This window comes from Ylistrum balloti, unplaced genomic scaffold, assembly GCF_031769215.1.
Source record: "Ylistrum balloti isolate Yb309-2 unplaced genomic scaffold, AGI_CSIRO_Ybal_v1 Utg369990, whole genome shotgun sequence".
Classification (NCBI taxonomy): Eukaryota; Metazoa; Mollusca; class Bivalvia; order Pectinida; family Pectinidae; genus Ylistrum; species Ylistrum balloti.
In genome coordinates this window covers 32,216-150,055 of record NW_026782073.1, presented here as the reverse complement: position 1 = coordinate 150,055, position 117,840 = coordinate 32,216, and the positions used below count along the sequence as shown (strand labels likewise).

The 117,840-nt window shown below is 35.5% G+C and overlaps 4 protein-coding genes and 3 non-coding genes across 11 annotated transcripts; 2 read left to right on the top strand and 5 right to left on the bottom strand.

The window, feature by feature from the left end:
• Positions 1-15,040: 15,040 nt before the first annotated feature.
• On the bottom strand, positions 15,041-19,412 carry LOC132547952 (uncharacterized). The gene is given in 4 exon segments (XM_060211768.1): positions 15,041-15,174; positions 15,177-15,860; positions 16,152-16,301; positions 17,846-19,412. Coding segments are annotated over 4 exon segments (2,535 nt in total).
• Positions 19,413-21,892: 2,480 nt separating this feature from the next.
• Positions 21,893-59,935, top strand: LOC132547938 (rab-3A-interacting protein-like). Of its 5 annotated transcripts, none has more exons than XM_060211743.1 (11): positions 21,893-21,907; positions 22,730-23,201; positions 48,322-48,520; positions 48,675-48,770; positions 50,165-50,242; positions 50,727-50,978; positions 53,177-53,305; positions 53,732-53,811; positions 54,738-54,837; positions 55,467-55,533; positions 55,771-59,935. In XM_060211743.1, exons 2-11 carry the CDS (start codon positions 22,810-22,812, stop codon positions 55,839-55,841), a joined length of 1,464 nt encoding a protein of 487 aa, XP_060067726.1. In that variant the 5' UTR covers positions 21,893-21,907; positions 22,730-22,809; the 3' UTR covers positions 55,842-59,935. The 5 variants fall into 5 exon arrangements, with proteins under 5 accessions (XP_060067726.1, XP_060067727.1, XP_060067728.1 ...); XM_060211744.1 differs by lacking the exon at positions 21,893-21,907 and adding an exon at positions 21,973-21,989; XM_060211745.1 differs by lacking the exons at positions 21,893-21,907; positions 22,730-23,201 and adding an exon at positions 35,219-35,289.
• A 6,038-nt stretch (positions 59,936-65,973) lies between these two features.
• LOC132547960 (glucose dehydrogenase [FAD, quinone]-like) lies at positions 65,974-101,512 on the top strand. Its single transcript, XM_060211778.1, has 12 exons — positions 65,974-66,269; positions 80,301-80,428; positions 82,861-83,069; positions 95,541-95,730; positions 95,966-96,100; positions 96,369-96,490; positions 97,036-97,203; positions 97,450-97,600; positions 98,484-98,626; positions 98,880-99,060; positions 99,239-99,461; positions 99,805-101,512. Exons 1-12 carry the CDS (start codon positions 66,250-66,252, stop codon positions 99,959-99,961), a joined length of 1,827 nt encoding a protein of 608 aa, XP_060067761.1. The 5' UTR covers positions 65,974-66,249; the 3' UTR covers positions 99,962-101,512.
• Trnat-cgu (transfer RNA threonine (anticodon CGU)) lies at positions 89,743-89,815 on the bottom strand. Its single transcript has one exon. It is a non-coding gene; the product is annotated as a tRNA-Thr (tRNA).
• Trnat-cgu (transfer RNA threonine (anticodon CGU)) lies at positions 92,679-92,751 on the bottom strand. The gene has a single exon. It is a non-coding gene; the product is annotated as a tRNA-Thr (tRNA).
• On the bottom strand, positions 96,666-96,738 carry Trnat-cgu (transfer RNA threonine (anticodon CGU)). Its single transcript has one exon. It is a non-coding gene; the product is annotated as a tRNA-Thr (tRNA).
• Positions 101,513-115,650: 14,138 nt separating the features above from the next.
• LOC132547951 (potassium voltage-gated channel protein Shaw-like) lies at positions 115,651-117,137 on the bottom strand. The gene is made up of 2 exons (XM_060211767.1): positions 116,679-117,137; positions 115,651-115,851 (listed from the first exon to the last, which is right to left on the bottom strand). The coding sequence occupies exons 1-2, from the start codon at positions 117,135-117,137 to the stop codon at positions 115,651-115,653; spliced, it is 660 nt and encodes a 219-aa protein (XP_060067750.1).
• Between the last annotated feature and the right edge of the window lie 703 nt (positions 117,138-117,840).

Below are 117,840 nucleotides of genomic sequence, written 5' to 3'. Positions count from 1 at the left end.
AGGTAGTCAGGGAGAGCCGGTTTATTTGGAGCAATTCTTTAATAACCATAATGTTTCTTTTTCAAGCAATAATGACGACCGCCGTTGATACGAGAACGGCCTTTCTGCGCATGTTGACGAAACAAACATGGTCACGTGCCGCCGCGCGCTCACCGCACGCGCACATGTATCATTTTCGTGTAAATCTAGTTTCACTTGATGCAGAACGATACGTCTTTGCTTTTCGAGCAGACTGCGATGTATGTAATTTGACAAACATCAACGTTCCGAGTTGTTATGCTAGGACAGAAATTCTAGATTGTTGATCCGGTAAACAGATACCCCGAGAAGAGTCCACTAAAACGTTTATGACTCAAGTACTTTACGAGGTAATGTAACAGTGAATTTCCTAAAAAGAAAAACTACACAGAATATAGATTTGATTATATCCCAAGCTAGTTTCTTATTGGTTGTTCTCTTTACATCCGGTGCATGGTGCTTGGTTTCTTTCACGTGCACTTGTCCGCATCGTTACACACCAGCGCAGACACCAAACTTTTGTTTTTTGTTTGCCAACAATTAAACTGGTTGTTTTTCGGAGATGGATATCTTGTAATTTATCGGTGACGTTATTATGGCTTTGGCATTATTTATGATAGGTTTTACGGACCGTAGCCAAATTTTACTCTGATAAATGTGCAATTTTTAATTTTGATTTTCAATTTTAAGAAAATTAAAGAAAGGGAGAAAATCAGCTTGATATCGATTTGAAATGGTTCTGCCAAAGAAAGGTGCCTGTGACATCAGTTTGGGGAAGTAATGCTAATTAGAACTGCTGTTTTTGATTACGTCGTACAAGTACAAGTGAACGTTGCGCGATAACATCTACCCTCGGGGAATACCCAGTGCATGGGCGGTCGAGAATATACCAGCTGGAAGGGGCATATCTTCTCTTTACTCTTCAGTACATCGCGTACCAGTGCAGGAAAAGTGTTCAAAAGGTGATCTGGTCCGCTACAGGGATAGCCCGCCTTCAGAACACGTATTCCTGGTTTGCCCCTCATCAGTTCGCAACCGGTAAATCATATTTCGTCAACTTCCTGTCCATGTCGTCCGACAGATTACCTATCAGTCTACATCATAAATATCCGTCCATCTTTGACGAATCTTCTCCAAATCAGAAAACGTCCCATCACTTCTCGATCCGCCTCTTGTGCATTTTTATCTTCCAATTCGCTCCCACTTCTTTAACTTTTTGATCCACATCTGGTACATCAGCAGCTTCCAGTCCACTTCCGGTAACCACTTTTCGATTCATTTCTCTGTCCGTTTCCAGTACATCAATTCTTGGCCATTTTGGGTACAATATCTCCAGATATATGTGAATTTACTCTTATTTTTATCAGTTGTACTGCATATATATATATATGTATACAGTACTAGAATCCAATCCGTCTTTATTGTAATTATCTTAAGTACACGCTAAGTGAGTGCCGTGTGGCGATTGACACCAGACTAAAAGATTCCGTGCACGTTGAACTATTACTTAAACTTTTGGTTTTAGGAAATTAGAAATCAATTGCACGTGCAAGCTGATGTTTGAGACCCAGGGGACACTTATGGCACTTTCTGATTGGCCCGGGGCCACGGAATCCCTGATAGAATCTATTCAGTACGCTGGTTGTATCGTACCCAGAAACTGGTTTAGGCACACGTTATATTTAATAAATTTCTCGTTTTGTTTCAGTTTAACCTATCAATATGATACCGCATGGTGCCAACCCGGAAATGATTTCAGAAATGATGTACGCGTACACTCGACTTAAAGTTAAATCATCCATCTTTAATGCTAACAGGTAGTAGTCGCCCCTCTATGTAAAGATATAATTTTAATTATTTTCCCATTAAGATTGTAATGTTATGATCATCTAGGGCGGAAATGTGTCTAAGACTGAACCTGGAGCACAGCTGTAACAGTTTAATGTAGTCTTTTAAATGTTATTCCACCGTCACTGTATGACAAGATTGTCACGTATACCCCCGTAATTAATTCCACTATCACTGTCCGACAGGGATGTCCCTTAAACCCCCTTAATTAATTCCACTATCCCTGTCCGACAGGGTTGTCCCTTAAACCACCTTAATTAATTCCACTATCACTGTCCGACAGGGTTGTCCCTTAAACCCCCTTAATTAATGCCACTATCACTGTCCGACAGGGATGTCCCTTAAACACCCTTAATTAATTCCACTATCACTGTCCAACAGGGTTGTCCCTTAAACCCCCTTAATTAATTCCACTATCACTGTCCGACAGGGTTGTCCCTTAAACCAATTAATTCCACTATCACTGTCCGACAGGGTTGTCCCTTTACACAATTTTCTTTCTTATAAATTAAGCCGTCATTACTGGCAATCAATGTAGATTTGAATAAGATAATTGAAGATACATTACAAAGTGACAACATCAGAACTAGTACACTTGCACCAATAAAAAAAACAGTTAAAAAGTATAGACTAGACAGTACACTGGGAAATCAAAGCATACTTACATGTATTAACGTGCGAGGCACTTTTAATTTCACATTTTGCAACAGATAGAAACTTTTTATCAAAAAAAACTTTGTAAGCAATACAAGATATTGATGGTCACGTGGGTTCGTTACAAATCAATTATATCTAATTTAAGTTTATAATGACAGAACATTTATTTGTTGCATATCTTATCAGCTCTATAATGCCTTACGTCGTGCTGTTATCTGTTTTATGTTTAAGTGAACACGACATCATATTTCTAATATCTACGTGATTTCATAAAATCATCATCATGGTGAAATCTTTAAATTCCTACATTTTTTGTTATAGCTGAAATATATCTAGATAACGATTTTTTAATGAATCAATGTAACGCAGCCCGTCGAGAGACAAGTTGGAACAAATCTGTCTAACTTTCATAATACAGTAGTCAAAAGTCATTATAATGTACGTGAAACAGTACAACTAATTACTTTCTAATTAGTATTTGGACTATGTACCGTTTACCACTTGTTAACATTTAATTAATATTGGATAGTTGTTAACTTAATCTGGACACGATAGTTTCAATGACCTGCAGGCCAATCCAACGACATGCATTTATTTTTTTATTTTATTAAATATTGATCCAAATACTTAATACAACAGAATTTCATATAATTATCACTTATTACTTATTCCTAGTTATAAATTAGCATTATATAATTATTATGAATAATTACATAATACTATTGACTTTGTTGCATCAACTATGATGAAGTTTTAACAATTGGAAAATAGATAGTTTGTTTTCATTTGTGATTAATGATTTTCGAAGTATCAAACCAACGTTACAGAGAAAATTTGACATTAAGCTTTAGGAGAAGTGATACGATCTAGTTTAGTTGTGACACATTGAACAATGTGGCACTTCTCCACAATTTATTACAAAACTATATGAATTGCATTTAACAGCAGGATGAAACGACGATATCCTGATACCAATCATCGGCGCATGCGTCGGCTCAGCAGTGTATCACAAACCAAATACCGCGAAATGGAGAAAGTTTATATCGCCATGGAAACGCATCTATTGTCAAGACGGCGTACGAGCGGTTAAACAGCTGTTTCACATCGAAGTGTTCACAGACCTGCACGAATAAAAGCTCGCTCAACTGTCATAGCATTTCATTTTCACATTAAAAATTGCACCGGTACACATCAGTCAATTTGGTAACCCGGATATGACCGAATTGAATGATGGGAGACCCTCCGGGGGTGGGGAAATAAGACGGAGTAACCCAGGGGACTGCAATACAGGTGTATCCGCAGTCACTGATATTCCAGTGCAGGTTATCGCTGGTCCATACCCTGGGGACTTCAATCTTAATTTCATCAGAAATATTGACGATGATTCCAAGGTGGAGTTTTTGTTGGAGGTACGTATATATTATTTTCATTAACCATATTCAATTTGAACGGAAGATAACCGTAATTTATTTATACATATTCCACCAAAGTATCTTAAGTACGAAGAGTTTTATGCCGCAACAGCGTAAAATTAAAAAACAAAAACAAAAAACAAAATAACAAAACACACAAAAAAAAAAAATAAAAATAACATAAACTTCAGTAGGTTCTGTGATTTTCGTTACGAAAAATAAAATAGGCGACGATCCATATTATCTACACTTTTTTTCAATCGTTACGGAAATGTTTTAGTAATATACAATCAAATACCATTGTAGCGAATGACTTAAGATTATCGTTAACTCTTTAGCATCAATGAAATTTAAAGATAAAGTGACAGGGTATTATCTTAGACGAATAACGATTTTATTTTAAGCTACTGACCCGTATGTCTATTGGTAATTATGTTTCGGTAACATAGTCACTTCGCATCGGCATCTTTGACGCTGGGACTTTGTGTTAACAGCATCTGATTAAATCAACACGCTGAATAAAAAACAAGACAATTTTAGTAGACTTTATTTGTTCACAAATACACATAAATAACAAATACATCCAGCTTGTCAGATTTATGGCTTCTGTTTATAAACGGAGACGGATTAATATAAGTTGGAGAACTTGTTTCCGCATCCAATTCTAATGGTGATGTATAAGAATGAAATAAAGTATATATCAAATGTTTTTGTAAGGGGAGAAAGGATGGGGGAACAAATTACATAATAATAATAATAATAATAATAATAATAATAATAATAATAATGAATAGTAATATCGGCAAACACACGCATAATCAATTTTGATATAACTATATCTGTTCCTAACATATATTGCTTCTACAATTTATCAAAATGAAATTATTTCTGCATATTTCAATATTTAAATGCACAACAAGAATTAGGTAGCTAGCCCTCAATTAGGTTCAGAATATTTGAAAATGATAATTATAATATCAATAAATACCTTCAACAATTCCGTATTCAACTGTTCATAAATAAGATATCATGTATGTGTACATGCCAGTAAATTTAATATTCGATCGTAAATATTTATAAAATATTTTATAAAATTTTAAAAATTTTATTTATAAATAATTAAAAAATCTAATACATTTCACATTGGTAAAGATCATGGATATTTTTTAAATGCCTAAATATTCAAGAGGACATAGCCCAAGATAATTTATATGAAAAATAATAAACCATGCAACCAAGCAAACAAAAAAAGAATTATGAAATGTTATATACAAAATGACGTTAGTCAATCTTTATTGTTATTGATGTGAAGTTACGTCAGAACACATTTTTGCGGAATTATATGTATGAATTATTAATTTATCTCGTTTCAATTTCAAATTTTCACATTTTTTCGCAAGTTTTATAGAATTTTATATAAATTTTGTATGTTATCAGCATTTGTATTTATCGTTTAGTCGTAAACAAGTAAGATGATCTTGTCATTTAAAGTATATGATACTAGTATGTCGGTGAACGGCTGCAGCAAAAACGGATGGTGACAAAGCAGTGTGTTCTATTAAACGGTCCGCTGGGTTTAACAGTGGTGATAATTACCGGAGGTTTGAGTGACAACCATGTCGTTAATTAAAAGTACACGTAGTGTTAATCAAAGCGGAACTAAAAAGCAACCCCGCCATAGAGAAACAGAAATGTCAATAAGGAGAACCAAAAAGGCAACTACAGTAACAGTGGGGTTTATTACAGAGGCCTAAGTGACAACCCTGTCGTACAGTAACACTGGGGTTTATTACAGAGGTCTAAGTGACAACCCTGTCGTACAGTAACAGTGGGGTTTATTACAGAGTGCTAAGTGACAACCCTGTCGTACAGTAAGACTGGGGTTTATTACAGAGGTCTAAGTGACAACCCTGTCGTACAGTAACACTGGGGTTTATTACAGAGGTCTAAGTGACAACCCTGTCGTACAGTAACAGTGGGGTTTATTACAGAGTGCTAAGTGACAACCCTGTCGTACAGTAAGACTGGGGTTTATTACAGAGGTCTAAGTGACAACCCTGTCGTACAGTAACACTGGGGTTTATTACAGAGGTCTAAGTGACAACCCTGTCGTACAGTAACACTGGGGTTTATTACAGAGTGCTAAGTGACAACCCTGTCGTACAGTAACACTGGGGTTTATTACAGAGTGCTAAGTGACAACCCTGTTGTACAGTAACACTGGTGTTTATTACAGAGTGCTAAGTGACAACCCTGTTGTACAGTAACACTGGTGTTTATTACAGAGGTCTAAGTGACAGCCCTGTCGTACAGTAACACTGGGGTTTATTACAGAGGTCTAAGTGACAACCCTGTCGTACAGTAACAGTGGGGTTTATTACAGAGGTCTAAGTGACAACCCTGTTGTACAGTAACACTGGGGTTAAGTGACAACCCTGTCGTACAGTAACAGTGGGGTTTATTACAGAGGTCTAAGTGACAACCCTGTCGTACAGTAACAGTGGGGTTTATTACAGAGGTCTAAGTGACAACCCTGTCGTACAGTAACAGTGGGGTTTATTACAGAGGTCTAAGTGACAACCCTGTCGTACAGTAACACTGGGGTTTATTACAGAGGTCTAAGTGACAACCCTGTCGTACAGTAACAGTGGGGTTTATTACAGAGGTCTAAGTGACAACCCTGTCGTACAGTAACAGTGGGGTTTATTACAGAGGTCTAAGTGACAACCCTGTCGTACAGTAACACTGGGGTTTATTACAGAGGTCTAAGTGACAACCCTGTCGTACAGTAACACTGGGGTTTATTACAGAGGTCTAAGTGACAACCCTGTCGTACGGTAACATTGGGGTTTATTACAGAGGTCTAAGTGACAACCCTGTCGTACAGTAACACTGGGGTTTATTACAGAGGTCTAAGTGACAACCCTGTCGTACTGTAACAGTGGGGTTTATTACAGAGGTCTAAGTGACAACCCTGTCGTACTGTAACAGTGGGGTTTATTACAGAGGTCTAAGTGACAACCCTGTCGTACAGTAACACTGGGGTTAAGTGACAACCCTGTCGTACAGTAACACTGGGGTTTATTACAGAGGTCTAAGTGACAACCCTGTCGTACTGTAACAGTGGGGTTTATTACAGAGGTCTAAGTGACAACCCTGTCGTACAGTAACACTGGGGTTTATTACAAAGGTCTAAGTGACAACCCTGTCATACAGTAACACTGGGGTTAAGTGACAACCCTGTCGTGCAGTAACACTGGGGTTTATTACAGAGGTCTAAGTGACAACCCTGTCGTACAGTAACACTGGGGTTTATTACAGAGGTCTAAGTGACAACCCTGTCGTACAGTAACACTGGGGTTAAGTGACAACCCTGTCGTACAGTAACACTGGGGTTTATTACAGAGGTCTAAGTGACAACCCTGTCGTACAGTAACACTGGGGTTAAGTGACAACCCTGTCGTACAGTAACAGTGGGGTTAAGTGACAACCCTGTCGTACTGTAACACTGGTGTTTATTACAGAGTTCTAAGTGACAACCCTGTCGTACAGTAACACTGGGGTTAAGTGACAACCCTGTCGTACAGTAACACTGGGGTTTATTACAGAGGTCTAAGTGACAACCCTGTCGTACAGTAACACTGGGGTTAAGTGACAACCCTGTCGTACAGTAACACTGGGGTTAAGTGACAACCCTGTCGTACAGTAACACTGGGGTTTATTACAGAGGCCTAAGTGACAACCCTGTCGTACAGTAACAGTGGGGTTTATTACAGAGGTCTAAGTGACAACCCTGTCGTACAGTAACACTGGGGTTTATTACAGAGTGCTAAGTGACAACCCTGTCGTACAGTAACACTGGGGTTTATTACAGAGTGCTAAGTGACAACCCTGTCGTACAGTAACACTGGGGTTAAGTGACAACCCTGTCGTACAGTAACAGTGGTGTTTATTACAGAGGTCTAAGTGACAACCCTGTCGTACAGTAACAGTGGTGTTTATTACAGAGGTCTAAGTGACAGCCCTGTCGTACAGTAACAGTGGGGTTTATTACAGAGGTCTAAGTGACAACCCTGTCGTACAGTAACACCGGGGTTAAGTGACAACCCTGTCGTACAGTAACACTGGGGTTTATTACAGAGGTCTAAGTGACAACCCTGTCGTACAGTAACAGTGGGGTTTATTACAGAGGTCTAAGTGACAACCCTGTCGTACAGTAACACTGGGGTTTATTACAGAGTTTACTACATGAACAGCATCCATTTGTTGAAATTATAGACAAAGGGGTTGGCCCACAGGGTTTACCAACATACAATAGTCCTCTATAGCTTCAGGCACTTGTCAGGAACGTTCGCCTTTTCCTTGTCACAAGGTTGCGGTAGTGTCATCAATACGCACGCTATTTGGGGGAATAAAACCTTAAACTGGTAATTACCGGGATCTCCTCCTCTTGTACCCGACATTTACATGGTAGTTTACTTGTTATAAAAACACTGGAGCACAAATTACCCTTGCTTGATTGGAGAATGGCATTTCTGACAAAATCGAAAGCCGGAGCTGTCAATAGCATGACCTAAAAGTGGACAGTCAAGAGCCATCCAACGATGAAATGTACATTTCTGGTCGTGTGCTGGACGATGATTGGTCGGGATCAAGTGGTCTCCGCCTTCCGTTGGCGCGTGCCGGTACAGAACATTGCCTAGATACCACATGTCACGCGCCTGGAACAATATTTTGTTTTAATTCTACACATCTACACACCGGTCTCGTCCCACAATACCGCGGACGCTCACGGATTCATTTATTACGTGGTAAAGAGTGGTTGTCAGTTTGTAATCTGTCGTTGTTATTGAAAGTGAAGTTTATTGTACGGTTAACGTTAGATCACCGTACGGTCTCAAGTGTCTCAAGTGTCTCTAACTTTTGATAATAAATTATTTTGGTGGTTCCAGTTAAAGCGTGTCAGTAATTGTCAGGTTTCGATGTCCTGTGGTTTATGTTATAGATTTAATGATTTATTAAGTAAAACACTTCATGTAAAATGATGTGTAATTTTATTATTATTTTGTCTTATGAGTACGTTATAAAGTGAACGATTTGTACTGTAAAACTGATCTTTTGTATTTAAAATGACATGTTACTTGTATTTGAAATTTGACGATGACGTCAGATTGCTCAGGAAACTGATTAAAATAATAATAATAATACATGTAATAATAATGAATTTCCATTACAACAGTTTCAATGTTACTAACGTGATTTTGGATATTAAACAACAAAATTAAATCTTTCCTAATAAGGAACAAATAACAAATTTTACAAATAAAATACAATAAAAAATCAAGCACGATTTTTCTACTACAAAACAACCAAGACATCAAGATATAAAAATAAATTTTCGAACACAGCAAATGAATAACTCTCAAGAGTTAAAATTTTCATTATATTATATACTCAATTTCATTTCCCTAACTTAAATACAGCGTTTAAAACTTTGAAATTTATAAATAACGTAATGTACTGTAAATGATGTAATGTAAATAATATAATCTAGATATTTAATTATTTCCTCTCGTGATGGTTAGCTCACAGTACATATAATAAGCTACACGTGACACTGAAGGCAGACATTGACAAGGAAATCGTTTCATTACACAATTAGACGTTTCGTTACAGATTGTGTTAATTCAACTTTGTAACATCACTGACTTAGATATATCGAGGTAAACGATCACATCTAGTAGTGAATTTAAACAAACAATAGTGTACATTATCGTTCGGTATTCATTGAACAAATTAGTAGACACCAAAAGTAATAATTATCTAAATGATTTACATTGTCTCATCGATTAATTGTATCATACCTCAGTCTAAGGGACAAGTATACGGAGACAGTTAAAAAGAAAGATTGAATCATAATGAGGACGTTGGTGACACCGTGTGCATGTACTTGTAACTTTATGGCAGGTATCCTCTTCTTTGTACAAATGTCAACCCTCCATCGGTTACATTGTCGAGAGGTCGTTTGATACAGACGGTTTCTGGTTACCTATGATCCGTCCGGGATCAAGGGACACAGGGCCTCGTGCGTGTGGTGCTAAGCCCAAACCCAAATACTTCAGCCCACCGGCAGCGCAGAACTGGCTACTTTCTGTCTCGTGTTACGGCCACTGGTCCGCCCGGTAGGACTGGTCAAACAGTGCCGCTTTAGTAGAAGTCTCCGGTCAATAGTCGGACAATAGATTGATAAAAAAGACAATTCTGTAAATCTCCTGAATACAAATGATTTCAAGTGATGTCAAACACAAAGACTGTCGCCCAGTTACTGATAGTCCTTTGAGTGATTTGTTATATGATAGATCAACTTTCAGAAGGAAGAATCTTACAAATATTTACTCTAGGAAGCTATTTCAATTTAATTTGATTTAAAAGTGTTTGTATGATTAATTAGTATGTGTAACTTTTTCATCGCCACGCAGGTGAGGTACAAGAATGGCACGATCTGTCTCGAGATCGAATCCACCAATCAGCTACTCCAAAAGATCGAATCATCCAATCAGTGGCTCATTTACGTACAGCCGGCACGAGACCGACACGAGCAGAATTGTGAATTTTACCGTCATGAAAATGGAGAGATTTTATTGCGAACTTTAAAGAAGGTGGAGCGAGGGGAACAGCTTCTGGCGTGGTACAGCGACCAGTTATCTCGAGATCTGGACATCCCATTCCTGGGGCTACATAATATACTTGGTGAGTTATATTCTTTAGCGAATGAAAAGTTTTACACCTTACAGTACGCAGATATTCTATATCTGTTTATTTATAAAAATGATCCTAAAATGATACTGATAAAATAAATATGATATTGTACACGACTTGTTTAATAACCTGCAAAACTCCTACACTAGTACGCCACGCTAGCATTTTCAGACCCAGAAAGCATAGGTTCTTAAGAATTGAACATCATTTTCCAAAATACAAAGCAATATACACAAAGTTTCCAATACGATAAAAGTTAATTAAAGTTCTTTGTTGAACAACTTGGACATGAAGTTGTAAAAATGTTGTGTTTAATTAAGTATTGGCCTGAAATATTAGTAATTATTACAGATTATAATGCTGATCTCGACATCAAGTTACGGAAAATAGGTTTAGTTTTATTCCTATTATAGGACGTGTAAGTTCTGACAACTTATAGCATCCTTTTCCATTTAAATTGTAAGATAATCTTACATCCTGTTACATTCAAATATATTCTGACATTTTAATACATTTTCTACATTGTGAGATATATGTTACATTTTAAATATTTTCTATGAAATTGCAATAAAGATATCCTTAAAATGATAAAATTGTCCTTTTAGGTTGAATTAAAAAATTACTGTAATCAATGGAATATTTGTACATGTTTAAGAGATTTTTACAATAAAAGATGTTTTTAACAAATACTACAATTATGATATGGCTCGTTGATTTATACTAACTGATATATTTCTTTCTGGTCGTTAAATAGCGACTTAGAAATATTAATAATGAGGATTTTTAGGATGAGGATGATGAAGATATTTTAATTTCATTATCTAGGTAACCAGCAGTACGAGTGTGACAGGTGTGGACAAACGTACAAACATCCCAACCCACTAAAGCTACACCTGCGTGCCCACTGTAACAAGGTAGTTGCTACTTCTACTAAAACGTCCAGTATGCCGGACAGGGATGTTCTGTTCAGACCCTATCTGCAGTGCAGTTGCCCTAGCAGCAACAAGACAGCTATCCCCGGACCCAGTCACATGCATCGTCAACACCCTCACAGCCACTGCGTCACCAGGCCGTTCCAGCACGTAACGTCACCAAACAGAACGAGCGCGTTTGTCCATCAGCAATCCAAGCGTGTCTTTTCTCATGAAGATGTTCGTCCGGTCAATCTGTCCCTGAAGGACTCTCATGGAAAATTGAGGACACCGTTCCACGAGAATCCGTTTCTCCAGCCAATACAAATCTTTAACCACATACAACCCCAGGTGTTTCCTTTTGCAACGGGAACTATGACGTCACCGCCGTACAGATGTTGTGACACATGGACCCCCTATGCTGCCGTTTTGTCTCATCATCACAATCAGAATAACACTATCTGGTCAGCTGGGCAAACCAATGCCCGCGTTCAACAGTTAAATAATAGACAAAACAAATATCGAGGCAACCAAACGCCCGCCAAACTTCCAGTTCCAGTTGCAATGCCTTCTGAAGAGGATGGAGAACCGCTGGACTTGCTTCCTAAGTCCTTTTTTGCAAATAGGTCAAAGAAAGGACACTATTGCATATACTGTGGGAAACTTTATTCCAGAAAATACGGTCTTAAAATTCACCTAAGGACTCACACAGGCTACAAACCATTAAAATGTAAAGTTTGCTTGCGACCCTTTGGTGACCCAAGTAATTTGAATAAACACATTCGTCTTCATGCACAAGGTGAGACGCCTTACCGCTGTGACTATTGTGGAAAGGTTCTCGTTCGTAGGCGAGATCTAGAAAGACATATCAAGTCACGTCATCCTAATACTACGGGCAGCGGGTTTGTGATGCCAAATGACTGTCCAACAGATTTAAACTCGCCAATATCCAAACATGACAATGACCCAGAGATAGTGGTCGTTTAAACGTTTGTCTTCACCGGCGTCTCAAGCTTGAACGTGTTTTTTGATAAGACGGTAAAAGTCATGAAAAGATTGTTTAGAAAAATGCATTTAATTATATTGTATGTACGTTATCTGTCACATGTTGATACTATCTGTATTGCCTGAATTGTACCGGGTTTAAATAAATATAACAATATATATCGTTTTTCAATTTCTTCTGACTATCCTCAATGAATTGAAACATGTAAGTTGTATAGGCCATTGTTGTCTAATACTGTTCGTTGAACAGAAATATCGATGAAGTTAGGTTGGATTTCTTACCAATGCCATGCCTTCCGTCATATTATAAGTATACGTTGCATAGGTTTATTCTATTTTACCTACAGTTTTCTTTAACTTGATAATTTTGTATATGTTTCTTAATAAAACGGTGATTTTGAACTTTCAGAAACTACAGACCAGTCCAGTGTAATAATAATATTCGTCTGCGTCGATATCGGCAGAGACTTAAATACCCAGCAGATAGATAGTCAAAACCTTTCGCACTAGTTGTCGAGACACAGAACAGTCACTTTCACTACCTATTAACTGATATACGATAATATAATATCAGTTTTAGACATCCTAAACATCCAGGCGGGTTTCTATCATTTACGGTTTAAGAAAAAGTATTGAATAAACATTCTAAGACTTTTTTTAATCGATTTCAGCTCGGATGACTACTTTTAAAACGGAAAATATTATTAGAAAATTTGTTGAAATAGAAAAGTCTTTATGAAAATCAGTTATCGTCCGAAACGGTCATTTAAACTTGAGTAGCTCAGGGTTCAGTTCTAGGGCCGCGGCTATTTCTATATTATATATAATATCGATCTTATTTTTATCTATATTTATCTATTTCTTATCTCATTAATCAAATAACAACCTCGAGTTATAAATAAAGAATAACTCAAACTTTGGTCTGACAAATGATCACTCTCCACGAAGGTTAATTCAAGATTAATGATGGAGTTGATCCTTTGTCGTAACAACCAAAGTTTCGTTTTGATGGAAAAACATTTGTAGCTCATATTAGTGCTGACGGTCTGTTCATATAGATGTAGAATCATAAAATAAAAGAAAGAATAATAATTGAATATATAATTATGATCTTGAAATAGGACAAAATGAAGAAATTATACTCTGTTCATATTTGACATCATTGAGAATATATTGGGAGAAATGCAGTAAAATTACACAGCAGTTGTTGGAATTATCCAGTATACAACCGCTAGTATTATAACGGGGCTCGATATACAACAGTCAGGGAATTATCAAATACAAGTGTCCTCTCAGTAGATTTTTTAATTTCCTAGAAGCAGTAAAATTAAATCAATACCTTTAACATCTAGATTTCAATCATTCACATTCGTGAGTACCGTAAATTGGGAATTTTTGTCCTATTTTAAATGTTACGTCTGTATTATTTCTCCCTAATATACCGGCTGTCAAAAACACAGAACCTGATTGTTTTTCTCTCGTAGTTTAAACTTACTATCTATTGCTTTGACTAAGAAATGAGCGATTGTAAGTCTCGATTTAGCTTAGTTTCAATTTCAACATAAAGTGTAGAGAATCTTAAGATAGAGTTATCGTCATCAAAAATATCTTTTATTTATATTCAAAATGTCAGGAGCTTAGAATAGAAACCCTTTGGTACCCCTGCTTTGATACAAGTACAACCCCGAACTGAGGAAAGCAAGTCAGAAATGAAAACTCTCAAGTTTCTGTGACAAAGGTAAACTTTAAAATATCCTAAAGGGTTTCCAGTAACTACATCAGATTTTTGTTTTGCCAGTAAACCACTACAGCCAGAGATCATGTTACATCGGCATTTAGCATTGTCTTATGAAGTGTTTAGATATGGTGATGCGCACGTGTACCCTCATATAGAAAAGTTATTTCGTCCAAGAACTGTCATAGTAAGGTGAATACGAAGACACTTTCTGGAAAAGCGTTACATGAAACATACACACTCAAATTATAAGCTTTCAATTGGTCAAACTTCGGAATACATTTTAGAAAAATAGTGAAATACTGAAAACATCGAAGAGTTTATTGGTGCAATTTACAACATACTGATACAGTTTATACATAATAAAATTCGTAGTAATATTTGACCATATCGATTTAGCCAATTTTCGATGTATCGAGCGTATTTTCACGTAGCACCAATTAAATCATTGTTAATTAATGGAGTCAGCACTCGTTGTAGACGCACTTATAGATGTATTTTCTCCTCTGTTCAGTGTGTTATACACGTTGTGATGTGACAGGTACCCCGCATGCGCGGACACCGGTATGTGCGAGTTGGCGAAGGATGCCAACATAGCGGGATTGTGCAACATCCGGTTCGCCATGATTGACGGGATTTGTCCTGGGTAAGGGAGGGGCATAGGGATAAACATACTAAGATCCCTTGCGGATGGGTTACAGCCTAGGCGCTGGGCGAGGGACGTATGTGCCTGTGGAATAGATGGGGTCGCCATTTGAGTTCCACCAACGGCGGTTGCCGATACACCGGAAGTAGTCAAGCAAGGTTTGAATACAGACAGGGCATCGTCCGCCCTACTCCTGGACACGGTTTGAGAACCGACATGTCCGCTGTCAGAGGAAGGCGATGAAGGACGCCTCGGATTCTCACTGTCGGTGGGTGTAATTACAGGATTAGTGTTTCGGATATTGTCATTGCTTTGATGTTGATAGCTAGTACCAACAATATTGCAGTCGGTTTCATAGTTCTTGGTTTGGTGACTATATGGTGAACTTTCGGTGTCGTCGTTGACTTCTCGACTGTCATTACCTGGATTACTACCGGTTGCAAATCCATTGGATAGTTTGTTAAACTTGCCAGATTGTCCATAAATCGAGTCACTGGAGGCATAACGCTTCCGTTTATTTGATGGACACGGCCATATTCTTTTTTCTCCAGACGTCGGTGACAGGTTGGTTGTATTTGGGTTTTCCACCATGTTGGCTTGAACGGTCGAACGGCCTGAATGTGGCATGTCCAACGGTTCCACCACATTAGTCTTTATAATAGTACTCTTCTGAGGTGGTGCCACGGTTGAGATTTTTCGGGGGACTGTAGAGGCGGTCACCGTTACCGGACCTTCACCGGACATGGCTCCAGGCGACAATGTGATGTTGAGTGTAATGCTGGCCGCGGAATGGTCAATCAGTGTGATGTCATCTGTGACTGATTTATTTGAGATATCTCCATCTTTAGATTCTTCGCACTTAATTTCACCTATAAATCAAATATAATCAGTCACTATAACAGTTTTACAGTGGATATGACACATTTCTAGCTACTGTTACTGTCACAGAACTACACACTTCTGCATTACATCAAAGCCAACGTAAAAAGTGGTGATGAAACAAAATTGAGAGAATCAAACTGTATAAAAGCGACAGTATCTTTACGTTTAGTGACGAAAGGAAATCTTTTCCAAAACATTATTTCCCTATGTACTGGTCAAAAACTATTCATTATATTATATGTACTGACAAATAAACTTGCTGTTGACAAGTTAACAACCTGTGTTGGGGTCCCGGGATATCTGAATCCGTTTCAGCCACCCTTCAAATCCAGTGAAACTTTCGGGGTCTAACGACTGTAGCATTTCCCGGAACTTGTTCTGGGCGCTTTGGATAACTGCCATGGCGGAGACATTCAGCGGCGAATCATCTTATGTAAATGATAAAAGGTCTATGAACAAATATCACAATAACATGTTTAAAGGTATCAATCATTGAAAGACAAGATGAGAATGATCAGTATAAAGAATACAAAGAATGATAAGCTAGTTGTTGTTACTAAGATTACTTTACAGGCCGGTAAAAATACACTTGATATCAGTTGTGAAACACATGCACTTTTTTTTTCTAAATATGGCAAGGTAGCTGTCCTTTGACTATAGTGACAATACAGGTCCGCGTTATCGTCCGTTATGTGTGTCATTCAACTTGTGTCATATCTTCAGACCTATATTTGGAGAGCGTCCTTGATATCCAACAGATTCTAAAGTTCTCAGAACATCGGAAACGGGTTATCAGGCTGCCGTCCCGATAACATCCGGGACAAGGTGTAGGCAGTTCTTCAACTCTCCAAACCGCTAACAGCTGGGACGATATGTCGTTTAGATATCAAATGGAAATTCCACTTATGATTGTATAATTCCTTGAGTTAAACAAAAAATAACTGAATACAGTTGATTGATATACTAACAATCGGCGATGCTCTAACGATAATATTATGATTTAATACCAATTACTCACAATTACGATATGACTGAGGACAAATCCTTGTTCATAATCTGGTACCGGTCAAAATGTACCTTTCTATGACTTAAATAGAACAATACAATACTTTATTAAAATGTATGTCTATACTTACCGAAACGAGAGGTTCCTTTGGCAGCATATTAAACAGTATATTCCAGAAGTAGAAATATCATATATATACAATAATGTTAGGAATGGAATTTGTATATTTTTATATTTATATATATATAAATTCAATTCCTAACATTATTGTCTACTCACATAAATTGCAGTATAGGACGTCGGCAGTAGTGGCGGCAATAGTTTGACGTTATTTCCAAAACTTAAAAAATGCTTGTTTAACTTGTGCTCGTTTTGTGTAAAATACCAGACATCAAAACAGGCATCAATATTCTTGTTGATATTCCATTTCATAGCAAATCAGAGAGAAAGAAAAATGGCCGTGAGACCGGTATGGGTAATATGTTCGTTTCCCGTGTAATCTTACCCAGGACACTGGTGCTGAGGACGGACGTAGGGGCCGTCCGTATACTACCAAGGACACTTATGCTGAGGATGGACTTGGAAACTGTCTGTATACTTACCCAAGACATTGGTGCTGAGGACGGACTTGGGAACCCTCCGTATACTTCCCAAGGACACTGGTGCTGAGGACGGACTTGGGAACCATCCGTATGCATCCCAAGGACAGTGGTGCTGTGGACGGACTTGGGAACCATCCGTATACTTACGAAGGACATTGGTACTGAGGGCGGATTGCACAACATGTCTCGTATGTGTGTTCCTACCACATTACTGGGGCGTAGGGTGGCTAAAGTCGTTTCCGTGTACTTACAAGGACACTGATAGTAAAGATGGATTGGGAACTATTTCTGTATGCTTACCAGGATACTGATTGTAGTATTTACCGTAGCAACACTAGTTTATTATGAGGAATTATGTACCTACCCTGTGTACTGGTATTAGCGGACGACTGGGGAGATCGTGTGTCACTACACGAGGAACTGCTCCGGGAGAGAATAGTGGATTGTTGGACGGGAAGCTGTAATCGTTGCACCTTCAAGTTCTCCGCCTCATCCCGAGACCAGTTGTCAGGTATAGCAGTACCCGTTGGTTGTCCAGCCACAGTATCTCTCGGCTCCTCCTTAATCCTGTCCACACTTGAATTATACACTGGCGTGTTCTTCCCGCTGTCGATTTTTGGAGATTCTCTAGCGGAATGAGGAATAGACATAAAGGTGCAGATGTTTTTGTCAGCTTCTGGTGAGTGTCCCATGCGATTGAGTGTAGTGTATGATGTAGGAGAGACGGACGAGGAGGGAAGGTTGGTTGTGTAGCTCTCCGACAGAAGGGACTCAGCCGGAGGATTGAGTGCTGCCCGGGGGAGACCTGTGATATCACGGATCATACGGACAAGATCGCTAAGTTTATTGACACCCATGGCGCATGTCCGATACCATGCTTGCACGGGGGATGGATGGAGGGTTGTAATACCAAGATAAAATGGCGAATTGTCGTGTTGCATGTTTGGAGGTCGTTTTTGACTGTAAAGTTTGTAGATTCCAACAGGATCTCGCTCAGGTACCTCTGGCTGAGCCCATATACACAGCTTCGTGTACGACGAACGGCATTGCTCAGGTTTGTTTGTCGGGCTTGTGGTACCTGCGGTGGTTGCCGGTGTGTTTGGGGTGGTGATGTTGCCATCGAGCTGACCACGATTAAGGATAGGCTCATATAGAATATACTCCTTCCCACTCTGATCCGCCCGAAGTTTGATGTCTCCCCAGACTAAATTCTTGTGGTCGATTGCCTTTCGCAACCGGAAGTGGACGATGAACATAAAACACATACTGTTAATGATAGACATTGGTGTGTATGGTCCCATCTCGCGCGCGGTAAACAGCTGATTGACTTTGTCTAAAGTCACTTTACCGAAGGGTTCGTTAGGTTTTTTGCTGCCTTTTCCAAGCTCTCGTAACCTTTGCTGCTTATATTTTAGAGCGTGTCGTGTATTAACAAAAACAATATCACGGGTGACTGAGGCCTGGTAACTCTTCATCTTAAGGTACCGCTCCACACTACAAAGCATGCCCCTGAGACTTGCTGGCTCGTACTCATTTCCATCGTGTTTCTTTACAATTGTGAAGAAGTTAGATAGATACCTGTCGAGTTCAATTGGTGGTATCGTCTCCGGTGGTCGGGAGTCATTCAGGGACCGGAGATAGGCTATAAGAATCCGTATGTCCGTGTCTGTCTTCCGTTGTGTATTTCTGTTTTCCATGTTGATTCCAAGATCTTCTTCTGTCTCCGGTCCGCCATAATCTGAAGAATTAATAAGACCAGACATACTAGAGTACGCGGCATGCTCTTTTCGTAAAGAAACCGCAGACCATAAACGATGGTTTTCCGTCGCAACGTTTTCCTCATTCGACTCATCTACAAGATCTTCGTCGCTGTCGATAGTCAATGACTCGTCGTCTGAATCATTATCCCTACTGTCATTCATTATTTCCATTTTGAACAAATCTTGCACATAAACACTAAGAGGTCTAGGTCCGTCCTCGTCGTATTGATGACAGTTTTCAACTGGTACTGTGTTCGTACCAAAGGGGAGGTAATTGAGAGATAACGTCAGTGACGATATTGGTCATATCGACTGATAGCCGACGGGTTATACAGATAAGGCGGAACACTCCTGTACTACATATTACCTTCACCACACGATAACAGGGTCAGATAAAAGTTTGAGAAAAATAAAAAAGTCAGAAAAAAAGTTTTATTTTCAGTGCTTCTCATTTTATCAGTGGAATGGCATTCGGAATGGAAAAAAAACCCATTTTCCTGATAGTGAATCTTTTATCTGTAAGTGGGATATTCTCTTATTATTTTTGTTGAAATGACAAGTCGACAAGCTTCGAAACTAGGTACTAAAGCATTCTTCTTAAATAATTGTAGTCACAAAAGTGGAAGTACAACGCCAAAATCATAAAGATGGTTAAATCCAACTGACGATCTCATGCCATGTAATTAACCAATTGTCAGTCAGGAGCGTTTTGGTAAAATAGCTGCACCATGGTAAGGCATGAAATGCTGTAATTTGCATGACTTACTCTAACTTAATAGTAATATGGTGGCTTGTAGGTTTAGGCATGTGGACTCTCTTTTTTTGCGATAAATACCACTTTTAAAAACTAGTTTACATTCACTATCACACAAGCATTAAGCATTGGTGTATTTCTCCTTTTCTCTGCTCTATGACACCAAGGATTCTACTGTACTTGCCAGATCGTCCCCTGCTTGTGACCTGACCTTTAGGGGTTGGTAAGGGTGTGATATCTCCAGGTGACAGTATACTCACGGCGGCGTTATCGGCTATGACACGGGAGCTCGTGAGAGGTTCTATCCTCTGTCCTCGCTCATGAGTCCCGAGATAGGACCGGTCGTATAAAAAATAGCTATAAGTTCCCAGATAGGATGGGCTGTATAATTGTGGTTATAAATCCCGAGATGAGACGAATCGGTATAATTTTTGCCGTAAGTCCTGCGAAAATTGAAGTTAGTCCTGACAAGCCTTATAATTATAATTACAAGTTCCACGATAGTTAGGGCCGTATAATTGTAATTTGAAGTCCGAGGTAGATGACAAGCCGTGCAATAGTAGTTATAAATACCAACATAGGACGGACGTATAATTGTAATTATAATTCCCGATATAGGACGGACCCAGTATAATTGTAGTTACGAGATAGGACAGGTCCTAGTCCCGCGATATAACGGATTCTTTTATTACGACCAAAAAAACAATGTACTCAAATGTTCTGTAGTACACATGATTACGAAGAATCAACATTGAAAACTTATATGTGTAATATGTGGAGATAACCATAACAAGTCTAAGTGCTTTATTTACAAAGAAGCACGCCGCTCACGCTTCGACAGTATCATTTAAAACAGAGAACCCCTTTTAGGCCTAACCGATATTGTAGGGCATAGCTGTGGACTAGGGGAGGCAACTCGAAAGTACTTAATTGATTCCAAGGTGATCAAGAGTAGTAGACGTCGACAAACACTTACGTTCACCGGCGAGACAACGCCTAGTGACCTGTTACCAGGCAACAAACCAACCGAAAAGAGGAGTTTCTGTACAATCTTTAATGATTTTTTATTGTGTATAAAGTGAAAAAGATACACATTGACAGGTTTCAAAGTTAAAATTCAGAAACAAAATATTATACTAAAAAATCTAAGCACTCATTTTGTTATGAAATTTTCAATTATGTCGCAACATCATCGTCTAAATTATGACATCACAATCGATTTCTATTTCATACGAAAATCTCTCCCTGTATATTAACCTATATTTAGTTAAATCACAGAAGTCCATCATTACATACACAAAATATTGGGCGAATTCACTGGATAACGGGTCGATAATGAAATAAAACTCTATGACGGGTAGTATCAAGGACAATCTGTGTGTAGTAGTGTGTCATGGAAGTACAGTTTACCGTGGATAATAGTGGCGTATGTATTCTAAGAAATTGGTAATATCGACGTGAAAATATAAAGTTTATTTACATTTTACATAAATTTCATATTTCACAAACATAAACGAAACCATGGCATTATCTTTATTTCATATATATTCCTTTATCTTAAACTGAGATGTTCCATCGCCGCTACCATTCTTTTTATAAGCTTTCGTGGGGCTCAAAAAATCCAGAAAATATTGCCGACCCTTGTGATGCGAGTCGTTTAATGTTGAAAATGACATGTCTACAATTCAGTTTCATTATGATAGATATTTCATATATATCTATATGTGTAACGACTGGCTGCAATAGTTTTTTTTATAAGTGAAAATAGTAATGTGAAGACTGCAACATGTATCCGGTCTTGTAAGAACGGCGGAGCTAAAGTCATCGCGACCGCAACTTCCACTGCGCATTCAAACTTGCGCATATCAAACCAATATGGAAGACAGCGTTACGACAGGTGTCAGCTGAAAATGTGAATACCAAACTTTTTGGACACTTAATATTTTGATGATGATATTTTTTTGTGTTGTTTCAAATATTATTTTCTAAATGAGGTAAATTGCAACTTCTATTAAGGTTATTCGTCGTGTCTGCTGTGGTATTTGTTATTGTTTCATTTCATACCGATAGGAATTTGACTTTGTTGACGAAAATGTGAACTACTGAGATCGATCACCTACGGTAATATTTGGAGAGGCATCCAACTACAACTTTCCAATTTCGCCAGTCTATTTGCTGTTATGTATATATATGTTAATATTTACGCCCCATCGTCATTTCGTCGGTTGCCTCCAGAATCTTACTTCTGGAATAAAGGTTCGGTTTGAGAGGGGTGTAATCTAAGAGTGTATATGCGTACATACGTACTGGGTTAAAGAAACCTGTTAGGCCAACAGTGAATGTAATAATGGATAGGGCTATTGTAATTTGGATTTTGTCAATTTGTATAAGTCAGTTTCATAATTTTATGCAGTTGTCCAGTACATGTAAATCGTTTTTCTACCACTCGGAACATTCATTTCATTGTATTCAATTCAGCAATATATATTGGGGGAAATATAACAAGGAAGCAGTACGATCTTTTCCACGGCAGTTACTGTTATTTCCACATTTAAGACAATATAAAATATGAAACTTTGAAACAAGCATAAACCAGGAAGAATAAGATTACTTTCAATATAGAAGCTTCAAAGGGACAATTCCGATGAAGTTTTATAATGTAAATATCCTGGAACTTGAGGTTACTGTCAGAGTTTAAGATTTGTACCTATGCATTCATATCATTATGTTTCAGTCTGCAGTTTCCTGAATGGAAGTGACTTTCTGATTTATCAGCATCAAATCAAGTTGTAATGTTTGTCACTATATAAGAAGATGGACACTGGTCAAGTGGTACTTCAAGACCCTCCAAAGAGGGCACCTCCTCTTGGGAGCCCCACGCACACTGCAGTGACAATGACCCATATCAACAGTACTAACGGCATCTCTCAAACTCCAACACGGCCTTACAACTGTGACCATACAACAGAGTCTGCCATGTTTCCAATGACAGCTGTGATTCCATCCGAACCCAAGAGAATGGTTACCATCAACAATAACACAGAACACGACAGCACTTCAAAACATCAGCAAGAGAGTGGTTTTTCCCCACTGATACCAGGAAATCAACCTATTCTCAGTGCACCAGGGAATCCATCTGTTCCAAGCACCCAGCAGAGCCAGTCAATTACAAAGAATGGCATTGTTTATGATGGACAAACCAAAAGGTAAGTGCATACTTGGTAGTCACATGTTGAAAGATATTGGAAATAAGGTACATATATCCTTGAAGTTATTAATTTGTCACAGTCTGGTACCCAATATGTTTTTAACAGGATCTGTAACAAGTAATAATTTTAACTTCAAGGACAAGATTTGACAACATTTGATCATATATATAGATCTTCGGCCTTGAAATAATATTTGCGCACTATTTTGTTTTATCATGATCACATCATACAAAATCATATCGTTTAGAAGAAATGACTTCAGATTTATGCAGAGGAAATATTTAAGTTGATTCGGATGTCAACACTATGTATGTGTGATTGTGGTATATAAGAAACAGGAAATAGACCATTGTAATGTGGTGGAAAGTTCGCCTGCTATCTATGCTAACTCTTAAGTTATTAAGTATACATTGTTACGTAACCGAATGGGATTTATTTCTTTCGGCATGAACTGTATTTTTGACATCCAACTTTTCATAATTTGGCAAATACTTTTCATTACAAAAGACTTGGTGAAAATGTTGTCATCTTATGACTGAATTGTTACTTGAGTGAAATACCTGGTACTATGATGGAAACCACTTAATTTCATGTTAGTTAATGTCACTTTCTGATTAATATCATATTTCCTTGAAATTGATTTTTTTCTCTCTATATTCTATGTAATCATTATCTGGTAATGTCACTTATTTTCATATGGGCAATGCAAAAATATCACTTCATTTTAATGACTATCAAAAAGAAAATTAAAAAAAACACAGGTAAGTTAGGACAAGAACAATTGAATCATGTCACAAGAGCAATACGTCACACTTGAACGCCTTATGTAAACATCTTTACTGCCCTCCTGCCCAACTTTTCACACCTCAGTAGACCAATAGATTGACCCATATATCTGTAAGGTCCAGGGGAGTCTGATACATTTATTTGGTAATTGGCTAGTGCAGTCCAAGTGTTAAGATTGGTCTTAAACCCTTTTTCACTTGGAACTTCTCATGATTGTTGGCCAAAGACGTGTGTGTGTTGGTGCCATGCCACTGGTTTTCCAACATGCTGTTGATACTTCTGAAAATGAGTCTTTGGTATGCATCAAAAGATATGATGAGGAAATAATCAAACATGAACCTAAGTTACAATAAATTGTGTTAGTTTTGTTTCTTTTTACAATAACCCATGGGACACCAAATCGTGGCATGTCAAAGTCGTCATTACGGATGTTGCCATCTTTAAATTTACTTAAACACAATTCCGATACAAAGTTTAAGGAAGCTAAAATAACTGATTTGAGGTTCAAGTTTCACGAAATGAAGTGTGGATTAATCAAAAATAGAAAATTATCACACATGCCATGAAAAGCTTTGGGAGCTGCTCACCTTGTTGTTGAAATGATTATCATCCTTCCCACATGATTTGTACAAGGTACATTATGTATTATATGGAATGATGATTGCAAATCAATTTGGTCATATCGAAACATTGATGTTTTTATCTTTTATTAAAATCATTTATTGCTTATATTATGTTTTGTACCTACAACTGTCAAATGGTTAAAATACGCGTATGGGTCAGCATTTTTTACATGGGAACACATTATTCTGAAGCAGTACCAGAGAAGTTTAAAGAAATGACACGTATGAAATAAATTATATTTCACTGTTCACTCCTGTATAAACTAGCACATATTAAGATTGTAACCAGTGTGTTTGAATTTAGGCAAATGTTCGTGAAATTTGATTTCCTTTTTATGCAATGGATACAGACTTTAAAGCCAGGGCCATTATGAAAGGAAATAAGTGTTGTTTTTCTTTTAAACACTCTTTGTATGTTTTTATTACAGCAGGTTTATATAGGATTTATTTGAAATAAATGTTTTGAAAGTTACAAGTATACACCATCTGATTTACTTTTACTAACAGTCCATGAATTTAAAACCCAGAAAACTGTTTTTGTAGACATAGGATACAAATCAGGTTTATGTAGGCTTTAAACGTCTTGTTACACTAGATCTTGATGTGTACATTAATTAAAAGTCAGCTACATGAATTATCTTGGTGATAGTCGGTGCCATCACTCTGTATACAGACCACTTACCATTGATACACAATCATTGATGTCTAGATTTTACCAGCTCCTTACTTGGTACATGTTGGTATGTAGGTCACTGTTAAAGGACCATATATTTCTTTGTTTGATGATAATGAGTATCTCGTATATTTTATCATACACATACCTGTCTTCTGAAGCTCTGATCTGTCAATAGTTCAAGATCCCTGCAATACAATCTGAATTTCTGAGATATGTATATGTGTGTGTGTAGGAGACAACACATTTTGTGATCTAAAATGATTGTTATCTGTCTAAACTGGATGTCACCGAGATCAAAATACTTGACTGGTGTTAAAAGGTGCAAGGTGTAGAAGGGGATGGGTAGATTTTAGCATTCAAAATATGAATATTACATAAAACTTGATCATACAAAGCAAAAAAATTTAATGTTTCAAATAAGCTTTCTACTTTAATTTAGAGTCTTTAATACAACAAAATTTGAGAAAACTGTGGTCTGTGACTATTATTTTGTTTTCTAAATACCAGTGAGTATGATGTGATATTTACAATGATGTTCTTCTTGCTAATGTGAGGGATCCTACGCTACATGGAACCACTGCTAACCACCAGGGAACAAATTAAATTAGGAGTAGCAGAACCATGCTAGTTTTTAGAATAGACATTAGACAGGATTCAAATTACTTCAGGCAGGTTATACTGTAATACATTCTTAAGGGTGATGGAAAGATGTCTTTAATAATATCATTTCCTAGATATCACTAGGTTTACAAGGAACATATATATAAGGTTATTACTGTCAGAGATTGCATTGAGCTCAAAGTTTCATTTATATGGATGCTTCATGATGAAGTCTTCAGCTGCGAGGTTGCTGTTCCTTGTAGTTGAAACCCTCAAGTTACACACTTAGAACTAGATGATATTTGAGACATATATAGCTATAAGGCAATAATTGATACAATTTAAAAAAATGTGTTTTACCTATTGGATTGCTAACAATATATTTGTTGTTCTTTTTCATGTTCCATAAAGTATTGATTTAACACCATGCTGATACAGTCTTAAAGATTAAAATCAGTGATGTTTGTGTGATCTCCATTTCAGTGGGTCTGGCTTAGCTATTTCTTGGGTAAGACTTTAGCTCCTATTTTTATTGAAGCAAGACCTTGGGTTTCTGTATGCTTTAGAAAGAATCCACAATACCACCTGTATTTGATAGCCCTTGTTCAACCTTTTTACACCTTTTGAAATTGTTTCCCAGATCCCTGGTGCCCAGCATCAGTGACAGTGCTGTGTTTGGAAGCAGTCTCTCCATTGGGGTACAGGTGGGCGGTCTCCTAACTGCCCTGGCTATGATGGATCCAGAGCAAGTATCTTATCCATGACTCTCACCACTACCTGTAGATAGTCTGTGGTTTTATTTCTGATGCCTTATTTCAGTACACATGGACACATACCAGTTGTTATGAAAATAGTTGTGGTACATTTGTACATGCAAGACACTGTTTCATTCTTTGAAACTATTATTTGTATCACCATGTTGATGTCAAAATTCATGATATTTGAATGTTGTGAAACATTTTTATGATTAAATATAACTTCTAAAGAGATATTGATGTGAAACATTAGATATTACTTTATATAAAGAAAAAATGAAAATGTATCCTGCATGTCCTGGTGTTCAAGAGTACCCTAGCTATTAGACACAAGTTGGTGTGTTGGTTATATATTTTTGTTTGACTTTTTATAGAACTTTTTTGGTGTTTTCGATACTTCATCTCTTTAGTTTTATTTCTTTGTTGATATGGTCACTATATTGATGTTGTAACGATACTGGTACATGGTTTCCTGTTTTACCGGCTTCTGCTTTTGTTTTATCCGGTACTGTCTTTTAGTTTCTTCTATTGTTGTTGCTATTTCAGAAGTTTGTTTGAAGTTTATTTGGCTGATAATTGGCCTCATTCTGAATTGAAATTATTTCATATTTAAGATGATTTTCCAGAATTTCCAATATATTCCTTAAAAGTTCTTTCCCAACTCACTAATTTACTTCTGAAAATATAGCAAAAATGTCTGTCCTAAACAAGTGGGAAAAACCCCCATTTTGTTTATGTTGATACAGACATAAAGATCCTATGATATATTGCACTCAATGTAGGTCTTGTTTAGTTGGTGTTGATATATATTTACAGGATAGATATTCCTATGTCATAAATAATTAGAGTTTGAAGACTTCCTGTACATCCCTTTACATGCTTATAAAATTGTTTAAACTATTGGTATAATTTCTGATCTCTGATATAAGAAGATTACAGAATTTTATTTCTAGGCAGCTACATATGTACTTTGTATGTATTGTACATAGTCTCGGGAGTAAGTTTTTACTGTGTTTTGATATATGAATAACCAGATCTCTTGGTTTACTGCCTTAGATTAGTCAATAAATAGCAGATTCAGGAAAAAAGATATATGTACTTAAAATGTTTATCTGACAGTACTGTATGTATATGTATGTGTTGGTGATGGTGTGGTGTTGGTCTCTCTGTAACCTGTGAAAATCTATAAGAGATTAAAGTATTGATATTTTACATACATTTTAAATAAACATCTTTATAAGGGAACTATATACAAATGCTTAAAACTTGTACAAAGAAGATCATTTAACCCCAATCAATAGTACAATGTGTTTTTCCAGGGAGATAACTGTTATATAAGGGAAAGTTATCTCTGTACTTAAAGGAAAGAAACAAATCATCTAATCTTAATCATAAGCAAGATACATATTTGATCAAATTTGTAATTTTAATATGATAATTTTCTCAATTTATAGATGTTGAGGTGAGACATTACTTGATGTACAGAAAATTAATAACCCTTTAGAATTATTGTATGTGTAGTGTAAATAGTAATGATAATTATAATAATCATAAAAGTAAATAATACGGACTCAGACAGGAATATATATAGTTACTTATCTTAACTATAGGTGTGCTAAATATAGACTAGATGTAGACAAACCACTGGATAAACCTTTATAATGTAAGTCATGTCACTCTTATTTGTGTTCCGTGACAAGAATTACAAAAAAAAAATCTATTTCACAGAACACATGGTTGATTTCAAATTCATTATTTTACATGTGAAATAGCTTTCAGAACTGTGTAGTTATTGAAGGAACAAAGTTTTTGTTTGAAAGAGAATCTTGATTTTTATGGGCATTGGTATCTAATGTTTTTGTTGTCAGAACTTACTGATTCGACAAAGTCCGTAATTCATCATTCACTGTGCATTATTTATGGTTAGTTTTTGGAGTCCCCTGTCATCAATAAGGAAATTGTTTGTGTTTGTAGAAGTGAATTCTTTTTACATATATGTTGACAAAGTCCGTTGACAATGACTGATGGTTAGGATAATGTATATCCTAGAGTAATGAACTAAGAAATCAAGGCTGGTTGTATCCTCTCATATTATACCTCATAAATACATCACAAGGAAATACTCTGTTCAAGAAAAAACACAAATGAAGATTTGTACATAATAACATTAGAACACCTGATCATAAATGGGATTAAAACTCACTATAATAATTGGCAAATATATGTTTGTATGTATTGTATATCTATGGACTGGTTATGAAAAGTTAAGAAAAAATTGTCTGATTACAGTGAAAGTTTTAAATGAACTAAACATATGGATAGATTTATCACATCATTACAGATTTGTCCGGTAGATGTACAGTAGAGTTGTTCCTATAGACAGATTTGTCTGGTATATGTACAGTAGAGTTGTTCCTATAGACAGATTTGTCCGGTAGATGTACAGTAGAGTTGTTCCTATAGACAGATTTGTCTGGTAGATGTACAGTAGAGTTGTTCCTATAGACAGATTTGTCTGGTAGATGTACAGTAGAGTTGTTCCTATAGACAGATTTGTCTGGTAGATGTACAGTAGAGTTGTTCCTTTAGACAGATTTGTCTGGTAGATGTACAGTAGAGTTGTTCCTATAGACAGATTTGTCTGGTAGATGTACAGTAGAGTTGTTCCTATAGACAGATTTGTCTGGTAGATGTACAGTAGAGTTGTTCCTATAGACAGATTTGTCTGGTATATGTGCAGTAGAGTTGTTCCTATAGACAGATTTGTCTGGTAGATGTACAGTAGAGTTGTTCCTATACACAGATTTGTCTGGTAGATGTACAGTAGAGTTGTTCCTATAGACAGATTTGTCTGGTAGATGTACAGTAGAGTTGTTCCTATAGACAGATTTGTCTGGTAGATGTACAGTAGAGTTGTTCCTATAGACAGATTTGTCTGGTAGATGTACAGTAGAGTTGTTCCTATAGACAGATTTGTCTGGTATATGTACAGTAGAGTTGTTCCTATAGACAGATTTGTCTGGTAGATGTGCAGTAGAGTTGTTCCTATAGACAGATTTGTCTGGTAGATGTACAGTAGAGTTGTTCCTATAGACAGATTTGTCTGGTAGATGTACAGTAGAGTTGTTCCTATAGACAGATTTGTCTGGTAGATGTACAGTAGAGTTGTTCCTATAGACAGATTTGTCTGGTAGATGTACAGTAGAGTTGTTCAGACAGAGAGTTTGACAGATTTGTCTGGTAGATGTGCAGTAGAGTTGTTCCTATAGACAGATTTGTCTGGTAGATGTACAGTAGAGTTGTTCCTATAGACAGATTTGTCTGGTAGATGTACAGTAGAGTTGTTCCTATACACAGATTTGTCTGGTAGATGTACAGTAGAGTTGTTCCTATAGACAGATTGCAGTAGAGTTGTTCCTATAGACAGATGTCCAGTAGAGTTGTTCCTATAGACAGATTCGTCTGGTAGATGTACAGTAGAGTTGTTCCTATAGACAGATTCGTCTGGTAGATGTGCAGTAGAGTTGTTCCTATAGACAAGGTGTAGTATCCTAGATCTGCATTATCAGTCCTTCATTATCATACTTCCCTATTACTTCATCCACCCACAGATACAGTCACTGCAATACCTCACCATAGTTATCAGTCATTTGATTTGTACATATGTACCCTGTCGACAGCAGACTAACATTGTAAGTTATCTGGACACAGTCATTGGTCATTAGAAGGTGTGCCCTAGGTTACACCTGAGTTGACCATTATAATACAGAATTTATGTATTGACGTCAATAATGTTCTGCCTCACCAATGCAAGGACATGGTCATCAGACATGCTTCACTGACCCCCGAGGTCTAACCTAAAATATGACCTGGGGATGGTTAACTGTAATAAAGATGTCACCAAGCTTTAACAGTTTTTATGGATAAATTTGTCATTAGGTTATAGTGTCTCTGTAAATGGTGTATAACCTTGTTTACTTACATCTGATCAATTTATCTTTAACAGTATTTGTTAAATCATTTCATAATTAATCCAAGTTATCATAGGTTTTTTAAGTGGCCATCAAAGTTCTGATTTAAATACTCACATAATATCAGTAACATTTAAAGGCAGTGGTCCACCTTGTAAAGAAATCTATTACATGGAAATCGTCCAGAAACAAAGTTTCTCAACAAGTGTTTTTTATTCCTTTAAAACAGATTTTTTTGACATCTGAAACAGGAAGAAAATCTATTCATAAAGTTGGTGATTACTGTACTGAACACATCTGAAGATAAAGTAGAAGTAATTTGCTCAACCATCAACACCTGACTTAAGACATTTTAAGCAATATGTGTCTGTAATTGCCATCTCTCTGTCAAAGATTTTTGTAAAGTCTCACAATTGTGACAAATGCCAAAGGATGAAACATATATGTATACTATATATTTCAATGTATAAATCATTCATTCCTCCATACAAGATGTAGTGTGATTAGCATTTAAGGTACTCCATTTCTGTTGTAAATGGAAAGTGTCATTGACCTTGACCCATGTCTATGTATTTCTAAATACTTAGACCTTACTGGGCAGTTCGTACAGTTGTCTATGCTCTTAGACGCTGAATGCTGAGACCTGACTGTGCAGTTGGTACAGTTGTTTAAGCTCTTAGACGCAGATTGCTGAGACCTGACTGTACAGTTGGTACAGTTGTTTAAGTTCTTAGACACAGAATGCTGAGACCTGACTGTGCAGTTGGTAAAGTTGTCTAAGCTCTTAGACACAGAATGCTGAGACCTGACTATGCAGTTGGTTAAGTTGTCTAAGCTCTTAGACGCAGAATGCTGAGACCTGACTGTGCAGTTGGTTAAGTTGTCTAAGCTCTTAGACACTGAATGCTGAGACCTAACAGTGCAGTTGGTACAGTTGTCTAAGCTCTTAGACGCTGAATGCTGAGACCTGACTGTGCAGTTGTTACAGTTGTTTAAGCTCTTAGACACAGAATGCTGAGACCTGACAGTGCAGTTGGTACAGTTGTCTAAGCTCTTAGACACAGAATGCTGAGGCCTAACAGTGCAGTTGTTACAGCTCTTAGACGCTGAATGCTGAGGCCTGACTGTGCAGTTGGTACAGTTGTTTAAGCTCTTAGATGCCGAATGCTGAGACCCGACTGTGCAGTTGGTACAGTTGTTTAAGCTCCAAGACGCAAAATGCTGAGACCTGACAGTGCAGTTGGTACAGTTGTCTAAGCTCTTAGAGCTGAATGCTGATGCCTGACTGTGCAGTTGGTATAGTTGTTTAAGCTCTTAGACGCAAAATGCTAAGACCTGACTTTGCAGTTGGTACAGTTGTCTAAGCCCTTAGAGGCTGAATGCCAATACCTGACTATGCGGTAAGTTCAGTTGTCTTAGCTCTTATATGCTAAGTGCTTTGACCTGACTGCAGTTTTTGTATAATTCTTACTTATGCAACATTAGATTGTTCTGCATCTACATAGTTTTACTACATATTTAAACCCTGTGCCTCAGGCCGTTTTACTTTGGTGATTTGTGGCCCTGGCCTATCTATGTAAATATCAGTTACTATGAAAGTGTAACACTACCTTATCATTCTGCTGGGCCAGTTTGTCTAATACATGCTAGAGTGTGTATATATGTAAGATGTGATTTAACTCATTAATTATATCATGTATCAATGATATGCAATTAACTAATAACTACACTTCATATACACTTGTGAATTGGTACCAAATAGGTAGTAGTGCAGTCTTTTATTTTTGAAATTATATCCCAGCTTGAAACCCTGAAAATGGAGATGTAAATGGGGAGGGGCCCTGAGTGTTACTCATGTACATTACATGTTACCTCCTAAATATTGATCATCTCTTAGTGACTTGATTTCTTTGTGGGTTGTTTCTATGTTAATGATTGTATACATGTGGTTCATAGTAATGTGGAAGGCCTGCTGTGGGAGAAGACGGCTACAGAGTATCTAAACATAGGCTTATAGCCTTTAATTAATTGGTTAATACAAAAAATTGTCACAAGATTTACAATTTCCAAGTATTAAATTTTAATGTGCCAAATTTAAGACCTTAATGAAAGACTTAGAGAAGCACTGGCAAAAATTGCATTGTGAGAGCTCTTTGCCCATGAGAAATGGACATCAGATGACAAGTTCCTTGAGAACATGCTGCATTTGATGATGTAATCAATTCACTGTCACATATTGAGCTAGAATGCATAGGAAGAGTCCATTTTTACGGAATTCACTGAATTTGTTTTTGTTGTGAAGAGCATAGATGCACTAACATATGGTATGTATACAAAAGTTAAATCAAATGAATATTTTGCAATTGTTGAAATTGTATTGTACAGTTGTGTTAATATATCAGTTGAGAATTCTGAGAGAGTTAAATGAAAAAACTGTATTGCTGCCATATATTGCATTGCAGGATTACTATCTATTAAAATCTTACAAGAAAGTGTTAGGAGTTTGAAAGAAATCAAAAGTTGAGTCTTGTCAACTACAAATATAGGAGTATTAATTGTCAGATTTGTGTAGGTAGTTTTAAGAATAACAAATGAATATTCACCCTGATACAGAGATAATTGTTATGTTTCTGCATATGAGTTTATTGTTGAGAAATCCTTTAAGTACTCGTAAATAGGATTAAACTTATGATATATCAGAATGTAAGCCTTCCTAATATACACATAATGAGCAGAGAGTTATGTAAAGATGGAGATTTGTCATACATCATGTGCTTTATTCACCAATTCAGGAAGTGTTTGTAATCACACCTAATCCAACACAATAAAGATGTATGTCTTCGTATTTCTGAAAAGTTTTATTTCGTTTTCAAATGGAATGTTGCGGTAAGTATACTTTTAGTCATCAATGGTTCGTCATTGAATAATTTGTAAGTGCTAAGTGGCTGAGATATGATGTTGTCTTTCAAAGAATTGCATTGTACTTAATCATGACTCCATGGTAATAGTGTTACATAAAGATCTTGGTCATTTGACTGCCCTGCACTCCCTCTACCATATATATACCATATATAAAATTCATAACAGCTCTTATGGATGTCCCCTAACCTTCATCAGTTTGTGGGAGAAGTCTACTTACAAGTATAAGTATAATTACTGTAAGTGGAGGTTAAAGTTTGAGTGGGGTCAAGTTAAACGCCCACAACTTGTGTTCCACACTTCTATTAGTATCAACATCTGAACATTGTACAATTTGTATTTCATTTCTTGTATAACTTTGTTACAGTAACAGTTCACACTGTGTAATACCTATATGAAAGAATTATGAGATTTCAGCAGGGTTTTACCTATGGGAATCTTCCTTTACTTTGTTTAGCTGTACAAGGTGTGGCTTATATCTAATTACATTGATTATATGACGAGTTCAGTTAGGTCTGCACATCTGTGACTGCAAGTACAGTGAATATTTGAATTTTTTCTATGATTGTGATCCAAATATAAAATCATGAGGGTTTCCAGTTAGCATAGGATGTGCTTGAGTGAACTAAGTTTGAAAAATTGTGGAAAATACATGGCTTTGAAACAAAAATGACAGAATTTTAAGCTTTGAAGAAAACTGTTGGGAATTCCTATCGGATTTGTATAGGTAAACAAACGCACCACACCCTTAGAAAAGTATTGGTTCTCCATGGTTAATACTGTAGTAATGGTTTCAAATTTCATCAGTTTTAAGTTTCTGTACTTTTCTTAACAGGAACTCTTCAGTATTACAGGTATACAAAATTGACTTGAAGGTCAGCCTGACTCAGTTATAATGTAACTGGTATAATTGCATCTAAGAAATATGAAAAGTTGTAATTTTGGTCAAGTCCATCTTCATGGTATTCCATTGACTAGTTGAAATAACAAAAATCAATTGTGCTCAATTGCCACATGCCAGAAAATTTGACAAGCTTGTTGTGACCTCATTGGTATGATTAGTTTGTGGTCGTCAGTGTAAAATAATAAAACATATGACAGGTGTAGGTAAAACTGTGTGATAGCCCACATACCTAAGTGATTGGTCTGACAAGTTGACATACAACAGGACCAGTGCTATGTTCCTGTCATTTCTATAATCACATAGCTAGCAGCCTGGTATCCACTGGCTAGAGTGTATGTATGGAGGACGTACAGGTTATTGACATGTCACAACAAAACAGCTATCGGATGTGTAAATGTTTACAATTTACGTATACCTTATACTGAAGAACAGATAACCATGAGCAGGTTTAGTGAATTTTGAATTGTGAACGCATAAAGAAAAAAGTCTTCGTTGATTTTATGAAATTTTGTGGAGATCCCCATTGTATTTCTATTTATATTGTCAGGCAACATTATAGAAAGAGGAAGTTTAAGTTAATTTGTGTCTAGGAAGTTTAAAATCGTGACATCACAGTATAAACCCACCAGTGCATTAAGTCAGCTGTACACAAGGACAGCTATCAGCTGGGGTTATTTTGAGTCATTGGGGAAAACACTTTGTGTGAAGAAGGACATTGTTGTGTATATATTGAGAGGGAACAATTTTAACGTTCAGATGCACAAACTGATGCGGACACTGACCATGCCTCCCACTTACAACAACAACCATGTTGAGGACAAGTCTTGTGGACTTTTCATTCTCTCTGTCAGGTAAATTTTTACAGTTAGTCCTTTTGAAAACGAACCCGTAAACACATTACAAGGAGGCCATGCCTGTAAACAACTATTGTAATGTTAATTTTCTCATGCTTGCCCCAGAAATGTAGAGATTTGAAATTTCAGAGTTTATAAAAGTATATTGTCAACAAATTTGTCTAAGTTCATACCTATATACATAACCTTTGTTTCCCCCACGTGAACCTGAGTATTTTGGAAAACACAAAATCTTCATATGAATCACAGAAATATATTGTCTTCACAATTATTATCAAGTGTTGTTTGTTAAACACTCTATTTCATGGGTATTTACCTGTACCTTCATTATGTCCAGTACTATTTATATGATAAAGCGTTTGGTGCTGTAAGAAGTCGTTTTATCAACGACTAAAACTGTTCAGACAATAAACTTACCTAGATGACAGTATCATATTTCTTTGTCTTTAATCTCAGTTATTTTTCATATTATGTTGTAAAGAGTATTTTATCATACTTAAATAGTAAATCATTTAATTAATGGTATATATGTTGTATAATGAAGATATGTATACAAGGTGTAATGCCCAGTATATAAACAGTGTAGGTCATGCTTGAAAGAATTCAAAATTTCTTTGTCCTTTCTTCCTTGTAAATTGTGAATTCCACTAAAAAATAGATTTTGTAGTGCAATAACAGCACTGTGTATATGCCAAAGGTAGAATGCGATTGATCAAATGGAAACAGAATTTTATTAAAAATTTTGATACATGTATTATTTTAATGACTAACATACTTACATAATTATGATAACAACAGATTATATTGTGTTTATAATACTGAGAATTTAAAGACATAAATATGATCTATCTCTCTTTTTATTGAGTCACAAATGTCACTAGGGCAATAAACATTCCTATAGATATGTGTTTCTGTAGGCAAAATGCTTGATGTTATAATGTTTACACAGTGTCCTAACTTTAATAAGATAACAGGATTGGACGTGTGATTGGCCAGAGGCTTCAGTATATAAATATCTAAGATATTCAATGACTAGCCTGAGGTTAACTGCACTTAAAACCAATACTGTTGTCTTTCAGTATTTGTCATCACACATCAAACAGATTACAGAATGTAGTAAGATATCTTTTTCTTTCAGTGTGCTGTACTTAAAAACATAACTGACTGTAATTTTGAAGAATACTTCAAATGAAGTTCACTTGAGTAATACCAGTGATACATTTTCAAATGGCAAACTGATTTTTTCTGTTTGGATTTCATTGGGTAAGAGACTGAAAAAATAGAATCATTATGGTATCAAGGCAAGGTTACATAATAATTCATAAAGTAAAACTTCTTAAAACAAACAGGGTTGATACAAATTTCCATCTATTACAAAATAAATTTGAATCCCCAGATTTTGCTCTTTATCATTTCTGACTTTGCAAATGTTAACAAATTTGCATGTAATAAATTATACATTGATAAAAAGAATGGTTTTAGTCCACACATCGAAAATACTTGCACTTTGTGCAAATTTGTGAAAGCGCTGTCTGTAGCTCTGCATTGAAAGTGAAAGCAGGGGCCCTAAAATGGTACATTACAATGTGTGATTTAATATGCAAAGTAGGTATATAGGTAAGTCAAGTGTGTTCACACCCATTCATGTAATTTATATAGCGTGGCAAAAATTGAAAGAAGAATGACTTTGTAACTGTTTTTTGAATCACACATTTTGAAACTTGTCTTAATGCCTTTATTACCTGCACTATTGACCGCTTCAAAATCTATAACAAATTACTGCTAATACAAACTCTCCCCTCTGGTCCTTTGGAATTTGTTATAAACAAGTTTTACTCCATATGATATCAGAAAGAGGTCACATTATGTTACAAGGTATATTAGAGAAATCACATTATATTTCGTGGTATATAAGAGAGGTCACATTAAGTTACATGATACATAAGATAGGCCACATTATGTTATAGTAAGTTTGGTATGTAAGTGAGGTTATATTATGATCAAGTTGATATGTAAGTGAGGTTGTATTATGGTAAGTTAAGTATATAAGTGAGGTCATATTATGATCAATTTGGTATATAAGTGAGGTTATATTATGATAATTATAATAATTTGTGAGGTTAAACATCAGTGAAATGATATTGTTAAACTGGTGCAATGCTTATTTGCTGGAATGTGCTAAAGGATGAGACTTTGGAGAAAAGATAACATGATACTGTATACAATGTTGTTAATGTCTACCAAATATGTGAAGGTTATGAAGTTAAATGTTTGATATAGAAAAGGATGTCACAGAAACTGGTATCTAAGTATTGTGTCAATGGAGGATGACATCAATGTGAAGGAGATTGAAGGGGAGACAACCCAAGGGTTCGGTTGGTGACAGTAGGGCGAGGAATAGGAGTGAAAGTGACTCAGGCACATAGAATTAGCCAGTGGTATTTTTCTGGTGTTTGCCACCGATGTATTGGACAGGATCAATATCAGAGAGGGATGCTGTGCTTGGCCTACATACTGCATCACCCTATTAAGTTCTCCTCCCAGTTTGGCTGTATGTAGAAATCCTTTAGGCCCGAGTTAACATAACGGAAATCACAATAATTCTGAAGCTCTCAACCTCTGTGTTTCATATGACCGTTCATTGTGTGTATTGTGTCATAGACAATTTGGGAAGAGTGTCGTCACATTTGGTATTTGACTTAATTATGGTTTATGTTGTAACATCGGGACAATCGTGGTAGCTGACTTTTTCTGGGTAGGGAGCCTGTATAACAGCAGATTGGGAGTTTCCATGTTTGGAGTTCTACAGTGCAGTCACATACACAGTTCATCAATGGCGGCTTCAGAATTTTTGAGTTGATGATCAAAATTCATTCTGGATTGAAGAGTTACATGCAAAATTCTGAAATATATATACGGTAAGGTATTTTCTAAACATCTGTGTCACTATCACTTTAATTCTACTATAAGATTTATATTAAATTGACATTGAAATCTATCATTTAGCTGTATATGTACCTACAAGTACTGAAGAACATGAGGTATCTTGGAACCTTTGTTGGGCTTAGGTACGAGGTGAATCTTCATTACAAGCCTGTGTAAATTCAACTTTTCATTGGATAAGTGATGATAACTTATTAATCTCAGTTACAGATTTGTAACAACTGACACATCCTTTAGTTGTAGCACGGTTTGTATTCTATGTTCCTCAGGACATGAATAAGAAACTCTGTAAGCAGCTTCATTGATCCTGCTCTTTTAAAGTATATTTAATCATTCAGATGCCAAAAGAATTTAGAGATGGATGGGAATTGGATATTTGAATTTGATTATAAGACCATGTTGCAAGGGACAATTGCATAATCGTGAATGGAACTAGTGTGATTTTTGTTTTGATATAAAACCCAGTTATGGAAAATATAGCTTACCAGGTAATTGTGTGATGGAGAAGATATGATTGGTGAGAACTAGTGATGGGAGCTGTTTGGATTGTAGTATGATCCTTACTCACACAGACTACAATTAATATATGTGTCTTGGGAAACTTGATTATTATCTTTATTTCTCCTGAGTGGATGTCACCAGAGACAGGACCTCCACTTCTGAGTAGGATTTGGTCAAAGGTTGGTCCTAAAAACAAATTCTTACATTTCCAACTACCGGTATCAACATTGCAGCTGTCATCTCTAAACTATTTACAGTTATTATAAATGCTACTTCTTCTTATGAATAATGACACATGTACAAGGACAGGACCTTCATTATTTAGTAGAAGGGCATGGTCAGGAGATGGTATTCAAGAAAATCTAAACCTGTGTGATTTTCATGGTGGCAGCTATCTTAATAAAATCATTATCACTTCTTCTTCAGAACAAAAAGTCTTACTGAAACAGAACTTTCATCAAGAACTCTTGCTTTTGATGTTGAAACATTGAAATAAGGAATTATGATTTTATATATATAAATGATCCTCTGACCAAGAGTTCTTGTTGTGAAAAAAGATTACAGTCATATCTCTAGAATATAATCCATGGAAAATCTTAAATGAGGAGATGGGATGGGAAAGCATTAAGGAGAGAGGGAATGTGAAATGTGGGAAAAAGATAGGAAAAATATTAGTGAAGAAAAGGGATGGAAAAGATAATGTAGGGAAGGAATCACAGAAAGAAAGGGTCTTTTATGTGGAGGTGGAGAAAGACAAGTAAACACTTTACTCAAGACATAGAGAAAGAAAGGGATTGACTATTATAAGGATGAGGCATTAGTGAGACTTAAATGTAAAGAATATATGTGTATGATTTTTATAACGGAATGAAATAGGTGAGAACGTATTTAGAACAGGAGAGACGAGAAAACGTTTTACAAGGAGGAGGGATTGGTGAGACCTTGAGAAGAAATTAAAGGAAGGGGAAGACTTTAAATGGGCATACTGGGAGCGACGGCACTGTATTTTACAAATGAAGGCCTGCATTCTATTGATTCTTAGAGCTGTTCTGTAAGGATTGGTGTGGAGCTAAGAATTGTGAGTTTTCATGAAAACTCAAAACATGCATGGTTATGATAGTTCTGTCTTCAATGTATGTGCTTAATAGCCTTGTATTATTAATATAATTATTAATATCCTTGTAGTCATTTTTTGTTTGGATTTGCTTACAGGCAATCACAATCTGCAATTCATAGGAGTAACATTTTCAGTAGTTTTGTTCCATTTTACCCAGACTGTGGGATTGTGTATAAGTTGAAGGCTGAGGATATCACTAACTACATTCAGTACTGCATTTAGAGATGTACTTTGACATTTCAGGAATTCTCTACACATTGAAATGACATTGATAACGATTAAAAAGGACAAACAAGCTGTCCTCTGTTGGATATATAGGGATGTTTATGATGTAGTGATGGTTAAATTACACTGTAGAAACGGATGTTCATTGCTGTTGATTTAGAAAACTAATTCCTACTGCAAATAGTGTGCAGCTTCCATCATTTTGATTAAATAAATACAAGATTAAGTGTCAAGATTTGAAATAGGTTTTGTAGCCAGGTAAAGATTGTCTAGTTATGGCTAGTACAGACAAAATATGATGCAGAGATTTCTGTGTAATATGTATATAGATAAATAACAAATCCTCTACTTATTATTGTCATACTTAGGCAAGGCAACATCCTTCAAAGCTGCTTCTCAGAAATCTAACTTATGTAGTCGTTTGCTGAAAATATTGATTTTGTGTGTAAACGTTACAGAATCCTTTGAAGCTAGATGTTGGTGATCCTTTTGATTACGAAATATGTGAAAGAAAAGTTTTTACTGTGCGTGAATGCAATGTAGGATTTTTAGACTTTTTTTTGGAAAGTACTTGTTTTGCAGGATTTTGTGGCATATGATCTTGAATTTACTTCAACTTGGCTTTTGGAAAATTAATGTAAGATTATATATATGAAAGGTTGACTTGTAGAAAACATTGCATATTATCCAAATATGTAGGCAGGAAATATCAACTGGACAAAATAATTGTTTCGCTAACGTTTACGAGCCTGTCGGCTCTCTTCAGACAATTATTATTGTATTAGTGACAACATTTTGACGTAATATTCAACAAGCAATGAAAGGGGAGACAATAACATTATTAACAGCACTAATTAACTGCTATTTAGTGCCAGTTTGAAAAGTGTGACAAATGTTATATATTGTCCTAGAAAAGTCTTTCCATGGTGCTTGAATCTGATATCTGATAGAAAGGATACACCCAAAATAATAGTGTCACATCTTTCATGTCTCAGGTGCTCATATTTGTTACCTATGCACTCAAATTTGATAAATGTAACTATTTTCATTTACTTTTAAAAATTCTGTTGTAACATACTGCTTGGCCAGCTACAGCTTCTTGCAAGACAAGTTAAAGGCTCTTTAATCTGCTGTGGCCTGTTACAATGACAATGTTACATCATTATCCAATGCAATTATTGTGCTGTCCCTGAAATGTTTTTTGTGCTTGAAATATTCTGTATGAAAGTAATAGAGAGACATATATACATGTAAATATATATCTATATTTATTGAAATAAGTGCTTTATGAGACTATGACCCACATATATGTAATTCATACAGGAATGTGATAGCTTAATTAGCTTTTAATTTATGGAATAATTTATGTATAAGGCATTCTTACAATAGATTGTAACAGTTTCACTGTTTGAGACTGACATTAGGTGTTCGAGAACGTATACATGTAGATGTTAGGAATGAGTGTGGATATTAGAAAGAGTTTGTGCAGGTGAACCACTGATAGTATTGTGCAGTGGAATGTACCATGTAAGTACTCAACATTTATCAGTGTAGGTAAGTGACTGTAGAATGTAGATACCCACATAGTTTGGGTGCCACTGTATATATACTTACATTTTGTACCTATTGTCACAGATGTGGCTGTGTAGCGGGTGTCTGTAGGAATGTACTATAGGGGCTGGCAGTACACCAGTCACTGGTATAGTGGTAGAGTTAACAGATACGAAAGAAGAGAACATTTATAGCACAACGTGAGTGAGGAAGAAATTTACAGTTATTAGACTAATCAATATGATTCATTTAGTGATAGCTTGTCTAGATAGTTGATAACATTGAAATCAAGTTTTCTTTCCAGTGTTAGTAGTTTGTGTTGATAAATTTCAGCAAGAATGTTTGATGTCATTAAAATCCTTATTTTGGACCATTTATATAAACATATGAAAACCGATACATTTTCATATCTTGACATTGACTTAATTTATAATTATTTCAATCAATCTGTTAACGTTATAAATGTTATTAAAATTGTTTGTCTAATGGTAAATTGAATGTAAAGAGACCCTTAAAAAGTTTTTTTTAAATCATGATGCAACTGGACTAGAAGTTTCTAATTCCTCATTGCATGCACATAGAGTGTCACAAAAATAGAAATCTCCCTGGTTACTATACATTCACATGCTCGTAATCAGTAATTTTGTATATATACATCATATCAAAAGTACTTCCATATCATTACGTTAACAGAATGTAAGACAAGGATGATGGTTATCAGATCAGTATCATGTGAAGGTATAGACACAAAGGCAGGTGTTGGCTCTGTTATCTAAATGTCTCTTCCTAAATTGATATCAAAAGACATGATAGAATGTATAGGTGCATGTACAGAAGTTGTTAGAGGGGCACTTGTCTGTTGTAAAGAATAGAGAGACTGTAGCTGTGACAGAGAATCCACCATAACATTGCTGTGTATCCTACTCTGTTATCATAACACGCCCTCCAGCACAGCATCACATTGTGTTATTGTCTGGTCCAGAGACCGAGATATTGGTATGTTCGTGTTTATTTCTTCTTCACACTCATGCTAGCTTTGTTTATTTTTCTCTTTCACCCTACCTATATAAACTGCTACTGTATTCAGTCTCAGTGTCAGTGGTTCTGTGGCAGTACTTCCTGTGTTTGAGCATGTTTTGATAACTCTCTAGTTTACAACTTTAACAGTTTTGAAAATGTTGGTCATCTGATAACTTTCCTTGTTTAATTCAAGTTTTTCAGACATCATAGAAGATAACCTTGTTTTTACAATCAGGTGTCTGGCTGTTAGCCAGTGTTACAGACCTAAGGTGGACTGGTGAGGTGTAACCTGGGATATTTTACTTAATCCTCACAGTGAACCATTCTAGTCAGTGTTACATTGTTTAATTATGTGTCGTTGACCAGGCAGAGGTCATGTTTACATCACAGGCTTGTAATATCAGGACGTTGGCCTTCTGTGAACTTGACCAGTGAAATACTTGTGTTTATGTGTTTTACTGTTATATTTATGCAAGTATGAAATGTTTAAAGTGAATGACAGCTATTGTCAGCGTCAGGATTGGGTAAGTTGAACAAGTGCTGGCTACAATACACCAGTTACATACTATTAATCAGAGGCTACTCCAGAACTACTGTAATTGACATTCAGCATAAGATCATGGCTAAAACATTTCATTGTTAGCTAATAGCTTTATATTGAACAAATTAGTAGACATCAGCACATTTATATTCAGAATTAGAAACATTAAACATTTACATAAAAAAAAAAGAACTTGATAGCAAAAACCATATGTAATGATTTCCCAAGAGAAATAATTCAATGAAAAAACAAAATTTATTTTCCCCAGAAATACATATTCATTGGAACCAGTCATGAATGATGTTCATGTGGGTGTGTTTAATGAGTACATACATGGAAACATATAAAACCACATTTAGATACAATGTGTTACTAGATGTTGATCTAATGGCTGAAAAGGTTGTAGTGAATTTGAAAATACAATTGTATTACTGGTCCATACCTACTGAAGTCATATATTAGGTAACCAGACGTATTTATTTGTTTAAAAGACTTGAAATGACGATTCACTGCCTGGTGTTTAATTAGGTAAATGGATATTGTACAGAGATATATAAAATCAGGTTATATAGCTGTATATCTGAAGCAGCTTCAGTCTGCTTACATGGTTAGGCTGTCAAGTTTTATGATAGATATCAACATTGAATTCCATGGCTATAACACCAGAGACGCTCAAGTGGTAGAGGCCAATATGAAGAGTAATTGGGCCAGAGAAAAATCTCCATCTTAATGCTATAAAAGTAATTTCTTTCATTTATTTATATTTCAATTGTTTTCAGACTTGTAAAATGAGATTATAATTTAGTGAAAATTGAAACTATCAGAACTGGTAAAATGGCATCACCACCAATATAATGATAGTTTCGTAGTACTCTATTTAATTGCATCAGTTATGTTAACCGATAGCCTAATAACAGACTTAAAATGGTCTTGCACAAACTCAGCTGGGATAAACTTTTTGTGTGTACACTCCAATATTTCCAAGTATTTTTAGTAATATCTGGGTATAATTTATTGAAATATGATAAACATATCAGTGTTCTGATTCTATCACTTAATTATACAATGCCAGTAAAACAGATGCTGACCAAACATCCTGCTACTCATCAAAAATTTCAACTAATTGACTAATTTTTATATAATACAGGCAAACTACATCATATGTCTACATGCACCAGTTTGTAAAAACTTCAGTGAGAACAGAGATAAAAAGTTTTGTTACCATAAAGACTTCCTGAAGTACTTCAGTTAAAATGCATGTTGTACCCTCACTCTTAAATTTGGTACGGTGCATTCAAAGACGTGCACATATACTACTTTGGTACTGTGAACACCTTTTTGGAGGAACACCAAGTATTTAATATATAATGTGTATGTGTTTTCAAGAGAAGTTATTTCTGGTCTGGTAGGGTTCAATCGATCAGGAGAATTTTTCTCCAGGTCGGACTGTTTCTAGTTACTTGTTGTTTCATAAGAACTTTCATCTACAAATAGGATACAGGATGTATGTAGCTTGTAGGTACATTCAATCAATTTATGCAAATGTTTATACCACATGATAGAAACATTTTGCTCTCCCTGAGCTAGGGTAAATCTTCTAAGTATTTATTGATTTTTGTCTAGAGATGTACATCATGGACATATACAACCCTTTAGTTACCAGTATACAGTACTATATAGCGCCCTATACAGAATAGATGAGCTAAATCTCTGTCTAACTATAACCCAACCCATCGTGACACACCAGGTACAAGTTTTGGTGCAGTCGACAGTCACCATTATCTGCTTAAGCTGTTTTGTAGTACAGTGAAAATATTCCTGAACTTTATCAATCACATTTTACTGTGCAATAGCTTTTACTGTATTTTAGCATTTTAACTGTGATGTTGACAGAAAACATGATTTAGAGGTTTCCAAATAATACTAGAAATGAAGTTACAGAGAAAATCATTTGTTCGTAATATAGTCATAAACTTTCTTCTTGTTTTTTTAAAAAAAAAAAAACGAAATTTCTGTAATATGTAAATGGATTTTTTGTCCATGCAACTTGACAGGATTTTACAGGGAATAAATCAAAATAGCTTCAAAGGTTACATTATCAAATTGTTTGACACATACTTATCAAAGGCTCTTCAAAGTCCTCATCTAGATCATGTTCTATCTATTAAGATGATACATCAGGATGTGTATGACAGCTATAAAAGGTTAGAAATACAGAGTCATTATTGATGCCCTAAAATCAATACCAGCACTATTCATAAAACTGCACCAGTCAGCAATATGTTTTTAATTGCTTTTAGCAAAGTCTTTCTCTCACAGCAATAATGAGCAAGAAAGAATGTTTTAGACAATTAATGATACGATATGCCAAAGAAATTGTGAACTAAAATAGGACTAATACAATGGTATAGTTTTGTTGCTGTGTCAAGTGTGAATGTATAACCTATTTTCATTCACTTGTCAATAATCAGAGCTTGTAGAGAGATATGATTTAAAGAGTTTTAAGTGCTCCAGTATGATGGCAAGGATATTTAGGTGTTCATAGTGTTATGCTCTGTTACAATGACGTGTCACCAAAGTGTTCTGCGAAGTCAATCTGATATCAGGAGGGCAATTAAAGCTATTGTGCTGAAAATAAACTTAAGGATGGATTAAAGTCTACATAACATGGATGTTAGGTACTGCACTCAACATCAGGATACAGGAGATGGGATAATAACACACGATTTTGTAAGTTATATATACTTACATGATTTTCTATGTAAAATAGGTTATTTTTAGTTGTGGCTGTCATGCACAGTAAAGTGATATTAAGTAGTAATCTCAGTAATCTTCTTTTGTAACTGCAGGCATTGAGCTGGATGTGTTGTAGTGTCATTTAACCCATGGTTAAAACTGCTTTCTCACATTACATTAACAACTAGCCGTATATGCCTACGAGATTTATAGGTATAGTCATGGTGAAACAATTTTTATGCATGTAGACATAGAGACTTTTGTATTGAGCTTTACTGTTATGGAGTCGCTCACAAAATCTATTACGATGAATGATGATGTTACAGGTCAAGTTAATAAAGATAATGAACAACCTTCTTTTAACAGAATGAATGGCCTCAAGTCATATTTGTGATGTAAGTGGTTCAGGTTGAAGCATGGAGTTCAAGTTTGCATTATAAAGTGACTGTCTTATAAAGTCAAGGACACAACACAAATCAGATGTGGTTTTAATACTTAATTATCTGTTCTTTATTTTCTGATATTAAATCTATTGGATTGGTTGAAATGGAAACCAGAGTTAGCAAATAAAGGTACTTTGTTTTCTCTATGTTATCAGATAGAAAAATATAGGCCATTATCATTAATAACAGCTGGCATTTTCTTCTCTGTTAAATGATACCTATGTATATTCTGACTGATGAGTTTTATCATTTCCATGTAGCTGGTCATACAATGGATGTTCAATACTTGTTTATGGTGCTCTCACATGCTGATAGGATATAAAATAGACTTACTTATCAATAGTATAATGTGGCTCCATTGTAAATGTCTCGTGATCCGATAACTATATTGATAATCTCTGCCTGAAATACGCTATAGCTCATTGTTTTTGTGGGGATTATATTTTTGCTAATTTGTGAACAGGTGTTCACAGAAATATGATCTATGTAAAAATGACATGCTGAGTTTTTCTGTGATGTCACTGTAAAGCAGCCTACAGTTGTATAAACTCCTGTGACAATTGTCATTAGACAGTAGCTATATATATATATATAGGCTTTCTCAAATCACAGGATCTAGAAAGGCAGTAAGTGTAAATTTAGACCTCTGTGTGACTGTATCATGATATTGATGACATTGTCAGTAATAACTACAGATACTGTTAAACTCTTTGTATGAATTTGATTTCCTTGTTTTGAGTAAAACTCAGATAGTTTTGTGCTTTGAAAACAACTGCAAAACAATATGTAAGTATTACATTAAAATGGCAAGACATGTAGTTATACGATCAAGTGCATTTAAAATTAATTATGTTAATTTGAAGAAGCAAGGAATTACTTATGGTAGGTGTAACTTGCTAAAAGGTTGGAATGTCATTAGGACAACATGCATAACCAGGTAAATGTCAGTATGTTTCTCAGGTGGAAATTAATGCTTGTGGGCAAAAAGGTACCTGTTACTCAGGTACACAGCCACATTTACACCTACAGGGGGTGAGAGGTTAGTTTACTAACGTCACTTGGTGTGATACCGAGGGGGAGAATACAGTGTATGTACCAGGATATTTTTGATGTGGCCATTTCTTGTCTTCCTATACATATTTAAGCAGGTACATTAGTATACAGCACTGAGGGCCTTCCTTCATAAGTATGTTTATATAGGATTGTAAAAACATTAAGGTAGGGAATAGCTTTTACCTTGAGGCAGACATCAATACTTGTATAGATGTTAAAGGGAAATTAAAGTTAAAATGACATACATTGGCCTTAGTTCTTTACATGTCTCAGCATAAACTTATTGTAGAATGATACATGTTACTGTAGTGGATGACAAGGGGATGGGGAATGATTTAAACAGACTGACATATTGGGAATAAACAGATTTAAATGTTAATGAAGCAGGTAAAATGTGAAATGGTTTCAACCATATTGCATGAAGCTTTCTAAATCTTCTCTTCAATAGGTATGTTTACATTTTAATGTAGTTGTTGGTGATGTAAATATAATTACCTTTTGATAATAGTGGTCTTAAGTTCCTATTTTGTCACTATTAGTACCAACTTTGTATGATCTTATCAAAGGTAGATGAGTAGATAGAGATGAAATGATGCTGATCCAATTGCATTTATTGCCTCATGAATGTAATTACTTTTCCTTATTAGTGTTCATTTAGGGAGTGTTTCTGTACGGCAGTGAAAATATTGTAAGGAAATATAAGGAAGAAACCTATGTAAGCAAATCATGTAAATGTCTCTTCAAAGATGAAATATGATCACAAATTTCATTTATTTCTTAACATCAACCACAAAATATAGCACTATAGTATAAGTGTGGTGTGATATTTTACAGCTCTAGTCCCTATTAGGTGTTGTATAGTGTATATTATGTGTTGATGATGTGTCTTCTGTTCACAGGCCTGACAATGAGACCACCTACATCAACAGTGACACAACCGAGTTGAGGCAGGCCAACGTGCGCGCTCGTGGGGAGTTGCGACATGCCATGTCCGAAGTCCTTCCCAATGAGCCTGTACGAAGGCGGAGTCAAACAATGGCCAATGCGAAAGAACATGCCTTCTCTCGTTTACAAGAGGAACTACAGAAGGCCCAGGATGTGAGTACAGTTGACAGCTATATCAAACTATTGCTACCGTATCTATTTAATATCAAACCATTGCCTGGTAGAATATTTGTCATCAGGAACTGAAGTTGGGGAATGAACATATAAGGATATTTGTATGAATTGCATATGATATATTTATCTACAGGAACTGAAGCTGAGGGATGAGGAGTGTGAGAAGCTGCTGAAGGTGAGAGACCAGATGGGTGAGGAGCTGGAAGAACTCACTGCCTGTCTGTTTGAGGTGAGAATTTAAATTTATGGCATATTTTTCAATCATAATTTAGGATACACCCATTTCTTGTAATGGATATTATTGTTAATAAAATTTAACGATCTCTTCTTTTCCATTTGTCTGTATTCTTACAAACTTGCTGTATTTAAAAAAACTAGCTGATGAGTTGAGGTTCTAGATGTTGAAACTTTAATAAAAAAACAACAAAAACAACAAAAATAAAGAAAAAAATGGACTCATGAATGGATTCAGATGATTGTTAGATTTTGATTGTGAGATCACCATTGTTTTATTCTTTTCTGTACTGTAGCTTCTGATAGGTTATTGTAAACAAAGACATTTGTTTATAAACAATTTTAAACTGATCGATGCAGTAAATTTAGATTTAGATAATTAGATGGAAGTGAGATACTGTAGAGCAATGTCTTTGTTTGTAGAGAATATTAACATATCTATTCTGTTTTATCCTGCCTTTTTCGGAATACACCTGCCACATATGCAAAACCTCTGGTCACTCAAATAGGCGGGTAGTTTGAACATGTGATTTTTCAGTAAAAACAATAATGTTCAGACCCTTTCTGTTTTTGTTTCACTTACAATTCCAATGGTATGCCTAATTATTTATTCATGATAGTGATATTGGTGACCCAGTAATTACTCCATGTTGTCACTCTTCTCATTGATGGTAAATGCTGCGGGAAGCGAGCTGTAAATGACCATCATAAGTGATTGGTTTCATTGAGTTTTCTTTCATGGTTTCTTGTCATATCATGCTCACACCAGCTGATACAATATGAGGCCCCAACTCTGTATCACAATTGATTGGTATACTGAACACAGAATGTAGAAATTATGAGCTCATATATCATCAAAGTGCAACTGTGTTTCACTTCACATTTTGGTTAGATAATCACCCCAACACTATCCCCATTTATCATGTCACATTAATAATTTTAAGACTCACTACCAAACATATTTTAGCTGATATTTGCTGGAATATGGTATAAATGACTGTTATGATAAGCAATTTGTGTGGTTTTAATGAACAACTTTATTGATGAAAATTAAGCAAAATATGATACTTTGGAATCCTTTAAGTTTTGAACCTGATTTCTCTGTGGAGCTATTATTTAGGCCTAAAGCAGATATTTAAGAGGTTTTGATAGGCTGGATTGTCAATCAGTGTTGCAGGATAAACAGAATACATGGTCAATGTCTAAGAATATAAGCCTCATTTTGGCTCAGGACAGAAAGACCAAAATTGGCTTGTCACCTTTCTCTTTCTATACCCTTGCCAAAATATAGCTTATTGCATAAGACACCCGCAATGTATCCTCCATTTATTTGGACAGAGATTTTAGCACTCGTATCTTTATTCGTAATCATCGTTTTTATGTCGACAGGAAGCAAATAATATGGTCCAAGAAGCCAATTTAAAAAGAATGCATTCTGAGAAACTCCTTAAAGAAGCCACAGAAAAGGTAAGTAATGTGTATCACAGAACCTCCCACTGACTTCTAAAAACACGGATATTTAATGTTATTTGTGAACAAAATAACATGTTTTGTTTATACAATATAGTGTCAGCAGTGCTGAAAGACATGATAAGTTACAATAACTTTAGCTTTGACATTAAAGTATTGTCAGACTATTTAGGTAAAATAAAGATGTTATCATGGATAGATGGTGCAGTGGTAATGCACTCTTCTTTCAACTAGGTAACTTAGCCTCTTTTCCCAAATTGAACATAATTGAACATGAAAAGGTATGGGGTGCTTTGTTCAACCACAGTTTTCCTGGAGTACTTCAGTTTCCTTGGAAAGTCAGACCACTTTTGCGTTTCCTTGTCAACAAGTCTTGTTTGTAGACTGTATAAGGTTACATCTTTTGTTACAAATTTTTTTTTATAAAATTACTGAATTTGTTAATTCTTACGAGAAGTAAACTTATATTTATATCCTCCAGATTGAGGTGTTGGAGGCAGAGGTTGTTGCCTTGAAACAGCTAGTCCTGACATCAACCCCCAGCTCTCCCAACAAACATCTACACCCCCAGATAGACACTCTCAAACCTGAGACTAATAAAAAGGAGAAGGAGAAGACAAGCAAACCGTTCTGGAAGACACATCGGCGGTCAACCAGCCACCATGAGTTTACTCGTGAAGCGAGACAGGAAGTACAGGCTCAGCAGGAAGCCAAGAATGACCGATGTAGTGATGTAAGTTATGAATAGGAATTCACAGTAGCATAGAAATGATAGATAAATTGTCTCTTTTTCATCATTCTTCATGCATGATGTGAAAATAAATAATCAATATGAACTATCTAAATGTGCAGGTTTATTATCAGATCATCAATACAAATTATACAGATAGGAGTTAGCTTCAGGCATTCTCTCCCCAGAGAATTACTCAGGCTTCAGGCATCTCCATTATCATGGTGTTAAAAGCCAGGCTATAGCACTGCTGCTGGTCAATGATGTCCTCCCCAGAGGGTTCTATTTAGTCCTGTCCTCCATAGCATCTCCACCAGATATGTCATTGTGTTCAGCTCAAGAAGTGTGCTAAATATTGGCTTGATAGATTACACTGGTATTGTCAAATACATGTAACAGACTGTAAAATGTTTCTGTTTGCATGAGGGAATCAACTTATGAAAGGGAAATAACTCTGAAATGATTTTATAGTATTTATATATACCCACATACAGGACCAGGTCATTTGTCATTGTATGATTGAAGTTTTATCTTTAATAAATGAAATATGTATAAAAATGATCTGATTACTCAGAATTTTAATAAGGCAGTCCATCAGTTATTTCTCAGTAGGAAAAGCAGACACTTATTAATAATTTTGTTTGGGGATAAATGGGGTTTAGTTACACAGTTTCAAATAAAATAAAAAAAAATAATAAAATAAAATGACCTTGACCCTTATTCAAGGTCACAGAGGTCACATTTCTTTAAACATTAAAACAACTTCTTTTGATTAACTGAATCCCCCAGAAGCATGATATTTGGCTGAAAGGTTCCTAGGATGAGGCCCAACCAAGTTTGTGAAAAGAAATGACCTTGGGCAATGTTCAAGGTCAAAGGGATCAAATTTTCAAAAGCTTGAAATGACTTCATCTGACCAACCAAAAGGCCCAGATGAATGATATGACCTTGATCATTATGGAAGGTCACAGGGCTCAAATGTGTTACCCTTTAAATAACTTCTTTTTAATCAAAATGCCAGGAAGCATGATTTTTTGGCTAATTGAATCCAAGTATGAAACCTGACAAAATTTACGAAGAGAAAAGAATTTGAACTGTATTCAAGGTCACAGGGAGGTCAAATTTGTTGAAACCATCAAACTTCTTCTTATTATTATAATATTGGGCAAGTAATGCTCTTGGATTGAACCTGATAAAATTTGTGAAATGACCTCAAAACATATACAAGGTCACATGGATAAATAAGATTGATACAAACATGTAAAGATTTCTCCTACTTAAGCAAAAGGCCTTGAAGCATTATATTTGGTTGATGAGTGGTTGGGTTGAAGTTAAACTAAAAATTGCATAAAGAAATGACCTTGAACCACACTCAAGGTCACAAGGGTCAAATTTGTAAAAAAAAAAAAAAAAAAAAAAAGACGTTTTGTCATAAACCAGAAACCTTATATTTCGTGTTAGGTCTTTGGATTGAAGCTCATGGCTGTGAAAAATATTAACTTGATCTCTATTCATGGTCATGGGGGTCAAATTTATTAAACCTCTGAAATAGCTCCTTCTGATTTTGATATTTGGCCAGTATGTCTCTTGGATACAAAAATTTACCAAAAAAAAAAAATGGCCTTGAAACTTATCAAAGGTCACAGGGGTTGAATTTGTCAAAACCTTCAAACTATTTCTTCTGCTTAAACAAAAGACCTAGCATGATATTGGGCTGGTAAGTTTCTTGGATGAATCTCATCAAAGTTTTCAAACAAATGACCTTGAACTATATTCACAGTCGAAGGGGTCAAATTTGACAAAACCTGTAACAGATATCTACTCGTAGACGAAAAAGTAGAGAATCATGATACCGTGTAAAAATGAGATTTTAGGTCAAAGCCAGACAAATTTTGAGAACAAAAAATTAAAAACATAAAAATGACATTTACATTTAAGCCAGGTCATAATTGTCACTCTTAAGAAGTGAGGGCTAAGGCTGAAGTTAGTTGTGGAAATTGATTAAAATTGATTGGATATGCCCACTTCGAATGCCAATGGTGTACATGTTAATGTGTTTGTTATGAACATTGAAGGTATTTTAGATAAATATCAAATACCAGGTGAGCGATGCAGGCCTATTGACCCTCTTGTTTTGGTAACACATTATAATATGTTTATATCATACAGAGGAACTTCAGAGTGATATGATTTAATTACAGATTGATCCTGTATTCTTTGAGGAGTTTGTGATGTGGAGGAAGAATCCACGCTTGTCCAAGGACACAAACTTCCTGTCTAGGATGTATATGGAGGATATCAGTCCCTGTCTCAACTTTGCCAATAAACAGGTAAAGACTTGTCATAAGTCTTCTAAGTCTGCAATGTATGTAGTTGTTGTTGACTTATTTTGGCGTGTCATTATTTGTTTTGGGCCTTTTTGCAAGAGACAAGAAAAGCTAGAGTATTGTTTTGTTTGACATCAGTGTCTTTAGGTCAGGTTCTGGAAAAATATATTATCTGCAGCAACCATATAAATCTGATATATAGTTTGACCTGAAAGTGTAGAACTAAAATTAAAATTTGGAGAAGTTATGTCCCTTGTAAGAAAAGTGCTGCACTTTTGTAAGATTTTGAATATTGGTACGAAGTCTTTTGAAGATATTCAAATTGTCTTGAAAATTTGTGCACACCTTCCATAATGATGTACATTAACAGAAAGAAACCAGCTTTTTGCAGCCTCTCGATATTTATTACTTGTACAATTATGATTTCAGTTGTCCGAAAATGTGAAAGACTGTGTAGAAAACAATACGCTTACGATTGAACCTATTCCTGGTGACAGCTCCTACCCAAGGTAAAATTTTATAGTTTGTTAGCGTTTATTCAACATTGGCTACTTTATGTACTGAATTAGGGACCAGTTCCTAAAGGTCTTACTTTTTGATATGGCAACTCATTAGTCCCTTCACAGAACTATCGGTGATATTTGCTTCCTCCTAGGCTCCGTTTGTGTTACAGTACTCTTGTCTCGGACATGATTCAGGGCTCGCACTGTGAGTTGCCATCAGTGGCAAGGAAAAAATGAAATCTTTTTGGCATTTTAAAATTACTTTGGCAAAGTGCCAAAATACACTGATATTTCACTGCACTTATGACTAAAATCAAGAGTCATGGGCATATCAAGCCCTACCCAGCCAGATACCTTGGCACCGACTTAAATATGTACAGAAACGGGTGTGATTTTCTTATTACCTCCTAAAGCCTCAGGCATAAGGCTTATATTATAGACAAAGGACCCAGACATCTCTTACCTTACCACATAAAGAGTTATAGCACTTGGTTATTGTTACTCATCTCAGTCACCTGATTTATCAGATTTTGAATGATAACAGGGGTCTGATCTCTATTCAGAGTTATGGTCATTCTTATGCACTTTATCACCTTCAGTTGCACTAGTGTCAATGTTGATATTGTTGTCAGTGTATGACATATTAAATTCTGATTGTCTGTCTTTATGTATGGAGTTATAGGCCTTTGGACTGATAAACACTAGTGTTAGTGTTGATTAGTGTTACAGAGTATAACCTTTGCATCATGATATAAAAGTAGAATTTTGTTTCTTTGTTATGTTATGTTCTCAACTCTTTAAGTCGTGTTAAAGTGAATGACTTAATTTTAGGTTTGAAATACATTATATTAAATACTTGCATTGCAACAGAATTAGTGTTATTGTCAACACTGTAATATAAGGTCAGCTGATAAAGTGTTGTTTGTTTACAGGAGATGTTGCCTCACAGAAAACAACAGGCTGTGTAATTATAAGATAAAACTTGGAGAGGATATCACCTGGTACTCCATATCTCAACTCTGTAGAAATCGGGTAAGTTCTGTGTGGATTGTCTTCAATCTAAATATTTCATATGATCTGGTAATGCTTGGTTGTGTTTAGGCAATGACATCAGATCTGTTGTCACCAACCTGAAATTGTGATGTCAGTTGAATTTTAATGAAGTATCACAAATTGATAAACAATAGATAAATGTTAAAATATGACAATGACATGTACAGTGTATCACAGAGATGTTTATTACACAATGTTTGTGAAAAATGCACGTTGTATCTTAATTATTGTCTTTACGGTAACTCCATGTTTTAATGTGTAATTCAAACTGGGAAAACATGCAAATTGGACATTAAATCTATACAAAAGTTTATCTATTTTTAACCCATCTACAGTTCCAAGATTGAGATTCATCAAAAAAGAATAATCTGGAAATAGAGTGTATGAAGTCTGACAGCAAGTCTTATGATATTGTCATTTTAACACTCCCTTTTTCCATGTTTTCACATTTGACAGCAACTGGATGAGCAAACTGTTCAATCCACCCAGGGAGAGTCATGATCTATAATGTTAGTCTGTACATATCTTGAGTATCCAAACTATCAGATGAAATTTTGTAAGTGTTTTGATTGATTGTGGAATTACATCTTACATTTTTTTTATTTCAGATTGCTTCCGTTTGTGATTTTTATACCTACATCAGATACATAAACCAAGGACTCGTCAAAAGTGAAAGTAAGCACTGAACACACAGAATACGATGCCTGATATTGAACTGTTGGTTAAAGGGAATATTGATATAAATTTGTTCTAACAATTTTAAAAATAAATCTCGTCTGTAAAATGTTTTTATATAGATCCTTAATTTAAGGGCTTAAATTGATAATAGTGTTTTTACTTATGTAAAAAAAACAGTGGGTTCACATTTCTGTGTTTGTTGTCCTTCATTTGATTTTGAATTTTTGATTTCAGATAAGGAAGCATTTTATGAAATTTCACGACTCCGTAAGCAGATGGCCCTCGCAAGACTTGGCTACTCCTGATCTTAGTCCTGGTTTTAATGTTAGTAGCAGTTTACTTGCCAGTCTTTTATGAAAATGTGAATGTTTGTGGTTATACATGTAAAAGTGAGAGGTTGTATTTAATGGACATTGTTGTAGAGTAAGAATACAAGGATTTTTAATGTGTTTTCTAATGTTGTTTTAAGTTAATGTCAATGGGACAGTTCAGCTGCCATTCAGTTTAGCTCCCAGCTGGAGAGATTGAAGACTAAAAATGTTAAAAGTTGATGGGGACCACTAGGGCAGTTTTACATCCACTGCATTATCTTTATAGCATGCACCTCTAAGGGAGATAAATCTTTCATTTTCCTTATGATATCAGTTAGACTGAACCTGAGACTCAGCATTTCATAGTGTGGTGTTACCATCTCGCCCGATTTCATTGGGTCTGCCTGATAATTGCCATATCATGAAAAATGCTAAAATCCCAGGATATTTCTTCACTTTTGATAAGTATTTTATAGTTTCTGATTCAGTTTTACATTCAAAATAATGTTCAAATATAACAGAGAACGTCATCTAAATGCATACAGATGTCATATCTATACAAAATAATTGATTATAAAAACACCCTGTCACCCTTGATTTTGAAGTTCATGAATCAGATATTATTTGCCAAGAGGGTTGTGACCCTGATAGTGTTAAAGTGTGTTTGCCATCATGTTTAAACTGACAGCTTTCTCTTTAAACACAGTTGTGATACACCAGATTATTAATATTTTGTTTTGAACTGTCACAGTTGTATGATTCGTTGCTGGTTTTTTGAATCAGTTTTTATTTTTGTGGTTGAGTATGTGTCAGACATGTATAGAAGTGTGTTAGTTGTATTCAGCTTAACTATTTAAACTGAGGACATAAATGTGAATTCAGAACAGAGTCTGACATACAGTGCTATAAATTCCATGATTTAAAGTTTATCTCCCTTTTGCTCGTATGTAAGTAAAGGGAGATAATTTGTAAATATATCTATAGAGTGTATATAACATTTATATATTGGTGTGTAAGGTTTGTTGTGGAGATGTTTGTGGTAAATGTAGAAAACAATTATAGGAAGTGTGTCATTACTATTACTTAATTTCATAATTACTTTTCAACTTCTTTACATTATTTATATACATTAAAGCAGAAGTTAGATATTTAAAGACTGATTTAAAAAATAAAAGCAGACCTGATTTTTTAATAATAGGTTTCCAGATTTGTCACAAGTAAAAGAAAAAGGCTTTGTAACACAGTCCATTTTGCTCCATAGAAATATTTTCAGAAATATCTGGAAAATACATTATTACTGTTTAAAAGAAAGAAAGTTCATGTAATTCCATTTAGAAATGTATTTCTACGAGTTGTTTTAGAAGTCAGGCCAGTGTTGATAAGTGTGATTTGTTTTCTGTGTGAGTGACTGTAGATATCTGTAGAGATTTAATACTCAGACTTGTTTACTTCTGTATAGAGTCGTTGTTATAATGTAAATACATATATATATACACACGTGTGTTGACATTTTAATCTCTGTTTTAGATAAAAGTGAAAGTGCTTTTGTTAAATTATCAGAAAATATTAAGGTGTTTTGGTTTTACAGAACACTGAAAGATCCAAATTTGGAGAAGTTTTCCCATCACTTTCATATTTGAAAACAGTAGTTTATATTTTCAAACTTCACAGAAACAAATTGATTCCTAAGTTTCCATTCCTTATTGATAAATCTTGGATCTATGAAATCAATTCATATGATTCATTCCAGTTTACCTAGTCTCAATTTACTCTCTTTGACACTATGAAGCTGCATTCCTATGTCATTTTGATCAACAAATAGTGTGACTTTTAGCCAGGGGAAGCCATATCCTGCCTGATCAGTTTCCATTCACAAAAAGATCACGGGAACGACTAGGTAGCAGGACAGAAACGACTGTTGAAATAAATATTCCACTTACAGTTTATCTTAGTAAAGCATGCCTATCATGTTTACTTTTGTTTTCATTTTTCAAAACACAAAACAATGTACTATTAATTACACATTTCTGTGTGAGATTTATTGATACACTGTTGATCAACACTGATAATGTAGGATAGTTAGGATCAGAATTATTCATACTCGCACTCTATCACAAGGATCTTTAAGATTTCAGAAATGTTGCATTGTACAATGAATTTCATCTTTAGAAATAGCATACTCACTGTGTTAATGATTCACATGCTTATCTCAGCACCTAATTTAAGATCACATGTAAATTAAGTAAGTAAGACTATGATTGATCAAAGTATGTAGTGATAAATCTGTATATTTTGCAACTAAAATTATGTATAGTATATTGTCTATATTCATTTTATGAAATGCTGTCACAAAGAAAATGTGTTTCACTGATGCAACAAGTTTACAGTAGTATTAATAAGTATGACAATAAAGTGCAATATTTGACCATAACAAGCTGTATGAGCCATTGTGCTGTTATCCTGTGTATACCTCATGAAAGTGACGGACAGATATAGCATGTAACCAATTTGTACAAAGATTTTAACCAGGGATACCTGTAGCTCTACTAAAGCTGTTAAAGAAATGTTTCATCCTAGACTGAGTTATTGTAACTGACACAAAGACACATCTATCAATTTGTCATGCTTCCAACTTGTAGGAACTAACATTGTTATTTTCAATTTCATAAACAAATATAAGCTGCACCTATTGAATTATGTGACTTGATAATAACAATGTTACTGTAACAGGTAAATGAACCTGTTCAAATGTTCTGTTTTTATTATAATTAATATGTCAGAAAGGCTGTATGATAAAGCACTAGTGTCTCAAATGGTTTGCACTTAATATGCCAGTCTGAATGCACAAACAGCCTAAATGGAGGATTTATCATAAATGTATAACCATGAAGTAATGATAAATTTTGTCCTAAACAAAGGGACAGGATATTGGTATCATATACAACAAGCTATGATTTGTACAAAGAAGCCATGTTAAAAACAAGGTGAGTTTTTGACTACTTTAACCCTAGTCATGACCTGGTTCATATCTGCTGTTATATGCTTGCATTATTTTGTACAGATAAAGAAATCTTGTCGAAATTTTGGATTTTATATATAACCATAGTTTATATATATATCTAATTATAAGAAAACCTCAGGATGTTAAAAGGTTTACAGTTGGATTTGTGTGTTATTTTTATTAAAGAACAGAAGACTTGCAGTACAAATTGTGCCAAAAATTCCTAAGCTCCTGTACTAAAAGCAGAGTATATGCAAACTTCAATATACATTGTTTTCTTATCCTGTTGAATTGTGCCATTGTGAAAAACAAGGAACAAGATTATTTCTAAGAACAGAATCTACAGTATGTTGTAAAGATATAAACTTACTGTGTCTGTATGGTGGGTAAGGATGTTCTTGTTATCTAAAGGATGTAGCATAAAATTGAGACTTAACCAGACAGTATTCACTGATATAAATTTCATTAGCTACACATAATCACTTAGACATTATTGAGTGGTTCAGTCATCATTGATGGCTGCAGTTGTGTCATTTGTATTATAATGTTTAACTATTACAGAGATATATGATTGTGTTATGAGAACTTAACGTACACGTCGTGCATCAAAACCCACCTACTGAGAAATATACTTCACATGTTTATGTATGTTCAAATTCACCAAATAGTGAATTAAATTGTTATCTTTTAAAAGATGATTATTGTTGCCTACTGGGGATGTAAACAGTATTCAATTTTACACGGTGTAAGGTGGAGATGAGTAGATTTATAGTATCAAAACTGAATATTGAACATGGATTAGATTTTCTTTTTTTAAGTTTTGTTTTGGACATATTGACTTACTCCATTTGATTAACTGTTGATTCTTCCATAACAGATTGTTTGTATAGTTTTAGTTGCTTCTGTTAAAGTTTTTGATGTGAACCATATCCCATTTGTCCTGAAGGTGCACTTTTATGTCCAGAGAAAAGTGCACTCCTGTGTCCAGAGATCAAATTCAGTAATGTTTCTTTGTGTAAAAAGTTTGTCTAATGTCATACTTGTACATTTTCTTTATTTGTAAAATAAATAAATTTTACAACAAGCACATCTGTTTTAAGTTTCAATGACTTCAATGAAGTTTTGTTATGAATATGAAGTACATATTTTCTACTTAGATGTACACACTGAAATGTGTACACACTTCCTCCAATAGGTTTTGTGTGGTGTTTGACTGAGAAAATGCTTCCATATTTCCACAACTACAAATGTTACTGGAACTTCATTTACAAAGGTTGTACAAAAGACACCCGAGTGATAAGTACCCTATGATACGAGGACTTATCAGTAATGTTTATGACCTCATCCTTAAACATGGATATGTGTTGTGGAAATCTTTAATTAAGAAGTGTAATACAAATCTTGAGGTCAGATTCCAATCCATCCTATTTACTTATTGTAGACATTGCTTGTCTTCCTTAATAACCTGCCAACACTAACCATATTACTACAGCTTTTGATTCATAACACTTATGTCTGGCTAATATAGGCGCCGAAACACACTCTGAAACAAAATTTATTCTAAAAATATCACAGAAGTTTTGCTCCTTGGCAGAATGACATACTACATGACAAACGATTAATTTTTATAATTACAAAGATATAATTACAAAACATTGGTAACAAAACGTGTTTGTATAGATTCTGTACATGGGAGATGGAAGTAATTCTAGAACTACAATCAATGACAAATACAATGTTGTCATTGTATAACTACAAACAAGTTGTAGTTAAATACAAACATGGGGTAATACAATGTTGTCATTGTATAACTACAAACAAGTTGTAGTTAAATACAAACATGGGATAATACAATGTTGTCATTGTATAACTACAAACAAGTTGTAGTTAAATACAAACGTGGGGTAATACAATGTTGTCATTGTATAACTACAAACAAGTTGTAGTTAAATACAAACGTGGGGTAATACAATGTTGTCATTGTATAACTACAAACAAGTTGTAGTTAAATACAAACATGGGGTAATACAATGTTGTCATTGTATAACTACAAACAAGTTGTAGTTAAATACAAACGTGGGGTAATACAATGTTGTCATTGTATAACTACAAACAAGTTGTAGTTAAATAAAAACATGGGGAATACAAGGTTGTCATTGTCAAACAAGTTGTAGTTAAATACAAACATGGGTAATACAAGGTTGTGATTATATAGATACAAAACATCGGTAATACAAGGTTGTACTTATATAGATACAAAACATTGGTAATGCAAGGTTTTACTTATATAGATACAAAACATTGGTAATACAAGGTTTTACTTATATAGATACAAAACATTGGTAATGCAAGGTTGTGATTATATAGATACAAAACATTGGTAATGCAAGGTTTTACTTATATAGATACAAAACATTGATAATGCAAGGTTTTACTTATATAGATACAAAACATTGGTAATACAAGGTTTTACTTATATAGATACAAAACATCGGTAATACAAAGTTGTACTTCTCTAGATACAAAACATTGGTAATACAAGGTTGTAATTGTATAGCTTCAAATCATGGGTAGTAGGTATATATTGGAGTTTTAACGTTCCTTATTATTGCTTGTTGATCTCACTGTTCTATACATGTATATATCAATCTACTGATTTTCATATCTTCATCTCTCGCATAGTGAACGGTAAGAAACAGACAGGTGATGATGGTAAGTGCCGTATGTTGGTTGTCATCGCTTTCTATCAAACTATCTAAGAGAGCAGTTTGGCTTTGTCTTTGTGATATGTAAACAACTGACTGTGTTGATATCCTCTGCATAATTAGGGTTGACCTGACCTGGTGATCTGCACTCTTGAAGTAATCGGTTTGGCTCGGCAGTGTGCCACACACAAAGCATCTTACTAACTGTAGACGAATTAACCTTTTCATTGGGACACTTCAGAACTCTCAACATCTAACTGGTGTACCGGTCGTCAGACACTCGCTGTAAGTGGTATAGTTTGTACGAAAGACACAAGTAAATTACATGTTTCAATACAAATTTAGAATTAGATGCAGCAGAGGTAACTAATGAGTTTGACTGCATCATACAGCTGTTTAGACCTTGTCAGTGATACTTAAGGCCTATATTTTGAAACTTAGGAGGTGACTGAGAAAAATGAAAATAAAAATTTATGGACAAAGAAATGTCAAAATCTAGACAAGGACGTCTACTAGCCCAATAATTCAATAAGATTGATCTCCATACGTCTGTTCCGAAGAACATCAAGTACAAGTATATATTGTAAAACGCGACATGCAGATTACAGCACTCTTCTAGGACTTAAAGTCCACCATTTGTGTTTACCACCTGCAGTCTCGAATACTGTACAAATAACACAAGTGCAAAAATGTTACATTTTTTCTAGGTCGAATGTCTGTTGGATATTAAAAAATACATTGATACAGATCTGTTGCTACGAAAGACGTTGACAATGGTACGCTTTCCGTCAGATAATGGTATTGATGTTTATTACTATAAGGTAATCTACCTTTCAACAAATTTAATGGTCTACTAGATGTTACATCTTGTTTATTCTTGAATATCAGATAAAGCAGCAAAAGTTTAAACATTCGTGTGTATACGGACTTGTTGTGTCCATGGGCAAGACGCCTTACCCTGATAGCTTAGGATAGCATGTAACGGGCCTTCCGTATGTTATTCAGCGATGTTTCCACCAGCTATACTACAAGGATACCCCGCCACATAATGATTCTTGCCGTTCATGGGGCGATAAATATAGCAAGCAAACATATAATTTCGTTAATGTATAGGTAAATGTTTGGTACTGTAGATGTATAGAAGTATATAGATTTACATATAAACATGCGGTATTATAAAGATATACACAGATGTTCATGAAAACATGCATTTACACCTTAATATAAACGTTTATATATAATCAAGTATATCTGTAATGTGGTCATCTGTGAACAAGAATTCTAGCGGAATAACAAATCCTCTACTAGTTGTGTTATAAGAACTTCTATTCAAATGACATTGCTACCCGGAGAAAAAGTTCCGAAATATCCGAGTTCAAAATGGACAAGTTGTTGTCCAAAATATGTAGTATAGTAATATTGTAATAGTTTGAGAGTCTTGAAAAGGAGGTAGCGAGGCACAGAAATCACCTTGTTCTGCGATGTAGGGACGTGGAAATAACACCTTCAGATCTCAATATTAGATATCCAATTAATACCATCATTGCCCGTATTATCATTATTCAAGTGCAGCAAGATCTAGCGAGGGAAAGAATATGCAATATTAATAACAAAACTGACGCATTAGCTTACAGATAGAAAATAATTCCATTGTCCACACAAAACTCCAGTTGACAATTTTAATGTAGTCACAGAACAGACATGTAAGAACTTGAATTACGGTGAGACTGATGAACTGAGATCACAAAGGACAGGTGTCTTAAAATCTACAAAATGACCAGTAAACAACATATCAAAGGAAGAACGCATTGCACTTGAAAAATTAAGCAAGGACAGATCGATCATACTTCTATCAGCAGACAAGGGGAAAGTCACAGCCAACTTGGACACTGACGAATATGAGAACGAAGACGTGAATATGCTTGACAATCAAACATGAAAAAACTCAAGAATAGTCCTTCCCAAAAGTTAAAAAAGCGTCTGGTACCTGTCTGATCAAAACTGAAGGTAGAAAATGAGATCACTGAATCACAATATAGACACATGTATCCCAGTGCACACACCTACTATATATTGCATACTCAATATTCACAAAGACGGGAACTATTATGGCTCTTAGTGGACCATACTGGGGTCCATTGGTTTAATGTCTCCAGGTCTCTAGCAGACATTTTGAACCCCTGACAGGTAATAAGATGATCACATTAAAAACTCGAAGATCTTGGAGAAAGTATGTTCACGGTACTTATCCAAAACGATCAGGAATTGATATCACACGATGTAGTGTCTCTTTTCACTGACTCACCAACTGACAAAGCACTGTGTGTGTTATTAGTAGTCACCTGGAGCTAGACCGGTCAATCTCCATATACGGATGTGATAGAATTTGTTCTTACAACATGTATTGCTGATACAATTTATCAGCAATGGTGTGACACTTGCAGCTATGGGTAGGCCAGTGTCATTCTTCGGTCACTCGGTGAAAGAGGCTGTAGCCACGACCTTCATAAAATGGAAGTCTAGTCTATGGAAGCTCTATGTTGATGATATATTGGAAATAGTCAAGAAAGGGTCACAGAAGAATTTAGCTGCGCATATTAATACCGTAGATACCACCACCAGCAGCATCAAAATCACATGCGAGAAAAACATCAATGACGCTATGCCATTCCTTGATACCCTTTTAGTAAAGAAAAATGACGGTACTATCAAAGTATTGGTCTATAGGAAAAGGATGTATACAGACTTATAATTCAACTACCAATCACAACACCCCTTACACCAGAAGTTGGGCATTATACGAACTTTGCTCAACAGATGTGAACGATTGTTGTAGTAGAACAAGATAAAAGCGCAAACAAAATCACATCCATATCACCAGACTCACACACAACTATGACCTATGATCTCTGACCTAGTGTTAAACAAATCATAACGGAAAAGACTATAGTATATTTGTACCATATCGTGTACTTTTCTCTATAATGTTCCAAAAACACTAAGTCGATTCCTTAACATCTCGTGTAGTTCGTGCGTCAGTGTTAGTACACTTCACAATGGTGACAATGTAGTCATCGAAACATCACAACGTCACACTTTAAATTATGTTCTATTGACATTATCAGTGAATGAAATGCTGTGTGTTATACAAAATGTTAATATTTAATGCGCCAGTAAAACGCAAGCCTCTAAAAAATTGGTTTCATACTTACGATTACTATTCAAGACACAGATAATGAAGGCCAAGCTTCATCTAGCTAGGGAGCTTATAGGTCATATGTTAAACATTTGTATTAGTAGACAAAGTAACATTTCGATTGCTTGGCGGTGACAATAACGTTTCAGTTAGACAATATTAAAGATGACAAACTGCGTATCTTTATATTGCGGATAACACATTGGTATAAAACTGTTAACATTGAAGAAGATGAAGAAGAAGAAGAAGAAGAAGAAGAAGAAGAAGAAGAAGAAGAAGAAGAAGATGAAGAAGAATAAGGAGGAGGAGGAGGAGGAGAAGGCGGAGAAAAAGAAAAAAGAAGGAAGAAGAAGAGGAGGAGGAGGAGGAGGAGGAGGAGGAGGAGGAGGAGAGGAGAGAAGGAGGAGGAGAAGAAGAAGAAGAAAGAAAGGAAGGAAGGAAGAAAAGAAAGAAAGAAAGGAAGGAAGGAAGAAAAGAAAGGAAGAGAGAAAGAAAATACAATACAGCACTAGGAAAATTCATCAATACGAACACGTACCATTTTAAATCAGGTTTTGGACGCAAGAATGAAAAAAAAATCCAGGAAATGGAAACTATCGATGTTCAGAACAATAAGGTATTTACTGTTTATTTTGCATCACTAATAGGATCACCATTGCCAAAGGTTTTCATCAAAATCATCTCTCAAAAAAGCGGCAGTTACCAGAGCGACATCGTCAAGGCAAAACTGAAACGCAATATATTTGGTCGATACCTTTTAAAATATGAAAAAAATAGGAAAAATTATTACGTGGTTACTTTAAAAAAACTACTGAAATATTAATCGTATTAAAAAGTATTTTAATAAATAATTGACAAGCATTAAACACACGAATTTCGGTCCACGCTTAAGACTACAGCTATGTTATATGTTATTGGAGACTGTGGGATATACTAACGGACTAACGCAGCACCTGTTGGTGAAATTTACTAATGCCTGTATACTGAAGATGATATCTTCATGAAAGCTTCCCGCGCTAACAACATAGAAAAGCCTTCCAATCCACTGGCACCGTATCTTATACACAATTGTAGACAAAAATAGCAAAATAATTTACATTTTTTTACCATCAAAGAATCTCGGCCTATCTTTATAGAGGTATATAAAAGGAAGGAACTTATAGGTTGTGCGAGTTCCGAGAGTAGCTGTTTGACGCTGTTATATCAAGTACGCACACATTTGTTTTGTACGCGAGGGGAGAAGAGGGTATTTTTAACACTACATGCTATCAGGAAACCTCGCCACAATAACACAAGGAGGTACGCTGTAGAACCTCTGTGTTCCCACAATCTGGACGTGTAATGCACGTGTGGTAGCTCGGAAGTACGTACCGGGAACAGTACTTGTGGTGAGGTACTTTGTGATGTCGTACGTTGGACTATATATATAGAAGTAAACTCGTGTGTGTGGACACAGGAGCAACTATACTGATGATTGGCTAAAAAGGATGTGATACAACAATGACGGCTGATGATTTCAGGTAAAATATATTTAAAGACATTTTAAGGGATGAGGAAGGTTTGATGTTTGGGTCGTTGTTACCAAAATATACTGCCTCCTTGCTATTGCAACACATTGGAATGTGATGCTACATGTGTAACACAAAAAGTCATGTGACGACCTTCGTAATGTCACCCGGATGTAAGGTGACAACTCTGGCCTATCTACTCCAAGCGCTTCACAAACAGACTTATAGAAAGTGAAATAACTGAATAAGGCATTAATAGTCTGTCTAAAATGTCAATATATTTGTCAATGTAAGTAACGACTATTTCAACAAAATGCTGACATGTAGACAAGATATGTCTTACTGCACTTTAATGAGTTTGTTAGCATTGTTAGTAAATGACAATATCTCAGTCTCACCAACGTTCGCCCCTATCATACATTTCTTCGACAGTTCATTGGCACCGAACACTTGACTATGTATTTGTGCACGATTTGTGAGAATTCGCATTATTTGCAATTGTAATTGAGATCGTTCGATATATCCTTATTTGCTACTTGCAGTTTGAATATGTTAAACCGTTAGCCACCTCCAGTACAGACACAATTTGAAGGGATTTATAAATCAAATGTTACGATGAGGTTTTTGACCTTGTTAATACTCTGTAGAATATGTTAAATGGTGTTACATGGCTAGCACAGTGGGTTGTCTAATTATATACACTTCACCCAATTACAATTATCTCTTACACATACGATGGTATGCCAGCTAAACGTTAGCGCCGTCATAGGTGCTCGAGTGTGCAGATACAATGCGTTTAATGTACATCATTATAGCTTGAAAGCGTATAATTGATTATGATAACTTGAATATATCGCTGTCCTGCATTTTGCTCGGTTTTACCATTGTATTTTGATAATAATCTCGCATACCTCCTTTCTCGACAGGGAGCTTGATCTATTATCTCGCTTTTTCGTACACTCAGCTAGTGTATCTTTGTATGAGGTACCTATAAATAAGCTACCGGAAATCTACCATCTTTTCATGTAAGCGTTTTCAAAAAAAACCTTAACAAAATACTTCAAGAATGTTTCTTATTTTCCATTTCTTTATACCATTTATCATACTGTCCAGTAACTATACAATTAATAACATTATCTTATACAAGAACTCGTTTGAGATTTTGTGTGGGTGAAATACAGAATGAGTTATAAAGAGTAACCAGCAAGGCTTTCTGGAGCTTACAATGTACATAAACATTCTCGAATTAAAACATGAAATTACAATGTACAACACAATGGCGCCAGAACACAAACTCAAACAACAACAATGGAAAACAAATAATAGACAAGGCAAAGGACTGGTAAAATGCCAAAAGCAACAAAAAGGACAGGAATTAGAAAGATAGAAATTCACAGGAAACAAGGATAGGTGAGAAAAAAAAGGAACCAAATAGAAACAAAACGATAGACCAGGATAGGAACTGAGGAGGCACAAAATATAAAATGAAAAAGACTGGAATGGTTAAAACACAAAATAATAAACAACGACAGGAAAGGACAAAACAATAGAAAAGGACAGGAGCTGAGGAAGCGCACAACTAAAAATGAAAAAGACTGGAACGGAGGAGACACAAAACAATAGATAACGCCTGAGGCAGAGTACACCCAAAATAATAGACGGTAGCAGGAACGAAAGAGACAAAAACAGTAGACAATGTCAGAAATGAGAAGCGAAGATACACATAGCTATAGACAGTGGCAGGAACGGAGGAGACACAAAACAATAGACAATGTCAGAAATGAGAAGCGGAGATACACATAGCTATAGACAGTGGCAGGAACGGAGGAGACACAAAACAATAGACAATGTCAGAAATGAGAAGCGGAGATACACATAACTATAGACTGTGGCAGGAACGGAGGAGACACAAAAAAATGGACAATGTCAGCGAACAAGAAACAACGGCAAGAGATTTTGAGACGCAACAATATCTGGAATGGAGTGGCTAGAATAGTGGTGACAGAAACCAGAAACACCACATAGCATCAAAGAAAATGTCGACATGTTAACCAAATCTTCCTTCGAGTTAACATAAATTCGATAAAACTAGGGTAACCAAAGAAGACTGACACAGAAAATCCTGAAATGACATAAGGAAAATAAGACCAAGTGGTCCGGAAGGGAAGTCGTCTGCTTCATCGACGACAATCGCCACGTAAATCTTGGTCAATCAAACTATGTAATATCTAACTAAAACTAAAACAAAAAAGCAAACAAATCCGGCTTCATAAAGTACAAGGAAATACAATGCTTCCCTATGAGATTACTATGACGACCATACAACTGCCCGATTATTTTCAACAACATGCGTCGCCCGAAACACTGTTATATGAATTTATCTGTCAGTTGTCAACATCTTTCACGAAATGATATTTGGAACAAGCCTTAGATTATCGAAATCCAATCATATACTTCAATTATTGAGAAAAAGGCAATGAAACAATCTTGTATGTCTAATCTGCTACAGCAATGCATAACCTACACTACATGCTAACAGTATTCGTTACATGAAGCTGGATTAAGATATTCTAAATCAAAAGCGTTGGTAGTAAGTACTACATACTTGTACGTTTTTTTACTGCGCTACAATAATGTATTACTATGTGCAGATAGTACTTGGCAGTAGAATATACAATCTTGTTTCTATTGATGTGAGGATGAAATGCTGTTCTTATTACTTACCTCACAGCACTTTCATCTACCAATTAATATACAGCCTTGTGTTAGGGTAAGGTTAGTAGTAAGTAAACGGATCGAAAGGCACACACATAGCACATACAGGCTGTGGCACCAGGAAGGCAGTGCCATGGACGAAAGGTAGGACCGCCCTATTTATATATTTTGAAGTTAAATCAGGCCATTGAAATTGTCGATCATATATTCGAGGCCAAATTTGTTTAACAGCATGACAAGCGGTTACTATGAGCACGGTTGCTGATTGAAGCTGTTTTAAGAAATTCTTGCGAATGTGTTCGCCTTGAAAGATACGTTTTGTTCTTCAATTCTATCGATTGCTATGTATAATAACTGTTGATTTTGTTACTTTTCTTGAATATGAACACAGGAAATGTTTTATAGTCGAAAAATAGGACTATTATAGCTTTAACAACGGCTGTGTTTGTTTGACCACTGGTTTTATAAGAGATAATTCCATCACCTTATGAAATTATCATCATTTGATTGCCACTACTCTAACTTTGAGAGCGTATTTCTACATAATCCGATCAACATTTATCTATGCTTTTGTAGTAGATATTTTACCATTCCAAGTCTCTAGTTTCAAATGTATGTTATACAACATAATTTCTTCAAGTATTTTATTTCAAAATACCAATTTTATAGTAAACAAAGAAAAATTGAAACTCAAAATGTATGTTACATGTTATCTGTCAAGTCCCACAATTATTATTTATCAGGTCACACAAGTACACGGCTGATAACAAAATGTTAGATACTTTATGATGATGTTACAATTAAACAGCACATATACAGTACATAAACCATAAACACAGGAATGGTAGAATTTAGGTATGATTCATATCGTCTAAGTAAAGTAAACGGGACTCGAAGACGTATACTGTTTCGGAAACCAATCTCCCTTTCTGATATAAACTGTCAGGAATATGACCACGTGAACAAGGAAGTTAAATTTTACAATTTACATCTATATTACAAATATATTGAAGGAATGGTTTTTTTTAAAAAATTTTAGATACCTTATAGAAGATACTGAAGTGCACAAATCCCCATCATCCCCTTCATTATTTTATCAGTAAGCCTTTAGCAAAGTCTTAAATTGGTTTAAGTGCCATTTCTCACGAAAAACTGACAAATAAAACATTCAAAACATTGCCAAAAGATTGTAAGATCAGAAGTGCCAAATAGTGAATTAAACTACAGAATCAAACAACTGTTTCGTCCTTCTAGGATTTGTTAGTGATGCTAAGGTCATATGTTTGAAACCAAGGAGGCTATTGAGGAAAATCCAAAAGGATCGAAAAAATGTCAAAACCTAGATGAGGAAGTGCATTAGACCTATAGTGCAATAAATTTAGAGAGTATCATATACCTGATAATTTCAGAAGAACGTCAAGTACGTATGTAAATCTGAGTCATTTTTAAACTATATGTAATTAGAAAAAGACAAATAAATGATATATATTATGGGAAATAGAAGTGAACCTTTATATCAAGAAAACGTATGTTCATTTCTACTAAAACTTCAAACGTTGTAAATAAATCTGCGAGAAAGAGAGAGAGAGAGAGAGAGAGAGAGAGAGAGAGAGAGAGAGAGAGAGAGAGAGAGAGAGAGAGAGAGAGAGAGAGAGGGGGGGGAGGGAGGGAGGGAGGGAGAGAGAGAGAGAGATAGAGAGAGAGAGACGGGGCCTATGTGTATTCTGGTTCTCAGTAATATTTATTTATGTGTTCACGTGATCCGTTATGTAATTTTTATCGCGTCTTTTCGAAATATTTTATTATCAAAACATGTATGATATCATTATCCATGGAACCGAAGCTTCTGCTATGTGTAACTACATGCGATACGTTTCCCATTTGTTTTATATAATATTAATCTTCTCAACTCTATCTTCTCACAATCACTCATTCATCTGCAACATCGTAGTGTTTTTTTCGTTGATTTAGTCAAAGTTGCCAAACAGTTGATTTTTTGGTAGCAATAGAATGAATACCTTAAGTTTATTATCACCTGTTGGACGACTTGATAGGCAGGAGATCTATCTACCGTGGCACATTCACGAAAATGATGGATGTAGTGGATCATTGGCAGCATAACAGTATAGTGTTAGTTTTCTGACGCCCTGTAACGTATCGTAAGTGAGTTTACGGCTGGTGGTAGATGGCCTCGGACAACTGTTATCGGTATTCACCAACACCATCCAGGTGTCTTGGGGCAATGTGTATTTAAAACCAATTAAGTGTCCATGGAAACAAAAAAATAAACAAAATATCCATTTTTCAGTATCCTGATGAACAGCGGTGTTTATACGAAAACAAGTAAGTTTTTACTGATTTGAACAGATGTATATATACTAATCATAGTGGTAGGAATAAGAACATAGAGTTATTTTTTAGTCTGGTAGATATTGATATAGACTGGCGGGAGATGTGAATTACTTAGCAGTGTGATAACGACTAAGGGAGAAAACGACTCATATAAATAGCTAGCGATAACACAACATTGGCAGCTGTGTCATGGTCTTCACTGCTCAGAGATCGACGAGTAGGCATAGGGCGTTTATCACTACAATATCATCTCGTTAATTTATCTATCTTGTCTTCTCACTGTATATAGTATATCTTATATAGTTAATATAAACATGATAGTTTACGGTATGATGTTAAAGGTGTTTTTTTAGTTAACTTCAATATAATATAACTAATTGTTGAAATGAAAAAGCTATCTTACAACCAAACTTATAAATGATGTGTATTTATTTCTACCTCAATCATGAACCTAATACCTAATTCCAATTTCCGAATAAAAATATCCCTGCATCCCCTACCTATGGTGTATACATGTCGAATATCTAAGGTTTTTACGATTTTCTGCAAGAAGTCTTCAACTTACAAAATCGTAACACAGGGTTTCGAAAGATGCAGGTTGAGGAAAAGTATGGGTTAGTTTAACGGTCATTACAGAAAGATTTTCGAGAAATTTTCGTCACGGGACATAAAGCTGGACGTGTTTGATGCTCCCTAGTTTACCTGTTGGTTCCGTTGTTAAAAACCTTAAATAACGTGGTATAACTTACTCGGATTGACCAAGATTTACAAGGCGGGTGTTGTCGGTGAAGCGGAAGACGCTTACTCTTTCTGTACACTTGCTCTTATTCATGGTTATTATACATGGAATGTATCCTAGCCGTGAGAACTTTCAAATTACCGAAAAGGACAAGATAGTAAAAGCTATCAATATGATAGGACATTAGCTGCTGCTTCCTACTTTCATTATCACTGACACATTAGTCTTTCAACTCTTATATGTCTGTTAGCGGCTAGCTACGCACACGTCCAGATCACACGTGACAGCATGGATTGTCTTCGTCAAGAAAATATCATCATAATTTACAAGTCATCGCTTGTCGTAGATTTCAGTCTAGCTCGTCACCTCCTCCAAGATCAGTTGGACAGAAATCTAAAGTATTAAAGTTAAGAGGATAGATTAACAGACAGGGGGACAACGAACTCATTTAGCACTTCCATGTGAAGCTATAACAAGGCTTTGTGCAACTCTAGGAATTCTTTTACAGAAGAATATTATATAACAAGAAATTCCATAGACGATTACAACAAACTGAAGTATTTTTATTGCATTCTGTTTTTCCTTATTTGACTATAGCCACGGAAGCCAGAATAATATTTCATGTTTGTTGTACTGTGAAGCTGATTTGTCTCAATACATTAACAAGATAGGCTAAAGACAACGTTTCATCAGGTCCTATATTCCATGTTACCATAGTATCCAATAACTCGTGTATTTACCCAGTGTATGGTTGATTTGTGTCAAAAGTCATCTACTAGCCTCAAAGAACAATATAATCACAAAGAACAAGAAAATCGACAAGAACGCAGCACGAATGGTAGCTATTGAACAGATCTCATTATCTATTACCTGACTTAGGGTGATGCCACACAATGTACAGGAGATGCTACATGACGAGAATTCTTGATAGATGTAAAGTAGATATACCACTGACTGCGGACAATGTGTACCTGTAGAAGGACATGCAAACGGTCTTTGTTGTTTGCTAACCAGAATGTCTGGACACGAGAGTAAAATCTTCGGAAGCATATGTTCTGTGTTCTATAAACGAAGGGTTGAAGAAAGAATGAATGAAAATGTAGTTAAGCGTCATGCTCCAGTCTTATGTCAGGTGTAATTCACCTTGAAATGTATATGTGCACGTGCATGCATTCCTCGTGTGAGACACTTGTATTGTACAATGTTCAGTTTCTCGTAGTAAGTAAATTCTTTCCTTCTCTAACAAATGAATTTCTGCCAAGTGTCAAGGTCATACCACCCATTTCTAGATGCCGCATTCGTTTTACGAATTTTTAACCTACAGCTAACTGTACTTAACTGACATGCATTTCTCCCTAACAGCCCGTGCAAAGTAATAATTTTAATAATTCTTAATACCATCTGGCCATAAAATATAAAGATAACTCTGAAATACTTGAAGAGCCATCATAGAGTAAGAAAGAATTTATCACAGTGGTATAATCGAGACTCCTAACAAAGTAGAGAGTAAACTGTGCGTGATGCCAAAATGTGGTCGACTCCAGTTATGACAGGTAATTTTGTACAGAAAAACTTTAACATAGTACTGAAAAGATGATTTTCGACGTTTTTGAACGAAAAGTATTTTCTGATGAATAAACGCTCATTTTTTCTGGATCTAATAAAATTAATCATATTTTATTATAAATTAATTCCTGGTCCTATCACCAAAGGGATTAGAAACAATCGACAGTGTTGACAAAAACAACAAGAGAAAGTTGATTTGTCAGAAAAAATGTACCGATCATATAGATATTTGGTTTTCATTTTCAATATAGAAATATATGAAGTTTCAGCTAAGATAGGTATGTTTGACTTATGACCTTACATGTAATAATACATTTGACATATAACTGCTTAATATTGCAGTGCAAGGGTTATAACCTGGTGAAGAGTGATAATACCTTAGTAAGTACAGGAACGAAGCCCTATTTCTATCCGCAATCATGTTGACTGTTGCTTATGTCTTCGCAGTCACGATGATTCGCTCACATTTTGCTTTTGTTGTGAAGGAGTCGTGCTCTTTATCCCCTTTCCTTCCCCAAAATGTAGTGTACCTTTCTGTTTGGGAAGTATTATTAGTTGCTTCAAACAGACGGAGATGTGCTAGCACTAATTCTTTCCAGCTTAGCTCGATTCTTGACGGGCATTCATACTCCTTGCTGAAATGAAATGGAATTAATAACTGAATAAATTAAATCGAGCCTTGCAATTAAGGGATATGGCTGTTTTCTGTATATCTAATTTAACAATCATGGTGGTATTTTCTGTGTGTGTACAAGTAATCAAGTCCTGTATGTATTTAGTAGTTATGCTTTTCCAATACATGTCTTGTTGTTTCACAATTACTAACAACAGATATCCACTATTCTGTCTATATCATTCCATATCCACCCGCATTAGTCTATAACAACCAATCTCGTTACCACACTTCACGTTACTGAGGACTTTATGTACAGTCAACCCTCATTTTAATACGGCTTTTACACAAAGGTATAAGGGTTTGACAAACGAATACCCGTTCGTGATCTTTGGATGTTTCCTTTTCTCGTTCATATTCACTGCACGTCACATGACCCATGTTTTCTGTTTCTCTTTTGCGATTTATCTATCAACAGAAACCTTTTCGATTATTCCATAATAGTGACTTCACACATTCTGTAAATACAAAAAATGATTAAGTTTTCAACAGTTAAGTGATAATGGCTTTCAGAGCCTTGTACTCTGGTATTATCCGGTTTCCGTCTGTTAATGTTTTCTTTGTATTTGTGCACTGGCAACAGTTCCGTGTCGAAACTAGCCTCTGCCTCATTATAGTAGTATGACCGTCGTTCGTCCCAAGGTGAAAGGCGTAGAGACTCCTTCTGTATGTTGGCGATATGTCAAGTCATTTATTACTACACAGGTAGTGTAGGTGCGGAGGTATGAAGTTCTTCCAACACAATTCGACAGAACCAGGAAATAATGCGACTACATTTGGTCAATGGAGGTAAGAAACCAGTTATATTAGGGTTTTTTTGTCTCTGTTTCATTTCTGTATTGTTGTTGAAAATGTCAAGACCTTTGATTGGAATATTGCTTAATTCTAGAATAATTCTTTTAATCTACTTCTTTACATTCCATCGTTTTTCTCCAAGTCTGTACCAATGCCGATGACCATGATTATTTTCCATGACACTTCCAAAATATTACAACTCTTTTTCAACGGTCTCCCTGATGATGATTAATAAAGCTGTTTTTACACCTTATATATGCAACAATAATTTTACCTATCATCAAAATAATCTGAGGGTTGAAATGTAAATACCATTTTACGTCTTTCATAGTCACGATGAAGAATGTGAACTAAATAAAGGAAACGAATATAGGAATGTTCTTAACATACATTTAACTTATGTAATAGACTAAAGTGAGACTGAGTATGCATCTGTCTTTGTATATAGGAATATCATATCTGTGTTTTTGTAATTAAAATACTATTTGTTTTCACAACATAATTAACTAGTTTTACTGTTTAAACTATTCCAAAATGACAACAGATGTGTATCAGAGCATCAGAGGAGATGTTCTTTTTACGAGTCTGTACTAGTTAAATTTCTTTACTCATCAAAACTGATAAGAAAAGTCTGTTCAGAAATTAAATTTACAACAATGCATCAGACAATACTTAAGTTATTTTTTCATTTTGATTTAATGTATCTATTCTTAGGCATAATGTCAAGAGATATCAGCCAAATTGCCAAAATCATATACCCATCTGTTACAAAAATCCTTATAGTCGACATAGTAAAAGACGGTATAGTTTACTTTATTGCAGCTAGTACCAGCTACACTTGCAGTGTATCCAGTGTTTATAAATGGAGAATCGTTTTATGGATACAAGGTGTTATATATTTCATTTATTGTACACAAACACACCTGGAATCATAAAACACAGGCTACTGTTTACTCAGAGGCACATCTAGAATGTTTGTATCTAATGATGTATAGGTAGGAAACACAGCCAGCAGCATATGCTGCAGTTAGCAGAGCCATGTCTACCGAGCTATGAACAGTCTTGGTATGCAAAACTTTTCCCCCCATTTTCATATTCGTATGGGAGTTCCTGCATGCCTGTGATAATTAAGCATTTGTTTCACACAGTATCTATTGAATCTGTTTTAATGCTACTTCTCAATGTTGCACTGTTTCACGGTCATGTAGCATGTAAGTGGTTCCGGTGTGCTGGCTTAACTCCGACCGTTACAATCAGATATAGTTCTATACCTGGATCTGAAACACGGAAGACTTCCTTCTACCGTCATACAACAAAAAAAAAACAATTCTTTTAACAGAAAAAATACTTTATAAAAGTTATGGTATATTAATACGTTTTTCATAAGCAGATTCTGGTTCCTATTCAGTAATACTTATAAACCCCTACATTGTTAATGTTTTTGTTCAGTAATATTTAGAATCCCCTACCTTGATATTGTTTCTGTTCAGTAATATGTAGAATCACCTACATTGATATTGTTTCTGTTCAGTAATATGTAAAATCCCCAACATTGATATTGTTTCCCTTCAGTAATATGTAGAAACCCCTCCATTGTTATTGTTTCTGTCAGTAATATGTAGAATCACCTACATTGATATTGTTTCTGTTCAGTAATATGTAGAATCCCCTACATTGTTAATGTTTCTGTTCAGTAATATGTAGAATCCCCAACATTGATATTATTTCTGTTCAGTAATATGTAGAATCACCTACATTGATATTGTTTCTGTTCAGTAATATGTAGAATCACCAACATTGATATTGTTTCTGTTCAGTAATATGTAGAATCACCAACATTGATATTATTTCTGTTCAGTAATATGTAGAATCCCCAACATTGATATTGTTTCTGTTCAGTAATATGTAGAATCCCCAACATTGTTAATTTTTCTGTTCAGTAATATGTATAATCACCTATATTGATATTGTTTCTGTTCAGTAATATGTAGAATCACCTATATTGATATTGTTTCTGTTCAGTAATATGTAGAATCCCCAACATTGTTAATTTTTCTGTTCAGTAATATGTAGAATCACCTACATTGATATTGTTTCTGTTCAGTAATATGTAGAATCACCCACATTGATATTGTTTCTGTTCAGTAATATGTAGAATCCCCAACATTGATATTGTTTCTGTTCAGTGATATGTAGAATCACCTACATTGATATTGTTTCTGTTCAGTAACATGTAGAATCACCAACATTGATATTGTTTCTGTTCAGTAATATGTAGAATCACCAACATTGATATTGTTTCTGTTCAGTAATATGTAGAATCACCAACATGATAATGTTTCTGTTCAGTAATATGTAGAATCACCAACATTGATATTGTTTCCCTTCAGTAATATGTAGAATCACCAACATTGATATTGTTTCTGTTCAGTAATATGTAGAATCACGTATATTGATATTGTTTCTGTTCGGTTATATGTAGAATCACCAACATTGATATTGTTTCTGTTCAGTAATATGTAGAATCACCAACATTGATATTGTTTCTGTTCAGTAATATGTAAAATCACCAACATTGATATTGTTTCTGTTCAGTAATATGTAGAATCACCAACATTGATATTGTTTCCCTTCAGTAATATGTAGAATCACCAACATTGATATTGTTTCTGTTCAGTAATATGTAGAATCACCAACATTGATATTGTTTCTTCAGTTATGTAAAATCAGATATTGTTTCTGTTCAGTAATATGTAGAATCACCAACATTGATATTGTTTCCCTTCAGTAATATGTAAAATCACCAACATTGATATTGTTTCTGTTCAGTAATATGTAGAATCACCAACATTGATATTGTTTCCCTTCAGTAATATGTAGAATCACCAACATTGATATTGTTTCTGTTCAGTAATATGTAGAATCACCTACATTGATATTGTTTCTGTTCAGTTATATGTAAAATCCCCAACATTGATATTGTTTCCCTTCAGTAATATGTAGAAACCCCTCCATTGTTATTGTTTCTGTCAGTAATATGTAGAATCACCTACATTGATATTGTTTCTGTTCAGTAATATGTAGAATCCCCTACATTGTTAATGTTTCTGTTCAGTAATATGTAGAATCACCTACATTGATATTGTTTCTGTTCAGTAATATGTAGAATCACCAACATTGATATTGTTTCTGTTCAGTAATATGTAGAATCACCAACATTGATATTATTTCTGTTCAGTAATATGTAGAATCACCTATATTGATATTGTTTCTGTTCAGTAATATGTAGAATCACCTATATTGATATTGTTTCTGTTCAGTAATATGTAGAATCCCCAACATTGTTAATTTTTCTGTTCAGTAATATGTAGAATCACCTACATTGATATTGTTTCTGTTCAGTAATATGTAGAATCATCTACATTGATATTGTTTCTGTTCAGTAATATGTAGAATCACCAACATTGATATTGTTTCTGTTCAGTAATATGTAGAATCCCCTACATTGATAATGTTTCTGTTCAGTAACATGTAGAATCACCAACATTGATATTGTTTCTGTTCAGTAATATGTAGAATCACCAACATTGTTAATGTTTCTGTTCAGTAATATGTAGAATCAACTACATCGTAATGTTTCTGTTCAGTAATACGTAGAATCATCTACATTGATATTGTTTCTGTAAGAACAAAATGTTGGATGTTTTCTTTTGGAGATAAACATATCATTCTTATCGTTTTGAACGTTAAATTTTGATTAAAATAATTGATGATGAAGAGATGAAGAAATTTGAAATCCATCATGTCAAACATTTACTGGGTTACTAACTTGTGTATGGAGTGTTCTCTTGGGAACAGCGTAACGACTAAAACTCTTGAAAATTAATTATGTTTTTAAAATATTCAGTAAATAGGTTTATTGAAAAATAAATGACAGGGAAGAGGAGAAATTTTGATTTCAATTAACAACTGCACGTGATGCAGATTTTTTTTCAGATGAAGCTATTTGAGGTTTTTGAATTGAATCTTTCCTATGTACACAAAAACAGGAGCAACACAGCTTAACATATTTCAATTATCAAATTCTGTTATAAATTGATAACAGAAAACATATCATTCGGTCGAGTAGCCACTTTTAAATGGCACACGGCATTGTTGTCAAGCATGACTTAAATATGGTGTCTATGACTGGAATACTAATTTCAGTGTCGTAATGACATTTTCAACATAACAAGTAAGGGAGTGCAACTCACAGCTAGTTACATCCCATGCATTCCGATGATAACGACTATAATCTAATATTGTGTTCTGTTACTCTCGGATTGAATATCAGTAACGCAATGCTTCGAATCCACAAACATTTTAATGTAGTCAAGCATCTACTCCGTGCGTCAAGTCAAGTTGCTAATAGGATTCTGGAGTACAGTTTATATTGCCGTGGCGTTATTGATAAAAAAAAACTTCTGGCACAATTACGTAAGCAGTTTTAATATTGTATTTATTATGTTTAGACAAAATGTTACTTACCCTGCATTGTAATCAATCTGCCAGCACTTTTGCATTGTGTATATGCACAATAACACACCTTACTAAGATGAGGAAGCTGAGGTTTAACATATGCCCAACAGTATCTGTATCGTTGTTTCTCTCTCCCACAAGGGAACATTGAGGTTAATTCACAAATGCCCTACTGTATCGTTATTTCTGTCTCCCACAAGTGTGCGTTGAGGTTAATTCACAAATGCCCAACTGTATCGTTATTTCTGACTCCCACAAGGGAACATTGAGGTTAATTCACAAATGCCCAACTGTATCGTTCTGACTCCCACAAGGGAACATTGAGGTTAATTCACAAATGCCCAACTGTATCGTTCTGACTCCCACAAGGGAACATTGAGGTTATTTACAAATGCCCAACTGTATCGTTCTGATTCCCACAAGGGAACATTGAGGTTAATTCACAAATGCCCAACTGTATCGTTCTGACTCCCACAAGGGAACACTGAGGTTAATTCACAAATGCCCAACTGTATCGTTCTGATTCCCACAAGGGAACATTGAGGTTAATTCACAAATGCCCAGATGTGTATCCTTACGGAATACGCTAATATTGATTTTCCAATTGTTGTGTTACTTCTGTATCCAACAGTGTACGTTCAGATTGATTTGTAAATGCTCAACTTATCGTTATCTTTGTCGGCAGGAGGACGCTGGTGTGGTGGCTAGTTCTCGGTATCCTCGCTGGTGTCGTCGCCGTTGTCTACGTCACGAGTGTTTCGTCCTTCCACGCAATCATCGACCGTACCAACTCTAGCTATGATTTCGTAATTGGTAGGTATTGTAGCTGTCCCGCCTGTCCTTAAGAGTGTTTTCCTTCCAATAAGTAGAAAATATATCCAGAAAGTACCGAGATATTAATCAAAATCAGGCAGAATAGTACCAGGTGTTACAGAAGTTTAAGCGTTTTCTGTTACATCGGCGATATTCGTCATGTAAATATTGGTCGATATAAGTTATCTTAGGTTATGGAATGTTGGATATAAGTATGCTCTGCTACATTCTGTATCCAATATTAGTCTAAAAATATTATTTCTGGTCGTTTTATTTTAATTTTCGTTATCTATGAGTCTATTACCTTTGTATTCTAGCTAAACTCTTTTTACGATGCATGTGTTGTTGTTACCGTTTGCAACTTAATACATTAACAAGTTATGGTATCATGTACTTAAAGAAAAAACAGTAGCTTTAGATATCTTATCTACACATGGCACTATAGGACATTATTTGTGATGTTACCGAGTACAGATCCTAATCATCTGGCTAGACAAGAAATGGATACAAGCTCGAAAATAAATCCGGGTGTCCGTTTTATATATGGTTCAATGATAGCAAGTAACTGCCGTGACCGTCTGCTCCATAACGGAGACAGGGGATTCCCATCTTCTCACGATGATAGCCAGTGGCTAGTAGGATTAATCAGGTGGGGGATGGGGGATTGTCGTGGAATCAGGTAACCACAACATCTTCAGTAAAAAAAAAAGGTATTTGACTCAAAAAGTAAATAATAGCTTCAACAATATACAAGTTCTTATCATTAACAACGTGAGTATTATATAAGATGTTGTGGTTTAAAACATCGGCGGTACTAAAGTAGGTAAATAAAATCAATTATATCCTTTTGTTTAGTGATGGGTTTTCTACAGAATAATACATCTCCAAAAGAATTTTACAAGTTTTAAACGGATCTATGTCACATACATTTATCTTGTTAATACTCTTAAAGTAAAGTAGCATTTCCTCACAAGTATCGTTAAAAGTCTAGCAGATAAAGCTGAAGATGAAATTTCTTTTTATTTGTTCATTTACAAAATGTATTTGTTGTACAACATAAATGGTTTGTGCACTGCCGATAAATCGAGCTTATATATATGTACAGTGCATATCTAAACATTCATCATTAAAAGATGAAAGCATTGCTATTAAATCAACAGAAACAGGAGGACTGTTCCCGGAATGTAGATAATATCACGTTCTCAAAATGAAGGCCGAGGTAGCTACAAAAATGATAAAAACCCTATAGATCAATACAGTAGGTAAGTTCAAAAACCGAACAAATGACAAATGAAACCCCTTCGTGCACAAATTCCTGTTACCATGTGCGGTGCTGGTCATATGGTCAGAATCAACACCGGTATGAGTATGTATCTACGGATTCAAGACGTAGAAAATGTGGCTTTAGTCAAGATAATACCAGGAAATTGAACTGTCTTAGTCGACATTGTAACCTTTGTTTCTATCTTACTGTCACGTAAATGATCTGTTCGTTTCTACAATATTCTGAAATATTTAGCTAGTTGCGTACTAGAGACCTTTGTCTCTGAGGTTTATTTTAGTTGAAAAATAACAGATATCACCGCGAGTGCGTTAGAATTATGAGAATACATGATCACAACTAATATGCTGAAAAATTGTAGAAACGACACATAAGTCGATAGTTCCTTTAAACGCTAATATAGACTTAGATACAATAGAGCGAAATAATAAAGTAAACTGTATGACACAGCTGTTTTTCCTACTAGGACTCGTACAGAAAGCTACCCCCCCCCCCCCAAATTAAATCAAGGAGGCGAATGAGAAAAATCTGCAGTGGGAGAAAGAAATGTTGTCTAAATAAAGAAAGGGAGGTGCATTAAACCCATAAATTCAATAAATTCTGTTATTTCCCTGTTTCTAATATTTTAAGAGGAATGTAAAGTACATATGTTTATTCTAAACAATGCCACTATTAGAATGATTTGAAACATGGCATGCATGTTAGGGCAAATCTCGGGCACTAAAAGTCCACCAGTAGTGTAAATCACCTGCAGTCTCTCAGGAAGTATCTCATGAAAATCTAAAGCCGTCGAAAGAAACGCCTGCATCTTAATGGGGAGGTGAATTAGGTCATTCAATAATATACGTTATTTTTGTCCTGTTATTTCTTTATAGCTTGATTTCGCTTAAACCTTTAGCCTTTTAAAGTGTCCCTTGTTCAAAAGAAAAGAAATGAATGATAAGGAGTCTGAATACAAGAATTCTTACCCCAAGTAAAATATTGCTTGTGGAAGCGGAATAGACAATATTTAACTCTACGAAGCCTCTGTTATAATGTTATCATTTTAGTATTTATTGTATAAATGCATAAGCAAATAATTGTTCGAGACACTTCTGAGTTTATCCACTTCCCCAAGTGATATTTGAAAACATTTTCTTGTATGTTTTAGTGGGTGCCGGAACAGCAGGGTCAGTTTTAGCCAGTCGTCTAACAGAAGACAGCAATGTTAAGGTTCTACTTCTGGAGGCTGGAGGTGAGGAAACACGTGACCCAAATCTGCACGTGCCGCTACTGTCTTCTCTACAGAAGAACCCGGATTTTGAGTGGATGTATTACACAGTGCCACAGAAATTTGCTGCTATGGGGATGAACGACAGGGTGAATATCATTGTACATGTGATGTAAAATATGATGAAATATCGACGTTTTCACAATCAATATCATAAATGTATGAAAAAAATATTGCAGATTTCAACGATTATATCAGATATGTTTTTAACAACATTTGAAAAATGTTATCACAATTCTTGTTGGTTGATGTAAGACAGTAAATCTTACATTAGAATTAATTTCTGCTGACATCTCAGGAAAGATGTACCTGATAAATGTTATATTATTGAAGCGATTGCGCGGAAGAGTTATTTCCCCTTTTTAATATCGTTTGTCGGCGTTTAGATAAGGTAGCAGAGGAAATGCTTAAAAGAAGAAAAATAAGATCTTTCAACTATTTTCCATTTTCTACATATATTTTCATAATGAAAAAATACATCAATGCAGTCAAACGGTTAAGTTTTAACAGCATATTCCAAACTTGAGTTAAGGAAACTCTTGATCGAAAATTTTATTCAGTTCCTTTTCCCCCTTAATTCTTTGTCAATCAGAAAGTTGTGATGTTTGACAAGATAAAGTAAGAAATAAAAATAAACCAAAATTAAGTCAGTAACTGATCACTCTTAACACTACATTTAAGTACATATCATTAACAGGTGTTTTTGAAGCTTATCTATAGAGACGCAGTGTCTCATTTCGCTGCCAGACGAGTGTCCGACTTACTGAAATGTGTCAATATAACGATGTTCGATGAAGTGTAACGACAGTTTTAGGGCATTATATATAGTGAATCACGTATCAAGTTCAAGAAAAAATATTTAGCTATTGATTCAGACTGCTCTCAGCCTCGAACAGTTTGCTTGGTCGGTGACCATCACAAGTTTCCAGAAAATGGATCGTTTCGCTAGGCCCACCGAGTTACAAATCTTGTTTAGTACAACAAACCTTGTTTAGCATAAGTATATTGACAGACGAGGCTGGTACTTGTGACCAGGAATCATTAGTTTAAATTTCAATTAAAAAAAACCCAGCTAATATAGGATACATGTGAAAAGAATAACTATAATGCTGAGAGCGTTGAACAGTATCCAGTAGATTTGAACGGGAATTACAAGACGATGTATCCAGTGAGGAGGAAAATAACATCGTCATTTAATCGAACTCTTTTCGGCGGAGTCCGATCCATTGCTTTCCTTACACTATACCAGAGACGTATATATCACGTGATATATACGTCTCTGACTATACCGAATTGGAAATGAAGTTCCGTCAAAGTGTTCTGAACATAAATATTAATATTTCGTTGGACCTTTCCACATGTCTCTCCTCTTCCTGACAAACTGAATCCACAATTTGCATAAATCTGGCCTATTTAATGGGAAGGCACGCATCGGCACCCCATCCGTGTTAGTGCGGTGCGACGATTTACCCAAATATACCCAAATACAGTCAAATAAAGCCAAATCGTACCAAAATCTTACCCAAATTCGTTCCCGCTTCATTTTTGTCCGTTTTGCCCGTTGGCCTATATGGTATTACGGAATTTATATGAATTGCCTTAGTAAATGGAAGCTAAAATTAGACAGATAGTCTATTTGATCATGTGTATATCGTTTATTAATATATTACCAGGAACGTATATATAACAGATATACGTCCCTGATAATACAGAGCCCGTTACGGCACGTTCCTGTAAATCGATTTGGCTTTGAGTATATTTGGGTAGATTGTGGGTATATTTGGGTAAGATTTGGCTTAATTTGGGTATATTGGGGTATATTTGGGTAAGATTTGGCTTTATTTGGGTATATTTGTGAAAGATTTGGGTATATTTGGGTAAATCGTCGCGCCCGTGTTAGTGTTAGGACGGTGTCAGGAATTTTCGTACCGAAGAATTTTCGTCCGAGGGCAATTTTCGTAGCACTATGGATATATATAGATAGGGTGTCAATAACCAATTATAACACCCTCCGTTGTGTTGATATTAAAATTTGATGTTTATACAATGATTTGACTGGTTTTTACCCAAGTACTGGTACGCGTCTGTTGTTAGCCGACAGGCGTGTCGTCTCACCATTGTTTTTTCAAGCCACAGAGGCGCTAATTACCTAGCCTGGCACAGGTGTGATTATGAGTTTAGATGACATCTCTACACATAACCTATTCTATAGTACTATGATAATAGTAGGAAATTCTCCGGGACGGAAATTCTTTGGTACGAAAATTCCTAGGACCGTTAGGACAACCGTACGCTGCACACCGCTTCCCTCCTCGATAGGAAGCCATTTTAGCGGATTTAAGAGCTAATTCACCGACTCCTCGTTCACTACCATAAATATTGCGAAGATGTGAAGTACTTTCACGTAAATAAACAAAGAAATTACCCCGGAAAATCCCAAAATAGATCACAATCACATGTAGCACAGTAATGCCAATAGGTCAACGCCTCTCCAGGGGCGGATTTAGAGGGGGGCGTGGGGGGCGCACGCCCCCCCTAAAATTGGCAGAGTAAGGGTGAGTTACGAAGTATACTGGATGGTCTTGGTCGTATGTTATGACTATCACTGTTCTAAACAGCTATAGATGACTTAAGTTGGGCTAATTTTCAAGTATACAGTAACTTTATTATAGTTGATCACATAACGACAGAAAGAGTTAAGTAAGTTAATTATAACGCCCCCCCTAACTTAAATTCCTGTATCCGCCCCTGCCTCTCAGCCAAAGGTGTGTTTTTCAGAAAAGTCGCAATTTCTCAGTAACGGAAATTCCACGGCATTCGCGTTTTCGGTAATGTGTATTTCATGTGCAGAACTATCTTTGAAGATCAATATAGCTGACCTCTCGGGGTACACTTTAATATTGACCGCCATATGCGTACTAATTAATAGAGTGAGTCGTATCTAATTCAGAAGAGTCCCTTATCGCGAAAAATACTGTCGTATATATATCACACACAGGTGTTTATCTGGTCGCGCTGATACCTGGTCAGGTGGTTGTCTGACCACGTGACTGTCTGGTCACGGACAGTGTGTTACTGGATAATGTTCCTGTCGATCGAGTTCGGTGATGACCGATATACATGATGTATCATGATAAGTATTACTGTCCATTGTATGTCACTCACCTCTTGTACTCACAAAAATCTATTTAACCCGTAACAATAGTGAACTACAACATCTTGATATATTTACAGTGAAAATCAATGCAAGTATACAAGTACACTCTCCTTGTATACGTAGATAGATGGGACACCGCTGTAGATACTGAGAGATTGAATGCGTGTAAATATAGAAATTACAAGTACGCAGTTTACTCATGCAAAACCTTTACGTACACACGCACTGAGGAATCTTGTTTTAGACGAAAACCATCATATGCATCTTCTTTTGATAAGAATTCTCTCCTGAAAGTTTTCACGTTTATAGGGCGATAAATCTCGTTATGACGTCATTTGGAATGGATCGGAATTCAAGCTCTTAGAGATAATTGATATAGTTTTTCTAGTTTCTATGTTTAAAAGCTGTACATGATACTCAAAGTTGATAAGGAAGAGGGTAGATGGATATGGGCTGATGATGGTAGATCTCAAACTAGTGTAGCCATAATATAGTATATGTGATCTCAACATACGTAGGTTATCTAATTCATTCTGGCAGGCAATTCTTACTCCACGGCAATTCAGATATAGATGAGAATCATAGTAAAACATTGTGAACTGTCCTGCTCAAGAAAACGGAGTGTACCCTCAGATACATAGACAATTAAACAGCTCAAAACACCGGGGTATATAATGTTTATAACAATAGTAATACTCTTTGTAACGTAAAATATAGAGATATATTGTTGTGAAACGGAGTGGACTGTCTTACTCAAAACAGCGGGGTATATAATGTTTATGACAATTGTAATACTCATTGTAACGTAAAATATAGAGATATATTGTTGTGAAACGGAGTGGACTGTCCTGCTCAAAACAGCGGGTTATATAATGTTTATGACCATTGTGATACTCATTGTAACGTAAAATATAGAGATATATTGTTGTGAAACGGAGTGGACTGTCCTGCTCAAAACACCGGGGTACATAATCATAATAAACAGACAATTGTCCTAGTTAAAATCAATTCAGATATAGAGGTGTATAATTGTTAAACGCTGTGAATTGTCTTGCTCGATACACCGGGTATATAATGATTGACAATTGTACTCTTTATCAAGTAAACATATACTTGATACAAGCTCAAGATACTGGGATTTGTTTTATGATATATAGTTGGCATTTTATTTTTTCTTTTACTATAAATCTGTGTTCTTCCTAATGTCTCCCTTAACACTGTCTGATTTTTGGCCTTAACTTGAGCGTTTGCCACTGTAAGGAAGGCTTTGGGTTTTGTCCCAAGGCCGAGACATACTTTTAAAAAGGTACTTTGTAGTTTCTACTGCCAGCCCAGTGGTCAGCATTGTGGTAGAGTAACGACTGTTTAACAGTATGATGTGAACGGATAGGGTGTCCAGCTAGAAACCTGAGACAGTATGTACCAGTAAACAACTTTCAATACAAAGATATGACATAGATATATGGAGTAGAGCTAAATGTTAAATTAATCTACATCACACAGCTGTTTCGTCCTATGTCTATCTATTCAAATGATGATTCTGTGTTTACCAACTTCGTGTCGTGTGGGCTCTATTCCTTATTGATATTGAATTGAGTGATTTCACCCAAAGTGCTATTAAGTACCAAACAAAATAACGAAGCACATTATATGTACATAATGGTTGTATGTGCATAATTGTTGTATTATTGTTTTCTTTTAGACCCGATTTTACTGCTACGATTGTTTACCTATGTATAAACATTCTTCTTGATCTTCTTCTGTTGTTTTCTATCATGTTTGTCAATGCTTCATTGCTTGCTGTGAATATATTTGATTTTCTAGGAATCTTGTCACGGACTGTTTTGACATTGATTCTGATTTGCGGTCCTGCAATATCTGTTATATAGACTGTTGGTATTTCTTTGTGTGTAATGTTTTAATTTCTGTGTTGAGATGTCTGTCATGTATTATTTTGTTCCTGTCGTTCCAGTATTTCTCATTTATTATCCCCGCGAAACAAGTTGCGGGGGATATTAATTTGGGTTACGTGCGTCCGTGCGTCCGTCGGTCGGAGATGTTTCCGGGATATAACTTCAAAACCGTTCAACGCAACTTCACAAAACTTGCTGTATAAAATGAATTAGTGCCCTAGTTGTGCCTTTTGTTATTGACGACATTTTACTTTTTTATGTTTTTGTGTTACCATCGAAACATTTAAATCTTATTTAACAATAACACAAAATTAGTGTTTACTTTTCTTTCCAGGCTACAACTTCTAAACCGTTCTACATAACTTAACAAATCTTTCTGTATATATTAGGTTAGATTAGTTTCCTATTTGTTCCTTTTGCTATTGACAAAATCTAATTTTTCATGTGTGTGTATATATATATATATATATCCTGTTACCATGGAAACAAAGTAAAAACACAAAATCAGTGCTTACTTTCCTTTCCGGGCTACAACTCCAAAACCATTCATCTCAACTCCACAAAACTTTCCGTATATATCAGGTTAGTGCCCAAGTTTTACCTTTTTTTACTGAGGATATTTTATTTCCTTTTTTCTGTAACCTTCGAATTTATCGATTTCTTGTGACTCCAGAGATTAAAGAGTGTTGCCTAAATTTGTTCATTGACAGTAATATCTACATCAAGATATAAACTCTCACTACATGGCTGATATAACAGATATATATATATTAATATATCTTCAGGTGCAGCGGTACATAATTGATTGACGTCATATAATGATATGTTATACCGGTATATAAGTGCGGTTCATTGTTTTTATTTATTTTCTATAGTTAATTCTTGGTTTTCCAGGAACTGTTGTCCCAGTTTGGTCACATTATACTATCATCGTTTTTTGCGTATATCTTTAAACCTAATTTTTTGGTTGTATTTTATGGGTTGTTATCTTTAATGAATTTAATGGCTTAATTCAATTCTTTTTCCGTCATTGTTTTTTCTCGTTTTTTTCTGCTGTTCTATCACGTGTTTCTGTTTTTTGTACTGTTTTAATTTTATTCTTTTTATATAATGTTGTTTTACTGTCAAAACGTTCTGATATATTGTAGATCGTTGATGGTATTCCCGTGTTTTAGATACATGTGTTACCAGTACAATAATTGTATCCTAACCGTATTAGCTCTCCGGTGTGATCTTTGTTGCACTATGATAACGACACTGCTATCAAGAATGACATAGTTTAGCAATCTACAGTGGATATGTAGGCCTTTAAATATATGTTTATTGATTCCTTATATAAAAAAGCTGTCCTAAATCCCTAATCCTCAGATCTATTATATCAATAAAATCAAACCGTCTAGGTTATTCCAGTAGAGTCTAGTAGATAATATTTCATTTCAAAGTTCGCAATGAATCGATAACATACCACTTTCTCCAACAAAAGAACTGACTCATCGACTATAAATATTGATTTGTGATGGTCTGGTCAGATATAACTGATATCTCTCTCCATTCCGATGTACAGTGCGATTCTCACAGAAATGTATACTTCTTTCTAACAATCTTTCCGGTGTACAAGTCTAGCGTGTTACTGCGCTATGCTATAGTTTGTAGTTTAAAGTATTTACGATGAAACAATTCATTAAAATAAATTGCCCACAGTGAGAGTCGAACTCACGACCCCTGGTTTACGAGACCAGTGCTCTAACCACTGAGCTATACGGGCTTTACATTCCAGATTTTATTGTCGTAAAATAAACAGCTGTTTCGTTTCAATATTGAATATTTGATCTATGGTTTGACCAGCTGTATAGTGCACAATGCGATATAACCACATCGTTACATTGATCTGTTTATACACCACGGATATCTGTACAAGATATCGATCGACATTTTTATATCTAATACCTATATCTACATTTCTATATCTAACTGATTGAATTTTTAAATTAAGACTTTTTATTACTTTATGCTAATTTTGTCTGAAAATATATTGTTAATGCTTGAAAAATTATCATTAAAACAACAAACTATCTTAAATTAAACATAAAACATGGATATCATGTCTTCCATGAGTTACAAACAAGCGCATTAACATGGCATGAAAAAACACAGCATACATTGACGTCACATTAAATTACAATATACTGGATTACAAACGACTTTACAAAAATAGTGTTTCACTAAAACAGAAAATATGTCACTCAGTTCATCTTGCTAAGGCTTGACTTGGCAATGAATTATGACTTTCGCTGCGACGAATGAGAATAAGACAGTTAGTAGGTGTGGGTGACAGAAACCGTAGTTTACTTACCTTGTCATGTTACATCATATTGTTTACAAATAATGTATAAATGCATTGTGAAATATGCATTGTTCACAAATCACAATGTGTTTTCCCTATCTTGTTTGCAGGTGTCTTTATAGCTCATTAGATCGATGGTCCAGTGGGGAGTACGATTATGTAGGTGGTAGATTCAAACAACTACAAGAACACAATAAGAGAATGCTTAAACAAGAGATAGCTTCAGGGGTAACAGAGACCAAAATTGTCAACAGTTTTGTCAGTTACTGAACCGCAATTAAGATTTTATTACATGATACGTATCACAACTTAGAAGTAAGGTTAATGCCAAATTTGGCTTATAACAGGTTGTGATTCTAAAACAGATTTTATATGTGATATAGATGCTTGATAAAGACATGCAGTAAGTCACACAGGAAAGCAGCGTCACATTGCACGTTCTACGCTATCGCCTGAGCTACACGACAATCTTAAATGTTGAAGTGTTCCTGACAACCTCAATACTGATATTTTGACATTATGTTCATTAACATGCACAGCGTTGAATATAAAACAGAACAAAGATTCGTATTGTGGATAAAAAGAGAAAAAATCATGCCCAGCACGGTTAACCCTGCAAGACACAACGGATCATGGAAATACAGACATAACCCATTGTTTAAGCAAAGAGGTGTCTTGTACCAGCACTATTACTTAAACGCTTAGGCAGGAGTCTACAGGCAGTTGATGTTCAAAACAAATAAATGAAAGGACAGCTATATACATGTAGTTGTTATTACAGATCATAGTTTGGGAAACAATGCTAGCTAATCACATGAATTGGTGATAAAATCTTGGGCGTGATTAAAACAATTAGCGGTATATTTTGGTAATGAAGACATCACAATACAAGAGTCAAACTTTTTTGCCTCAAATTCAAAATGTTAACTGCAAAGAACAAAATATTACACTTCAGTGGCTTGGCTCATCTGTAACACTGGAGAGAGACAAACTTGTTGGAAACATGACCCAGCATGTCATCATTCCAGAAGGCTAGTAAGCCATGGTGTTTCCACCACATAAGTTAATGAAGAGGGATGATGCAGGCAAGATGACGAATCTGCTTGAGGATTTTTGGTACTTGTGATGTGATTGGCACGGAGATGAAACCTGCAGGAAGCAGAATGCTAGAAAACTTGTAGGTGCACAGCAGCCGTGAACACTGTTTTGAGTGAAGTCTTGTACGTGTAATTCACTGACACTAATTTGTACGAGAGTGCTTACCACTGAGCTGCGATAACCACAGGTAGTCTGAGTCACCACAAAAAGCAACACTACCTTCTATAAAAATATCTCTATAGATGCTGTAGATGCCGAAGCAGGAAGCTGGTGAACCAGGAGATATTCCAATTCCTTTGTAGACATAAACTAATGCCACTAGTATGTCAAATCGGCTTCTGCATGTATAAATGCGTTATGTGAAGGATGCAATAATGAGCAGCTGAGTGTTGAAGATTCTATAGGGTGAAATTTCTCACATTTTACAACGGATGCCGTAAAACTAAGACGGACAACTGCAACTGTAGAACGCATGCGCTGATAAAAAAGTGACACTACAAAGCTTATGCGAAGAGCACCCATACCCAGCAAAGTGATATTGGCAGCTCCTGCAAAGTTGGACTAGATGATTTGAAAGTTTTTTTTGTAAAAGCTCTTTCAAGGAATTCGTGGCTAACAAACACGTTGCTCGAGATTTCTTGCTTCAAGAGATCGAACCGCATTCCCAGGACCTTCGTCTGAGGGTTTTAAGGCAGATACTCCACCGATCTAGCGATACCTTTACCTAAAATGATTGATAAAGTCTGGTTAGCTTACCTTAAGTAGAATATCAACGGTTTAGGTGTCATGTTATTGAGTCTAATTCTTAGTTGTGTGGGATCTTCGTTGAAACTACCAATAGCGCTGTAAGCAAGAATGACATACTTGAAAATCGACTGTGGATACATTTACGTTGGTATACACTCACACTGATTCTATTAATTGCTGACGTGCCGAAGTCCTTTTCCATATCTATTACCCTTTTCCTGGGAAAAAGGCTATGGTGTGAATAAAATGATACCCTCACAAATAACGTTTTCATTCTTCCCATACTTGTTCACAACCGACCACCAACTTTTGACACTACCGAAATGTTTTTGTTTCCTTTTATCTCAACATATAAACAACTTTCCCATACCGATCCTTTCGTGTTTATTTGTTTTATTATATTTCATACATGAAAGAACAATTCATGAAAACTAAAGTTTGCCCACAGTGAGAGTCGAACTCACGACCCCTGGTTTACGAGACCAGTGCTCTAACCACTGAGCTATACGGGCTTTCCATTCCTTCAGTTTATCTATTGACTAAAAATAAACAGCTGTTTCGTTTCTATATTGAACACTTAATCTATGGCTTGACCAGCTGTAAAATGCACAATACGGTATCACTACATTACAACGATCTGTCGATACACAACGTGTATGTATACAGGATATCGTAGGCTTTATTGGGTCATATCAGACATGTGATTTTTCTGTCCATATTTTCTATATCTGTATACTAATTTTGTTAAAAACAAATTGTAAATAGTTGCATTATCATTACGAACCCAATATATATACATATGTAACTACGTCAACAAATTATCTATAATCAAATGTTTAACATTATCATAACTTTCATGTATTAGAAGTAAGTGCACTAGCACGGAAAAAACCCAAACAAACAACCAAAAACAAAAATAAAAACAAAAACAGCGGGATGAATATGTCGAAGTCAGATTCTATCAAGAGATATTTAAAATCAGTAACAACTAAAGAAAGATGATGTTTTACCAAACCAGAAAATATATTGCACACAGAAAGTGAACGATCATAAGTATATGTGCTTTTTTTCTGCCATTAAAATAGGTTAAACTTGACACTCATTAACCACCTTTTTATGACCAATGACTTTTCTGTAACGATTTGCCCGTGGATCCTACGATAGACGTGCGGTAAGACATGTAACACAGGGTTAAAATCGTATATCAATTGTAGTTTTTATTGAAAGTCTGTGTGGACTCAATGCCAAGTCAATCAACAAATTTTGTGTTTCTTCTGAATGTCTCATTATTTTGCATCCTGTTTTGAACATTTGTTAGCATAAGGAGTCACATGCAGCATGCAGAGGTTGGCCGAGCAGTCGAGACACTGCAAGCAGGACAATCACAACGAACTGTGGCTGCACACTGCAATGTCTCACAGAATGTCATTTCTCGATTATGGAATCGATTCTAGATGATCGGAAACGTCACCAAGGGATCTTGATTGGGTAAACTACGGTGTTCGATATGCCCACCAGGAAAGTTATTTAGGCACTCTCACTAAGCGAAATCGGTTGGCAAGTTCCATAAGGTTGAATAACAACTTTCGCCAACCAACTGGAAGAAGAATTTCTGCACAGTAAGGAATAAACTTCACAGCCCCGAACCACGCGTTTACAGACCCGCTTTACGCCCTCGACTCTCACGATGTTCCGGTAGAGCTTGGCAGCAATTAGCAGCTGACCATGTGAATTGACGACTGTTCCAGTGGCGGCTTATTCTTTTTGACGGATGAGTCAAGGTTTTGTGTGGACGTCTTGATGGCAGAAGGCATGTTTGGCGTGGGTTGGGCGAGAGGTATGCTGGCTACTGCGTCACTGATCATGAACGTTTCGGTGTAGGCTAGGTAAGGGTGTGGGTAGGGATCAGTTTTGATGGCCGGACTGACTTGTACGTGATTGAAGGTGGTAGCCTGAAAGGTTAACAGTACTGGGATGAAACCCTTCATCCAACTGTATGGCCCTTTGTTTGGGTGCTGTCGGCCCTGAGTTTGTACTGATGGCAGAAAATGCTCGATCACACAGAGCTAAAAGGATTTGTGAATAAGTACCTTCAAACAGAAACTAGCGAGCGTATGGACTGGTCAGTCTTTCGCTCGACTTTAACCCGATCGAGCATGCATAGGACATGTTGCAGCAAAGCATTACCGATTGGCAACCGCCAGGAGCTTGCTGATGTTCTTCAACACTCACTGTTGATAGTGTTGCTGAACCCACTAAAACATTTTGAATTTTTGGCACCATCGGAACGTTCACTTTGTTTGAAAAGGCTATGAACTTTTTATTTAAATCATATTCTACATGCTTGTATATTGTCCGACTTCACTCCTGTATTTCATATAAAGTTTTTGCCTATTGATGCAAAAATTATCTGTAAAAAGTGATTCCTAAAACGTTTGTGCCCAGTGTATATCACACTTGTCTATTATTTGTTTTGCAAGGTGACCGTTGTCATCGTCACGTTTTATCTTCTTCCCCTCCCTAAGGTCTGACATGACATTTACTCATTTCGGCCTCAGTATTGTGCGACCGCCCAAGTCATGCAGATGACCCGCTGTACATCATTGAGAATAAACATAAAAATGAGTCCTCGGACACAACCATTGCAACACAGAAATATTCCTAATTTCAGTATCCTGATATCTAATCGTACACTTCTGACAGACCTTCATCTGAGGTTGTTAAGGCGGACGCACTTCCAGTTGAGCAGTTGTGTCGCCTTAGATAAATGATCAAATCTGGTTAGCTCGACTTCAGTGTAATATTACCAGTTCACGTATCATGCTACTGCGTCCAAGCAATGGCAATTCATTGTAAGGACAATATAAAATATTTGTGAGTGATACATCAACCCCAAATGATTTATTTTTTGAAAGTCCTTAACATTTCTTGGCACTAACCTAGTACTTGACAGTCTTCGTATCAATATCGGACCCCAGGGCAGTGTCGAGAATCTCCATTGATAACAACACATAAACCGGGGACGTAATCAATTTAAGATCGCGCGGAACATTCTATTATCATTCAGTTTTGATGATTTCGCTTCCTTCTCCTAGTGACTTTGTTTGGAGAATATTTCCTTCTGTGTTTTGACATTGATCCGTTCGTCCTGTTTTATTGTATTATTCAAAGCAATACAACATTCACATAGCTTGTTTTTGAATTTTAGCTATACGAAATGAAGGTTGATTTTATCGGAAGTTGCTCTTCATATAACAAAGATTCTTATGGTGTTGATATTTTACACTTACTTATATGACAGGCCATTCGTATCCAACGGGGGCGTGCCCTGGGCGGGACCAGTATCCTGAATAACATGCTCTACCTCCGAGGAAGTAAGGAAGGATACGACGAATGGGAGAAAGCCGGTTGTAAGGGATGGGGCTTCCGTGACGTCATTCCATACTTCCTCAAGTCTGAGGACAATGAGGGGGAGCAATTCAAACCTTCTGGTAAGTATGGTAATCTGAAGAGAAAGTTAAAGCGAAAGTTATCACAGATACTGCTCCGGTTAATCACACTGTGGCGATGAATACAATAAAAGACAAGCCAAGTTGTAGCATCATATTCAGCTGCTCCTCCTAAGAATTCACATAAATATGACGGATTTTTGACAATGAATGCAATATTAGTTCGATGGTATGCTATGATAATCCCTAACTCTTGTGTATTGTGACTTTAACTTAGCCTATCACGCCGCCAAGGGTCCTCTAATTGTAACGCCAGTATCAAGTCCACATTCACCTCTGGACGACTCCTTTCGACAAGCAGCTCAGCAACTTGGCTACAAAGACATCGACTGCAATGGCAAAGAATCTATAGGTAAGTCTTATGTAGTGTCAATATTTCAGTTACTTACAGTAATGTAAACTAAAATGTAAAAGTAAAATACAAATTTAGGATCAGACACAGTAGAGCAAAATCACGAATTAAAACATTTTTACAATTTCCAAGAGTCAGTGGTATTAATTTCTTGATGTAATGGTCAGTTGGACTGTTTACCTGATGTGCATGTAATTATGCAACATAATCTATTATTATCCCGTGTTACTCTAGTAAGTACATTATGTGTTATCTTGGTCATATCTAGGTTATTGTGGAGTACAAGCAACCACGAAGAAAGGAGTTCGGGTGAGTGCCTCTAAGGCCTTTCTCAGACCAGCCATGACTCGACCAAACCTTCATGTTGCTCTTTTTGCTCACGTTACCAAGGTAAGTTCGAAGCAAATAATTTCGCATGTAAAAAAAGAAACATTATGTAAGTATATAGTTCCTTTCATTTTTGCAATAGTATTGTTTACGCATTTTTTAAAAATCTTATTTGTTCCACATATTCTTTATAATTCCCTTTGACTTTTTATATCTATTAAAACAGTAAAAAGAGACTTGCCCACAGTGAGAGTCGAACTCACGACCCCTGGTTTACGAGACCAGTGCTCTAACCACTGAGCTATACGGGCTTTACAACAACAAAAAATGGACCAAGGAAAAAAGTAGAGAAAAATCAACATTTATAATCTGTAAATCTGTATGACCTTATGGCACTGAGCGCCTGATGATAGACACGAAACTCTAAGAGTTTACTTATATCTCTCCTTTGTGTTGTAATCAAAATAGTAATATTTTTGTGTTGTTCTCACTTGCTTATATATTGACCTGATTTAAAAGGCATTGCTAATTTTTGTGATAATTCGGACATAAAATCCATGACTATCGTTTAATGTATGTCCATCACTTATATCTCTGACACGATGAAGGTGCTGATATCCAATGGAAAAGCGGTAGGTGTGGAGTTTTTAAGGAACGGCCGGAGAGAAATAGCCGGAGCCACACATGAGGTGATCCTGTCTGCTGGACCAGTGGCCACACCACAGATCCTTATTCTTTCAGGTGTAGGGCCCAAGGATCTCCTCTCTGATCTTAAGGTATATATCTGGTAATATCACTCAGATATTAGGTCCGTCTCAATATTTTAGATATTTTATATTTCAGAAATTTTAAACGATTTACTAAATTAATTTTCTTTCCTCATATTTTTGTGTAATCTTTATTATCTTATTTACGTTTTGGGTTTCCATGTGAATCGCCCTAAATGGACGATGCCGTTGTATGTGTTTTTGTACAACTCTACAAACACAATGATAATGATAAGGAGGGGTATATTTATACAGGTGTCACCTCACTCGGAGATTCCGGTGGGAGAGAACCTGTATGATGGTTTGATGGTTCCAATGCGGGTGTTCATCAACGAGAGCTTCACTATAACGCCTGCTCGATCCACAAGCGTCATCAGCCGTATGAAATATAAGGTGTCCGGTGCAGGTAAATATACAGTTACAAATTCATCTATTGGTTTACATTATAAAAGCCAGTGTAGTTGTTAATTGCTGAATTTAAAAAATGCCTCAATAAATCTAAAAGATACCGTCCATTTTATGAATTACTGTATATAGTTCATGTGCACGAAGGATATGTGCCATTACAGGTCATTCGAAACGTTATCCATGCTATAAAAGATTTTTGAGTGATAGCTGTTATTTTTCCAGCAATGACGCAAGCAGCATTTTGTAACGGAAGGGAGCATATCTCCTCAGCATGTTTTTTAAAGATCGGATGCATTTCACTTAATTTACACCGAGGTTTATGTTTAAAAACTAGTTCATATCATGAAATCTTTTGAACAAACACTCTGTTATGAAAACCAGCTGACTATGATATATCTATGTTATTTAAAATGTTAAATGCGCCTATTTTTTTTTTAGATTTCCGCAGTGAAACATATGGTTTTACGGTTTTAAGTGATATTTCACCTTTGTACAAAATCTTAATTGAATTATCAGACAATGCCATACATTGCATGAAATACTAACTTAATTTTAAATAATGTCTGAGATGTGAACAATATTTCAGGCAAAATAATGGTAACAGATAATACACTTCAAATTGTAGAAAGAGCGGCAAATTCAATCTGGCACCAATGGAAATGAGCATGCAAAAATATCCAAATTTCCATCCCACTTGCCATCTTGACGAAATAGAACTGTTACCCATCAAGAAACAAAGGATATCCTCTATGACTTTCCTTTGGGAAAATCAGCTGTTCGCAAAAATGTCGGTGTCCTTTCTATAATCCTTGTCTTAAAAAAATTAACCATTTTTACCGTTTGTTGTCACAAAACATTTAATATATTAAAACATTACACAGGTTATTTACCGATGCCTGCCGGAATTTTTGGACACATTTTTACATCATCCGAAGAAGGGGATGTAACACCAGATTTACTGATCTCTGGGATGGCAACAATTCCAGAAGTGTGGGAAGGTTTCGACTGGAATCTTAAAAAGAATGTGAGTATCACATGTATTTGATGGCAATATCGGTGTTGTTTTTTACTCTTCAAGGGATTTTTTCAAGAATATGATTGAATAACTGCGTAACAATCTTCCTTGGTCACATAGTACCGTTTTACAGTATTATTGTCTTTATTATGGAAAGTAGTTTGAATGATCTTAAACATTGAGGTCCTACTGTAAAGACTTAAGGTTATATATTTATAAAATTTTAAGACTATTGACGATTTACTCTTTATATTCGCACCAGATCCTGAGTGATCTGTCGGAGAACAATGACGACCACAAGGAGGGGATGATGCTGATAGTACAGCTACTTACACCTGCTAGTGTTGGGAGGGTCACACTAAAGAGCACTAACCCATTCGAACATCCAACCATCGACCCACACTATCTTGAAGATCCTGATGACGTCAAGGCTCTTATCAAAGGTCAGTTGAAGTGATCAATTTCGCATAAACCTAAACATTAAAATTATATAATATACATGCTGGCAATGGCAAGGATTATATAGTAAGAGAACCCAAAACAACCGATTTCCATCTAAATGTTGATAAAATCTAATGTTATTGCACCCTTCAACGTTTTTTTTATTGTTATTCATAACAGGAATGAAGCTTGCTTTCAAATTAACAAGAACCAAAGCATTTAGAAGATTGGATCCAAAGCTTCCTAGAAGAGTTCTATCCAAATGCTCTAAACATAGGGTCAACAGTGACCCGTACTACGAGTGCCTGATCCGTTACCTGGCGGTATCCTCGGAGACTGTTGGGGGCACATGTAAAATGGGGGATGTAGCTGACAACTCCACAGTCGTAGATCTCCAGTTGAGGTAGGATACTCATCAGTCAAAAAGATTGTAGCGACTTAATAAAGGGAGATAACTCAAAATATCATAAGGTCTAGATGGGTTATTTGCAAACGGTTCTCTTTGTGTCCTTTTTTTAAGTATTCCTGTATGATGATAACTGCTGACAGTATGATATAAATCATTGCTTTAATCTACATATACCAATTTCCCTGATCCCATTCTTTATCTTTAACATTTTTAACAATAAACCAATATATAAAGTAACAACATATATGTCTGATCTTCGGTAAACATTCTAGATTTTATGTGTATCGCTATTTAGAAAATCACATTGTATGAGATTGTTACTTATATGTGTTTCCAGGGTAAAAGGTATACATCAACTGCGGGTCGTCGACGCATCAGTACTACCTACACCTCTTTCCGGTGCATCGTACGCACCCGTTGTCATGGTAGCAGAAAAAGCTGCTGACATTATAAAAAAGACATACCAGAAGCGACTTAAACGCCGACCTAGCTGATGTAATACTTGTGGTTAGATGTTCTTGAATCGCCTCATCACTAACACTGTAATATTTACTTATCATCTCATTGTGTTGAGCGAATGGTCCGAACGTCATGTTTGATAAGAATGACGTCATAGGATATTGTTATTTATTGTTCGTCCTTAATTAATGTGTATACGTGTGTTTTCTTATTTATGTTGGTGTAAAGGCGTGATCTCCCTAATTGGTCGAAACTGATGAATGGACTGATTTTAGCGCCATTGTCTCACAATATGAAAGATGTTTCCCCTTTCTAATAAATACAAATACCAGTGCTATTAATCCTTTTTTGGATGACAGTTATCTCCCTTGTTTTCGATAATAATTTATTTTTTGTATCCATTCTAAACAAAGTGTAATTGTCTTCGACGACAACAGTTTTGCTTCCCTTGTTTGTTGATAATGGTGCGGTGCAAAATGTATCATCTCTCCATTTGTCATTTTACACGTTTTTTGTATTCATATCGGGAGTTTTGTCTTCCATGGTTTATATCTAACGTCAGGCTGTCTACAAATCATCGGCCTTTTTCGTCCAGCGTTCTAGTGCTGAAGTATTATTTGTTCTTATTATATATAAGAAAGATGTTTTCGCTATCACAGCAATAGATTTAAAGAGCCGTGTACATGACATTATGATCTCAGAGGCTGACAAGGTTAGATATCGTACTTATTCGATCAAGGAAACTAATGCTGAAATCGCGTCTTCATTCTGTAATACAAATCCTCTCGAATGGCAATACATTCGTTGGGAATGATATAAGACAATACGAGTATTCTCATGTTTGAAGTTATGCTCAGAAACAGAAGACAAGACAAGGGATAAAGAACAATGTCGTTAAAACAATCTTTACAAATTATCTTTATACAATTCTCTGTAAATACTTGGCAAATAACATGTTCCCAAACCGCATTGAACGAAATATAAGTTTATCGTTTAGTGACATTCGACACCTGAAATTTCTCACCCACAACCACAAACAGAAATGGTAGTTGTCTATTTTCTCTATCAACGACTTGTACTACTTAGTATAGTAACTACCAGTATTTTACTTCTCACCTGTTTTTTCTGTTTCCTTGGCAACGTTTAGCTGTAGATGTATTGACAGTCTCGTGCGTATTAGAATCCTGAAACCTTTCTTTCCACCATTTTTTTCGTAACCCAACAAATGATAAACTAATAATGTTGGAATGCATATCTTCTATATGGAAATTGGTAGAAAAGAATAGGAGTTTACTCTTTAACTTATATGACATCAATTAAGATTTGAAATCGCTTGTAAACTGTGTTGGTCTTTTGATTGAGATGTATATTTTATGCTGGTGTATGGATTATGTTGTATTGAACGAAATAATGAGTTTATCACGAAATGTAGATTTAAAAGGCCTATTATTAGATATTAAACATGACTGGTTAGATTAATTTAGATAATAGTGCAAAAAGAATGTCACGAGTGATGACCTTGTTCTATGAGGACAGTTTGTTTTATTGTGCTGTTAATTTTTAGAACAATAAACATTTTTTTTTTTTTTTCAAAGTCATATGTTTGTTATATCTGGAGAATGGTGTATACACGCAGAGCTGTTTGCAGCACACAAACAATACGCTTTCAATAACGACCTAAATATAATTATTAGCAAATAATGATATAAAATTTGAAATAATCTCAATCCTTTAATATATGTTTTTAAGGATATAGTATATTTTACTGGATATGGTTAAGTGGATTTTCCTCGATCCTCATATTGGTAAGAATTTACGATAACGAAGGTGTTAGGATTGTTTTGAACAAGAACCAATGTTTGATGGAGGAAATGTTGGTTTATAGCCCTTACGATAAAACATCATTATTCTGCAATGAATCTGTAAGCGAGACAAATTGTAAAATTGCAATTAGATAACGTCGATTTTTATATATTTTGAAATAATTCATATTGTGCAATTGCGGATGTCCGCAACATTAGGAGCACAGAAAGGTTACATATAAATGCGCAAGTATGCAATTTTATAAACAAACATAATAAGTAAAAATACAAAGTAAGTAATGTCAACAAAAGCTGTATTCTTATTCCAATCAAATTAGATCAAATAAGGGCAGAATATGAACAAGATAAGGATAAAACCAGGAGTTCCGGTACGGTAAGGGTCTCCAGTTTCATTAACCTATTAATATTGTGTATTTAATTCAAGTTAGTAATGGAAATTGCTATGACCTTTAAAATCTAGACAATAATACATTATCGATGCCAAATTATTTCTAATGAACCACTGATAAATAATTGCCCATCAACTTGATTGTCTTGGGGCTTAACATCGTGGTGACCTCCTATTAGTTATTGATGATAGCTATATAGATATTGAATTATTTACAATGATTTTAAAAGGCCGCCTATTTATACATTTAATAGCAATAACGATCGAAATTTGACCTAAAATATTAAACCGTATAATCACCTTCTATGTTATACTCATCCATCTTTAAATGTTTTGTATTTCCTGATTAAATCGTAAAAACTACGCTGTTAAAAGAAAAGTAAACCATGATTAGGTGATATATATATATATACAGTTAACATTAGATTGCTTCCGAAATTTATCATATTTCAGTGGCAAATAACAAAACAAATTTACATACATATTTTCGCATTTCGCATTTCTATCATAATAGCTCTACCTCAAAGAGACATTCTTTAAGGAACATCTGTTTTGTTCGGAATGGGGACATGATTTATCTATTCAACTATAACGTTCACATGAAGGTTATCAATCGCAACTTAAATCACCAATTCATCGAAATGGAATGACCTGGAAAAGATAGCATGACACCAAACTGCCTGCATATTCAGCGATGAAAGTATAGTACTGGACATCAGAAATAGTATATACAATTGTTGGCAAAAGTATTGATATTGATATAGTAGCAGTTGTTATAAAGTTATTAAATTGAATTAAGACTAGTCATTGATCTAAGATATTCTCAAATGTGAGTCGTCACCACGCTTTTCATTGCATATTTCCTTTGCAGTTTTTCTTTTGAGATTTTCCCTACTGACTCATGTTGTAAATTTTTGTTTGTGTTTTGCACCTGTTTCTTGTAGTGGACGCATATCTTTACATCACATCTTCGATCAATTTCTTTTTGTTTTTGTTGGCGACACATAGCTTCAAGATGTTTGATCTGTTTGCAAGCACTTACATGAGATATCAAATCTTCCTTTGTTTCATCGTCGTCCTGCGACCCGTTTGCATATTCATAGGCTGCGAGGAACGTGCTGACAAATACTGGTATGATGAGAGAAAACAACACAACACCAGAGAGAACGCAAAAACATCCAATCAACTTGCCTAACACTGTTTGTGGTATCATATCCCCGTAGCCTACCGTTGTCATTGTCACTATACTCCACCACCACGCCGCGGGAATGCTTGGAAAATCCGATCTATTTTCCACAAAGTAAATAAAATTGGCAAAAATGCACATCGTTACCAGGATATACATTCCCAGGACGCAAATATCGTTCAATCCAGTCGCAAGAGAATACCGAAGGACCTTAAATGCTTTGACATGTTCTATTGTCCGAAAAAGGCGCAACACACGAAACATTTGTAAATAAAGGAGGAGGTCATACAAAAAAGTCATCGCCGTCATTACATCACTCCATAATCCCAACAGAATTCGACCAAAGCTTCCAAGCAGCAGGATAAAATCTATCCAATTTAATACACCAAAAAAGAATTCTTTTTTGTTTGGACACGTAATGAGTCTGAGAACAAATTCAACGGTAAAAAATGCCGTTATGACGTATTCCGTATAATGACACAGAGCATATTCAACATGTACAGTATTGCTTGCATTCAATGCTGAGGCGAAGGAGGACAATTTTTCCTTTGAAATAGAAAGTACCTTTTGTAAAACACTAGAAATGCTTTTCTGGACGTTTTCATCACGTATAATCTTGGTGGAATTCGTTATTACGATACTTAGATTTGCTGTTGGTAGGCTATCTAAGGATCTGTTTGATAAGGAGAGTGTAGTTATCTGGACAGTGCCCGGATTAAGATTTGCTTTGGTCGAAGTTAGGTGCGTTTCATTCAGTTGTTCTGCTTGATTGAAGGTATTTTCATTTCTACGTTCCGTGTTAACAGGTAAGTGAGGATTATGAAATGGATATAGGTCTTCGTTGTTATGATAGTCGGTAGGCGACTCATCTATGTCGCTCCTTGCTTTTGGAATAGATGGTCTTACATATGACTTGCAACATTTTGGGATGTGCAGGTATATGTTTGTATTTTCTACTCTAAAGTCGTCTCTTCTATCATGTGAATTCAAAGTAAGCGTACCACAAAGATCGCAATTTACGCGAATTATCATAGGAGGATATAACACCTTTGTCGGGGCTTTGTTCTCTATAATAGATGACATCATTAAAGTGTCTTCATCCACTGTTGAACTGATATTTGGTAATGGATCAGAGGTTGTTGAGCAGTTCATGTCTCCTGGTTGCGTAGATATGTTCTGTTGTGTAGTCTCAGATACATCTTTCATGCTTGTAATGGCGAGTACGGCAATCATCAGCAGCACAATGGTCGTCGACACGCGGAAGTAAATCTTGAAGTAAATAGATAAACGATTTTTCGAGCGTAACATAGATCACACAGAAAATGTAAGGTATATCACTGATATCAACTGTAATTATTATATTCATGTTTGATAGATATTTGCCAACAGTTTCCACATCACTCTTAAGTTATAACTAATGTTTAAACAAAGACAGAAGAAAATATCAATGAAAGTTAATTCTAGATAACAAAGAGCAAATTGTACAAAAGAAAAACAAGTAAATGGTACCTTGAACGCAAATTCAGAAATAGATGAAATATAGTCTGATATTAAATATAACTGCATCATCTAGATTTCTCGTCATTCTAGGACTCGGCAGAGCTGCTAATGGCCTAATTTGTTAAAAACAATGAGGTGATTCAGTAAATTCAAATTGAAAAAAGTCAGATTTCAGATGGGAAGGTGTTAAAACCCTAATTCAATCATTGTTATAGTTTCTGTTTTAACAGCATACAATACCAACAATGAGTATGCTGGCAAGAAAAACAATTTGGAGCAAATAGCAACATTGACAGCATACCTTTGAACATTTTGATTTCCGATCACAGTTGACAATACCCCAAATTCGTTCCATGATTCTACCATTTGGCTTAGGACCAGGCTTGCTGCTTTCTGATCCCATGTACATTTTTTCGAATCCTCTAAGCTTCTTTTGATCGTTCAAGAATACGCAGAGCTTGTGATAACAACACGTTTCTAACAGTCTGTATCTTATACCCCAGAATCGAAGTTCTGTTAGAAACTTTCCTTTGCAGACGTTCTGAGGAATGTGTAGTTGTCCAGTATAGCAATACTCTATTAGGGCCATAGTGGAATCCTTGGGTCTCCTTATCACGTATTTCACGTACGTATCAGTTTTAGACGTTGTGTCAAGAAATATTTCCATTTTTGGACCAAAGGTTTCGAGAACAGATTCCATCGGAACTACAAACTGATCAGCACCGAGTTGGAGAATGCACTCTTTCTTGTGGTATTCCATACTGTTGTCTTATCAAATGCTTAGATGATTTTACTGCGTTAATCAGGATGACAAAAATAGAAGTTCTATCGAGATATACACACATCTGATTTAAATCGATATGTTTAACTCTTTCGACTGTGACTATAGAAGTTTTGTTTAGTCGAGACTGTATAAACTCTCTAGTTTGAAACCCTTATCAAGCGTGGCATGAAATATCAATGTTTACTAGTTAGTAGCAGGGTATATGAACGACGTAAATGCTGTATTAACTTACTCATGCATACTTAAAGCTGCTTAATGACTTCAGCGCAGATGATTTATCTGCAAATATAATCAATGGAACACTTGGTCTTCTGGCATGATGGTACTGACGTAATAGACAATCCATTAGGAATATAGCATAACAAAGCCTTTATCCATTTTACAACAAATCTAATACAAGTGCTTTTCTATGGTTTATTTAATTAGATGATGTTTTATTACGTGAAATATACAATTGTGTCATTTGGTCCAATGATGCTGTTTTACTTAATGATAAAAATGAAAATGTTATATTGTTATCAAATATTTCTGTTTACTTGGACACACATGGTATCGTTGTTGATTTTGGACCATAAAAGGTATAACAATTCAAGCATGTTTTCACATCCAAATTTCTTTCATGTATCAAAATCCTGAAATTTTGGTTATAGTTAATTGGGGTAAATTAAATGGTCATTAACAAAAACTAGGACTTTCAATGAACTGGTTGATTCCAACTAATTGACTAACTGGCTTAATGGGTCTGAAGTTCACATAATTTCTAAATCGCATTTCGTATTTCCGAAAATCGTTTTACCCAAGTATACCGGTATCAAACATGCAAATGTCGAGCTGATTAGAGGCGAATTAGAAGGTAGAAAACGATTTGAGAATTAACTAAAATGAAAATTCCCTATGGAATACAACAGTCAATCAGAACAATGGTCAAGTAAGTAAAAATGTACAAAAAACAATGAAGCCAAAACTACACTTCTGTATTGATTTAATTGTATATAATTGGTACATAAAACACAACTTCTACCTGACAACAATAAGTACTTAACACAATATTAACACATCACATTGATCTATTACATATAATATAATTCAAGTATTCAAATATCTTTTTTTATATTTCAACAATTAAAACAGAAACAGTTGTATTAGAGATTTTTGGAAATTGACCAATGAATTAATTTCACATTTACAAACCTGTTATAAATATATAAATGAGACATCGACGATCATAAAAACTTAAAATACAGAAGTTGGATTCCGCTCAAACCTATTGAGTGGCGATCGCATACAGATGCACCTAAAACAAACTCTATAAAGACTTATGTAAAATGGGCATTTTCTGGTATGTAATTATAAATAAAATTTGTTAAAGAAAAAAAGTATAATCCATTTACTTCCCAAGTCACAGTTTACAAAGATATAAGTATCTAAACACAGATGGAGTTGATATATTCACACAATGATTGATTGCTCAATATTTGTTCAGCTAAAAAGCCTAATGATCACATACTTTCACGTTTGAATTGTCACTAGCTTCTCCCCTGCAGATTTCCGTCGGAGATTTCCTTTTGAGTCTTGCGTTTGTTCCTTACACTGGTTACTTTGTACTTCAACGTGACAAACATGACTCTTTCCTTTTTCCTTGTGTTGAAAAGAAGTTTCAACAGAAGAGAGACTGGTATCATGTTTCCTTGTTCTTGACTTATTCTCATCTTCTTCCTTGTCCTGGGATTCATTAGCATACTCATAGGTTGTGAGAAACGTGCTGACAAAAACGGGTATGATGAGCGAAAACAACACAACGCCCGATAGAGCACATAGACATCCTATCAACTTGCCAATCGTTGTATGTGGCACCATATCCCCGTAGCCTACCGTTGTCATTGTTACTATACTAAACCACCATGCCGCGGGAAGACTGGGAAAGTCCGATCTATTTTCAACGAAAAAGATAAAGTTGGCAAAAATGCACATCGTTACCAAGACGTACATGGCCAGGACGCATATATCTTTCATTCCAGTCGCAAGAGAATACCGAAGGACCTTAAATGCTTTGACATGTTCTATCATCCGAAAGAGGCGCAACACACGAAACATTTGTAAATAAAGGAGGAGGTCATATGTCCAGGTCATTGTCGCTGTCGCATCATTTCGTAATTCTAACAGAATTCTACCAAAACTTCCAAGTAGAAGGATAAAATCTAACCAATTCAATGCACCACAGAAGAAGTCTTTTTTATTTGGACACGAAATGAGTCTGAGGACAAATTCAATAGTAAAGAATGTTGTTATGACGCGTTCAATATAATGACACAAAATCGATTCAAGATTTGCATGGTTGCTTAGTTTTAGCGCTGAAGAAAATGAAGACAGTTTGTCTTTCGTATTGAAAACTGTGGTCAAAATAGCATCAACTATATGTCTCTTAGTGTTGATATCCCGTATCAGTATAATGTCAGATGAGTTTTCTGTTTTGCTGGTATTCGTCCTACTTAGACTTTGAGTAGTAGTAGCATTTGTCGAATTGAATTGGTTTACTGGTTTAAGAGTATGATCATTATCATAATCAATGTCAATAGATGGATGAACAAGAAGATCATAGTAATCATAATCCTGAGTAGTTTGTTCATCTACAGATATGCTACTCCTTGATGTTGGAATAGGTTGTTTTACGTATGACTTGCAACATTTTGGGATGTGCAAGTGTATGTCTGTATTTTCTACTCTGAACTCACGTTTTCTATCAGTTGGTGACAGTCCTGGGCTTCCTCTGGAAATGACACTACAAAGATCGCAGTCCACCATGATTATCATAGGAGTATATGTCATTTTTGTTGGTTTTTCGTTTTCGATACTAGATAGATTCTTCGAGGCTGTTACACCGATGCTTTGTAATGTATCAGCGGTTCTTGAGCAGTTCAGATCGACAGGTTGCGTAGACATGTTTTGCTTTGCATTCTCAGGTACATCGTTCAAGCTGGTAATGGCGAGCACGGCAATCATCAACAGTACAAAGGTTGTCGACATGTAGTGGTACACCTAGAAGTACAATATCAAAGCGTTAAGTATAATCAACGATCGTCCCTTAAATATTGAATCAGTTAAGTGGGAAGGAATATGCTACATGTATTTCATTGAATACGATTAGCTGCGACTTATTGCCCCTGCGTTGATCCAGGATGATTTCTCGAATGATGTAGAAACTTTGAAAACGAATCTCCGCTGTTTTTCCTGAATAATTTACGAGGTGATCTTGTTTCGGGTGGTGATAAAATAAATGTCTAAAACGGATTAGAGAGAGTAAGGCGCTACTCACAATACAATCACGTCATTAAATATCCTAACGGTATCACGTCATAATTGGATAAGATCACCAATTTAGACACGCATTTCTTACGTCATTGATGATGGAGCGATGTGTCAATAAATGACAACAACATTAAATGTTTGACCAGCCAAACCCCTACTCTTTGGTTGTGATACCCTTTTCACCGTAACAGTTTCATATAAGATTCTATTGATCTCAATTTCTGCTATGATAGGTTAAGAGCACAAGCAGGACCGGCGATCTTCTGTGTCCTCTACATCGGATATATAAAATCTGATCCGTTGTTTTCCAGTTACCAATCTGGACTGCATTTCTTTTTTGCGCGTCTCCGCTTCGGGCGTCCTTATATGACTTTTACTGTTGGGAGGAGGTTATGCCCTATACAAATGACCAAAGCCCTTGGATGCAATTTCTATAGTTTTATTATTGTGGCAAACACGTAATACAACGATTAGAATGATACGAGTTGACAAGGTTTGAAATATGATAACGGAATTAATTAATTTGGTTATCAAACTAGTTTCAAAAGTGTTGTTGTTGCTGCTGTTGTTAGCTACTTTTTTATGCCATTGACTCTGGAAATAATAAATTTGATAGTCATCACATGTATTACGGAATCGTTAATCGACGGTAGTAATATGTAGGAGAAATGGAGTGCCAACTTTATCTGCAAGACAGAATTGCTAGTTCCTTGAATGATGTGTAAATGATGTCATTAGCGCTGACGCAGTAGAAACTGGAAATCAGGAAAAGTTATGCTGAATCGACATTGCACGAATCAATGTCGAAGATCGTCCTACAATTAACGCTCTTTATTTATACAAATAAAACATCAAATTAACGTCGTAAACAACTATGTCGATTTCTTAAATCAAATATCCTTCACATCTGCCAAGTTACTTCAGCAATCCATGCCTATAGTAGAAAAAGATATAAAAACAGTAGATATCAGATCTGCGCGTGCCTGTTTACATCAACGGATGGTAATCAGAAAAAACAATGTCGACAATTTTGAAGCATGTGGTGAGTTATTCGTTATTTGACAATTTTTAAGTACATTATGCAAAGGTTGTTCACAAACACGAAACTTATGGCTTCACCAAAAACATGTCCATGCACTTCACAACTTAAAGCCCCAATATACGTAACATTCACCAAAAATTTAGTGTAGAATCACACATATTTATTGAGATATTCTCTAAGATGTAGTTAAAATTACGATTGTTGCCGAACCACGTCGGAAAGTTCATGACCTGATCTCGCGAGACTTGAGGTTTCTACTTATAGAGGAAGCACATGCAGATATGTCTACGGTAAGTCTTGTGGTAGACTTGAGGTATTCCTGTGATAAACATTCAGTTTTTGGGAAATTATTAGAAGGAATAATTAGTTTAGAAATGATACGACGCACAATTATAACGTAAGAATTCAGAACTAGCCTGATGTATGATTGAAAAAATAGGAAGCGACTGGTGAACGTCTGTACTGTGTCTGCCATGTTTACACACTCGGAATATGCGCATGCGCAATGTCATCGCTACGATCGGTAATGTATGAATTATTGTGGGTCCCACATTGTTTATTTTCCGAATTTTTCAATTTTTATTCAAATTGAAAACAGTCAGTTTTATTTTCTTTAATTAAAGGAAAGTATTTGTTTTGTTACATATATTACGGGGAAAATAAGATAAAGTTTGTTTTTCTATAGTGATTTTTACGTATATTGGGGCTTTAATATAACGTCTACATTACGATCACCTGACTGTAAACGGAAGTCACCCAGTCTGCTCATGCCTGTTTAAGACATTTCCGCGAGCCAATCTCCAAAACAAACAAGTCTGGGCATGCATGTTTGACAATTTTTTCGCAGTCCATATAAACATAATGGGCAGAAAACAAAGAGCTTTCTCGTTATTACCCTGTAGTTTCCTGGCCATATTGCAGTTATGAAAAATATGATATTCGTACTCACGAGATATTTGTTAGGAATCTATTCGATCATTCAACATATTTATGTAATTTTGTCGTAATTTTGTCGAAACTTTGATAAACAACCAAATACATTTTCTCTCGGTACAAATGTATTTTGAATCATAATAGTGAATATAGGATATAGAAATGAAGGGATATTGATAAATACCTATTTCAGTTTTTTTTTTTCAAAATAACGACCATGTTCCTAATAACACTGAAATCGGTAAAAACCAACAACTAATATTTTAGATTATAAGTGATTTACCAATTTGCGTATTAATGTTTTGAATAAAAATATTCACCCATTTATTTATTTAGCTATTTGTTGTTAAAACTAGAAGTCTGAAAACGACCCCCTTGCCTTTGTCCGTGAAAATGGAAAAGACAAAAGCTCGTCATTATAGCAAATAGCAAATCATTAATCCACAGTAATTGCACTTCTAATTAATGGAAAAAGTAGAATATGAAATGCCTACATTTTTATATAAAAACATCCAAACTTAGGAAAAAAGTTAATTAAAAGTGTATGTGGCTAAGAATTCACCTTCAGAAATAAGTAACTGGAATGGAGGAAGAGGGGAGGGGATACAGGGCAAAGTGATATGACATATCTTCTTGAATTTCTCCCATGGATGAACTAAATAGGTGGTATATGACCGTGCTAATCCTGAAAACGACAAACCTGAAGTCAATTTTTCATACGATATTAGATTTTTTACTAATCAAGAAAAGGAATATTTTTTACTTTCATTTGAGGGAAATTGATTTACAAACGGAGTGAGTGCGGGTATTGTTGTACATCACCAAAAAATGAGCGATCCTTACACACCAAGTGTATATGAAATAATAAATACAAATTCCATTCATAAAAAGAGTCCCATCAAACCAGCCGTAAAGTGATGGGTTGTCGCTGATTCCGAGATGCATAGAAGACAAACGAACCAGAACCAGAACCTAGCAGAAGCACTTTTGAGTGAGGTCTTGTCTAAAGGAAATTATAACACACTCATTTGAGATTTGTTATTATACTTAACTCATTTTGTTCATTCCTTACATTATTGAGGTTTCAAAAATTATTTTCATTAGTTTTAGTTTTGTTATTGCGACGTATAGGATACTTCAACATAATAATTGAATTCCCGTTGTGTCTTTTTAAGTTTCATAATATTCATAATATAAAGGACATTTATTGACAAATGTGACAAAATACAATCGGGGATAATTATGAATCTTGGATTTCGCAATTGAGAAAGACAACGTAATCAAACCGCAGGTCTATAATAGATATCTTAATGAATTAATTATTTGAAATATCTTTTAAGCCTTCTCCAATTCATTACCGTCAAGTCACCGCCATCCCGAACAACAAAAAACGCAGGTTTTTCACGTGATCTCCCATTTCTAAATCACTGTTCAAAGTTCATTTGTACGAAATTTCATGCTATTATAACTATTATCATAATTAGATTGAAGATAAAATGTAAATACCTTTGAACATCTTGACTTTCGATCACAGTTGACAATACCCCAAACACGTTCCTTGACACTCCAGTGCTTTGTTTCGTCTGGACTGCTGTCTTCTGGTCGAGTGTACATTTTTTCGAACCCTTTGAGCATTTCCTGATCTTTCAAGAATGTACAGAGTTTGTGGTAGCAGCACATTTCCAACAGTTTGTATCTTATACCCCAGAATTGCAATTCTGTTAAAAACTCGCCCTTACAAACGCTTTGAGGGATGTGCAGTTGCCCGGTATAACAACACTTTATAAAGGCCATGGTGCAGTCCTTTGGTCTCTTTATCACATATTTCTTGTTTGCATTAGCTTTGGATGATGTGTCAAGAAATGCTTCCATTTTAGAACCGAAAGTCCTGAGCGCAGCTTCTTTGTTTACCACAAACTGATCAGAACCAAGTTGAAGAATGCACTCATTTATGTTTCTATCCATAGTGTCGTCCTACTAATTTTACTTCAAACACTTATAATCTGTAATTGTTTGTTTAAAATGTACATTAAATGATAATGCTCTTTGAAACGATTGTTTAGGTCTTAAACACGGCATGGAATATATCGTCAAGCATATGATAGCTGTGTGGAAAGAAGTGTCAGTAAGGGGTGTCCGGATATAATGATATATTACACTGCTTGTACACAATACAGAGGAAAGTAAATGATTCCTCGAATTCAACCATACATAATTTATTTCGTTTAATGACTTCTATGTAGTTGATGCGTCCCATACCTTTATCGACGCGACGCTAGTGCTAACGGGAGATGGCGATCATGTATAAACAAAGCTAACATCCACTTTATCAAAATGACTTCTTTTTATTTTCCTTGTTTACAATTGTTAATAAATGTTTAAAAATTATGATGTTACTTTATATATGCTAGCAAGCCATTAGGTAAAACATTGCTTACATTTGTCAGTCGAAACATTTCTGCAATATCTCCATTAATGAGTTCAAATGGACATTCATGCATGATTAATGTTATTCTAGGTCGTTACCTTATACCCAATTGCATTATAAACTGTATATGAATAACTAATATACATTATGTACAATATGCTATTGATTTTCATGCCATAGTGCATAAGTCCGATGAGGACATATATAACATGATTTTATCAGGTATTATGTATATATCCACAATACTATCATAATACGTGACTTTCTCAACATAATGTTGTTAATAACTGCTGGTAGTATAGTTGGTCAATTTTGAGTTACATCATGAAGACATACCTTGCCATACCTATCAATTAAAGAAGACATATATTCTTTAGATCCATTCCGATATACTGTGACCGATATTTGATCATCTGGTGTCTGCTATCTATAAACACGGTATGGCAGCACATTGAAGTCTCATGTGACCAACCGTCACATGCTACTGTATCGTTAAATGCATGCAGTACAAAACATTCATTTCATTTCAACAAATGCTATTGAACATAACATAAACAATTGGACAAAATTGCAAAGTAAACTTTGTAATTCATCTCAAGTTAGTGAATACAATTTAATGTAAATGAATATTTAGACCAACGAAACAGATGAGCATATTAACATAACGCACATATACATAGAGACGATAGTAAGATATCCAACTAATTGGCACATTCCCTAAAGAATCTCCTAAATTTTTACATATTACTCCATGGTCGCCCCAATACTTCTATATCATCATATCGGAAAAACTAAAAATTGTAATACCATGGTAAATGTTGACTCAAAGTACCTTTTAAAAATTGGATGCAAAATTAAAGTATACCAAAATACATTATGTTAAAAACGATAAACAATTAAACCTTGTGTCCATATTTGTCCCATAAGGGCTGATTCAACAACAACGCCATGCTAGTCGGCCGTGTTGTAAGACGTGCTTGCAGTTTATTGTGAGATATTGTTAAATTTGAGTTATCAACATTTTCCCGTCTGAAGATTTCTGTTGGAGATTTCCTTTCGTGTATTTCTTGGGACATTGTACTTCAACATAATACAGATGACGTCTCTCTCCTCTTTCCTTGTGGTTAAGAGACGCAGTTTTAGCAGCAGAGAGCGTTGCTTAATGTTTGCCTGTTTGTGAGTTGCTTTCACCTGCCTCCCCGTCCTGAGACCCGTCAGAGTATTCATAGGTTGTGAGAAACGTATTGACAAAAACGGGTATGATGAGCGAAAACAACACAACGCCCGTTAGAGCACACAGACATCCTATCAACTTGCCCAAAGCTGTCTGTGGCACCATATCCCCGTAGCCAACCGATGTCATTGTTACTATACTAAACCACCATGCCGCGGGAAGACTGGGAAAATCCGATCTATTTTCAACGAAAAAGATAAAGTTGGCAAAAATGCACATCGATACTATGACGTACATGGCCAGGACGTATATATCTTTCATTCCAGTAGCAAGAGAATAACGAAGGACCTTAAATGCTTTGACATGTTCTATTGTCCGAAAAAGGCGCAACACACGAAAAATTTGTAAATAAAGGAGGAGGTCATATATCAAGGTCATTGTCGCTGTCGCATCATTTCGTAATTCTAACAGAATTCTACTGAAACTCCCAAGTAGCAAGATAAAATCTAACCAATTCAATGCACCACAGAAGAAGTCTTTTTTTATTTGGACACGAAATGAGTCTGAGGACAAATTCAATAGTAAAGAATGTTGTTATGACGCGTTCAATATAATGACACAGAATCATTTCAAGATCGGAGGAGTCGCTTAGTTTTAGTATCGAAGAAAATGAAGACAATTTTTCCTTTGAATTTAAAACAGTGGTCAAAATACCAGTCACTATATTCTGGACTTTTGATTCTTCTGCCTTAAAATTGTTCGTAAAGTTATCGTTTTTAAAAATGATGGTATCATTTTTACTAAAACTGTGATTTAACAACTGAACGGTTCCAGGATTTAACTGTGTCCAATTTAATTTGTTAGTGTGATTGATGGCATCAGCGTTAACATACGTTTTAGATGTATTCAGAGGATATGTATCGCTATAGTCAGGTTCTTCAGTAAGTGGGACACCTATTTCTGTTATTGTAATTGGTGTCGATAATCGTAACTGGCAACATTTTGGAATGTGTAAGTAAATGTCTGTATGTTCTACCCTATAGCCGATGTTTTCATCAGTTGGAGACAACTCGGGGCTTCGGCGAGCAAAGGTACTACAAAATTCACAAGACACCTGAAAGGTCATAGAAGGATATATAACTTTTATCTGTGTCTCGTTGTCAAAAGGATGGGGTCTTTGAATTATCTTCATCCACCGTCGAACTGATACTTCGTAATGAATCAGAGGTTATTGTGCTGTTCATGTCTTCTAGTTGCGTAGAAATGTTCCGTTGTGTCAATTTAGATACGTCGTTCATGCTGGTGATGGCGAGTACGGCAATCATCAGCACTACAAAGGTTGTCGACACGCGGAAGTAAACCTGGAAGTAGATTATCATGGAGTCAAGTTCAAATATTACGGAATTAGATGTAAGTTCGTTAAGTCTCCAAATTTAACAGATGCGTTTAGATTAGTATGTCTTCCACTAGTAAAAAAGTAGTTCATATACGCTCACTTTATGAATCGAAACCATGTCACCATAGGATAACATCACAAGTTGAAGATCTTTTTAAGTGATGCCAAAATGTGTATGTTACACTAGATCACACTCTTGATCTTTGTGTTTTGAACACCCGTCTTCATATAATCCTGGCTGTTCCGGGGGCATTAAACAAAAAACGAATATACTTTGTCGTATCACATTGTTTCTAAATCTTCCTAATTTTAACTATGGCAATGACTTAATTACAGCAAATTGGGTTTCTAAATATTAGTTAATGCAGTAGAAACTTATTTTAATGGAATGAAAAACGCCAGGACATAAATGGAACCCCCATCCCCTCCAAAAACACACACTCATATGATTTAAATAATCGCCACTAATGATCTCAGTGATCAGCATACAAGTCATGGTATGTTTTGTCACTTGCTATCGACGGTTTAAGTATAACATAACGTTTTACAGCAAACCTTAAACACGTAAGTCATAGAAGGCAATGCTAAATCCTACACCAATCAGATTTCGTAAACAACGTCCGGAGATGGACGTGATCTCTTCTTTAAATTATATAATATACTCCTTTACCATGAAACTTATAGTTTACATAAATGTGTTTTTACACATGAAGACAGCTTAAAATTGATCCAATTAAGAATTAAACCTCACTACATAATAGGAAAACCGTACCGGAAATCAAAGTTACATACCTTGGATAATCTTGACTTTCGATCATTGTTGACAATACCCCAAATTCGTTCCTTGACACTCCTGTACTGTTTTCTGTCTGTACTGCTGTTTTCTTGTCGAGTGTACATTTCTTGAAACCCTTTAAGCATTTGCTGATTGTTCAAGAATATACAGAGTTTTTGATAGCAGCACGTTTCCAACAGTTTGTATCTTAAACCCCAGAATTGTAATTCTGTTAAAAACTCGCCCTTACAAACGCTTTGAGGTATGTGCAGTTGTCCGGTGTAACAATATTCTATTAGGGCCAAAGTGGATGCCCTTGGTCTTCTAATAATGTATTTCGTGAACATATCAGGTTCGGATGAAGTGTCAAGGAATGCTTCAATTTTGGAACCAAAAGCTCTGAGAGCAGCTTCTTTGGTTACCACAAACTGATCAGAACCGAGTTGAAGAATGCACTCATTTTTATTGCATCCCATTCTGTAACTTATTTAAAACGCATGTGGTTTGCAATTGCCAGAGTACTTTATCTAAATATATGAGATAATGATATATCCTGACGCGTTTGCTAGTTTTAAGCTCACTTGGTAACATAACATCTTCACCTATAACTATCTTAAAATTTTCCAGCTGTGCCTGCAGCTTTCGCCTTTAGATGTGTCCCCATATAAAGTCAAGTGGATGGATAACTTTTGTTTGACTTGTTATACCAATAAATACCAATTCCAATTACGAAATGGTATGGAAACTTAATGATAGCCTGATTTCAATCATACATGATTAATTCTGCTTTAAGCCTTTCGCGAAGTTTTTCCTTAAAGCTGAAATCGATTGAAAGACGTAACCATGTGCACCAAAGATGACAACAAACAAAGCTCAAAGGTCTCTTTTCATTTTTTCTTTCTTGTTTATTCTTTTATTTTGTATGTGTTTCAAATAATGAAATTACTTATCTTGTCACTAGATCTAATTGTGCCGATGTTTCAGACCAAACATTTTAGCCATATCTTAATTAGTGAGTTCAAAATCACACCAGACATCATTGAAATCATTATAGGGTCGATTCTATTAATGAACCAACATTACATTATTGTATCAGGTCTTACGTACTTACGAAGGAAGATGACCTCTTGTCGTGTTGTGGGTTATATTTAAACAATAAACCTTATTTGATTATACAAT

What these genes read in the sequence shown, in the direction of transcription:
- LOC132547938 (XM_060211743.1), top strand. Translation starts at nt 22,810, where the DNA reads ATGGACACTGGTCAAGTGGTACTTCAAGACCCTCCAAAGAGGGCACCT. An exon ending in AACTACAGAAGGCCCAGGAT is followed by an intron (nt 48,521 to 48,674) that starts GTGAGTACAGTT and finishes ATTTATCTACAG; the next exon opens with GAACTGAAGCTGAGGGATGA. An exon ending in CTCAACTCTGTAGAAATCGG is followed by an intron (nt 54,838 to 55,466) that starts GTAAGTTCTGTG and finishes TTTTTATTTCAG; the next exon opens with ATTGCTTCCGTTTGTGATTT.
- LOC132547960 (XM_060211778.1), top strand. Translation starts at nt 66,250, where the DNA reads ATGACGGCTGATGATTTCAG. An exon ending in ATGACGGCTGATGATTTCAG is followed by an intron (nt 66,270 to 80,300) that starts GTAAAATATATT and finishes CTTTGTCGGCAG; the next exon opens with GAGGACGCTGGTGTGGTGGC. An exon ending in GTCGTAGATCTCCAGTTGAG is followed by an intron (nt 99,462 to 99,804) that starts GTAGGATACTCA and finishes ATGTGTTTCCAG; the next exon opens with GGTAAAAGGTATACATCAAC.
- LOC132547951 (XM_060211767.1), bottom strand. Translation starts at nt 117,137, where the DNA reads ATGGGATGCAATAAAAATGAGTGCATTCTTCAACTCGGTTCTGATCAG. An exon ending in GAAAGTCAAGATTATCCAAG is followed by an intron (nt 115,852 to 116,678) that starts GTATGTAACTTT and finishes ATCTACTTCCAG; the next exon opens with GTTTACTTCCGCGTGTCGAC.